This window comes from Rhamphochromis longiceps, linkage group LG7 (assembly GCF_057381845.1).
Source record: "Rhamphochromis longiceps isolate RC_006_pf linkage group LG7, R_longiceps_female_GT1.1, whole genome shotgun sequence".
NCBI lineage: Eukaryota > Metazoa > Chordata > Actinopteri > Cichliformes > Cichlidae > Rhamphochromis > Rhamphochromis longiceps.
The window spans coordinates 5,366,655-5,510,833 of NC_140563.1; the positions used below are offsets into that span (position 1 = coordinate 5,366,655).

General features: G+C 41.2%; 3 protein-coding genes across 8 annotated transcripts in view; 1 reads left to right on the plus strand and 2 right to left on the minus strand.

Moving 5' to 3' along the window:
* Positions 1 to 17,486: 17,486 nt before the first annotated feature.
* On the minus strand, positions 17,487 to 73,227 carry mrpl23 (mitochondrial ribosomal protein L23). Of its 2 annotated transcripts, none has more exons than XM_085411782.1 (5): positions 73,090 to 73,227; positions 71,311 to 71,433; positions 59,371 to 59,453; positions 49,864 to 49,937; positions 17,487 to 18,475 (listed from the first exon to the last, which is right to left on the minus strand). In XM_085411782.1, the coding sequence occupies exons 1-5, from the start codon at positions 73,107 to 73,109 to the stop codon at positions 18,311 to 18,313; spliced, it is 465 nt and encodes a 154-aa protein (XP_085267908.1). In that variant the 5' UTR covers positions 73,110 to 73,227; the 3' UTR covers positions 17,487 to 18,310. The 2 variants fall into 2 exon arrangements, with proteins under 2 accessions (XP_085267908.1, XP_085267909.1); XM_085411783.1 differs by lacking the exon at positions 17,487 to 18,475 and adding an exon at positions 37,598 to 37,675.
* An 18,618-nt stretch (positions 73,228 to 91,845) lies between these two features.
* On the plus strand, positions 91,846 to 117,883 carry LOC146664598 (SITS-binding protein). Of its 3 annotated transcripts, none has more exons than XM_085411763.1 (11): positions 91,846 to 92,148; positions 92,225 to 92,887; positions 95,670 to 95,841; positions 104,521 to 104,728; positions 104,900 to 105,050; positions 111,558 to 111,755; positions 112,221 to 112,489; positions 112,570 to 112,706; positions 113,105 to 113,226; positions 114,986 to 115,165; positions 115,282 to 117,883. In XM_085411763.1, exons 2-11 carry the CDS (start codon positions 92,417 to 92,419, stop codon positions 115,453 to 115,455), a joined length of 2,082 nt encoding a protein of 693 aa, XP_085267889.1. In that variant the 5' UTR covers positions 91,846 to 92,148; positions 92,225 to 92,416; the 3' UTR covers positions 115,456 to 117,883. The 3 variants fall into 3 exon arrangements, with proteins under 3 accessions (XP_085267889.1, XP_085267890.1, XP_085267891.1); XM_085411764.1 differs by having other exon boundaries at positions 92,437 to 92,887; XM_085411765.1 differs by lacking the exon at positions 115,282 to 117,883 and having other exon boundaries at positions 112,570 to 112,702; positions 114,986 to 115,123.
* A 4,147-nt stretch (positions 117,884 to 122,030) lies between these two features.
* Positions 122,031 to 144,179, minus strand: part of cpt1ab (carnitine palmitoyltransferase 1Ab (liver)) — a 23,347-nt gene continuing 1,198 nt past the window's right edge. Inside the window, exons 1-19 of one of the 3 annotated variants that reach the window (XM_085411769.1) lie at positions 141,772 to 141,929; positions 138,658 to 138,822; positions 138,087 to 138,229; positions 136,793 to 136,964; positions 136,202 to 136,303; positions 135,633 to 135,770; positions 135,439 to 135,516; positions 132,228 to 132,335; positions 130,979 to 131,063; positions 128,723 to 128,918; positions 127,886 to 128,074; positions 127,682 to 127,787; positions 125,880 to 125,993; positions 125,451 to 125,615; positions 124,815 to 124,946; positions 124,531 to 124,683; positions 124,259 to 124,372; positions 123,981 to 124,073; positions 122,031 to 123,878 (exon numbers count right to left, since the gene is read on the minus strand). In XM_085411769.1, the coding sequence (XP_085267895.1) occupies positions 123,792 to 123,878; positions 123,981 to 124,073; positions 124,259 to 124,372; positions 124,531 to 124,683; positions 124,815 to 124,946; positions 125,451 to 125,615; positions 125,880 to 125,993; positions 127,682 to 127,787; positions 127,886 to 128,074; positions 128,723 to 128,918; positions 130,979 to 131,063; positions 132,228 to 132,335; positions 135,439 to 135,516; positions 135,633 to 135,770; positions 136,202 to 136,303; positions 136,793 to 136,964; positions 138,087 to 138,229; positions 138,658 to 138,798 (2,316 nt within the window). In that variant the 5' untranslated portion in view covers positions 138,799 to 138,822; positions 141,772 to 141,929 and the 3' untranslated portion in view covers positions 122,031 to 123,791. Of the gene's footprint in view, positions 123,879 to 123,980; positions 124,074 to 124,258; positions 124,373 to 124,530; positions 124,684 to 124,814; positions 124,947 to 125,450; positions 125,616 to 125,879; positions 125,994 to 127,681; positions 127,788 to 127,885; positions 128,075 to 128,722; positions 128,919 to 130,978; positions 131,064 to 131,509; positions 131,598 to 132,227; positions 132,336 to 135,438; positions 135,517 to 135,632; positions 135,771 to 136,201; positions 136,304 to 136,792; positions 136,965 to 138,086; positions 138,230 to 138,657; positions 138,823 to 141,771; positions 141,930 to 144,179 lie in introns of those variants that run through there. The other 2 variants (XM_085411767.1, XM_085411768.1) reach the window with 2 other exon arrangements.

The window sequence follows — 144,179 nt, forward strand, 5'->3', positions numbered from 1 at the left end:
TCCTCTAATGCAGCTAAGTCTGCTGGGTCTAGTAGCTGGCCAGATCGTTCTGTCATGTTTTGCAATTACAACAACCAAAGTGCAGACTTAGACCACGATTAAGAGTTTAAAAAAATTTATGGGAGGCTGTGGGAAGATTGTACTGCTCTGTTGAGAGAGGAGACTGCTGTTACGAAAACTCCTCAATCTTCACACCTCTGCCCCAGAGCTTTTGTCAACTTCAGAGGTTTTTTGCTGATGTAACTCAAACCAGATAGCATTTGCTAAACTTCAGAGGCTGTTTTGGTTTAAAGTATTATTAAGATTTGAACTATACAAGGTCCCTGAGAGGGCGATTATCCTTGATATAGAAGATCTACCAGTTAATCCACCAGTCTTAACAGCATACCTATGCAATGAAACCAAATGGCAAAGTTGTTTTCAAGTGTTGCTGTTTTAAAGCCAGTTCTGCACTCGTCACCTGCAGTGAATTTATTAGACTCCTCCATGGATGAGGTCAGTGTGTTTAAGGCAAGGGATATGCTGGGTATTTTACAAACTGAAATAAACACACACACACATGCAAGCACACACACTCTTACACTGACATTTTGGTCTTTGATAGAGTCTCATTAATCCGAGGTATTCATCTGACCCTCTAACCTCAAACCTAAAATGAAGTGTTAACCCTTAAACTGTCCTCTTTATCCAAACATACCTAAAACTCACACTGGATCTCACAAAGATAGAAATACACAGCGCACACACAGTATGACTAAGGCCAGCCAAATGTGTTTGCTGCCTTCTCAGCTCTCATCTGGAAACTCCAGACATGAGATAACGGGGATCCTATGCTGACTGTCTGTCTGACCAAAGGAAAATGACCCCCTGGGCTGAATCCTCTTTCCTACTTCACAGTGCACACACATGTGCGCACATGCAACTGACACAAAAACAGATGCATACAAACAACCCCCAGCCAGATCCATGGCATTGTCCAATCCCTAATCCCCAACAATTACATCAGGCGGTGTGCGGGTGATCTGTTGCATATGGTAGACAGGAAATTTACACACTCTATCCATTCATTTACTTAGCTGTTTATCAATGATTAATCAGGATACTACATCCTGTCACCCAACTGCAAAACAAGTCATACATCTGCAGGCTAATGGGTAGCCCTGTGTTGTGCAATGTTTAATGTCTGCTCCAACAGATGCATAGATAAAGGTTTTAAAACTGAAAAGCATAAGAAGCACACAGGAACCTTAGGCTATGAGTGCAGGAATAAAAGCCTTTCACTGTACAGCACTTAATAAAAAGCAATTTTTAATCAATGCACAAGAGAAAAAGCATGTAGGTATCCAGATAGAACTGCCTTAATTCTCCATGGCATAGCTTTAACAGCATGCTGCAAAAATTCCTCAAAGATTTTGGTGCTTGTTGACATGACAGCATCACACAGTTGTTGAAGATTTGTCAGCTGCGCATCAATGATGCAAAATCTGTCATCCACAAACCAGTTTGAGAGGACTTGAGCTTTGTGGCATGGTACGTTATCCATAGGAAGATGGATATCCAACAGTACTGATACGAGTTACGCTGCATACTTGCTTTCATGTCATTTATACCAAATTCTGCTGCTGCCATCTTCAAAGCATTTTTACAATCTTTTGCTGTCCAATTCTGGTGGGCCTGTGCAAAATTACTGCCTCAGTTTCCTGTTCTTAGCTGACAGGAGTTCCACCATGTGTGGTCATCTGCTGCTGTAACCCATCTGCTTTAAGGTTTGATAGAGATGCTCTTCTGCGTAGCTTCATTGAAATGTTGCTATCCTGTCAACTGAACATTTTTGCCCAGAGAACTACCACTTACTGGATTTAATTTTTTTTTGCTTTGTTTTGCTTTTTTTGTTTGGTTTCTTCTTTTCATTCCATTGTCTGTAAACCCCAGAAATGGTTTAGTAAGAAAATCAGCAAACTATGTTATGTTTAAAGTCACTTAATAACCTTTTTTTCTGGTTGATTTTCCATTAACTGCCTGCATGAGATCAATGGTAAATTAGGATTCAAATGTAAATAAGTATACATCATGCAGTTTATCCCATTTCAGCTACTCTGATAACCTCCCCCATCAAATACGTTCTTAAAGTTTTTTTCCGTTTTGCAGGAAATCACAATACAATTTTGTTGTTTGCAAATTTGTTCGTGCAGAGTAGGAAAATACCTGGAACTTTGCTAGAAAAGCTGTAAAAGCAATAAGGGGACATTTGACCAAGCTTTACACATCCAGTGACAGAGCAGTCAAGCCATTCTCTGATGGAGAGTTTTTGGTGGAGTCTCTGCACTAATGTGCCCTGAGATAAAGAAACATTTGAGAATGCGGCCTTTCCGAGTGAACTGTAATAAAACAGATTGATGACATTGAAGAAAATCTGGAACACAGCAGCCAATTTTGACTTTCCTCCCTTGGCTTGGAAGAGACCTGTGATGTCCATGACACTGCCCGGTTGCTCATCTTTGTATGTGGGATACAAAAAGCGCTTGAGATCACAGAGATGCTGGCGGCAATGCGCTGAATGAAAAGGAGTGTGAATGATTTGTTGACAGAGGTAACTGCATGCTTGGATAATTGTATCATCTTCTCTTAACAGCAGAAGAGATAAAATTAAAACTGAGTGAGTTCAGCTTATTGGTGCAGCCCTCCACAATAGTCCCAGTTTCTTCATGCGCCCCCTTGGGAAGATTAATTGCACAACCCATGATATGATGTAAGGCTCACGTTTTCCACCAATCACGCACTTACTATATAAATCCCACCTATAAGTATCCCATAACCGATATAGTGTATTCATGTTATTTTACTCCTGTGCTTCTTTCCAAATGCAACACAGTTTGGAAACTCAACATGGATCGTTTCCCATCATTGCCATAGTTGCCATTTTCATAGCATTACATTTTTCCAGAGTGGAGAACTTCTGTTTGTTTTTACTGCTACTGTCACACACACAGCTGCCCTGCAACCTGATTCATAGTGCTGAACCTGACAGAGCTCTTTGTATCATAAAATTGGCACACACACTTTACATTGCACACGCGTCGTGCCCGCGCACACACACACACACACATACCTTCAGCTGCCAGTTATGATAATGTATATTGCCATGCACTAATTACAGATAGCAAACACATCTATTCACAGACATGTGCGCGCGCAAACACACACCCAATTAAAGAGCACACGCTGCTGACAGTAAGTAGGTAAGTACGTTCCTTTACATCAGAGTTTCCCCCAGCCTGCCTTGTTGGGAAATAATAAGTAGCATTTAACAGTAAAAGAGAAACAGAGAGAAAGAGAGAGTGAAAAGGGAGAAGGAGAGAGGGAGAGCAGCCACCGTGTCCACTCACACAAAGAGTGTGTTTGAGTGCCAGCATTGCAGATGGAGCAAGTGAGTGCGCAATAACAAGGCTGATGACTGATATTTCTTTAACACTGGAGCCTATTCCTCCACATGGAAAAGAGCAGAAGAACAGGAGGGGTGGTGTCTGGCTAGCTAGAAAGGGAGAAAAAAAACAAACAACAAAAAAACGTTGTATTCACCTGATGCCAGACCATAACATTATGACCCAATCCCTGTTATGTTTACTGGTGGGGAACACTCAGTGGTGCAGGAAGCAGCTATAACATTGTTTTTCCCTCCTGTTAAAAAGTCTGTGTTCTAGTAAAACTTTGGGGGGTTCAAACCCACAGCTCCCCTCATTCTGCTTCCAGGGGGAAAGCTGAGTCACCTGAGCCCTCCTCTGCCCTTTAAATCTCTCAATATATCTTTTCATCTTTCTTTCCTTTTTCCTCCGTTCTCCCCATCTCTTCTTTTTGCCGTTGGACTTACCATAAAGTAGAAGAAAGTTGTCCAAGAAGGAATGAGAACATTTTACTCCAAATGTACTAACTGTAAGAATCTGATTTCACGCACTGCACTGCATTAAGTGGGGATGGGATGTGTGTAGTAGATATATATTTATTGAAATACAGTCCAGCTCCTAATGTAATTTTGCCTGTTTGGTGGTATATGGTAGATGTTTTAAAGGTTTGGAGACTGGCGGAGAGTGGGTTAAAAAATAAACATAATAAAGTCCCTCTTTTGTGAGTCATTTAGTGGGTCATGGGTTGCCTTCTCAAGATGTCACCAACACAACAGAGAGATCTTTCACAGATACACACAAGCATAAACAAATATTATGTTACAGGAACAACAACTGAGAACAGAAGGGGAAAGGAGAACAAGAAAAAAAAACAGGCCATGATCATAACAAGGCCAAGGCAAGATGGATATGTTGTTGTCTGGGTGAGGACATTGCAGAGCGAACATTTTAATTACAAATAGATTAGACCGCTGTGATGCTGTTGTGTGGTCTCTGTGTAAACTCCCTACTATTTGGACATGGATTCCTTCTCTTTCGTTTGTCTTCAGGAGACCTAGGAATCTCTCTCTATACCAATGTGTGTACAGGAAAGAGGGAAGGGGGTGGGCTAGCACTAAGGCCTGGGCTCACATGTATTCTAAACAGCTGCACGTTTGAGTCCTAAAACTGTTTCACTAACTGTACATTTGAGCTGCCAACAGCAGTTCCAGTCGCTTCAGAAGTGCATTATGTGTTGGACGGTACCAGCGGCCCGCAACATTAGCAGCATATCAGTTCTCCCTGGGCCTGCCTCTGCCTGAGGTCCAGATCTCGGGGTTGTGTGCTGATGTTGTTATTATTGTTTTTCGTGCTGAGAATTGGAGCCCCGGCCAAAATGTACTCTCGTTACAATAAAAAGACCTAGAGGGCCCCTGCTCTGCTCTACACTAGGCTTTATTGGTACAGGAGAGCACCATCAACAATGTCTGTACACAATCAACAAGCAATTTGCTAAGAGGTGGGATGAGAGATCAGCCAGAGAGTGTTCCTTTTCTTTGTCTCTCCTCAAATGGTGAATTTCTGTCACTGACAGCCAGCTTTTGTTCACTTCCTTTTGCGTGTCACCTATAACCACAAAAGGTCATTTGAAGATGTTTTAGATTATCTAACATGAACACAAGAACACTGTGGAGCACCTCAGATCCAAAAATGAAAATGTGCAAGGGGCAAAACACAATGAGCAGACTAAACAGATGAGACAGACACACAAACACCATATGTGCATACTAAAAGTGCCCATGCATTTTACAGACTGTGGAGAGCTCATTTTCAGGCTTTACCATCTCAGGCTACATAGGCAGCATTAACCTTACATGATTGGCAGATTTTCTGGAGACAACCTCGTGCAGGTATGAGGAGAACACGCAAACTCACTTTTCCTTATAAATGGTTATTAATGGTGCGGTGTTCATTTGCCTAAAAAGCTCTCTTGTTCAATCCCAGGAGAAGACTCAAAGCCCTTCTGGAACCGCATCAGAAAGGGAATCAAATGCAAAAGTCTATCATAATCTGAATCCAACGTCAAATCAGACATGTGGAGTTACCAGCAGTGGTGAATAAGGTTAATACTTTATACGTATACAACTTAAAGTACGTTCATATGGAAGAACATATGAGTTCAACCATTTTTCTGTTTTTTATAAGATAACAGCAACACCAGTGGAATACCCAGTTAATAAGAGAATTATTTTCCGAATTTTTAACCTGCATCTGGATATCCAAACTATAACGTGGCTGCTAGCTATCACCATAAAGTGATATATATTAAATGGCGCAATGCTATATGTATTTTGCACTTTAGGATCAAAGCTATTTGGAGACCTTCAAAAGTTGTATAAAATTTCCAGTGCTGTAAAGGAAACACAGATATCAAGAGGTTCTTGAAGACACTTACCGGTCCTTGACACATGTATTTGTTGGCTGTGTACTGCTGGCTGGTATTTCATGAATGGATAACACTTAGATAACTAGAAGAATACAACTGGGATACTGAAGCAGAGGGTGGGGACCGGGATGGCAGTGAAACCCCAGAGATACTCGGCCACCACATACTGGGGAAAGCCCAGTCATTCTATCAAAACTATTTTCATAACTTCGTGGAGAAAATTGGCCTCTAGGAGTTTTCCATGCACACCACACAGTAGAAACTCTGTTACAGTAATTGTCCTCTTACAAAAGCGGAGTGCATATACGGTACGGTATTTACAGAAAGAAAATAAAGACTGGTGGGATGGCGGGCAGGAGAGAGGAAAAAGGTAGAGAGAGGGAACGTGAAAGAGAGAGACGAGAGAAAGAAAACTGCTGATCAGGAAAGAGAGTGGGGTTCTACGGATATTCCCCCAACACAAACACATTCAGTGTTGATTTCTGGCATTTTCTTGGCTCTGTGAAGTACAGTAGTTGGCAGAACAGTAAGCGCTCTGATGGTTTGTATGACTCCTTATGGTCTTAGAGGTGGCTTCCTGCTGCCATGGTGTAAGCCCCTTCCCTCTCTTTTTGGTAATGTCTGTCAAAATGAGACAAATACAAACATGAACTCAGAGCGCTGGGTCAGAGACCCAGCCTGTGACAGAGCCCCCCCCCTCAAGGGTGGATTCCAGACGCCCAAAACCTCGAAAAACAAAACCAAAAACAACCCACCAAGGGCGGGCGGTGGGGGTCCAGGACGGAGGGCCAGAAACAAGGCCAAAAAAACCAAAATGTCCATCAAAATCACAGGAGCGCAGGGAACAGTTCATGACTCCTCAGGGGGCCGACCCGGAGGGTGACGGTCCAGAAAATCATAGTTCATGTGATCAGGGGGCCGGCCCGGAGGCCGACGGCACAGAAGTCCATGGTCGAACAGTTCCGGGGGCCGTCCGTGCGGACGGCAATGGTGGCGACATGGAAACCGTTCAGGGGGCCGACCGTGCGGACGGCAACGGCGTAGAAACAGTTCAGGTGGCCGACCGTGTGGACGGCAACGGCGTAGAAACAGTTCAGGTGGCCGACCTCGACGGCGGTGACGTCCAGCAGGTGGCCGAAGATTCCCAGGTGCAGAGCGAGGCTTGGGCGGCGGCATAACAGCCGTAGGACCAGGCGACGCTGAAGCAGAGGCTGGAGCAGGCGTAGCAGAGGCCGGACCAGGCGAGGCAGAAGCAGAAGCCGAGGAAGACTCGGATGAGGCCGGACCAGGCGAGGCAGAAGCTGAAGCCGAGGAAGACTCGGATGAGGCCGAACCAGGCGAGGCAGAAGCTGAGGCCGGACCAGGTGAGGCAGAAGCAGGAGCAGAGGCCAAAGCCGGACCAGGCGTAGATGAAGACTCTGACGAAGCCGGACCAGGCGTAGATGAAGACTCTGATGAAGCCGGACCAGGCGAAGATGAAGACTCTGACGAAGCCGGACCAGGCGTAGATGAAGACTCTGACGAAGCCGGACCAGGCGAAGATGAAGACTCTGACGAAGCCGGACCAGGCGAAGCACAGGCTGAAGCTGGACCAGGCGAAGCACAGGCTGAAGCTGGACCAGGCGAAGCAGAAGCAGAAGGTGGCTGGACGAGCTCGGCTGAACCTCCAGCTGGCGCAATGGGGCGATCGTGGCTCAAGAGTTGGGAGTTCGCCTTGTAATCGGAAGGTTGCCGGTTCGAGCCCCGGCTTGGACAGTCTTGGTCGTTGTGTCCTTGGGCAAGACACTTCACCCGTTGCCTACTGGTGGTGGTCAGAGGGCCCGGTGGCGCCAGTGTCCGGCAGCCTCGCCTCTGTCAGTGCGCCCCAGGGTGGCTGTGGCTACATTGTAGCTTGCCATCACCAGTGTGTGAATGTGTGTGTGAATGGGTGGATGACAGGTTGTGTAAAGCGCTTTGGGGTCCTTAGGGACTAGAAAAGCGCTATACAAATACAGGCCATTTACCATCTCTTTTTGGTGACCCTTGCCTCTATTCTATCTACAAACTTTATCTTCTGGGGGGTGTTTTTTGCCCCATTTGACTGTATTTTTTCTCGTTCTTTCTCCTCAAAGCTAGTTTAAAAAGAATAAACCTGGACCCATTTGTACTGCTTGCACCTACTGCCCAGCTGGCATCCATTGTTTGCAATTAGTTCCAAAGTATGTGTTTGACAGCTTGCGCAGTTTACGTGCAAACTGGCTTGTACATTTTTGCAGGCATGCATTTGTGTCAGGGAGCAAATGTGTCCACACATCTAAATAATACACTTTTTTTTGTTCACAAATGTTAAGATCAGCAGAAAATCAGGCAGCCTGGGAAAACCAGGGAAAGACACAGGTCTGAGCAGGTCCAATTATTAAGAACAATCCATCAATATGCAGGCTAAGTCCTGAAGCAGGCTCAGCAAAAAAACATGGCGAAAAAAGTAAAAGCAGAAAAAATGTGGTTCGTACGAAGAGGGAAAGAAAAATCTGTCTTTACAATCCCCCTGTTTCGGCTTGCCAACTTTCTGCTGGCTGTTGGTAGTGCGGAAATGAGAGCGTGCTAGATTCTCCCCTCCCGAGAATAACACAAACCCCTCAAAGCTCAAATCAAACACACAATCCACGTCACAGGAAACCATTTTGAAGCGTAAAACCTCCCAATGGGAGCTCCATTTGAATGCTGCGGGTATGCGCTGCCTTGCTCGCCCCCTGCGCCTCCCACTCTCTCCCCTCCCGCTCTCTCAAGGCTTAAACCACAACCTAACCCGAACCACACAGCCTCTCAGACGACAAGTCTCCCTTTCTCTCACTCCCTGTCCATTACCCCCTTTATTCCTTCCTTTAACTTTTGTTGTTCTTCATCACTTCTCTCTATGGACTATTAACTGTAAAATCATCATTTGGTCAATAGATAGATAGATAGATAGATAGATAGATAGATAGATAGATAGATAGATAGATAGATAGATAGATAGATAGAAGAGGGGGAGCAGAGATTGTAATTGATGCCTACTTTATGCACATACACAAAATAATATTGTTTATAGATCTAAATTAAGGGTCCTGAACCAGAATTCTGCTGAATACTCAAGTGACCTCTCCCACTACCAAGAGCCACCTCAGCTCTAACCTCAATAACAACCTCTCAAAAACCACCTCTTTCCTTTCCCTTCACCCTGTTCCTCTTCTTTGCCTGGCAATTGAAACACTGAGGTCAGGAGGGCATATGGGAGGCAATCACAGTAGTTTGTTTTGGCTCCCTCTCCCCCACACCAAGTTCTCAGCTGTGCAGAAGCAATGCCGCCACCTTGCCTGCTCGCTGCCTGGGAAACAAACACATCCTCAATCACCGCGAGGCTCTGTATCCGCCAAGGCCACACCAGTTGAGCCCTGTCTGACAAGCTCAGGCCAGAAAAGTTGGACTCCATCTGATGAACTCAGGCCATGCAAGTCAAGCTCTGTCTACTGAACCCAGACCACATCAGTGGCAGCCAGACAGTCAAATTCAGGTCGCAATAGTTGAGTACCCCTTGTTGAAACAGTGCCAGCGAGGTCATCAAACTCATTGTCTGCTGAGCCCAAGCAACCGTAATCAGCTCCTGGTGGACAAACCTGGTAAGTCATACCCTGCTGTATGAATCCAGGCCACAAAAGTGCAAGCCATGCTGGCTGAAATCAAGCCAGAGGTCGCTGAGCCGTCTTTGGCTGCGGGAGCAGTTCTGTCATTATGTTGGCTAACGTAATAGCTAACAGTGGCATTTTCTGACGTAAGACCGACGCAGCTGGAAATGAAACAGTAGTGTAAGAAAGTGAAGATGTTGTAAATAAGAGCAAGTAGCCAACAGCCATTTAGACCAGAGATGTCTGACACAAATTCTCTTACGCCATGCATCCCTTCTAATCCCCCAAACCAAGACCAATAGCTTCTAAACCTCACTCTGTTTTTCTTCTTGTCCATCTGTCTCTCGACAGTTCACCTTCACAAATATTTTCCTAACCGCTCGTTGTAACCACACTTTTCACCCTCCTCTCATGTGTCTCTTCTACAATAGTTTCTGATCATTCTCAGACATATACATGGGTGCTGCAAGGAGTTTTTTGACCGCAGTCTAATTGTGCATCATGGGAAGAAACCCCTGCTAATATGCATAGGATCTTATTGTCAGTAGAAACAAATCAATCCAATCTCCATGGCTCAATGTTCCTATGGTTTGTCCTCTCCTCTGCTCTCCTCTAAACTGGTGTTTCAGAATGACCTGCAGGCAGGCGCAAAGGAGTGATAGACTCCCTGATCTCCATTCAGCCCACTGTGCAGCCAAGCAGCAGCTGGAGCCGTGAGCAGGTATGAAGTGCTGAGACGAGTCGGGACTTCCAGGAAGTTCAGCATCAGGGATCAGGCTGTGTTATTGACTTGGCAAAGCCTCCAGCCAATATGATTCCACCAGCTAGGGGTTCACTGACCAGTGCACATGTGGGTATGTGTGCAAACCAGAGCTCAGTGCTCTGTACTCCAGATGGGTGGCCAGACCCCAGTTGATTTCTGTTGAACTGAACCTATTTGAACCCTTCTTTTTCTCATTGTTATGATTTTTGAAACACACGCATACCAGATGCATTGAACCAACTCCCTTATCTTCCATGGCTCTTCATATTTAGGCATCGCTATTTTTGCAAAGTTTAAAATCTAAATAAATGTGTTGAACAGTGGGCAGGAGCATGGACCATCCAGTCCAACTATCTTTACTATATAAGGCAATATTGCATATAATCAAAATATTAAAAAAAAAAAATCATAATCAAATATAATTGTAAATAAACAACAAAAAGGAGTTTCTTTTCGTGTACTTTTAACAAACCGCAAGTCTAAACTACCTAAAAGTATGGTACCAAACAACAAAAATTAAGCAGATATAAATAAATATTAATATGCATAATATAAATATGCATAAGCCTAGCAGATATGCTGCTAAGCTAACAATATCCAGTAAATAAATAAATCAAATTACTGTTAAACAAGGTCATTATCGTTAACGAAAACGAAATAACGAAAACTAGAAGTGAAAAAACATTTTCGTTAACGGAAATAAAAATAAAAACAAGACTTTGCAAAAACAGGAAAACTAACTAAAACTGTAATGAGTGTTCACAAAACTAACTAAAATTAACTGAATTCATTGAGTTTTCATTGACGTGTGTGTGTCATACAATAGTCTGGGGTGAAAATGGAGTGTAGTTTCCAGGTTTTTTTCTTGCTGTGTCTCATTATGCCAGCGGGTGGCAAGTACGTTAGTCGAGTCATGTGTGTCGCCGCTCCATCCACGCGTAGTGTCATGTCAGCAAAAGTCGGGAGAAATCACCAGGGTCCAATTTCGGATTACTTTGAATATGATTGTGTTTTAGATAAAGCAAGTGTCTTGTAACTAACCTAGCTTACCTTGAGAAGGTAAGGGAGCACGCCCAACCCTCATCCCCAGAAACAGAAGCTAACCCCAGGCAAGGCAGCGTGATGCATCCCAAGACAACTCCACAAAAAACATTAATGCAGTGCTTCCAACAGTGACCTGATGGCTACTGGTTTGTCAATTCACAGGAACATCACAAGCGAAAGGAAGCGTTGGCGAATATGTTTATTGAGACTGGGATATCTACACAACTATGTGAGCCAATTGCCTTAAAAAGTTTAGCAATTCACTTGAACTAAAATTATGAACACCCGGTGCTGCAAGAGTTAATAGTCTCATTGGGGCCAAGATTTATCTTTTATAGGTACCTGGTATCAGTGGTTGATAGGTTTCATAGGTTCCCCATAGGTGGGAATGTGAGTTGTCTGTCTCTGCGTGTTAGCCCTGCGACAGACTGGCGACCTGTCCAGGGTGCAGGTTATGGTAGCTGGAATAGCAACATACCCAAGGATATTTTGTTACACATAATTATTGCAAACACAAGTAAAACTATAACTGAAACTAATCAAAACTAAACTGAAACTAAGGATTTTCAAAAAATAAAAATAAAAACTAAACTAAACTAGCAAACAAATGGTAAAAACTAATTAAAAATGATATAAAATTGAAAATCTGAAGTCAAAACTAAATAAAAATAAAAACTAATGAAAATTGCAAAACTATTAAAACCCTGCTATTAAACTGCATTTCGGCAGAAAGAACAGCCACTACCTCATCTTGCCTTGTAACTTTATATGACTTATCAAAGTGGGAGGAAAAGATGTATGGAGAAGCCTTGTAACGACTGTGGAGCGTACCACATCACTTGTAAAACACAGTGGCGGCAGTGTGATGCATAGGCACTCATGATTTCCACTGGTAATGGATCACTCTTGTTTACTGGTGATTTGACAGAAGACAAAACTAGCCTGATGAAGTTATATTTTCTGCTCAGATTCATTCAGTTGACTGGCCAGCACCTCACGGTAGCGATGGACAATGACATGTGAAAGCGACCCAAAAGTTTTTGAAGGTAAAGAAGTGGAGAGTCAGTGAGTCATATGACTATCACCCCACCAAGCTGTATTTCAGCTCAAACTAATGGGAGGTAGAGAGACCCACAAACAACTAAAGACATCTACAGTAAAGACCCATCTTTATGGCTTTAGTGATGCCCAGATTTCAAGTAACCATCACCTGCAAAGGATGCTTGAAAAAGTAATAAAAATTGCTTTATCTTCATTTTATCCATGTCTATATTAATTATCTAGTGACATTTACATATGGGTAGAAACGGTACTCACCGTCATCTCATTTATCATCTCGTGGCAAATTTAGATTGTGAGTTCAAAGGAATTATAAGACGAATGATGGGAAAACACTACAAATCACTATTTTTTAGTATAACCAATATTTTGACAATGTGCTATTTTCAATTTTTAACTTGGTAAAAAAAATTGAGACTTTTCATTTAGGGTTTCCTAAACAAGCCCATCAACCAAAACCTCCTGATATTAGAAAATGTTATTAGAATATATGAGTTTAATGTTTTATACTTACTAAAAAGCAATCTAAACAACAATGAAGAGCCTGTTCTTTCTCCAGTGTATTCCTTAAATTGTTACTCATGGCACTAAGCCAACACGTGTATCAATGTGACTACAGTATGACTGTATATATACAGCGAGGGGCCATATCAGGGTACGTTTTCTGCATGTGAGGAGTTCACGAGGAGCCATGAACACAAGCATTAGGCGCCTATATTGACTGTGTGTGTCCTACATTCAAACGGAAGATGTTTTTTTATGTAAGCGTCTTATGGTTCATGGACTCGCACTGAAACAGACACACACACACACATAAGCCCACACTTATGGGGTGACAGAGTGCACTGGCTGAGCTCAGATGAACCAATGGCAACCTGGGGAAGGAGGAATGTGCATGGCGCTGGTCCAAGAGAGGCCGTCAGAATCCTCAGCAGGCAACCCCGGTTGTCTTAGCGAACACAAGTGTGAGTGTGTGAAAGTCTGTGCATCTGCACAAGAAGGTGGTAGGTGTAGTAACTGTAGAACTATATGAGTATGTATAATTTTACAGACAGTTTGGAATGGATTGCCTTTACATATGTATGGGAAAACACTTTCAGCTCAAAGTTTGTATTGTTTTTGTCAGTTTTGTCACATTACAGTATATGAGAAGTTCTTACTCACTGTCAATCAGCGCACGCAGTCAGGCACAGGCTCTCCTCACAAGACAACCCCAGTGACAACACACTGATGAGATAAAGTTATCTGCAGTGTTATTGTGGGATGCTTCATCTAAATTCCTTAGCATTTACAGGATGCAGTGAAGCATCTGCAGGCAAAGATTTCACTTGCAAATGGGCAGTTACTACAACCAGCAAGAAGGAGATCTAGGTCCCTAGAGAGGCTACAGAGTCAGAGAGGACACTCACTATACCACCACTCATGCCAAAAATACAGCATGATGTCATGCAGATTCCAATTGTGGACTGCAGTAGAAGAAACAGGGTCATGTGTGCACTTGACTAATGCACAACCGCACAAGAAAAAAGGAGAGAGGGGTAAGGAGGGAAAGGAAGAGAGTGATGTGCTGCTTAAAATATTCAATCCTCCTTCCATTAACTAACTGTGTAGGGATGGCAACACGACCTGCACTGTACATCTCGAGAGAGAGAGAGAGAGAGTGGAAGAGAGAGGGGAAAAAGAAGGAAGAGAGATGGTGCAATGTGGGATCAGACCTCTTTTATCCAGTTGCCTTTAAATCCAGCTCAGCATTTTCTTGATGATGTCATCTCTTTTTCACTCTCACTTTGCTTTCTCCTTCACCTCCATCTGCTCTCTCCCTCCACCCTTACTGAACTTTCCGTGTCTTGCGCACACATGTTCATCTTCCCTTCCTCTGCAATTACACAACGTGAAGTGCATTACAATACATAAAGCATCATGTTTAAGCACACCAAGATCCTTATAAATCTGGAGCTGCTTATAGTCATCCCAAGTTCAGCTGCACCCAAGTGCAGAGCTAGCTTGCCTGCACACTTCCATATTCCCCTTTCCTTACACCACAGCCACCTTGCGGCAGCTGACACACAACGAGAACACCAAACAAACAAACAAACAAGGGATAGCATAGACACAACCAGATGGGGGAACGCGTGTAGGTTTTTATTGCATGTGAAGTAGAAGGGTGAAAGGAGGGAGGTGGTGGTGGTAGGGTTATATACACACTGTATCTCAGGCACCAAAAGGTGAAGGAAGTGTCTATTTACAATACAGATGTATGTAGCTATGAATTTTTTTTTTTATAGAGACTCTGTGGTGTCTGTAATGCAGCAATGTGGGTGCCATACAGATATTCATTTTCAATTGTAGTGTGCTTGCATTGTAGTGCTAAATACATTACCAACCTAGGGTACATATTTACTCAGCAGCAATAGTGAAGCTGCAACTGCACAAATTGTGCATATGAGACCAGGTGAGCAAAGGTTTTATGCACGTGTTTCTGTCTCTCCGCTGACTGAGAATCTATGTCTTTGATGTAACGGAAAACTCTTAAATGCTAGTTAGAAATTGCTGGCAACCATGTGGACAAATGTTTGCAATCCCCAAACGTGTCAGCTCAGGGGATCCATGCAGAAGAGACCTGCTTTATATCAAACTATTCAACCGTAGAACCTGAAATCTAACAGCTGACCTGCAGGACGTGCGGAAGAACAAAAATCATCATTTACCATCAGATCCTGATCCGACCGTGCGTGAGTGGATTTGCTGTCACTGTGCCATGCACGTAAATGCACTCATCAATTTTATTTTCTAAATCCCATTTCAGTTTGAACCACTCTTTATATTGTGGACCACTATAAACATTTTGCTCACTTCTAAAATTTAATTGTGATACCCAATAAAAGAGGCATCCTTATATGTATATCTGTCTCTGTTGCTCCACCTGGATATCAATTCAGGTCTGCTCTCTTTCATCAAAGCATTATTGAGAAGTAGAAATATGTGGAGCTCGGCTCTAAACGTGCGGTGTGAGGTGACGAGCCACAGGAGAGGGCTACAGCTTTGGCACTATGCTTACACCTTTGAGCGATCCATGCACACTAATTATGCATTTGTTTCAAACGAAGGAACACTCTTAGTGTCACAGAATCACAAATTGAAGCGTGCTTCTTTCAGTGTTAAATATAGTGGAATTTTGCATTAAACTGCCTGCAGAAAAATGTGTGCACTCTGAAACGTAAACTACAAACAGGCCCACATATGCAATAAGCCCAGTATAAAAAAATAACTGTCAGTGTTTTCAGTTACAAAATTGACAGACCTCTTTAGGAAATATGACATAGGGTTTTGCCCTCAGGAAATCTGGCCCTAAAAATGTAAGTCATGGTGGAACTGTTCAGAGGACGCTACATCAATAACCCACTCCTTCTAGCATATGACTTTGTCTTTTTCTGTTTATCAGTTAATGAGTTGTTCCTGTTTACTTGTCTTTTTTAAAGAGCTGAAATGACTCAGAGACATTTAAGTGTGTGAGCAAGAGATGAGCTCATTAACCAAGTGTGTCTCAATGTCCACAAGGCTGCAGGCCCTGATGGCATCCCCGGGCGTGTTCTCAGAGCGTGTTCTGGGGAGCTTGCAGGAGTGCTCACAGACATATTCAATCTGTCCTTGGCCCACGCTGTGGTACCGGCCTGCTTCAAATCCACCTCCATCGTCCCGATACCCAAAAACTCCAACCCATCTTGCCTCAATGATTACCGCCCAGTAGCACTCACCCCCATCATCACTAAGTGCTTAGAGCGACTGGTCCTAGCACACTTCAAATCCTGTCTCCCCCCCACCCTGGACCCCCACCAATTCGCATACCGCCGGAACAGGAGCACAGAGGATGCGGTCTCCATCGCAATGCACTCTGTCCTCTCACACCTGGACAACAACAACACCTACGCCAGAATGCTGTTTATAGACTTCAGTTCAGCATTCAATACAATCCACCCCTCACAACTCATCAGGAAACTGACAGACCTGGGTATCAGTTCCCTCATCTGCAAATGGTTACTGGACTTCCTGACCAACCGCCCCCAACATGTCCGGCTGGATAACCGCTGCTCATCTACCATTTCTGTAATATACTCACATATCTATATTATTGCTAATATATATTGTAATATATCTATATCACTAAAGCACTTCTGGATGGATGCAAACTGCATTTCGTTGCCCTGTACCTGTGCATGTGCAATGACAATAAAGTTGAATTCTATTCTATTCTATTCTAATGTGCAATGTCTCTGCAGTTAAAAAAATAAAAATGTATCCCCAACACTACATAACCACCACTGTCAGCAGGCCTTAAACAGAGATTTAATGTTAGCGGCTCACTGTCAGATTATTGTTGACAGTTGCTGTTAATGTACCAATGCATGTATGTGACTTTAGAACAAACAGGGCTTCCCCGTGACAAAGAACAAGAGGACAACAGGAACAGATAATTACTTGGAAAACACCACAACTTGATTTCCCAACTTTCATGTGGGGTCTGTTCAGGCCAGGGGGAGAGCGAGAAAAGGAATTTGGACTCTCTCTCAGTTGGTTAAGCAGCTGTTTCTCTGGAGGTTCAGGTTGGGCAACAAGAGAGCAGAGTAAAGAAAGAAGAAAATAAAAAAGTGAAAAAGTGAGAACAAGGGAAAGAGTGAGAAACAGAGGGGCTGTGTAACTGGAGGCTTGTTTCATTCCAAATCAGATTGCTTTATAGTAACACAGGGGGTGAGTGGTTCCAGGCAGCAGACAAAGGGCCAACAGGATCAATATTGACATTCTCCTTAGTGATAGATGAGTTGGCTGGGTGAGGTCAGGGACTGGACCTTTGTATTAGCCAGAGAGCATTAGTGGTCACGGCTGGGGGACACTTACAGTAACCTTGGCCTTTCAGTATAATGGAGGGTCTGAGGGTGCCCAGGAGAAGTCCCTCCCTTTTATGGGCTTTATTACCGTAACGGAGCTCCATCCTCCACTGGCCCGATTCAAACACAGATCATTACTTTGTCAAAACAGCTACCAGACCACATTGGCACTTGCGCAGGCAAACTTGTGCAGCAAACAGAATCTCAAGGTGGCTGTTTTTCAACACAGCAGTCGTGGGAGATGAAGAAAGGACAACACAAGACAAAGCAGAGCAAGTGACTGTTTATTAGGTCTTATTCCAACAGCATGTACAATAGGACAGATTCACTGGTAAGTCTTGCGCAGTAGGCAAAGATACACACACAGAGTACAATCTTTTTCCAGAGTTACGGCAAGATGGGCTACCACAAAATGCTGCAATATAACCCTCCTGTAATTTCCATGTGCTCGCTTTGCTCAAACATTTTAATTGTTGTTTACCTTAAGTGGTCAATTAATCCAAGGCAAACTCATAAAAGAGAGAAGGCTGTGGGCTGCCCAGATAGTCAGATCCAACTAGCCTAAGAATAATGGCTACTAGGGACATCACAGTCATTGGTGGGAAAGAAGAAGATCATAGTGGAGGGATGAGCATAATAGGAAAAACACAGTAGGGGTGCAGGGAGAAAACCTCTGAAACAAAAAAAAAGAGAGAGAGAAACAAAGCGAGGAGGTGCAATTACACTGTTGCCAAAGAGATGGTGGTAAAAAGGAGAGGAGGTGGGAAAAGTAGTGTGAGGAGGAAGAGAAGAGGTCATCTGAGGTGATAGAAATTTGGTGAGTTGGGTTCATCAAAGATGGAGCTTGGCCACTCTCCTCCTCCTCGGATTCTGTTCTGGCTCGGGTTACTCAGTTGACGCCTCGCAAACACAAACACAAACACACACACACGAAACACATGGCTGCAGTCTCCCACGCACATGCTCGTTCTTCTTTCATGCACACTTATAAGTGTTTCTTACAGAAACAGAAGTATCATCAAAATATTGTAAGTCAATGCATGTTGATCCCTATGAAATGCACACATACACGCATAGTCTGTCAGTCTGTCTCAGAGTCCAAACCACTCGGTGACCCCTCCTCTCCTGGGGTCGAGTTTCTGCCTCTGCTTTTCGTCCTCCATGAACTTCTCCTGCATCTCCTCCATAGAGCCCTCAGCCGGTGCCCGCTCTTTTTCTGGGAAGATGTCAGGAAAAGTAAATGTCTGGCCCAGCGCCTGATGAGGAGGCAAAGACAGAAAGCACAGAGAAAAATTTTAGCTTAAAAAACACTGTGTTCTTACTTAATGAGAGAAATCGGTTGTTTGTTAAGACTCAAAAACCATCAATCTTGTAAATCACTTTCTGTGTAACAAATATGTCAAACTGCCCCTTCCTAAAATAAATCACAGTTCTTTGCAAAAATGAAGGCGAGTGTGTCACCATTCTTGCTCTGTTACTCTTCATATGACACAGATGCTCACTCACTCTCTTGTCTTTAGTTTTTTTAGCTCTCCTCTCCTGTCCATTTCTCTGGTCTTGATTTATTCAGAGGGAAAAGATGGTATCCATTATTTATTCCATACTAACCCATTTCTAGCCATAACTAATGCATCTCTGGCAAAATGTAGCCTGTGTCATGTTGACATAGAGTACAGTACAGACAGCACACATATGCATGCATGCACACTCACTTGCACACAAGTGCGTTCACACACAGAGACAGGTCATGCATGCAGACATGCAAACATATCTACAGCCTGTCTCTCTGAGCGTCCCTCGTGGACACCTGGCAACAAGAATTCAGTTGAGACTGATAACAATAGAGTCAAAGGATCAAATGAGGGGAAAATGCAAGAACATGTCATTTTTATCACAGGGCATTTACATGTTAAGCAAAGTGCTATAACTTAGTAGTTTCCCCAACAACAGTAGAACATCTACCAGAGAAATATAAAAACCCAATCCTCAATATATTTGTCAATACATCTAAAACACTAAAAGAACCTACATGATCAATTCTCTCATAGAATCAAATTACAGTGAATCACAGAGAAAATAACCTTCACCCACAAGAGTTATACATCTGTGCTTAGTTACATCCGAAACCCATTCTTAACTCTTCTTAGTTGAACCCAGACACCTCGGGCTAAGGCCACACCACTACAGTCGACCCCCGGAATTCGCGGGGATTAGGGACCACAACTGCCCACGAATTGCTGAAATCTGCAAATACCTCTAAAAATGCCTATTTTAATTTTCCCGTGAGCTTTGTGTTAGGAATCTGCGCGTTGTTTGGCAAATCTTTTTTAAGAAAAAAAACAAAACAAAACAATTTACTGATATTTTGGTGTTTTTACATTAATGTTAATATTTGAAAATTAGTCAATTTTTTTTAATCATAAGAAATGTATTTAGTCACTAAAATAAAATGAAAATAAAAAATATTTTAGCGCTATAGAAATCCGCGAATCCACAAATACTGAACCGCGAATAGGCAGGTGGTTGACTGTATTGCCACTGCTGTAACTACAATTGATAAAAAAATAATTAAAATCTACCGAAAAGGTGCTTTTCACTAACCTCAAACAGTGCATACAAACCTAAATTATAGGTTAGAACATGACTACAGTACATACCAGGGCTGCCACGATTAGTCGACTAGTCATGATTACATCGACTATCAAAATCGTCGACGACTAATTTAATAGTCGACGCAGGAATAAGTAGTAGGATTTAAGAGTGTAAAACGGACTGAAACAGAAGATGGCAGCACTGCATGTACAAGGATGCCAGCTGCCGTTAAACCCCGAAGAAGAAGAAGCTGTGTCCCAGAATTCATAGCGCAGCCCAGCTCAGTTGCCAACAATGGCGGCAGCTAGTTAGTTTTAATATTACTCTTATTATTCTTTCTGGGTCACAAAATAAACGTTTAACATATTTTCAGGCGAGAATGTAGCTGTGTAAACCTCAAATATCTGCTCAGTTTATCAAGACACCACATATTTTCAAAAGCGCTCCGACATTTTCGGAGACGTCTGTTACCCACTAGCTCGATAGCTAGCCGGGGGCAAGGCTCACTAGAGCCCGTGAGAACACCGGACTCCCGGCAAATTGTTTTCAAACCCACCACCGTCTTTCGCTACTCAGGTTAAATATATATAAGTCACTTAGATAACTTAAAAATTTTATTTTTGGCTTTTTTTAGTATTTTATTTGTTCCTGAGTAAATCGGTTTGGCTGAGATTAAAGTTATAGTTTTCACATTTCTGATTATCAGAAGTGTGAGATGCTCGAGAATATACTCGAGTGTCCTGTTATATTTTAGATAGCAAGGAGTTTATTATTATTTCACCGAAACAATCGGCAAATTTCATAAACTATCATCCTGTCTCTATTTTTAGTTAGCACATACCTTAAACACTTAAAGCTGTAAGCTAATGATAGTTATATAAGAGCAGATGCATGCTTGCGCAATAAGCTGTACGTTTTATGTCCAATGGATGCATGATCTGATTAGTTGACTAATCGCAAAAATAATCGGTGACTAGTCGACTATCAAAATAATCGTTTGTGGCAGCCCTAGTACATACAGATCAAACTAAATGTTTGATCTGGGAGCACTGTGACAGTTCTGTTTTAAAGCTAGCCAGAAACAGCAGAAAACCATGGTGGTAGATGATGCCGTCTGGGTGAAGCAGGAGCATTTCTTCATAAAGACAATTTCCCAGGAAAGGCATTTCTACTCTACCTGAGCCCTCAAAGCTTTAAACAACTTACCTCATTCACCCATTCATACAAGCACTTTTTTGTGCTTTTTCTAAGCAAGTGCCTTTCTATCTAACATTCACAGACATTCATACGGCAATATTGAAGCAGCAACCTGTGTAAATGACCTGCTCTACCTCCTGAGCTACAGCCAGCACTGTACCCACCCCTGCATCCGGGCAAGAAGACACGATACCTGGATGCAGCTCGTCTGTGCCAATTACTCAAATTCTTGTTTTGTCTGAAACTCACTCATCCATTTCTTAATAACCGTTCGACATTATATACGTTTTAAAACTTTAAAAACGTAGTAGAACTTAGAGCTGCACGTCATCGGCATAGCAGTGGAATGTAATATTGTCTCCCTGTCTAATGTGACACAGCAGCCACACACACAAAAAGACAGGTCCCAGTATAGACCCCTGGGGGATTCCACAGTTCAGTGCACAGTATTGAGAGCTGTGGTCACCAATGAAAACAAAAAATGTGTTTGGCACAACGATACATTCAGACAATGGTTCTGCTTGCCAAAACTGCTGCAGAGGAGTGATAAAACAAAACACTGTATCAACTGCTGCACTGAGTAGTACTAGAACAGAACATTCACTACTATCAGCAGTTAAGATATCATTTGTAATCCTAATAAGCACGACATCACTTCTTTGATGCTACATAAAACCTAACCTTTTCAAAGATACTGTTATGATGTAATGCTTCAACAAGCTGTAGACAGACGATCTTAAAGTGTTTTGCTATAAAAGGTCATTTGTTATCCAACTACTCTGTGGTAGCCCAAACCTGTGGATAGCTTTGAGGGAGCTAGGAGGTGGCTGAGAAATCAAGTTTTTGGTTGTGGCTCCAGAGGAAGGATAGCAGTTTGGGTAAAAACCAAAAGGCAGCTATAGGGGATGGCAAGGAAACATCACCTATATGTCCTCCTGCCTCCAGCTGATGACCCTGCAACTGACATTCTAGGAGTGGCGGAGGTGTGACAGGATTAGTGCCAAAGCAGGAGAAACATCTCAGCCATACAAGAATTTACTACTCCTGCCACCACTGCTATTACTGTTGCTGCTGTTACTGTGTTTACTACTTTAATTACTGGTACTATCCATCACTATTGCTACTGTGACTGCAGCTGCAGCTGCTGTTGTCATCAAATTAACCAAATCTACTTGCACATAAAAGCTGAGCAAGTGTGACAGTAAAACAGTGAAACAAACGGTTTAATTGGATCCAGTTAAAAAATTTTTTGCAGAAATCTACATTACCACTTGCCGTCTACCTTTTTTCCCCACCTGATGTATATTATTCTTCCATATTTGCTCTTTTAACACCATGAAATTATGAAGAAAATCATGTAATTATACAGATAACATTGTTGTCCCATCTTTACAAGTGCTTATTTCTAGATGACCACAGAGCACGCACACCAAACCCAGGCAGAGTTTATGCACACTTGTAAATATTTATACTAATAGATTATTCTGTAAGCCTCATGTATCTTTATGATATGCTGTTTGGGGTTTCCAAAAAAATGAAAATAAGGATCATTAAAACTGTAGTTTACACTATCAGCTTCCTCTTCATAATAAAATCCACTTAAATGACTCTGATTGATCAATTATTATGTGTAGAGGCCTGCTACAATAAAAATAAATTGTTTCAATGAACACAATTGTCAATCAACTAAATATGTGAAACATTCTGTATGGGGTCAGTGTGTAGGCGTTAAGGAATGGTCTGGCTCTGATGTGAATGTTACTTTGTCTGTCTCCAACCCCCAAAATACCAAGAGAAACATGCATATAATTGCTGCAAAGTAGGGCTGCTCAATTAATCGAATTTTAATCACGATTACGATCTGGGCTTTCAACGATCATTAAAAATGACTGAGCCGATTATTAGCCCCTCCCTCATGCTTTACTCTCGCGCTGCTCCGTGTGGCAAATCAAGCGCACTGCTCTGCATTTCGAACACGCGTCACAACAATTAAGAGGACCCGAGGGAAGCTCGGAAAGCTAAGCAGAAGTTATTTGGAGAGGAGTGGACTGCCGTTGGTTGAAAAGAGAGGTAAAAAAAAAAAAAAAAAAACTTCAGTGGTGTGGAAACATTATGGCTTCGCGGAGTCAGACGTGGATCAAGTAGACACAGTGTGTAAACTTTGCTATGGTGTCGTAGCTGCACCACAGAGCAACACTGCAAAGTTTACATTTTTCATTTATTTCTTTTATTGCAAACATTTGCACTGTTATCAGTATTTGCACACTATTTTATATTATTTTTTAAAGTCATTATTCAATACATTGTTATTGTTAACCCTTTAAAGCCGGTCAGAGCAGCATGAACCGCTAAGCTAGCACAATAAATTTTTTTCCATATGAAACCAGAGGAGTTGTACTTACATCTTATGCCATCAGCTTGTCCTAGGTCACGGTTTCCTTCCACATATAGCTTTGCAAAAATTGCATAAAAAGCGCTTGCAGGAACAAAAACATAATATTCCAGAAACACGCTTTGCCGATCCGATCAGCTGTTCTTAACACTTCCCACATTGAAAAAGACGTCAACGCGAACTATCGCAAGTGACGTCATTTTCGCGGAAAATGTAGTTTTTTACTTGTAGGCCTTAGAACTCGAATTGCACTGCTGGAAATAGTTTATTTTGATGCACATGCACATTCTTTGCAAATTTGCATCATAGGATTATTTTTTGTTTTTCCTGCAGTATATAAAAATTGCTGTATCTCCAAAAATAAAACTATGAAGACACTCAAAATAAATTTCCTGTTGTTGTAAACTATTTTTTGCAACTTTTTTGTATTTAAAGTTTTGAGGGATAAGCCTCTTAAATTTCTCCAAGTAGAAATATATGTAAAAAAAACAAAAACGATTTTCAATTTTTTTGTAGTTTATTGCACTTTTTTGCAATTAATGTAGTTACTATGGACTTAATACATACACATTTTTAAAATATGGGCTATAACAGTTGTATTGATGTATAGCAACTTGAAATGCTCCCACAAATGGCACTACAGCATGTAAAAAAAATATTATAAGCTCTGGCGGACTTGGTTCTATGGTAGATCTTAAAGGGTTAAATAAATATCGTCAAATAATCGTGATCTCAATTTCAGTGAAAATAATCGTGATTATCATTTTTGCCATAATCGAGCAGCCCTACTGCAAAGCATAGTTTAATTCCCAGAGGGAGAGGCAACATGAAGCTAAAGATGCAGAATGAATCAGACTGTGTCTACTGTAAAAATAGCTGCGAATAAGGACAGCCTATAGCATTTTGGGCAATATGCTAAAATTTGACATAGTCCAGCAACTGGTAACTGCTGATAGATCTCAGAGTCTGCACAGTGGTGTGAAAAACTAGCAACAAACAACAAGCTTACCAAGTACAAGCTCCAGTAAGTTTATTAGTTCATAATACTGTTGGACATGAGAATAGACCCTCCACAATGGTCTTTGTTCTGCTGCACTCGACTTGGACTGTATCAGTGGTTCCCAAACTTTTTTCGTTAGGCCCCCTTCTGTTTTACAAGAAAAATCTTCGCACCCCCCCAACCGCACAAACACATCCTCCAACCACACACACACACCCATATTTTGTTTTCAAACTCTATTGTGGTTTATTTCACACCTCAAACATTTAGTAGACAACTACATGAATAAACTGCAATAAATTTACAGGTAGCAATGAAATAAACTACTAACTCTTTTACGCTACGTCCACACCTACGCGGGTATATTTGAAAATGCAACTGTTTCTATGCGTTTGGGCCTTTCATCCACACATAAACGGCGTTTCGAAACACCGAAAAGGGAGGATTTTTTAAAACTCCGTATTTGCGTTTACGTGTGGACGAGGAATACAGAGTTCGTCACGCAACGTCAAAGCTATGTGCCTTTTTTCACGTCACGCTGTGCGCCACGTTATTGTCAAAGTCAAAGTCAAAGTCAACTTTATTTGTCGATTCTGCCACATGTACAGGACATACAGAGAATAGAAATTGCGTTACTCTCAATCCCTAGATAAATAGCAAATGAACATTTAAATATATTTAAATATAAAAGTGATTAAAAATGCAAGTAAAATAATTAAAAAGTAAAAATTTAAATAAATACAATTTTACATATAACAAGAAAGCTATACAATATACAATATAATGGGTAAGTGACATTGAGTGTAAACCAGGCAGAGTAGTGCAAATAGGCAAATAGTGCAAATGGAGATTTAGTAATGTACGGTAAGAGAAAGTGTAACAACAAAGTCTTATGAGGTAATGGCAGTCCAATGCTCCACAAAGTGACTGGTAACTGGTGCAGGCCAGTGAGTGAGTCAAAGAGTGTGTGTGTTTGTGTGTGTGTGACAGAGTTCAGTGAGACCGTGGAGGAGAGAGGGGAGAGGGGGCAGAATCGGGAGGGAGTTAAGCTTCCTGACAGCCTGATGGATGAAGCTGTCCTTCAGCCTGCTGGTCCTGGCCTGGAGACTCCGCAGTCTCCTCCCCGACGGCAGCAGCTTGAAGAAGCTTTGCATTGGGTGCGTGGGATCAGCCGCTATGCAAAGGGCTTTTTTAGTGAGACGGGTGCTGTAAATGTCCTGGAGGGAGGGGAGAGAGACACCAATGATCCTCTCTGCAGCTCTCACTATGCGTTGGAGGGTTCTATGACAGGACGCATTGCAGGCTCCAAACCACACAGTGATGCAGCTCGACAGGATGCTCTCGATGGTGCCTCTGTAGAAAGTGTACATGATGGGGGCTGGTGCTCCTGCTCTTCTTAGTTTGCGGAGAAAGAAGAGACGCTGCTGTGATTTCTTGGCCAGTGCTGTGGTGTTGTACGTCCAGGAGAGATCCTCTGTGATGTGCACACCCAAGAACTTGGTGCTGCTCACTCTCTCCACAGACGCTCCGTCAATGGTCAGAGGAGCATGTTGGGTGTGCATTCTCCTGAAGTCCACAACAATCTCCTTCGTCTTCTCCACATTCAGAGAGAGATTGTTGTCAGCACACCACGTGGCCAGGCGTCTCACCTCACTTCTGTAGTCGGTCTCATCCCTGTTGCTAATGAGACCCACCACCGTTGTGTCGTCCGCAAACTTGATGAAGAGGTTGGAGCTGTATGATGGAGTGCAGTCATGGGTCAGCAGAGTGAAGAGGAGGGGGCTCAGCACACATCCCTGCGGGGCCCCTGTGTTTAAAATGATGGTGCTGGATGTATTACTGCCAACCCGTACTGCTTGAGGTCTTCCGGTGAGGAAATCCAACAGCCAGTTGCACAGTGAGGTGTTGAGCCCCAGCTGGACCAGTTTTTGAATGAGCTGTTGGGGGATTATAGTGTTGAATGCTGAACTGAAATCTATGAACAGCATTCGAACATATGAGTCTTTTTTGTCCAGGTGTGTGAGTGCCGAGTGGAGTGCAGTGGAGATGGCATCATCGGTTGAGCGGTTGGGCCGATACGCAAACTGGAAGGGATCCAGGGAGGGGGGCAGGACAGTCTTGATGTGTTGCATGACTAGTCGTTCGAAGCACTTCATCAGGATGGGAGTAAGTGCAACAGGACGGTAGTCATTAAAGCAGGAGGGAGATGACTTTTTTGGAACCGGAATGATTGTGGTGGCTTTAAAACATGTGGGGACGACAGCCTGGATGAGTGATATGTTGAAGATGTCTGTGAAGACATCAGTGAGTTCCACTGCACAGTCTCTCAGTACACGACCAGGAATGTTGTCAGGACCCGGAGCTTTACGTGCATTGATCCTGCTGAGGGATCTCCTCACGCTGTCCGGTGACAGAGTCATCACCTGGTCACCAGGAGGGGGTGGGGTCTTCTGTGCAGTGGTGCTGCTTTGGACTTCAAAGCGAGCAAAGAAAGTGTTCAGCTCGTTCAGCAGGGGGATAGTGCTATCACAGGTCTGTGGTGGGGGCTTGTAATCTGTGATGGTCTGAATGCCCCGCCACAGGCTCCGTGAGTCTCTGCTGTCTTTGAAGTGATGAGATATTTTCCTGGAGTACTGTCTCTTAGCCTCTCTGATGCCACGGGAAAGGTTGGCCCTAGCTGTCCTCAGGCTTGCCTCGTCTCCATCTCTGAAGGCAACATTCCGAGCTTACAGCAGCCTGTAGACCTCTCCTGTCATCCATGGTTTTTGATTGGCCCGGACAGTTATGGTTTTCGTGACTGTTACATCCTCAATACACTTGTTGATGTAGGCAGTAACAGTCTCTGCGTACTCCTGGAGGTCAGTGGTGTTGTTATAGGTGGCAGCCTGCTTAAACATGTTCCAGTCTGTAGTATTAAAGCAGTCCTGTAGAGCCTCTGAAGACCCCTCTGGCCACACTTGTATCCGCTTACGAACCGGTTTGGTCACTTTAACGAGCGGTCTGTAAGCAGGCATTAGCATGACAGTGATATGGTCTGAGGCGCCGAGGTAGGGGAGGGGAAAAGCTTTGTAAGCTCCTCTCTGGGTGGTGTAAACAAAGTCCAGTGTGTTATTTCCCCTTGTTGGAAAGTCTATGTGTTGTTGTATTTTTGGAAACACGCACTTTAAGTCTGCATGATTGAAATCCCCAGCCAGGATGAGAAAAGCATCAGGATGGGCTGTCTGCTGCTCACTGATGTGCTGGTACAGTTCATTCAGTGCCTCATTCCTGTTGTTGACATTGGAGGAGGGAGGGATGTACACAGCGCACAGGAGTATGGCTGTATATTCCCTCGGTAGATAGAATGGCCGGCACTTAATAACCATTAACTCCAGCACTGGTGAGCAGTGTTTGCAAACCGCAACAGCATCGCGACACCAGGCATCATTGATGTAAACACAAAGTCCTCCCCCGCGGGTCTTACCTCCCGCGACGATGACTCTGTCAGCACGGTAGCATGTTAGCTGGTCGAGCTGAATGGCGCGGTCCGGGACACTGTCGCTGAGCCATGTTTCCGTGAACACAAAAGCACAGCAGTCCTTTACATTCCTTTGAGATGAACGTAGCAGTCGGATGTCGTCCAGTTTATTTTCTAGCGAGCGTACGTTGGCCAGAACGATAGAGGGGATGGCGGGTTTGTGTGGGCTAGCCGCTAGCCTAGCTCGGATGCCACCGCGCTTACCCCTCTTCTGCTTCCTCTCACACCGCTTGAGGCGCATCCATTGTGGGCGAAGTGCGGGAGTGGGGGTCGGTGATTGAGTAGGCCTTCGGAGCAGACCCAGATCTTTCAGCTTCTCGGTGTCCACAGAGTTTAACTTAAAAAGTTTGTTTCTGCCGATGTCGAGAAGAAGTGTTCGGGCATATCCTCGCTTGCACACAGATAGACGCGACAAAGACTTACAAAAACACTGCAACTTACAGGACGAAAAACACGAAAAAGTAGTTTGTTTGGGAGAGAGAGAGAAGCCGCTGCGTGTGCACGCGCCGCCATGTTGGATCAACATTACATGAGATGAATTTCTATAATGGCAGATAGATTAACAGTATTTTGTCTCTATCTGCAGGGGAAAGTAATTCTGTCGCAGAGACCTACCTCGGCACTTGTGCAGGTGAAGCCAAAGGGAAGATATGCTTCACCATATTTTATAGTCTTTGGCTTGGAAGGAAGTTGGTTTGGAAACATATTTGGCGATGCTTCATCTCCTGCTTTGCGTTTGTGTGGGAATCCCGCCAAAAACCTGTCAATTATGCTAGCAGTGTCCAAGCATTCTTTTTTTTTTTCTTTTCATATGTGCCCCCCAGCAATGGTTCTGCGCCCCCCCCTAGGGGGCGGGCCCCACACTTTGGGAACCTGTGGAGTTCTCCGTGGCATTACCTGACAAAACCCTGGATTTCCAAGTGTCCGTGTACAACTCCTTACACTGCTTAATTCAATTCAATTTTATTTAGATAGTGCCAAATCACAATAACAGTCGCCTCAAGGTGCTTTATAATGTACAGTAGATCGTACAATAATAGATACAAACTTATGATGCTTAACGCAACAAAAAGTAAAGCGGTACCAACAATTCTGTATTAAATGAATTGTTTTAATGAGTCAGACTAGTAAATCAAAAACGATTTCAACTGCAGAACACTGGACATAAAAAATTACCAAATTTGTTCAAATTCCTGCATCTTGAGTTTGCAGTGATTGTGTTATGTGTAGAGTTACAGCTGAAACAGCAAAAGCACAGCTGTGGTCTTTCTTTGTGTATATGGTAATTTTGTCAGTGTCACAAGATTAAATTCTGGCGTGTCTTGCCCAAGTCATTACCCCTGTTTTTGATTAACACTCAGGCACCAAACCCCAGAAAATGGTATTTGGAAAAGCCTGAGTAACTCCATCCAACTATCCAAAACACATTATGGAAACTGCTATTTTGGTAGGATACTTCACACAGGCCTGAATTCATGTTACTCTCAACATGTGGCCAGTTGGGTCTGAATTCTGATACCAGATTTGAGGAGTGCCTGGAGAAAAACATGCACAACCTTCAGTCAAAAGCTACCCTGTTCTTCTGTTTCAATTTCAAACTACAGGAGGTTTTCTAGTGAGTGCAGTATAACAGTAAGAGATGACTGTGCAAAATAAGTCAGGCACAGGCAGAGAACTGCCAAACACCAGAGAAACACCTGGAAAACGCCAAGGTCTTCAGTGTCTCGCTGCACTCTCGCACACTGCCATCGAGGAATCCAGAATCCAGAACGCAAACACTGGATGAGGCCAGGAGTAAGAGAAGGAGAAAGGAGGTCAAAGGGAGAAAAATGGGGCTAGAGTATGCGAGGAAGTAAACGTGACAGGAAAAAGATGAAAGTAGGAGGTGACGAAGGAAGGGGTCTACCCCAGTCCTATAAACACAAGAGCTCACAACAACATGAACAATGAAGCAGTGAATGAAACAAGACTTCACCCGACCTGAACCAAACATTGTCGCATGACAATTCCCAGTTATACAGAGCAGTTCTGGGTACCTTATGTATACAGACAGTGAAGATTAATACCAGCCTCGGAGAGCGCGATTCACAAAAACAACAAAGCAGCAAGACTGAAATCAACAAAGAGCTGAGACTCGTTAAACAAGTCTTATTGTTGGCAGCAGGCCGCGCCCTGAGTGTGTGCGTGCATGTATGTCAACCGTCTGCTGGACACATTTTCGCAGTGAGAGAAAGTGTTGGCAGAGAGGATTCATACTTTTGTTTGAAATGTATACATCGCACCACAGCAGAGGCAAACCCCAGTCTCATCCATCTCCTGGCGCTGAGCTACAATGATCTGTCCTGGGTGTCTGTCTGACTTTCTGTGTATCTGAGTGAGAGAGGGAGTGTGTGTATGACTGCATATTGAGTGATTTATGGTGATGACCCAGTCCTGGCCAAAAAGGACAAAAGTGGAGAAAGAGGCAATATTATTATGTGTATTTCTCTTCCACATTTGTTCCTCTAAGGCTTTTATTTCTGGTACTCGTTTTGTTCCTAGATGACAAACTGAAGGAGGCGTATTTTCCCTCTCCCTACATCTTTGCCATCTTCAACGTGCTCCCAGTTGACTCAAGCTGCCATCCAGGAATATTGGGAAGCGATCCCGTACTGCCATGCAATGTAAACATACTCCTCTTACGCACATGAACAATCCATTACAACACAGTTTTCCTCTCAATGGGGAAAAGAAAGAAATGGGTGGTGGGGGGGTAAATGTTGTCATTGACTCATTACCACACCGTTTCACTTTTCCCATCTGTAGGTACATGTATACTTCTTTATTAAGCTCTAATTCAGTGCCTTGTTTTGCCCCAGGAAATGTGCATTTAGACTGTCAGTCTGGCCAGTGTCACATTTCGGGACCACTGTCAGAGATTTAACCAGTTGGTGGGGGCAGCTGTCAAATTAGGAAAACAACTGGTGTGAACATGTTTTCTTAACCGCTACATTGAGGAGGAACTGAACTGCTTGCATGTAGTTCGTGTAAGCCTCCCAGGCAACACTGTACTCGAGTGAAATGACCCCATCTGAAACCTGAGTTTGTTGAATCCATATGTGTGCTCGTACACATACACAAAGTCATGCACACGACCTAAGTAACCCTCTTTGCTGACCCCAGAGATGGGAAAACAGAAGACTAGGCGAGAGACAAAAAGAAACTCATAAAGGACAATTATTCAGTTCGATCGACCTTTCCCACTGATCTATGACAAACTGAGCATGCAGTCATAGCTTAAAAACAGCTCTAAGAATTTTTTTTGTTTTTAAAATTGACTCCTTATGGGTGCATTATTAAAACAGTTGGAGTAAGTGTCCTGTAAGAAGAGGGGGAGAAAAAAACTAAAATTAATTCAAGAAAAAACGATGGCTGTTATATTTAACTATAAAATATGAAAGTCACAGTTGCTCTGGGTGGATATGTTCAAGTGTCTGATGAAAACAGGAAAGTGCCAGGTCAGTAAAGTGCCACTTTACCAGCCTGGAGCTGAATAGAACATTATGGCACAGTCGCACACTGAAGGCAGCGAAGGCTAATTCAACCTGCTTCTCTGGACTGTGACCAGACTTCATGATGTGAAAGATGATATATTAAGATCTAGATCCCGCTGACTGCTAAGGATAGAATAAGAACTATTCCAAGACTAATAATAATAATAATAATAATAAAAAAGAGGTTTGATTACTAAACTCCATTGAGGTAAGTTTGATTTCATTTTCCAATATCACAAATCCACAAAATAGCCTTTTTCATATCACATTTTATGTCCTCTGAAATGAAAGAAGCATGGAGCAACATTTTATTACTTTAAAGACTGTTTAACAGCTGTAAAACTACTCTCCAGGTCAAATAGTGACTTCCATTCAGATAATCTCAATAAAATCCATGTGAAAAGACCTTCTAACCACTCTTTTACAGCCTGAGATCAGCATTTCTTTTGTGCTCTCTCAAAACATCAAGCACCAAGAGTTATTATGGAGCTAAATAAGTTGTGACTGCGAGGTGGGGGTCAAGTACACCAACTTCTTGGATGACCACACTTGACCGAGTTAAAGAAAAAGGAGTTCTTCAGGTGGTTATACAGCCTCAGAGGGCTTTAAATGGTCTGAAAATCGAAACTGAGCCATTAACGCCAGCTCTTATACACTGCCAGAAAAACAATCCCCTCATTTGATAGGGGACACAAAGATAAACCGATAAGCTACAAAATCACTTACAAGTGAAAAGAATAACACGGATCATCTAATTACAATGCTGAGAAACCCTAGACCAGGGCATGTCGCTTTTATGTTGCCATGTACCACAGATGCAATTTAATGTTGCAGCTTGTTGATATTGAGCTAATCAAAAATCAAACACATGTAGACAGATGCTAATAAAGTGAGAGAGAAATCTGGGCCATGAAGAGGCGGAGAGGTGCTGACAACACGGTGAGAGGCAGTGGCTTATGTGGCTAGAAAACAATGTGGTGATTAGGGCTGCCACAAACGATTATTTTGATAGTCGACTAGTCACCGATTATTTTTGCGATTAGTCGACTAATCAGATCATCATCCATTAGACGTAAAACTACAGCTTATTGCACCAGCAGCATCTGCTCTTATATAACTATCATTAGCTTACAGCTTTAAGTGTTTAAGGTCTGTGCTAACTAAAAATAAAGACAAGATGATAGTTTATTAAATTTTAATGAAATTTGCAGATTGTTTCGGTGAAGTTTAATAAACTCCTTGCTATCTAAAATATAACAGGACACTGGAGTATATTCTGGAGCATCTCACACTTCTGATAATCAGCTGTCTGCTTGACGTTTATTCAGCTGTGTAAAAACTATAACTTTAATCTCAGACAAACTGATTTACTCAGGAACAAATAAAATACAAAAAAAAAAGCCAAACAATAACATTTTAAGTTATCTAAGTGACTCATATATATTTAACCTGAGTAGCGAAAGACGGCGGTGGGTTTGAAAACGATTTGCGGGGAGTCCGGTGTTCTCAGGGCGCTAGTGAGCCTAGCCCCCGGCTCGCTAACGAGCTAGTGGGTAACAGATGTCTCCGAAAACGTCGGAGCGCTTTTGAAAATATGTGGTGTCCTGATAAACTGAGCCGATATTTGAGGTTTACACAGCTACATTCTCGCCTGAAAATATGTTAAACGTTTATTTTGTGACCCAGAAAGAATAATAAGAGTAACATTAAAACTAACTAGCTGCCGCCATTGTTGGAAACTGCGCTGGGCCGCGCTATGAATTCTGGGACACAGCTGCTTCTTCTTCTTCTTCTTCTTCTTCTTCGGGGTTTAACGGTAGCTGACATCCTTGTACATGCAATGCTGCCATCTTCTGTTAAAACCTGCCACTTATTCCTGCGTCTTTTGTGATCGTACAAAGTTTCAAACGACGCGTCGACTATTAAATCAGTCGTCGACGATTTTGATAGTCGACGTAATCGTGACTAGTCGACAAATCGTGGCAGCCCTAGTGGTGATGTGAGGTAAACCACATACCATGATGAGGTAAACTGTAGCAAAGGACAGACATCTCTAATAGTTGTGTGTGTACATGTGCGCAGAAGGTGTTTAAGAGACACTATCCAAACAGGCTGACAGTGATTTTTAAGGTGGAATTTAAGAGTTGTGAGCCTGTTTTCTTTCATCTTAAATACAGCCGATATAATTCCCACTTCATAAATACAAGTGAAAAGGGGCTTTTAAACAAAATTTAGACTAAGTAAAAATCATATCACAATGAGGAAAATTTACTTATAATTGATAATAATTATAGTTTAATTTCTGACTATGGAAAAAACAAACAATACTGTCACTATTGAAATGAGATACCAGCAGAAGCATTATACTGCAGTATTAGTGACATATCCACTGCCACAGTGTTAACCACCTAAAAGTAAAGGTATACCATGACTGCTGTTTAATGATTTCTTGATATCATCAAATAATGAAACGGAAAAAATATTTTCTACTTGTGAAGTTGTATCTTTGGTAAGACTTTTCAACCAGCTGCTTAAAGTCATTGCATCAGTAATGAATAACATGCACCATTTGCTCTTCCTGTCATATGGAGTGCAGCTAGCAATGCTCGGTGGAGTCATCTGTTTACATTTGGGTTGCAGATCACCAGCTGTTAGAATCTCCTCCTTTGAAGCCTGGTTGAAGTCATTGGTGGGGTTTTTATTTTTTATTTTTTACCTCAAGTGCTTTGTTGTTTCCAGTTTTTTGAAAAGTACTCTGCTTTGTTAGAGGGAGTTGAAATAGGTCCATTTTTGCCAAATGGTCATTTGAGGCCATCACATGGCTCTTGCTTTTAGACATGCCTGGACATGTGTCCTTGGGAATGTAAATACCGTATTTCCCGGACTACAAAGCGCACCTGAATATTAGCCGCACAAGCTAAAATGTGGTGATCATGGACTTTTCCACGCTGTCAGATTCCACCGGTGGAGTTGAGTATAACTTGCTTTTCGCAAGTTTATCGCCGCTCGTCATCCACGACTCCCACTGAACGCATAGCGCTACTTTGAAGTTTGTTTTTCGCGCTACTTGTACAGCACTATGTTGCCTGGCGGATGGACATGTGACAAACATACCACTCTTGAACCCCGATACTGTGTGTCTGATCACATGCCCTTCCGCCAGGCAACGTAGTGCCGTACAACAGCGGAACAAACAAAACAAATCGTCTTACGATATGACAAAAATCATGGACAATCCATAGAAAAGCCGCACCTGACTAAAAGCCGCAGGGTTCAAAGCTTGTGCAAAAAGTAGCGGCTTATAGCCCGACAATTACGGTACCTGGAATTTACATTCTGTGCTATCATAGATATGGTAGCATGGTGGTTATCACTGTTGCCTCACATTAAGAAGGTCCAGGGTTTGAATGTGTCCGGCGCCTCCCCATGCATGTATGGGTTCTTTCCAGGTACTCTCAGCTTAGGTTAATTAGAGATTCTAGATTGCCCGTGTCTGTCTATGCATTAGCTCTGCGAAAGACTGGCAACCTGTCCTGGGTGTACCAATTTTCGCCGTGTGGTAGCTGGTATAGGTTCTAGCTGCCCTGCGACCCTGAACTTGATAAGCGGAAGACGATGGATGGATGATCGCAGATGATATGATTTGACATAGCCCTTCTCATAATAACGCTTCATACTTTTCCTATTGTTTTATATAAAAGAACAACACTGTCAGGTTGTAAAAACCAAACAAACAAAAAAAACCCACACACTTAAAACAAAACTCATTTGTAATAGACCAACAGTAATGACACCAACTTGGAAAGCCTTCAAGACATCTATAGTGTTGCAAATATTTTCTTTGTGTTTGGCTGTGCCTAAATACAGTAGGTCGGTCTATAGTAGGTCAATGTGTTATCTAAGTATGTTTTCCCACGTGCACAGTATGGTTTAAATGGTTCAACTGTTAGTGTTTTAGTGCAACGTCCAAGGCAGCATCATTAGCATAAAAAGCATTTCTACTAAGATGAACAGGGGAAATCACCTGAAGTACTAGTTACAATACCTTTCAATACCAAAATCGCCAAAAAAATGTTGTCTCTCTCTTGTTGTTGTTTTCTTTAATACCACAGGTGAAAAACTACACATGGTAAATACAACTAGTGCAATAAAGGCATATTTTGGGTTATGGTGACATGACTTTTTTTTTTTTTTTTTTTTCGACAATTGGCACTGTCATTGTGAAATCAGCTATGCTCTAAGAGATAAAATGTTTGCAACAGCTAATGTAAAAATAGATACTTTAGACGTTGTGGCAATGTTAATGAGATATTCTGCAACCACCCTAACATTTTCTGTGTCTTTAACTTGTGAAAATATAATGTTATCATTCCAAATAAACAGTCTGCCACCATCATGGTATCAATTTGGGTATCAAGAATATCACAGTTCTACTGGTATATTTCTTCTACATGTAAGAAATGGCAACTTCAAACATTTCGGACATAATTCCACAGTTCATGTATAAAACACAAGATGAACAGTGCATTTTCATCTGCAATTACAGAGAGTAAATGGTCAAAGCAAACTAGGCGAGGCAGGAAAGGCAATGGAACAGGGCAGGAGAAGAGATGTAGCCAGATGATTGTAAATGGCTCCTGCTGCCTGGCTCCTGGGTGTGCCACACATTCACTCTCACTTTATCTCATTGACACACACACACACACACACGCGCGCACATACACACTCTTCTGTCCAAATGTCTTGGCAATGAACAGTTCCAGGAACAGTAATATTAAGTAAGGAGAGTGGGGATGTAAAAGAAGTACGTATTAAAAGACAAATTAAATAGCACCCAGGAAAGACAGCGAAATTAAAATGATTTTGTGTGAAAACATACAAACAAAATTAAGTTAAAAAACAGATGAAGTGTAGAAACCAAGAGTACTTTGCTATGGCTTAATTTAGGGTTATGACCCTCAGCCTCCCTCCAATTACAATAACATCTCCTCCACAGCCCTGTAATGGCCAAATAACTTGGTCAGCTTTGGCAAGCAGTAGTATATGTCCTTGCGTGCCTCATTGTCAGTCCTACTAATATTATGTCCTACCTCTACTGCCTACAATGCTGACAGATACAGTTATGCACACGCAAGGATGCAAGACTGTTAAAGTCAGTGTGCCCCAGGGTGGCTGTGGCTACAATGTAGGCGCTATATAAATACAGGCCATTTACCATTTAATTCAACCATACAGAAAATGTCAAATTCATTTGTTGGATAAGAAGAGATCTAAAACCCTTGTGTATACTTGACTTTGTGGACCAGGAGTAAAGAACGTTGGTGAACATCGCCTCTAGTGTCCAACTGAAAATACTTTAAGATTTATCGCTGAAACCCTCTGACATACTAGTGTAGGACATCCAGTAATACATAAGCACATACTTCTGCCCAGAGACAAATGGAGGGCGTGAGTGAGAAAGTGCATGTGTGCACGTGCGCATGCATGATAGGTTTCATGCCTGGGCATGTCTGCTCCCAGCCTGCTACTGGAGACATTGGAGCCTGGTAACAGAGCTCTCAGGAAAATATCATCACTACCTAAATACACATCCAGCCACCCACAAAGACGTTCACATCAATCTGATCTCAAACTGGACACTCAGATGATAATAGCAGAAGTAGCAGCAACAACCGTGCGCGCACACACACACACACACACACACACACACACACACACACACACACACACACACACACACACACACACACACACACACAAATATATCTGTCCATTATTAACAATAATGACCAACAACTAACTGAGTTCGATTTCTTCAGTTTTTCCACCATCCTCCATCATACCTTAAAGCCATATTACGCCTAAAGTTTGCCTATCTCTACTGTTCCCCATTACAGACACGCAGAAGCATATGCATAAACAGCTGTTCACCATCATTATCCCCTGCATGTATGTCAGTCACCCCCACAACCCCCTACAATGTACCCCATTTCGATTGCCAATACTTGTAAACAACCCCACCACACACACACACCCCTTCTCAAGCATCCCTTCCACCTACCCCACACCCTCCCAGCCCTAGACCAAACTATCTAGGCTACCAAACACAAACACAGCTAGACCCTTGCACAAAAAACAACACACTCACCCCTACATGCACATGAACATAAACATCCCGGCGTTGCCCCTGCCCCCCTCCCTCACTCTGAGGAATGTGGGGACCAGCTGGTGGAGAAAAAAAAAAAAATGAAGAAGCATACCAAAACAGGAAATACATCAGCACAGGCCTATCAGAACATGTTATCAAGCCGGTGGCAGCACCGCTGAGAACACGGGTGGCGCCGCGTGCTGATTGGCTGATCAAAGTGGCAGCTGTGTCATTACAGGTCTAGAGGTCAGGGGTAATCAAGAAAAGGTTACGAGCATGCGCGCTTGTGTATGGGTCAGTGTGTATGTCTGTGTTGCCATGGCTATCTAAATAAGGGGAAACTGGAGAGAATGTGGAAGGAAATGAGGGTGAGGAGAGAAGATGCTGCAGAGAGAGATAAAGCAAAAGTAAATAGAAAACAACAAAAGAAAAGACAGGAGACAGAGAGGCTGTAAGAGCCCTGAAGACTATTCATATAGTTCAAGTGAGCCGTTGATTTGTTGTGAGATTTGTTTGTCACACCAAATTACTATAGCACTGTGCTTTTGAGAGTTTCCATTGTGTTTTCGTGATAATAATTAAACCTGCCCTATGCAAATCCATCTACAGCACAGTCACTGCATTAACACTTAAAGCATCTAAAATGAATTGGACATAAGAGTCAAACATGTGAAGGCACAACTAAGAGCCTCCACTACGGTCAATAAAATTAAAAAGTAAAAAAGAAAAGGTTTGCGTGTGAGATTCCTAGACCCTGCTCTGCTCTCTATAATTCATGTTCTCTCTCTACTGAGCTCTTATGAAACCTGCACACACACACACACACAGCCACACACTCTCGCACAAGATTTTGCTTAGGGGTAGAATTTTCCAAATCAAGACATACAGGGAGATGGGGGGGCCTTAAAGAGAAGCCTGATTGCCAAGAAAAGCTTCTGCTTTCATAATGCTCACCACCAGCATACACACATGTCTGTGCACACATATATATGTAAACACACTAATTAGTGGATAAGCTTATGCCTTCCTTTAGATGATTTATGTGCCTACAATGCTGATAGATACAGTTATGCACACGCAAGGATGCAAGACTGTAGATAAATTGAAAATTAATTTATCGCGTTTGTTTTTAATTATTATAAAGACTTAAAAAAAAGCCTCTGTTATAGCTCAGTGCACTCTTGCGATACACTAAAAATATTAGATATATCTGACATTCTCGATTCAATCTTTCAGACGGTCGATTCCTTTATGTTTTGAATAATTGCGCAGATCTGTGCTTCATATGTAGGAATATGACAAAAGTCCTAGTGGCACTGTATATGACTCACTGTGAGCTTTTAATTTAAACCCTCAATGCCATTCTAAATAAGTGTGGACAAATCCTTGGACAAATCCGGTTTCTTATTTCAGCTGTCAATCGGAGAATTAATGGTCAACTCTCCTCAGAAAGGTGAAAAAATGAATAGCCCATTAAAAAAATAAATAAAATACAATTCTTTAAATTGAATATTTGGTAAGAAACCATGATTCAGTATAGCACCTAAGGCCTCGGTATGCGTTTAAATTTAACTTCTGTGCTCCATGGCCTATCATAAAGGAGAAAATTCTCACAAGAATTACTAGAGGTACAAACTGAATTGAAATTGCATTTTTGATAAATCATCCCACCCAAAGGGGAAGATGAGACCGCCTCGGGAGGGAAAAGTGCAGAAGTTAAAAATGTTAATTGGCGTGATAAGCAAGGGTGAGGCCGTACAGAGAAGGGAAGGAAGCAAAGCGGCAGACGGGCAAGGCTGTGTGAGGAAAGCCTGTGTTTGCGTGACAAGGTGAAAAGGAGGAAGAGGGAGGGAAGGTGAATGGGAGCTATCATGATCCAAATAGTTGAAAATAATAAAATTCCACACAGATAAGCAAGATTTCCCTCAGCTTCACTGCCTGATTCAGCACCTCCAGTCCCATAGAACAGGGCTTCACTCAGAGTGGAGAACAGGAGGGGAGGGGCTGGGGGTCAGAGGGGTTTGCAGCAACCCATCCTGTACCCCCCCTCCATCACCACCCTTTATCCTAACCAGATACACACAGTTGCACATATATGCACAACCATACTGTGTCTATTATTAAGCAACAAGGAGTCAATAACAGATACAAGAAAAAAGGGAGACTAGTAAGAGAAGCTATACAGCAAAACGTTGCCATCTAGTGTCAGTCAAACAGAGAAGAGAGCCATACTTGGCCATAGCTTCCTTCACATAATCGCTCTGAATACAGCTGTTTTTCCTCTTCTCTTCTTGTTCCTTTTTTTCCAGCTGTGTCACAACTCCTCCATAGTTGCTACTCAGTCTAACTCAGTTTGTTTGTGTCTCTCCCTGCGCTTTTTCACTTTGAGAGATGCCTTCCATGTGGATTGAGCGGGGTGGAGAAAGCGACTGAAAGAAACATGGGAAATGAGCAATTTCGATTTCAAGGAAGCTACCACTTACTCTACAAGTGCTGGTCCAACCCCGTATCTTGTTTTGTTCTGTGGTCGTCGGGTCAGGACAGTGTTTTGGTTTGCTCCAATGCTGTCAGCGACTGGGGCCAAGGAGAGAAACTTTGACAGCTTATTTACTACTTTAAAGAGATCTTGGCCAGCAGCCACATAAACAATAGTAGAGACCTTTCACCTGTTAAATGAGATGACTGTATGGGTTAAAGATATCTGCCTTTAACTTTTACAAAAATGTGCATGTGTGTAAGTGAATCTTTCAGATGGAAAATTACACTGACACTACTATGCTAACAGTGAAATCACTGGCTTATGTGTAAACAAAACAAGCTGCTCATTTCATGACGACTAAAGGCCGGCATCGTGAGAATACCTTGTACCATCTGTGTTCCTGCTCTCCCTTCTGCTGCAAAGTTTTTGCTCATCACCTACTTTCACTACTCTCAGCCTTATGCAGACCATCTCTGACTGTATGAAGTGAGCTTTTGTCTACAGATAAAACTCTGAGCTTGAGTGGGATTTGCACAATCATACCCAACAAAAACATGAACTTACATCAACACTTAGATCCTGCCAGTGAGTCTGGATGACTGTTAATGCACATGGATATGCCATCTTTGATTCTATCAGGTTACAATGACTGGAAAACAGCAGAGACTGGCTAGACCACTCCATGACCTTAATGTGCATTTTCTTTAGCCACTCCTTTGTTCTCTTAGCAATATTGCTTTGGGTCATTGTCATGCTGGAAGACCCATCCGCAATCTCACTTCCGTGTTCTGGCTGAGAGGAAGTACTCATCCACAATTTTATGGTACATGCCCCTTCCATTGAGCCCTCAGTGCAGTGTACACTTAACAGGAAAACAACCCAAAGCATAATGTTTCCATGTCCGTGCTTGATTGTAGGGATGGTCTTCTTTGCGTCATACTCAGCATTTCTCTTTCTCCAAACACAGCAGGTCAAGTTGATGCCAGACAGCTTGATTTTGGTTACATCTGACCACATTACTTTCCCCTAAGCCTTCTGTAAATAATTTAGATGTTCCCTGGCAAACTTAAGATGGGCCTGTACATGTGCCTTCTTGAGCAGGAGGACACTGTGGGTGATGCAATTCTTCAAACCATTATGACATAGTGTGCTAAGAAATGGTGTTCTTAGAGACTGTGGTCCCAACTGCCTTCAGTTCATTTAATAATTCTTTCTGTGCAGTGTTGAGCTGATCCGTACCTTCCTGTAATCATTCTCACCAGAAACGGCCCTAACCAATCTGGCGCCCTAGGCAAGATTTTAGGTGGCGCCCCCCCTACATCAGCAGTGTAGTGTAATGTTGTAACAAATAATATTTCTATTAAATAAGCTTTACTTTGCATTTTAATTAACGTGGGATTATTTTTTGTATTTAGAAATAATAGTACCAACTTTTTTTTTTTTTCAACATTTGTGGCACTGGCGTGGCGCCCCCTGATGGACGGCGCCCTTAGCATTTGCCTATACGGCCTATGCCACGGGCCGGCCCTGATTCTCACCCCACCAGGCATGATCAAGCGCAATTAATGGTCGTTCTCACAAAGCCTCTTGCTGTTGATCTTGTAGCCAGAGGTGCCTCCAGAATTTTTTCACAGGGGTGGCCATATTGGGGGTGGGGGCAGTGCTGGGTAGGGAGTAATGATGGGACCAACAAATGCCAGAAATTGCACATGCTGAAATAAAAAGTAAATGTTTTTATTTCGGGGGGGGGGGGGCACTCCTGCTGACATCCTTGACAGCTCTTTGAGATCTCTCTCTCTCTATATATATATATATATATATATATATATATATATATATATATATATATATATATATATATATATATATATATATATATATATATATATATATATATATATACACACACACACACACACACACACACACACACACACACACACACATATATATATATATATATATATATATATACACACACATATATATATATACACACACATATATATATATACACATATATATATACACATATATATATACACATATATATATACACATATACATATATATATATATATATATATATATATATATATATATATATATATATATATTAGGGGTGCAACGATATTCGTATCGATATTGAACCGTTCGATACAGTGCTTTCGGTTCGGTACGCATATGTATCGAACAATACAACATTTGTAATTTATTTTATCAATTTTCCTTCTGACGATGCTGTCTGTGTTGAGCGCTCAGTGAATCTGTGTTCGACTACTCCGCCTAGGCTGCACTGTCCAGCTGAGCGCTCAACACAGACAGCATAGTCAGAAGGAAGAGCGCAGGGCAAGCTAGCGAGACAGAAGTTAAGCTCTCCTTGCAACAGGCAAATTGAACCTCATTCAGATCTGGCGTTTGGAATTATTTTGGTTTTCATGTGACGTATGACCCTGAAGGTAAGCGAGTCATGGACTAAAGTAAAACAGTATGTTGGATGTGCCATGCAATGCTCAATTACATTGGTGTGAACTAGTGTGTTAGCGCAGTTAGCTCGTTAACGTGTTGGCCGTCTAGCCCCATGCACGGAGCGATCGGCGGTAGCTTGTTAACGGAGTTTTGCCGTGTTGTGGCGTTAAGGTCATTTCAACGAGATTAACCTGAAAGCACTAGTGGGAACACAACGAATATGACTGCACATTTACGCCGACATCATCCTAGTGCAAAGACAAAAACAACAAGCATGCTACTAACTTTAGCCGAGTCATTTAGACAGCTGTTAGCACATGATTCTCCTTATGCTGCTGAGAATATAGCCCAGAAGAAGCGGATAGTATAGCTTTTATTTTGGAAAGAGCCATTTCTCTGTAATAAACTCTCTTTTCCAAAGATGAGTGATTCCTCAATCAGATACAGGGCTCGCAAAATCGCTAGCCCGACGTCCCGGGGCTAGAGATTTTTTCAGTCGGGCTACCAAAATCTATCTCTTCCCTGCCCGTCGGGCTATTGTACGAAAAATATATGTCAATGCTTTTGCATTCTTTCAGAAATGTAGCTGGGTAATTATGTCATTGGCATCGGTGAGCCACTGTCAATATGTGACATATTGAAGTCGCGTTTGAATTTGCGCTTGTTTTTTTGCTTTCACTTTGCAATCGTGCGAACTGTGTATAGAGAGCGACAGCAGTGATCTGTGAGTGATGATAATTTGTGCACCAATTCCTCTGACATCGTCTTATTAATCGTTAGCTTACTATGCAAACATGACAAGTGAAATCTCCCGCAGCTTAAACATGTGAGAGGTTGATCGCGCAGAGAATCGCTGAGCTTATGTGAGTGCGTGTGTAAAAGCAGCACGATATATATTTCAGTTCTGCTGAGCCAAATAAGACAGGTCAGGGTGAAGAAGTGGCAGCCAAAGAAAAGCTTACCACAAAACGGAAAAGTTATGACAAATCAGACTATAAGGCAAAAAGAAAGTGCAGCTTTATGGTTTCATGGACAAAATAATTTCTGTGGCTGCAATATGACGAGCTAAATAACCAGGGCTGCACATAAGTGGTCCGCAGGTGCGCATTCGCTGTCAAAATAAAAAACACGCACAAGGGTTAGGGTTAAATTTAAAAACTATACTTTTGAGTTAAAATATATATTTATAATTTTAATAAACGACAAATTAAAAATGCATGAACATTTTTTTGTATCGAAAAAATATCGAACCGTGACACCAAAGTATCGAACCGAACCGAACCGTGAATTTTGTGTATCGTTGCACCCCTAATATATATATATATATATATATATATCTCAAAATAAATTAAAACTTTTGTATTGTTCATCAACTTTCCATTCTGACGATGCTGTCTGTGTTGAGCGCTCAGTGGATCTGCGCTCGACAGTGCAGCCTAGGCGGAGTAGTGAAACGCAGATTCACTGAGCGCAGGGCAAGCTGGCGAGACAGAAGTTAAGCTCTTGTTGCAACATGGCAAACTGAACCTCCCCCACCCTAATTCAGATCTGGCGTTTGGAACTATTTTGATTTTCATGTGACGTATGACCCTGAAGGTAAGCGCGTCATGGACTAAAGTAAAACAGTATGTTGGATGTGCCATGCAATGCTCAATTACATTGGTGGGAGCTAGTGTGTTAGCGCAGTTAGCTCGTTAACGTGTTGACACCGTCCAGCCCCACGCACGGGGCGATCCGCGGTAGCTCGTTAACGGAGATTTGCCGTGTTGTGGCGTTAACGTCATTTCAACAAGATTAACCTGAAAGCACTAGTGGGAACACAATGAATATGACTGCACATTTACTCCGACAGCATCCTAGTGCAAAGTGGAAGCAGACAAAAACAACAAGCACGCATGCTACAAACTTTACCCGAGTCATTTAGACAGCCGTTAGCCCATGATTCTCCTTATGTGTTTAATATGCTGCTGAGAATATAGCCCAGAAGAAGGGTATAGTATAGCTTTTATTTTGGAAAGTGACATTTCTCTGTAATAAACTCTCTTTTCCAAAGATGAGTGATTTCTCGATCAGATAGATTTATTTTTTATTACTTTTTTCAGCAACATTAAATTTAAAAACTGTATTTTTGAGTTAAAAAATATATTTATAATTTTAATAAATGACAAACTAAAAAGGCATGAACATTTTTTTTGTATCGAAAAGATATCGAACCGTGACACCAAAGTATCGAACCGAACCGTGAATTTTGTGTATCGTTGCACGCCTAATATATATATATATATATATATATATATATATATATATATATATATATATATATATATATATATATATATCTCAATTAAAAAGAAACTACCATAAAAATTCAAGACTGTTAATTTCTTTGTAAGTGAGCAAACTTCAAAATTCAGCATGGGATCAAAGAATTATTTCCTCTCCTGTATAAGAGATGCAATCAAACAACTATGAACATAAAAATTAATTAATTTTTTTTCTCCCAAATCTCTGTAAGCATTATACATGACTCATGTAAGTGAAATATAATAATTTGTACTTGCATTTCTTGTTAACCTCTGCCTTTGGCATCCAGGAAGAGTGAAGCAATGCAGAGAAAAGCTAAAGAACTAAAACAGTTCTCTCAAGAATTTCAACAGCAATTTCAACATTTAGCCTCAGTTGCATTTTTTTCCAGGCACTACTGTGCAGCCACGTAGCAGAGTACTTCCTGCTGTGTATCACTTGTAAGAAAGGTCAAGTGTTATTTCCCCGAAACCATCTGAAGATTTTGTGTGAAAACAACTAAATTTACAACCACTCAGTACAAATTGAAGAGAGAATAACATTTCCTAAAAAGCTGGCAAGATGCATCTTGTATGACAAGTAAGTGACTTAAAGAGTTATTCACCAAAACACTATAAATGTCACTATAATGTTAACTAAATACCAACTTTGAGGATTGTAATCTGACTCAGAGACAAAAAATGTGTTTGTTAATATGGTGTTGTTATTGAAAACACTCAATAAAATCTACATCTGTTTTTTTATAAATCTCAATCAATCTGCATGTTTTCATTTCCACCCCCATAATTATCCATAAATTGACATTGACACTATTACAGACAACTGTTAACACATCATTTATAGCATCTGTACCAGTAATTCTTAACAGGTACCTGTAAACTATCACTGTAATATCCAAATCATGACCAATGCTTTAGCTACAGATGACTTATTTTAAGAAACTTCACAAAGTGATTTACAATCCAGTGGAAAGATGAATAGGAGTTAGGAAGGCAAATGCAAATCAAAAAAATGACAGCATTCATCACTAAATCACTAAACACCCCGAAACTAAATGTCTAAATAAATCTCTAAGAAACATTTTACAGAATACAATCTAGGCTGGAAAATAACAGCACAGATGAACTATTAAAATGGTTACAGTGAATTTTCTAAATGGACAAGTGAAACGCAAAATTTCAAAGAACAAGTTTCATGTTAATGCAATGCAATTGCATTTGTCCCTAACCACCAGAAACCTCACGTTAAATTTCATCGAGTGGAAAAAGTTGGCGTTCATCCTTCAGCTTCACTGCGCTAATCTTATGCTAACATAGCTGTTTTGATAGCAATCACGTAGGACATCATTATATACAAGCAAGTCCAACTTCAGTAACCCTGCAAACGTCACTGCTGTTTAGTTTTCTCTCTTCGTTTATGTTGGAAGTGATAGCAGAGCTGTACGTTTGTATTTTTTTCAGAAATCTCTCAGTCAGAACATGCTATATCATGTTTAGGTGAAAATTAGCGAGCTAACTTCCTGCTAACTTCTAACTCCGTTGAATTTAATAAATTCTGTTTTCATGGATGCCTGGATGTTAAACTTAATTGTTACACCTGGTAAAGCAGCAACACTGATCATTTTATTAAAGATGAAAGAATTTAGACAGTTTTTAACTCTCAGTGATGCCGCAGTGTTTGTTTGACTTTGGGACCTGAAGCAGACAGAGTTTTGGACTCATTTTACTCCGCGAGGCTCCTGACTGCGGCAGCTGTAATGCTCCGGCAATCCATCAAGCGGTGTGCTTTCATAGCTTACCAAAGTCGTACTAAAACATTTTTGACAGATTTCTGCGCGCTGTGTACTACATAAAATCGGTTCGAGGTCAGTAAGCACAACCAGAATTCATACATAAGGCACACTGTCGATTTTTGAGAAAATTAAAGGATTTTAAGTGTGCCTTATAGTGTGTAAAATACGTTATACAGAAGAAAAGAATATATCGCGATATATATCATTACCACACATGCTTCAAATTATACCGTGATATGGATTTTAGGCCATATCGCCCAGCCCTACCCTGAGCACATCGGCTTGAGTTAGCCTTCAACTGGGCCAAGTGGTGCATAAAAGCAGTCTGATTTTAAACACATTAGTCCCACTGAAAGCCAGTCAGGCTTAAAAGCAATCTGATTTACTGAAGATTTGTACCGCTGTTTTTGTCACCTCACCACCAGCACCCACCACCCAGTTTCACACACATAGAGCCTCTTTCCCCTCCCCCTGATTGCTCTGCCCAGTCTCTGGACCTCCCTGTTCTGGCACGGCTCCATCATGGCCTTGGTCACCTCCCTAGCTCACCCTTAAAGCCCCTCATACTTGTACACACTTTCCCACACACAATGCACATTTCACACATGCAGAAACAGCCCCCCCCCCCGTACTGGGGTGCCCCCTAAGCCTAAGGAAAATGGCCGTCACGGAACCCTGCAAAACGGGAGGCCTCCCCTCAACCACAAACCTAGAGTAAGGAATGAGAGAGGGGGCAAACGTATTACTGCTGCAATATTAGCTGATGTGCAGGGGGAGGAGGGGGGAGACAAGGATGAGGGTAGTAGAACGGGGGTACCACAGTGTGAGCATCTACCCACAGAAAACTCTTCCACATGTGGAGTCAATTAGGCACAATCTTGTTTTCTACCAACTGCTGCAAAAGAAACAAGAGTTTTCTGGGCCTTTGTGTTTGAGAGTGTGTGAACGTGTGCGTACGTGTATACTTAAGAAAGTTAAGTACTATAGGAAAGGGTGAGGAGAAAGCATGTTTTTTACAAAAATCAGCCAGAGAATTTAGACAGGGTTTTGGTTTTTATATCTAGCCATTTAGCAGCAAAGAGACAGCAAATCTTCATTTCTGCATGCAGTTAAGTGTGCACGACTTGACAAACCTGCAACATGAATGTGACTAGGGAGCAAATGACACTCAAAGAAAAACATCTATCCTCTAGGGCTCATTATGCATGAATGATGCACATGTCACAGGTGTGTGTACCCAAGTGTGCGCAGTGTTCTGCATCCTCCTACCTACAATGGTGGTGCATGTCTGGTGAGACAGAAGCGTCACTACTAACTGTGCTGGGAATTCCTGCCACAGACAAAATCACAAGCCACTGCCTTAGTGTTAGACAAGAGGAAGTCTCCCCTTTAAAAGATTCATGGCTGCTTCAATTATGTATCCTCTTTTTCATCCTCTTTTGTCATGTTTAGACAGTTTTCATTATTCATCCATTTCAAGATTGATGGCACCCGGTCGGGTGGGCGGTGCAGTATATACAAGTGTCTACCCCAGTGTTGATTTACCTGGGCAAGATCAAAACAGCAGTCACAAAACAAAAATTGCACAAAACTTGCTTTTCATACAGATCAAAGGGCCATTAATAAGGTGACTTTAGTGATGTTTTATTTTGCAAGTGGTGGGTGAGGGATGTACAAATACTAACAGACTTTAAGCTTTAGTGAAATGATCAAGAATACTCACGTAAAGGTCTGGAGGCAACAGCTTTCTAAGTGAACATGACTGCTCCATCCAACCATATCTCAATATTTGTTGTAAAAAGTCTCATATGAAACCAAAGAGACTGTCTTGCACTTAACTTTTACCCCAACCCATTTTTCAAGAAGGCTGCCCGAGCGTGTGAGCCGTACGGGTGGGAGCTGTAGCTGATGTAGCTGTTCAAGGATGTTTGTGATAATACCGTAAATTTAATCTGCGATAACAACTTGCAATCCATCCTTTTGGAATGAGCTACCATCATTGATAACATGACAAAGCACAAATCAAAAGCAAGCACAAAAGTAGCATAGATCGTTTTTTTTCATTGGACATTGCAAATAAACGTATAACATGATGGCTTAACATTTTAGTCTAACAATAACTAAAGTAACTTCATCTTGTAACTCTTCAAGAAACTGCACAACATTATCACATAATAAAACGGAAATTAAAAATTATTTCCTAACTAAAATGTTGCCACTTGGGTCAAGCTTTTTGCCCAGCTGCTTAAATCCCTCCTTGTCCACCTGATGCACCAACTGCATCAGTAATTTTCATCCACCGTCTGCTCTTCCTGTCACATGGAGCACAATCAGCGAGTGTTCCCCTGATGCTCGGTTGACTCATTTGTTTACTTCACCAGCTGCTAGTATCTCCCCCTCACATGCCATCATAGCTTCATCTACTCAATGGTGTGCTTCTGCCTCAAAACTTATTATAAGTTTGTTATTTCTACAGTTTTCTTGCATATTTTGCAAAGCCCCTTGCTTTGATTGAGGCTTGACCTCTTGCGGCCAAATGGCTTCCATACTCCTGAAGTATCTCTCCTTTCAGGTAGTAAATTTTCTTCAAAAAAATGACATGCTGCTCTCGCTCTCAGACATATCTGGCCTTGCTCTGTTTTGCGCGCTCTTCACGGTTCATGGTGTAGCTTTATAATTTAAATTACACTTATTTCAATCACGTAAACATTTATTCCAGGATTACCATGTACAGTAGGATATGGCAAAGCCCTGGTGAGGTACACAGGAAAAAGATTCAAATTATAGATATGAGATAATATGATGCGCGTGGTTTATTCTCAAGAACAAAGGAAGAATGTCAGGTAAAGAAACTGTACTTCTCAAGCATGTGTATAAGGAAGAGTGAATTAAGGATGTAGCCTTCAAAGCCAACTGCAGGACAATGCAACATACCCATCTCAACCAACCCCAGTTCTTCCCTTAAAAAAAGCCCACAAGAAAAAAAGATTAAAGTTCAATGCCCCCAAAATGCCCCCACAGTAAGAAACACACACACACACACGAGCGCGCACACACACACACACAGCTGGCCGTCCAAGAAAAAAAAGAGAGCGTTATTGTGGTGAGGTCTCTGCCTTGCACTGTGTACTGGGTAGGAGTCTGTGAGCTATAGCTACACTACACACTAACCAGAAGAGATAGGAGTAGAAGGATAAGTGTGTGTGTTTATGTTTTCTCACCAGCTGAACGTAGGCTACTTTATAATCTGGTTGCTTAACCTTCTGGTTTAGATGATTTCTTTTCTTGTTGGACCCTGAAAAAGAGAAAGAGCAGCAGGTATTACTTTTGAAGGTAAACTAGAAAGAGAACATAGGGACAAAGTGATGATATTTATGAATATAGTGAGAGCATGACTAAGCAAAAATAACAGTATAATGTTAAAAGAAATGAATATCATTATGGCTTATCAGTTACAGACTTATAGTCTCTAGTATGGTACCAGTATTATTCTCTGTGGGCAGTGTTGCAACATTTTTAGCTGTACTACGAGTCAGTCAACAAAACGTGTAAAGCACTAATTATCTGCCCAGAAATTACAACAGTGTGCTCCATTCCTTTCTGAACAACACTATTTTTCTTTTTTTGGGTTTTTTTTTTTAAGCAAGAAGCTCTAGCTACATCAAACAACAAGGGACGAGCACAGGGTGACAAAAGCCCAGGAAGCAGTGGACTTGAGCTTAATTTGTGCTACCACAAATATGTCCATTTGCGTATGCATTTCCCTAGGGAGTGGTATGGAGAGGGGTTTTAAACAAAGCCCTCAAAAATCCCAACTGCACGTTGCTGGACGAGGATGACAACATGTCTCAGCTGAACACTAATTGGTTGACAAGTGAGCCAGAACGGCGAAAGCAGTGACAGTGAAGTTCACCACAAAAAGGAGATGGGGGAAAAAAAATAAGCTTTTTGTATATTTTCAGCAGCTGGCTGACTGACCAACAACAGTACAAGCAAGAGTTTCCCACAGACTAGTTTTACCACATACTTTGTACGCTGTCCCTATCGACAACAGACACTCTCTACAGGTAGATGAGCTGTCCATGGACTGCCAGGAGACTTCCAGTGCATTACCACTGCTGATCCTTAACTTCAGCATTACACAATTTCAAGTCATTGAAAGAACAAAATAATTTTATGTGTTCTTTCAATTTCTCTGGATGGATCTTTGCTATAATTAATTATTTAAATTAATTAAATAATTTCCCCCAGGGATCAATAAAGTATTCTGATTCTGATTCTATCCAAAGGTTCCCTTTCTGGAATCTTGGCTTCAGATAAACTAAAGTGGTTTGTCTGAACTTTGAAAACGAGGTGAAAGTGAACTATTGCAAAAAACGAACAAAGGGTTATCTTCTCTTCATAGTGGCTAAAAGCCAAAGTTATAATTGAAAATGTGTGGAAAAGGACAAACCAATCTTGTTTACCATGTAGTGCTGGTTAACCTCTTTCACAACTGCAGGTGATGATGACATCATCCTCATTCCTTTCAGACCTCTCTGGGTTTGAAAGTCAGGGAACCGGGTAACTGCTGAGTGCGTGCATGTGTAGGGATACCACATGTGTGTGGAGGCAGGCTAGGGACTTAACTTCAAATAAATCAAAGAGATTTTTTGAGGCCCTAGATACAGGTATACACATCTTTACATTACAACAAAAACTACAATGATGACGGATACTAACCAGCGCATCAAATGGTCCATCTCTCCCATAGAACTCTAATCTCAATAAGACCCCAGTGGTCAAGTCAACAGGCCCTCTGAGTAACTGCCATTTCCATGGGAACAGTTTATGACATTCAAAAACAAGGGAAACATTCCCCTGTAGTGAGTCATTCGTGAGTGTGTGTCCATGCCTATGTGTGTGTGGTACGTGTAGCTAGTAATCACTAGCCGGGCAGCCCACTGCTCAGGGCTTTCCCTGAGCAGGGTTGTAAAACACACCCCACCACCACCTCCACCACGCTGGCTAAGTGGAGGCCCCTAAGTGGGTGGGAGATGAAGGTAAAAAAAAAAAGTGTGTGTGTGTGTGTGTGTATATGTTTGCCATTAGGTTGCTGAGGAAATCCACAGGGAAATGCTACAACCTTTGAAATAGCAAGGTACGACCCTGACCAGTTCTGTCATAAAACATCGAAAGGTCTTTGAAAACCCACAAACAAGTGCATAATACCTCGAAAAGATATAAAAGAAAGTATATTTCCCTTGGTTTCCTTTCCCAACGTATACAGACACACAGACAGACCTTTCATACAACACTCGCAAACGCAAGCACAATTCCTCCCTCTTTGAGATTGCGGTTTGGCAGCCAGCTATCACGTTACAAATCCCAGACCAGAGGAGTAACCATGGCAACTCCTTCCAAAATACCCCTGCCGCATATGGAGGGAAGAAAGGGTTGTTTTGCGCCCCTTACTCTCCTCAGCTTGCTCCCGTCTTTACACTGCAAATGGAGTGGAACCCCTGACGCAGACAGGGATACCTTCTCTGACGTACCTAAGGATAACCGGGGCCCTCAGCTAGTCTTACTTCTCTGACCGACTCTATCCCCCAAAATCTCCCTTCTTTCCTTCTTCTCAACCAAGGAGCTTTTCTCTTAGCTTCTAATGACACAACTCAAATAAACAGTTCTAATTGGTTCCTCAGACTGCAGGCTAGGCTAAGCTTGGCACCTCTCTCTGCCAGAAGTGGAGGGGTGTTCTCCTCTTGGACCTTCAGAGCTAGCAAAGAAGGGTCTTAGCATCTCTCCATCTTCAAGCAATTCAATTCTCCTTTTCCTCTGTTCTATCATGAACTTGCAGATTCCTAGAATTATACTGAGCCCCTAAAAACTTAAGCCATTAACTCACCCATAAAAAGCCAATAGGATTACTAAATCAATGATAAAACTGGTTTTGGCTCTGAAATTATCCCTGACAGGGGCGCAGGACTCAGGGATTCGAGGTTGGGATGAGGAGGGGACGAAGCAGCAAGTTTATAAGTGAATAGCATGTGTTTATGTGGAGGGAGCATGGGGTGTCCTGGGACAGCTGGAGTGCTGCAGCAGCAGATCGTCAGATAAGCAGCTGTGTGTGTTAAGGAGAAAGGAGAGCCAGGCACGCTAACCACCACCGCAACTAGCCGCTGGAAAACACTCCCGCTGCTGCATGTCAGTGGAAGGCCGTCTACATTGTAAGCTTAAATTGCTAATCACCGCTAACCACTGCTGACAGTCTCCAAAAATGAACCAATTAGACTTTATGTTTCCTAAAACCCTGCTTCTGTGAACCTCAGTGCTATATAAAAAAAAACAATTAAAACAATTCTCACAATAGAGAATTAGAATTATCATGGGGGGAAAGAAGAGTAACAATATAACCTCATGTTTACAAATAATTTCCAGTAAAACCAGCACAAGTCAGAAACAGTTTTAAAAGATTTATATTATGGTTTTTAGCTCCTTTGAAAAGTTTTGCAAACTCTTGAGGCTTTTATTGTGAATTAAATAAAAAAAATAAATTAAACAAAAATGAATCGCTGCCAAGTTAAATTTTTAGACGTTTGATAAATTATTTAAAGAAATGTAGACGTGTTTAAATACTTTATAGAAATATTTTTTGCCTACCCTGTAGGACGTAATGAGCTAGTAACATCATGTCACAAGTACCAGCATGTCACAAGTCTGCTATGAATTAGGGCTGAACGATTATGGAAAATAATCTAATTGCGATTTTTTGCCCCAATATTGCAATTGCGATGCGATATGCGATTATTTTTTAAGGTCTTTGTCTTCTGTATTATTAAACAAAGACAAGCAATACATCATATAGTATGGCCAATACTATATTACATTAATTTTAAACTGTTCTTTCCTGGAAGACAGACCTCTGTTATGATGACATGAGGTGATGCATGAATTGATGACTGACATTTTTATTTAACTTCTTCAATCACAACAGTATATTTGAACATACACAATAGTTTATTTTTAGCTTACAAACATCTGAGCATAAAGTGCTGACAAGGAACCCTGGTGTAAACATTAAAATGAAAGTCAGTACAATGTGCAGATTGCAGAAATATACATAAAAAAAAATCAGTGGCTTTACCACACTCAGTTTTTCGACATCTGTGAACTACTAGACAGTCATTCAATTAAAAAATAATATTAAATAAATAAAACTAATAAATAAAAAATACACACATCTTACTGATCTTTGCAGTCAGTAACATTACACATAAAGTGCAAACATAATAGCAATTGTATAAACACACACACAAACACGCCTTTAAAATTTAAAGGCGTGAAATTGGATGGTCTAGTTCTGATTAGCGTCACCGCTGTCTCGGTGGAGTTTAATAAACTCGGCCGTCTGCTTCTTGCTATCTAAAATATAACCAGACACTGGCGTAAATTCTCGACTGTCTCATACTTCTGTTTAATAAGTTTTCTGTTTGACGTTTAGTCAGCTGTGTGAAAACCAAGGAGGAACCCACCCGGGGGATTAATAAAGTTTTATTTTATCTAATCTAATAACTTTAATCTCAGCCAAACCGATTTACTCACGAACAAACAAAACACTGAAAAAAGCCCAACAATAACATTTTTAGGTTGTCTAAGTGACTTATATATTACGTTTAACCCGAGCAGCGAAACTCCGCGGTGATCTGAAAATGATGTGCCGGGAGTTGTGCCGTTCTCGGCCGCATCAGTAACCCTCGAGCTCCCGGCTAGCTGTCGAGCTGGTGGGTAGCAGACGCCTCTGAAAACGTCGAAGCACTTTTGCAAATATGGGATATCTTGATAAACCGAGCAGATATTTGATGTTTACACAACTACTTTCTCGCCTGAAAATATGTTAAAAGTTTATTTTGTGACCCAGAAAGATTAGTATGAGTAATTTTAAAACTTAGTAGCGGCCGCCATTGCTGGAAACTGGAGTTTGGCTGGGCCGCGCTATGAATTCTGGGATATGGTAGTAATTTGGACAGCCTTCGGCACGTCGCTGTGACGTAATCGGTCTACAAATGCGGCCTCAGGAGGATGCAGCCCATGAATTTGGACATGTCCAGAGTATAATCGCAGCCTTTGCGGTTAGAAAATTGCACTTGATCATGTCGCGATATTATCGCAAATGCGATATATCGTTCAGCCCTACTATGAATATGCTCAGTTATTTGAGCAATTTGGGTGGGGGGGGTAATCTCTGAAGAATAACTTCCAGTGAACATCAAAGTACCGTATTTCCCAGACTACAAAGCGCACCTGAATATTAGCCGCACAAGCTAAAATCAGGGGAAAATCCTGTTTTGTACATACATTAGCCGCACCTGACTAAAAGCCGCAGGTGTTTCAATGTTGACTTATCATATGTAAGAGAATATTATATATATTATATATATATATATAATATATAGACACCCTCTCCATCGACGGCGCTGCGGTGGAGAGGGTGAGCAGCACCAAGTTCCTGGGGGTGCACATCAGTGAGGACCTCTCTTGGACCACCAACACAGCATCACTGGCCAAGAAAGCACAACAGCGCCTCTACTTCCTGCGCAAACTCAAGCGGGCAAGTGCTCCACCACCCATCCTGACTACATTCTACAGAGGAACTATTGAAAGTATCCTCTCCAGCTGCATCACTGTGTGGGGCGGTAGCTGCACTGACTATAACAGAAAAGCTCTACAACGCATTGTGAGAACAGCTGAGAGGATAGTTGGTGTACCACTCCCCTCCCTGCAAGACATTTACACCACTCGCCTCACCCGCAAAGCCATCACAATTGTCAACGATGCAACCCACCCCGCGCACTGTCTGTTCAGCCTCCTGCCCTCTGGAAAGAGATACAGAAGTCTCCGCTCCCGCACTACCAGGCTCACCAACAGCTTCATCCACCAGGCTGTGAGACTGCTGAACTCTCTTCCCTCCCGGCTCCCAGCCAGCAGAATCACCAGATTGGCAGAAGTATAGTAGACAGATTGGACTCTACCCCCCCACACTCTCCAACAAGGAAACACTCTCTGAACCAAGAACTGAAAACATTCCTGACTTGCATTGCAATTGCACACACCTGCTGCTATATATATTTTTTTAGTATTCTTTTAGCACTATTTATATTATTATATTACTATTTATTATCTTATTGTTAGGGCTGTTTTTGTTGTGCATCTGCACCTTATTGTTGTCAATGCCTACGCATGGGACAGTGTGAAACGTAATTTCAATTCCTTTGTATGGCAAGTACATTTGAAGAAATTGACAAATAAAAGTATTCTATTCTATTCTATTCTAATATGCACATAGGGAATTGTCAGGAAAGAGATGGCTGTTTGGAGACACACCCCTTTTATTAATATTTTGAAAAACAAGTTATGGGTACACATTTGCATAACTTTTTAGGTATATGTACAAGTAGCGGTAATTACAAGTACGAAACATGTACTGTGCTTCATAAATGAGTAACAAATGTAGTACATAACAATAACCTGCAGCACACCAGAAAAATAGATCCGGACTACCTTTTAGGCTCAGGTGCAGTGACACGGCTTTAACAAGAAGAAAAGTCAGTCATTCACCACCATCTTTCTGCGCACTAAAACCACCAAAGTCCTCTTCTCCAGTGTCGGATACGAACAGGCTCAGGATGGCTACGTCTACACTCTCAGCTCCTTTCCTTCGTTGTCACTTTCAAAACCAAAAAAATCCTCGTTGTCAGTGTCAGAGTCGAACACCCTCAGAAGGGCCGTGGCGGAGTCCTCCTCTCCATCATGCAGCAGTCCAGCCCTTCGAAATCCGTTGGTGATCATGGATGTTTTCACACTTTTCCACGCTGTCAGATTCCACCAGTGGAGTTGAGCATAACTTGCTTTTTGCAAGTTTATCGCCGCTCGTCATCCACGACTCCCACTGAACGCATAGCGCTACTTTGAAGTTTGTTTTTCGCACTACTTGTACGGCACTATTTTGTCTGGCGGATGGACATGTGACCAACATACCACTCTTGAACCCCGATACTGTGTGTCTGATCACATGCCCTTCCGCCAGGCAACGTAGTGCCGTACAACAGCGGAACAAACAAAACAAATCGTCTTACGATATGACAAAAATCATGGACAATCCATAGAAAAGCCGCACCTGACTAAAAGCCGCAGGGTTCAAAGCTTGTGCAAAAAGTAGCGGCTTATAGCCCGACAATTACGGTATATGTTTTTGAAATTCTTGTCCCTATTAAAAATTATGAAATTACATTTACATAATTTAATTAAGTAAATGCATTACATTTTTAATATGGCAGTAATTTGGTATAACATTAAGCACTACACCAGATAACCAAATATGGGGCCGTACAGATAGATAGCACCAGGCAGAAAGTACACAGAAGTAGTTTTGCAAGTTTCAATCAATGCTTTGATCAAACATCCTGCTAGTTACAGACAAGACTTGTTTATACATTGCAAGCAACACTGAAAACATAAGAACTCAATGGGAAAAATCATGTTGATATCTACACTGATATGGACTGGGTAATGTGTTAGGAACAAAAGACAAGTGAATAGTTTAATGAAAATCATCAACCTAGAGAGGGTTGAATTCAAAGACACCACAAAAATCCAAATAAATAAAATGCCGTGGGCGTCTCCATTTTGCCGAAATTTCAGTGCAACAAGTCAAAATGCTTCACAGGAATTTGTGTGGCCCCAAGTGCTTTTATGCATGCCTGACAACATCGGAGCATGCTGCTAATGAGACGACGGGTGCTGTCCTGGGATCTGGCCCAGGGCATCACTGAGCAGTTACACAGTCTAAAGTGCAACATGGTAGCGTCAGTGCCTGTCTACTTTCCCTATATGGGACCGGGCATTGTCATGCACCAAGAGGAACCCAAGACCCACTGCACCAGTGTAGAGTCTGACAATAGTTCCAAGGATTTCATCCTGATACCTACTGGCAGTCTGGGTGCTGTTGGCTACCCTGTAGGGTTCTGTGCATGCCTCCATGGATATGCCTCTCCACCACCAAATCGGTCACGGTGAACAACATTAGTGGCAGGCATTCTCCACAGCTTCTGCAGACCCTTTCACATCTGTCACATGTGTTCAGGGTGAATCTGCTCTGTGAAAAGAACAGGGCGCCAGTGGTAGACCTATCAGTTCTGGTATTGTATGTTCAATGCCAATCGAGCTCTACAGTGCTGGACAGTGAGCACACGGCACACTAGAGGATGTCAGAGTCTCATGAAGTCTGATCGCTTGGTCAGACACATTCACAACAGTGGCCTGCTGAAGGTCATTTTGTAGGGCTTTAACACTGCTCACTCTGTCCCCCTTGCACAAAAGGACCAAATGCCAGTCCTGCTGACAGGTTAAGGACCTACGGTTATGTCCAACTGTCAGAAAAGACCAAGAGGTAAAAAAATGTCAGTGACCTCCACCTGTAAAACCATTCCTTGTTTTGGGGGTTGATTACCAACTCCCTGTGGTACTTAACTGATCAGATCATATTTCCAGACGTTTAACTGACTTGATGCTATACTCTGATTAAAAACTGTTACTTTATTTTTTTGAACAGTCCATTTCGGTACATCTTCACTGTAAGGGTGAACTGTGTTTAGTGTGTAACAAGATTTGTGTACCGAGTTACACATCACAAAAAAAAAGTTTCATATTTAGTTTGCACATAGTCCATTACTTATATGCAAATCTTTTATGTTGTACTTAAGTCATGCATTCGGTTTGAAATCAAAATATTTATACCACGTATGCATGTGTGCGTGTGTGTGTGCGAGCGCATCTACCCCACTGACTCAGAACAGCTGCATTACAACTTTAGGATTTTAATTTGGATGAAATATTTGTGGCTTGGTATTGCATACCAGGAATCAAGTGTTTTCACCACCCTCTCCCAATGTTTTGGACTGACTAAGCCTTTAGACGCATGCAAAGTCATGATGTTTGTATGTTTTTCCACCACTGGCATCAACTGTGTTGGTGTTGCCCGTACAACATCATATTTATGATGCACTAGTGTCATTATAGAAACTGATTAAAATGTGATGAGGGAAAAGAAAGCCAATTATAAACTCAAAATAAATACTTTATTCATCCAAAAAGACTGGGAAATGACTGAGTTACAGCACCAAGCACTTGAAAAACAACTTAGCTCAATAAAAAAATACAATAACACTGAAGAAAATAGCTCATAAAGGTAAATGATTACATTAAATGATGAGCGTAATTAAATGGTTTAATAAATAAAGCGAATAAATATAACATGAATATAAAAAATAAAATAAAAAATCAGTACACACACACACACACACATATATATATATATATATATATATGTAAAGAAGGAGCCCATTTTAGCACTATAGTACTTGAGGCTCAAACACCAAATGTAAAGAACATCCCAATCAAAAACTTTTTTCCATTTAAATTAGCTGTCATGGCCGCATTTATCAGAAGAAAAGCAGAAGATTACAATGAAGATGAAAATAAGAAAGAGTAGAAACACCCAAAAAAACGATGGTGCTTGTATCCCATTTAGAGCTGAGCGAACACACTTTCATCCCAAACAACAAAAACAAAGAGATAAGGCCAACCCTGGCAATAACATGATGATATTTTGCGAAACAGTACAATCACTCCAAATTCTGAAAAAGTTACAGGCCCTCTGTGCTTGAGTGCAAAGAAATGAGAAGACTCACCAAACTGTATCCTGGTGCGGACAACTCCCACAGGGACATTATAGATCTTCTCCAAGTAGTTCTTTACATCGTACTTGGTCATTCTGTCCAGATATACCCAGAAAAACAGAAAACAGAACAGAGGTTATGGAGGCTTCCAAGAATAAGGCGTTGCATATGATAAGGATTAATCTGGACGTGTGTTTGGAGACACAACAGGCCGAGAAAAAATCTTTGTGGTTAAAGTCGAGCCCTTGCAGGCTTACATACTGGATCACTGTTGATCATATAATGCCACATTCACTTAACTGACACCTACATAGAAATGATGCAGCTCATTTCCACATTGCATTCCCATAAACTTTGTTGTTATATTATCAAATGTAACGGACAGGACACTCTCGTACAAACCCATATTCAGCTTTTATTCTATGGACCGTAAAGTGGAGAGGAGAAATGTGAGTGTCAGTGTTCATCCAATTAGCTGTCTGCAAGTATTGATCGCGTCCTGTGAAACCCTACACAGGAAGTGGGCCTGGCACCAACTGATCCGGCAGGCCAGCCTAGCTAAAGCTAGCCTGCTGGGCAGCATTTGAAGCAGATTCCTCTGACTAGGGAAAGAAAGGCTTTTAACTGCTAATCAATCAAGCCAATTGGATTAGCCTGGTAGAAAGCACTTCCCAAATGCGTCTGACAAAGTGCTTAATAGCGACGTTGTGGTCTGACATGAGTGCCTCGGATATGGCATCTTCTATCACCTCATACGTTTCTTTAATAGAACAGGATAATGTAATATTCACCGTTTTTCCAAGGTGACGGCCCGATACCTTGAGTTGTTGTAACAATATTAGCTGAGGCAAACATTTGCATGAGAAAACCCCATCTGTGAATACAAAGACTCTTTGTACTTAAGAGTGATGTAATATATGTTCCCATGCTATACAAACAATTGCCTTTTCCCCCTATAATAGACTAAAGTTTGGCAAACCTGACATTGGTGCAGAAGTAAAACCTTCTCTTTGACCCTCTAAGATTTGTGCATTGAGGCCTTGCTCTTTTTGATACTTGAATAAGAATTTCCACATTCAAATCCACCATTTAATCAAAATATATGGCTTGATATAGTGATTTGACCATCACAGGGTTTCTACTAAACATCAACTTCAGAGAGTTGCCCAGCTATGAAAAGTGAGAACCAACTTGGCAGTGAGTTTCATCCTCTCAACATTCAATCGTGGTCCTGGTCCACTAGGGGCATTAGTGTGAAGAGGCTTCTGCTTTACTGTGACAAAAAAGGATCTCGTTGAGAGCATTTCTAGATGCATTTGTCTCTACTGTCAAGAGGAAAAAGATGTGGCATGCAAATCCGTCTTCTGCTCCATTTACGCTCCCCCCCCCTCCACCATAACTACTGTCTCACAGTGTGTGTGCCAGAGGGCAGTGAAGCACAGCAAAGTGACCAGGGGTACGTCAGGTCAGGAGGGGAAGAAAGACTGATTACACAGTCGGGTTTTCCTAGAAAGCAGTTGCGTGGAACTGGAAGAGAAGAAAGTGGCTTAGAGGCCACTGAGGTCTCTTCTGGATCATTAGCACAGTGAACTGATCCTGATTAAAGAGGAGAATATTTCTAAATCCCAACTGCTTTTACAACTAAAATTATCCCGCCACCACAAACACAGCAATGGCATCCATCATAGAAAAAAAGAGTTCTATTACCAGGTTATATAAATTTCTGTTTTTGGGGGGGTAGAGCTAAAGTTTCTGCTGCTGGATACAAGAGCTTCTAGTGTATATTTACAAACCGCGATTCATGTTTGTATTATGTTATGTACTTTGCAACAACTGTCTTCCAAACTATAACTCTTTGCAAAAAAGTTGTGATACATGTAAAATGGAAATATTAAAAATAAAAAAAATTTGCAATGACTCGAAAATCATTCAAATTGAATATTTAATTAAAACTAGTGCAAAGACAACATGTAAAATCGTGAAACGGTGGATATTTTTCCGTTTACTTTTTATACACTACCATTTCTTTTCTTTTTTAATAATCACATCTTTAATTTGACCTCAGTTGCTTTGTGTGTTGTATCACCTTTTGCTAACTGTAACCATTCATACACAAATTGCTGTGATTAGTGTAAACAAATGGTTGTCCCACCATGTGTTTGGGCCATCTCTTATTATTTTTTTCTGTGTTTGCTTCTTAAAGCCCAAAATGCTTTAACTGGCCATTGTGGAAAAGAGCAAATGAACAGAACCTAAATTGAAACCGAAGCTCGCTGTGAAACAGCCATGCTGAAGTAATGAGGGTACCTGTTTATGTGGACTGATCGGCAGAAATGTGACATATCAAGCACCAACATGAGTTTGTTTATTTGACATTAGTCACTTCATGTACCAAAACAAACAAACAAACAAACAAACAAAAAAACTGTTATCCAAGTTTTTGGCACTCATTTGTAACCACAAGCAGACAAAAACTGATGAGGTTGTGTTTTTTCTGTTCATTGTGTATTGTGTGGAGTTAACTGATAAATAAAATCACTTTATGGCATTAGTTGTATATCTAACTGCTTTGCATTTTTATACAGTACTCTAAATTCATACACACACTTGACAGGGGTTGCATGAGATAGCTGTTTTTCCTGTGACCTGAGTCAATACATAACTCCCATCTCAGCTACAAACCAGGACCCAATCTGAAAGAAAGCCTTGGGCTGAAAGCTGAGGAGAAAATGTCAAGTTAAGTGTGCACATAAACAAGGCTAAACTTAGACAAAGGGCGTGGCGTCTCCAGCAGCGATGCAGGCAGCATCTGATCATCATCCCAGTATAAACACCCATCTGACTCCACAAGCTAACCTTTCGCACTTCTGCCTCTCAGGAAGAATGAAAACCTGTCTCCAGCAACTGCTAAGGCTAACGGCATCGTTCCTCAGCAACTGGTATATATTTATACGCAAACACTCATGCTACAAAGATTCCTCAGCCAAGACGATGAAAGAACTCCAAACACAAAACCTAGAAGGGCATCAGATGACGCAGACGATGGATTAGGTTCAATTATGGTCCGTTGTTGCCAAGCAGGTTTAATTCAGGAACACTAGCTTCATTGTCAGAAAACAGTTTAAAAAAGTTATATTGTTCTGCATTGTTAAAGGGGGAGTGTAAAGGGAGACAAGGGACCTTGATCTAATATCATGCAGTGTTAAAGAAAGAAGGGCTGGAAGCAGGATGACATAAACGAGGTAAAGCTTTTGAAGCTTTTGCTCTGTCTGGCTGTGACACGATTGTTTATGTGCGACAATAAAGCAGATTCATCAATCTGCAGATTAACCTACTTGCAGTTGCTTTCAGATGTAATCTCTCACTTGCAAAGAATCTACAAGCTTCTGGATCGTTCCTATTCTGAAATGTGGGCTAACTCGCATAGAGCCAAAAAGATTATCAGTATCACATCCACTGGTTTTAGGTAGTCAATTTACACCTGTGCTCTGAAAGCATGAAAGAAGTAGGTGAAAGGACACATTTGAAAAAGAGCAAGAGGTGGCTTTGACAGTGTATGACAATACTGAAAAACTCCCATTAGAACTGCTATCCTTAATGTGTCAACAAAATCTCAATTTTCTGTAATAAGCTATGACAACCTGGTACCCAAGTTGAATTCAATTCAGTTCTACTTATATAGCATCAATTCACAATAAGAGTCCCTTCAATTTGCCTTTATATTGAAGGGTCATGGTTAGGGATGGGTATCGTTTAGGTTTTATCCGGTACCGGTGCCAAACCGGTACTTTTGAAACGGTGCCGGTGCTTAAACGGTGCTCAAACCGGTGCTTAAAGAATGGAGAACACAAAATTGGTCCAAAAACCTCTCATGTTCAGCTGTTTTTTTTGTAAAAAGATAACAATGTTAGCCTTTTCTGCAGCTATAGGGCATATATGGTATCACTCTTGGCTGGACGCAGTGCTTAAACAATGGAAAAAACACAAACTTTGTCCAAAAACCTCTCATGTTTAGCTGTTTTCCACTTTTTCTTTGGTCATTTTAGCCTTTTTGGCCAGGGTGAAGGGAGTATCTGCCATCAAACAAGAAGACAGCCGCATGTAACTATGACGGTGTTTGCTAGTTCACCTTACATGCATTAATTTAATAACGTGGTTAGTCTACTCAACGTAAATTACACACGAACAACATTAAGCTACTCACGCAGAGAAGAACGGCTGCTGCTGCATCATCATCCGTCATCATTTCTGCTACACTGGCAGGGCTAGGGGCCAGGACTCTCCTCTTCGGGTTTTTGGGGGATGTTGCTAACTGCGGGTCCGATAACAGGCACCACACCCGCAGTAGATGCGCTCGGTGTGAGGTCTCGCAGCAAGCTATCAAATACGGCGCATTTTTCGGCTTTAAAAAAAACGCTATGCGTCGCCAGGTGTTTCATCGGATTCGAGGTGTTACCTCCTTTGACAGTATCACAGTATCAGCTTAAAGCACTTGTTGCAGGCTGCTGAGTTTGCATATTTTGCTGTGAAGTACAGCCAGACTTTTGACCACTTCGCCTGTGTGTATCACATCTCAGGGAAAAAAAGCACCAAAATGTGCGCTGTTTTTCGGTCTGGTTACTGCCGTTTATGTCAGAATCGGTGCCATCATGGCACCAGATACCGGTACTAGGGCTGCTCGATTATGGCAAAAATGATAATCACGATTATTTTCACTGAAATTGAGATCTCGATTATTTGACGATATTTAACCCTTTAAGACCTACTATAGAACCAAGTCCGCCAGAGCTTATATTATTTTTTTACATGTTGTAGTGCCATTTGTGGGAGCATTTCAAGTTGCTATACATCAATACAACTGTTATAGCCCATATTTTAATAATATGTATTCATTAAGTCCACAGTAACTACATTAATTGCAAAAAAGTGCAATAAACTACAAAAAAATGTAAAATCATTTTGGTTTTTTTTACATATATTTCTACTTGGAGAAATTTAAGAGGTTTATCCCTCAAAACTTTAAATACAAAAAAGTTGCAAAAAATAGTTTACAACAACAGGAAATTTATTTTGAGTGTCTTCATAGTTTTATTTTGGAGATATAGCAATTTTTATATACTGCAGGAAAAACAAAAAAAACAATCCTATGATGCAAAGAAAACAGCATGTGCATCAAAATAAACTATTTCCAGCAGTGCAATTCGAGTTCTAAGCATCCCAGAAACTATTCAGAAAAGTCAAACATGACTTATAAAAACACCAGTATAGGCTTTTAAGGCCTACAAGTAAAAAACTAAATTTTCCGCGAAATGACGTCACTTCCTGTTTCGGGCAGGAAGTGACGTGCGATAGTTTGCGCTGACGTCTGTTTCACTGTGGGAAGTGTTACGAACAGCTGATCGGATCGGCAAAGCGTGTTTCTGGAATATTATGTTTTTGTTCCTGCAAGCGCTTTTTATGGAAGGAAACCGTGACCGAGGACAAGCTGATGGCATGAGATGTAAGTTTCATATGCAAAATAATTATTGCGCTAGCTTACATGGTTCAGGTTCTACAGGGATTTAAACATAGTTACACAAAACGGAGCGTGCTGCTCTGACAGGCTTTAAAGGGTTAACAATAACAATGTATTGAATAATGACTTTAAAAAATTATAATATGTTTGCAATATAAAAAATAAATGAAAAATGTAAACATCTAAGTTTAGTGAACTTTGCAGTGTTGCTCTGTGGTGCAGCTACGACACCGTAGCAAAGTTTACAAACTATGTCTACTTGACACATCTGACTCCGCGAACCCGTAATGTTTCCAAACCACTGAAGTTTTTTTTTTACCTCTCTTTTCAACCAACGGCAGTCACTCTCCTCTCCAAATAACTTCTGCTTAGCTTTCAGAGCTTCCCTCGGGTCCTCTTAATTGTTGTGACGCTGTTCGAAATGCGGAGAGGTGCGCTCGATTTGCCACACGGAGCAGCGCGAGAGTAAAGCACGAGGGAGGTGCTAATAATCGGCTCAGTCATTTTTAATGATCGTTGAAAGCCCAGATCGTAATCATGATTAAAATTCGATTAATTGAGCAGCCCTAACCGGTACCCATCCCTAGTCATGGTGATTCATATGTCAAGTATTAAGTTCCACTATAGTACCGTGCAAAAGTCTTAAACCAGCCCCATTTCTTTATATTTTGTTTCTGAGCATCTTGCAGTTTTTTAAAACAGTCTTGAGCAATAGTTTTCCAGGCTTTCCCAAAGTCTTTCAAAGTGTTTTTCTGGACATTGGCTGCTTTTTCACTCCAGTACTTTATTTTTTTCAGAGGAATATTCGTTGTTTGTTAAGCTACTTAATACTTACATATGAATCACTCAATCGCAAAAGAGGCACCTTAGTCAGGGATGGGCCAGTGTTGGGTCTACACAGACAACTTAGCAAACTTAGCAACTTATACTCTGTCTACAGCAGATGAACGGCTTTTCCATTGATCCGCAACCTGTTAATTTAAGTAATAATAGATGCATTATCATCATAGTCTAAATGGAAGGGTGACTGTCAAGAAGCCATTCTAAAGGATATCAAAACAGGTCGAAAAGTCTGAAGCATGCCAAATTATCTTTAAAAAAACAAAAACAAATCAATGCCTGAAAGTCTTACAGAACGATGAATCCAAAATAAAAATTTGTGGCTCAAATGATCGTCATCCGTAAGACAAAGTGTAGTTGGGGATCTTGTCAAAATTGATGGAATTATGAACACAAAAATGTACCAACTGATTTTGATTCCACTCTAAAAACATTACATTGTAAGAATATGGCATTGCTCTTGGCTCAAGAGGAAGAGTAGGTCATCTGCTAATCTGGAGGTCTGTGATTGAGACCAAACCCAAATGTCTAGGAGCAAAGCGCTGTGTGAAGGGTTGAATTAGGCTTGTGGCCTACAAAGGTTAGAGTAGGAAAGTATATTATAGTGCTTTATTTCCTTTTTTTTAAGATAAACATCACTTTGTATAAGCTTGATTTTGCTGTCACAACCATAGAAAGATTACTTTGTTCAGAAACTACTAAAAGACATTTAATTGGCCCCTTGTTTGACGAAGAAAAAAGAAAAAAAGAGCTGCATTAAATATTTGGCTGCTCATAGTCTTTTTGGTTTACAGCTTACAAGTAACAGACACACATTACAGTTTAAAAATTGCCCTTCCTTTATGATCTCATCAGGAGCCATTAGGCTTTTTATGATCACATATAACCCTCTCGACCCCGATGTGGCACCCAGTGTAGAACCAGTTCATGTATTTCATCATTATTTTTATTCACCAAGAACAAAACAAAACAAACAAAAAAAGAAGACTGGTGGTAGTAAAAACAAAGCTACCACAGAGACATTATTCGAACCACTGACGTTAATGGTTCTGGGAGGGGTTACATCAAGAAAGTCACTAATGACCAGCCGATACAGCCCACAGACTCCATCCACCATGACTTGATAATATCCGAGCTTTACATAGTAAAACTATTAAACGTTCAGTCCAGAGGATCAGAATCAAGGAGAACTGGTTCTGCACCAGAACCCAATGGAAAGAATTATTGACGAGTTAGGGAAAGAAATCTCAGGCACTGGTTGTTTGCTGTCTGAATTGCTCTTGCATCAACTGTGAATCTAACAGGTTGTTGTTGTTTTTTTGGGTTTTTTTTGGGGGGGGGGGTGGTGGTCTTACAAGAAATAATACATGGATTATACACTGAAGAAAAATGCCTTAATAAAGACAAACAGCACACTTTTATGGTGAATGTCAGGGAAACATTAAACTAGCTTAAATTAATAAGGCCTTTATATACACACACAATAGTTTAAACATCGAAGGTACACTACACAGCCCATACATACTCATACATGCACACATGAACATCAAAGTGCACTGCATCAAAGTGGTTTAGCGGTGAGAATGAAACAGGAGAGTATCTTTTGCACAGATGAAAGGCAAATGAAAGCCGCTCCACATTGTTGACCTGCCCATTGTCAATTTTAGGTTGAGATACGTACAGTCTCTACTTTAACCCTCCCATCTTCAGAGACAATACACACACACATAAAGTGCTAAACACTAAGTATCAAGATCATAGTAGCCGACTTTGTTTAGAGGGAAAGCTGCCAAGGAACCCGAGACTTGAGGAGAAAAGAGACAGTTGAGAAGTTGAGAGCATAAAAGCAGCGTGTGAAGGATTAGAGTTTTTTTTATTTGCCCTGCAGCCTGACAATAGAACAAAAATAGATCAAAGAGCCGGTCATTGAAAGTCACAAAAGTTCTTACCGAGAAACAGGTCAATAGAGTTTACATCACAAATCTACAGGCTAAATGACTTAATATGACATTAACTTGGGTTTACAAGCATGAAAAAAAAATGGCACAGTTTCAAACGTGTGCTTATTACGTTGAAGAGGTGACCAGATATATTGGTGACTCCAACGCTGTTAGGTCCAGGAACTGAACCATTGGCAAAAGAAATCGTGAGGTGCAGTACTACAGGGTCAGTTCGCTCAAGTCTGATTAGAGTGAGAAACCACAGCATGGTCTGGTTTCATAGTTATTAGTCTGCATAGCATGAAATGTGACTGTGTAGCAGACTCAACTGAAAGTTCAATGGCATGCTCTTTTCTTTGTGTGCATGTGTGTGAGAGAGAGTGTACTGGCCTCTCGCCATGCCAGGTGAGGTACAAGAAGGTGTGCGTGGGTGTGAGCCTAGAAATTTGATGATGTTATAGAACAGAGGGGAAATACTTACATAGCACAAAAGGTTTGAGAACAATCAAAAAGACCAACAAATACCTCCCTCTGGCAGGTAGAAAGAGAATTTCCAGAGAACACAGCCCAGGTGTCTCAAAAAACAAGTGTCAAAGGAGGATTGATTTTGGACACATAGCAAAGTGCTTAAGAAAAGCACAATAAACAGCAGGCCCAGGGTGGGACAGAGGGAAAGGATGGAGGAAGACATGCCAGAAAGTGAGTGATACTGCCAAAAAGTACGAAAACTAGAGAAAAGCAAAAGAGAGCAAGACAAACAACTATGGATATCTAGCTCCCAGGTGTCAGCAAGATAAAGGCCACCTTGTGTTATTCTCTTGAGAACGCCAACAGTTACCAGTTCTCATTAACAGCTGCTCGGCTCTAAAATTTACCCACGCTTACACCGCCTACACTTGAGAATCATAACTACAACAGCTTTCACTGCCACAGTGACTCAGACTTATCAATAAACTGGGAGTGGGAGTGACATTTGTCATTGTCTCTCTGTGTGGGTCCATTTACTACGATGTTGTTAAGAAAAGTGAAAAAAATAACAGTGTTTCCAAGCACACACTGAGGCCCCAGCAGCATATCAATCAGCCATGCACCTCTCGCAAGCATCAAAGACTGTGAGGAAAAAAACAGAACACCTTACACACCCTTATAAACACACACGCACCCTGCACTTACCCAGTTTTGTGCATATATACACAAAGAAACACACCATTCGCACAAACGGACTCACACTTACAAGTATATACAGAAAAACACACACACACACACACACACACACACACACACACAAAAACACACAATTACATAAGCACCCTAGGAGTTTGGCAGAGAAGAGGCAAGAATCAGAGTGGGAGGCCAGGCACCTGGATGAACAGATTATGGTCTAAACCCCACCAGAGACACATAGATGATCTGCCTCAAACTTCAATTTTTCTACCCAGTGTGGGTTCTGGGCTTCTCATTGCCTCAGGAGTGCTGGTAACCTCAGTGACCTTGGCTTGTAGCGGTAGTCAAAATCAGCTTGTCACTATTAAGTGATGACTGGACCTCCTGTCACGTTTAGTGACGCAGTAGATACAGCAGAAACTTGACAAAATAAGAACATCGTATCTACACAGACAAGATTAGTTTTGCCTTCCCTTTCTGTCTCACTGTTGATGCAGCTTCTCTGAGAGACTAATGGTGAAGACTCGATGTGTACAAACTGATTCAAATGCCCCAGTTCAAAGCCAAATAAAAGTACTTTTGACCTCACCTCATGCGTCACTCTCCATGTGAGAGTGAAATGACGGCCTGTCACAAGTCATTGTTGCAACTAAGCTCATTAGAGGATAATCATGAGGTGGTACACACTATCTACACTGTGGAAGACTGAGGCCTCCGTTTTCTGTTTTTGAGCCTGTCACACCACCTGGTGGCCACAATATCAAACATCAGGGACATATTACTGGTCCCGCAAGACCGTTACTGTGGCAGTAAAAATAAATTACTGCAGACTAAATGCAAAACATATGTTCATTGTACCATACGTTCAACTGAAACTACTATAGTCTAAACTCTAAAATAAATTTACAGCCTATACAGGGCAAAAAATGATTGGGTCTTTTTAAAGTTTATTTTATGTTCATTATATCTTTTTTAAGTTTAGTGTAGTTTTGTTTTGTTCTCTTCTTGGATTAGTCACTTGACCACTCTTACTCATTTGTTTTGTGTTCATTATCAATCGCATATGGAGAAAGAAAAAAAAGAAAAAAAGGATCCTCAATCCAAGGAAATCTGCTCTAGAGCTGAACAGCTTGTACTTAAACAGAGAGAGATAGATAGAGTGAATGCTTACAAAGGGCCAGTATGTACAAGTAAGCATTTGTGATTTTTGATTAATGTGTGTACAAATTTACAACTGGAACAATACGCAGACTTCAAACGATAAGCACCTGCATTTATGGGCAACGGCAGCCTGAAAGGACTAAACAAATGGACTAGTATGTAATTTATGGCGCCGTGGAAAAAGACAGGAAAAAAAAAACACTGTGGCAATAAAACTATAAATGAAATATTCCACTGACGTAAAAGTATTTTAGATCAGAGGCATTATATCTGATATATAAGTTATAATAATTATGTACAACAAGCTCTATCGTGAGATCTGTTAAATTAATATGTTAGGAAATACTCAAATCTCTCCCAAAAGACTTTTTCAAGACTTTTCATTTACAGTTCAGAAAGAGGTGATTAGAGGCCAGTGCTGGTGATTATAAAAGACAATTTGCTTGAAAAAGTAACTATGCATTTAAATAAAGTAGTATTAACAGGAAGTTAAGCGTGGGATTTACTGGCTGTTTTACACATTGAGTCATATTAGCAGTGTTTCCCTGAGTCTCACACGGAGCTGAAATGAATCAAGTATGCATGCAGTAAGTGAATGACAAATAAAATATTGAGTTTTGTTGATTTTTTTTTTTAGGGCTGGGGGAAAGGGGGGTGTGAGCTGAGACATTGTGAGGTCTTTGTTATTTACATCAGGGAAAAGAGTAGCATAATACCTAAATGTAAACTAAAAGACAATTTTCAGCCTCAGTGAACTGATGTTGGGTCACAAACACATTTAACCTCCTAAGACCTGAACTCTTCCATGGCATGCATTTTTAAGTTCTCTTTGATATTTGGGAATATTGGGGCCCGATGAATGTAAAAAAAAAAGAATTACCAGATTTTTTTTTTTTACCTTATTTTTGTTTTTAAGAAAAATAAGAGCCACATATCAGGAAATTCGTTTAAAATTTTGATAGGACAGTAGCAGTTTCAAAATAGTGGACGCCAGGTCCTAGGAGGTTAAAATAGAGAAGAATATAACACACGAGAGACTGTAATTTAGTTTTCCAGCAATCACCTTTATGTTTTCCTACTCAAAGAATAATAGGCATCCATTAGCTTAAACAAAAAATGGACTGCAAACCACACTTTTATATTTTATGGACAAATAACCATGTCTAAACTTGAGGCAACCTTGAGAATAAATACAGACTCACTAATCCGTGCATAGTAAAAGTTTCTCCAAGTATTATGTGCTGCAAAATCAATTTACCTGAGAACGGTGTGATAAATAAAGGTGTATGGTAATGAACTCATACATATTAACGTTTATAATCAAAGACTTACTCCATTGGGATGCGAAACTGGACAGTGTCTTGAGGCTGCTCTTTTCCCGGCCTCACCAGGGTCAGAAACCAGCTAGGTCTGAAGATCCTCAGCTGGGGATTGCCCAGCTGGTAGAGAGGATATCTGAGGAGATATGCACAGGCTGGCTCTTATTATCCTTGATATTGTTCCCATAAATCCTATAATATTGTCTAAAAGAAAAGCACAATAACTGCTACCTAGATGATCAAGTAAAATTATGTCTTTAATCTTTGTTTGATTTAAGATAAGCAGCTGAGGTCAGTCCAGCACCAAGAGGGTTCCCTTTTCTACTAAAAATATCTGGAACAGTTCCTTAAACTTTCAGCTCACACAAATGCGTAGAACGGAATTTCTTTGGAGATTTTACTCACTGCCATATAAGCAGGTAGCGCATCTTTCCTTTTACTTAGTTAAGACAAATTGAAAAAACAAATAGAAATAAGGATGGGCAAGAATAACTTTGTCTGAAATCAAGAGCATTGAACTACAGAGGTCTTGACCGGGGATGTCAAATATATTTTACATCGAGGGCCACAAAAGGTCCACTTTGATCTTAAGCTGGCCGAATAAAACTCAGTTTATTATCAGTGTAAACAGATTTCCCTACACATTTAATCCCTGAGATATCTTAATATAAAATAAAGAAGTGCATTTTCGACAGCACATTGCAGTTTTTCTACATGAAAAATGTGAAAGATTACAGAAAAGTTCTGGCAGCTCACTGCCCAAACTGTCCCTATTTATAAAACTTAAAAAAGTACTGTCGATGTTTGAAATTTTCTTGTTTTAACGGAGCTTTTCTGTCATTTAACTGTTTTATTGCTTACATTGATTCGGTATAGTATGAATGGCTATGGGGGAGGTTGTCATCAGCAGGAAAAGCTGTAAAACTTATAAAAATACAGTTAATCCAGCAGCCAGGATCGGGGCTTTATGTTTAGCACTCCTGGTCTATACCTAAGGATGTGAGGTCAAAGATGTGTCTTCCTCCAGACACAAACAAATGCAGCCGGTAAATGGGGGAGACTCAAAGGAATATGAGACACTGAAACAATCTTTTATTAAATACACACACAGAGTTTGTTTTGCACTGCCACGCTTTATAATAACTTCTCCATGAAACTTGGAAAAACAGACAAATCCAAGTCTCCAAACCTAAATGATCAAATATTAGCAGTGTAGCATTTTATTGGATCTTGAGCAAATAGAAAAAATGTGTTTATGATGTTTCTGTTTAGCGGTGGTCCCCCATTAGGCAAGATCGTTTGTATTTACGTAGCTCAGCAATACAAGCTACACATTTCCCGTGCAATGTCTACGGTGCACTAATAACAGCACCCTGTATTAATAAGCGTGGGTTAAACCTCGTAAACAGTCACATTACCCCTACGATGATTTAATATTGCGGCAGATTAGTTGCTGCAATTTCACCAACCTGCAAAGTGACTGCACAACAACTCCAACATCATGTTATGCCGTTTGTTTTTAGCATAGCAGGCTAGCGCCCGCTAAGTTCTTGTTGCTTAGTTATCTGAAATTCACAGTGAGCACATAACTTGCAGTCTAAAATACACTGACAGTTATTGACAGCAACGTGGACTAATCCGACTGCATTCAGGACAGAGTGCATACAGGTCAGCTGGGAGACATGCTAGCAATAGCTTGCTTTCTTAGGTTAAACTGCCAGAAAAGATGACTAGCAATGTATCCACGAGTAAAACTGAGGCTTCTTATTTAAACAAAACACTTGATACTCACAGCAGTCGTGTTACTGGCATCCCTAGAAATTCTTACTGACAGACATACGCTGATAGTTACTTTATAGTTTTTCAAGGTTGTCAAATCCTACACGTGCAGGGATGTGCTTCCGGGAACATTGGCAATGCGCAAGCGCATTGGATATACTACCTTCCTGTGATGCTAGGGTGTTAGTGAGCTGTATGATATGTGTGCTCCTTGTTTCAGCTTATTGAATAATAAACTAAAAGATCCCCATGTTATACCGGACTGTTATGCAGCTAAAAAAAAAAAAAAAAAGCACTGAAAAGATTCAATTACTTTGTCACGCATTCGGTTTCATTTTTGAGAATGTCATTGTTGTGAGCATATTGAGAAATTAGTATATCAGAGAAACAGTCGGGTTGAGCAGTTTGGACAGAAAGGAAAGAAAGACAAAGCCTGCAATGGTTTGTTCATGTGCAAAAAATGACTGTTCTGGCGACCCCTAAAGGGAGCAGTTGATAGAAGAAGAAGAAGATTTTGAGTATATTCTCAGGACATATATGATTAGGCATCAGCAGAGGGAGACCTCCTCCCATCTCTGCATCTTCTTATCTTTGCTTCAGACTCCACATTTGTTGTCTCTTCTTACAACACGATGTGCCTGCACCAAGGGTAAAGATGATTGAAGACCCCCTGAGTGGAACATGAGTCTGTGGCTCAGCTGGTTCAGACCTGGCAGGAAATGGACCTCACTGACAATCCACACTGTGCTTGGGAGGGGAGTTTCCATCAGTTAAGATGTCATGGAGTGGATGTGTGTGTGTCTGTGTGTGTGTGGAAGGCTTTTATTATTATAGAGTTGCGTCAGTGTATGAGGCATTTTGTTGCACTATTTCAGAGCGTCCTATAATGCCACTAGATGTCCAGTTTCATTTTGGTTTTTTTTCTGTAAGAAATGTAAATAATTGCTGCTGCTGAGTTCATTGCTTGTTTACTTGTTTGTTTCTTTGGAACTGGTTCATCTGACAGCTGATACGACGCTGTAGCAGGGAGCCATTATGCTGATGAGCCTGAGGTGCGACGGTTGCTTTAAAAACATAAGCTTGAATGCCAGAATGCAGTGGCTGCTGCTTATTGTGCATAACGACACTGGATTGTTCATTAAAATAGGTTAAATTCTATAAGCTCTAAAATTCATGATTCAACTAATAATAGATTGATACATTCAGGCCCGGCCCTAACCAATCTGGCGCCCTAGGCAAGATTTTAGGTGGCGCCCCCCTACATCGGCAGTGTAGTGTATGTACTCACAAGAAACCGAATAGCTTTGTCTTTGACCTTTTTTTTTTTTACTTAAAGAAAGCAAATTCACAATCAGAATAATTAACAAGATAAAAAAATATATGAATAAATAAATGAATACAAAAAATAAAAAATGAATATATGAAATACAATAAATTTCATTTCATTTCATTTATTTATTTTTTTCACACTTGGTACAACAGATCAAACAAACCAACCACACTTTCTATCAATAAAGCACTACAACCATGTGTGAAAAGGAGCAGGAAGAACAAAATATTCTTATTAAACCCCGCCCCCTATCTACATTCCAACTTATATTACAAGTGGGCACCAAAAATCAGGGAACAAAGTAATATTAACATTTCTCTCCGGTCCTAACCCAAATCAAACAACAAATATACCACTCCACATAGTAACAAGGAGAAAAATAAAATTAAATAAATAAAACAAAAAATTATAATGGATCCATTTTCAATGAACTCCAATTTCATTCACATTCTTCATATTGAGTTATCGTTTTAAGAATGTAACACTTTTTAAAACAATGTAAACTTATACAATTCTTTAAATTATAATGAAGAGAGTTCCACAGTCGTATACCCCTAACCGTTGGACTCATTAATCTTTGTGCAGTCCTAGCTAGCTGATGCTTAAAATAAAATTTCCTTCTGCTATCTTCTCCCCCTGAACACATTAAAAATACTCTTTGTAACTTAAAGGGCAAAATATTATTTTTAGCCTTAAACATAATTAATAGTGTCCGTAATTTCACTAAATCTCCTAATTTTAATAATTTTGATTTTATAAATAATTTATTTGTATGTTCTCTATATTTAACGTTATGAATCATTCGTATCACTTTCTTCTGTAATAAGTTTAGAGGTTTTATAGTATTCTCATATGTATTCCCCCAAACTTCAACACAGTAACTAAAATATGAGAAAAACAATGAAAAATATAAAATGCGCATTGTTTTATGATCTAATAAATCTCTTAAATTTCCCAAAATATAAATGCTTTTGACCATCTTCTTTCTAATATACTCAATATGAGATTTCCACGTCAAATTTTCATCTACTATTACACCCAAAAAACGAAATTTCTCCTCCTCTTCTTTTCTCTTTTTTCTTCCCTGGGCACCTGACAGTTTTGGCCGTTTTGACACCTTGTGTTGATTTTTTGATGTGGTGACGTCCAAAAGGAACCATGATACGGGAAGGGAGGGGGCGCACCGTGCGGGGAGGGGGGGGGGCGTAATGTTGTAACAAATAATATTTCTATTAAATAAGCTTTACTTTACATTTTAATTAACGTGGGATTATTTTTTGTATTTAGAAATAATAGTACCAACTTTTTTTTTTTTGGATGGCGCCCTTAGCATTTGCCTATACGGCCTATGCCACGGGCCGGCCCTGGATACATTCACACAGAGCTTATCAGAGTGCAGGTAACCTACAAATTCATTTAGTAGTTGTTTTATTATTTATACACAGCAGTATTTCTACTGAAAGTAAATAACAGATTGTTTCAATCTCAATGCATCACTTGGATATCTGAAGAATAAAAAAGATGACAGACATTAACTAGGAGGAAGTATTCAATTCAATTCAATTCTTTATTTATTTGTCACATGTAGTTATAACTAGTACAACACACAGTGAAATGTTTTTTCCGGCTAAAAAGTACTCCCCCCCCGACTGTGCATCTTACTAAACTTATAATAAAAAAATATCTATATAAAAGTATAAAAATGTATAATATCGTGCAAAATATTACGCTGTAATAGTTAAGAGCTATAGTGTACGTATTTACGTAAATACAGATGTAAATGATAAAATACAAATAAAAATAAGGATAAAACTCAAAAGAAAATGATATACTGTGTATGGAATTGTCCATCATGTTGTCCGATTTGTGTTTTGATTGAGGAGTCTCACTGTTTGTGGGTAAAAACTCCTCCTGAACCTTTCAGTTCTTGTTTTCAGGCTACAGAGGCGTTTCCCTGACCTCAGTGGCCTGAACAGTTTGTAAGCGGGATGGCTGGAGTCGTTAGTGATCCTGATGGCCCGGGATCTGCACCTTTCAGCGTAGATGTCCTGCAGTGTTGGTAAAGATGTTCCCATAGTGCGTTCAGCTGTGCGCACGACCCTCTGCAGGGCTTTCTGTTGCTGTACTGTGCAGTTCCAGTACCACACCGTGATGTTATTACACAGGATGCTCTCAATGACCCCGGTGTAGAATCTCCTCTGGATGTTCTTGGAGATCTTAAACCTCTTTAAACGTCTCAGATGATAGAGGCGCTGTCTGCCTTTGCTGATGAGGAAGTCCGTATGTGTGTTCCAATTAAGGTCCTCGTTGATATAAACACCGAGGTATTTAAAATTAGAGACTTTCTCCACAGGGTTTCCATTGGTCTGAATTGGGGTGTGAGTTTTCTCGCCTCTCTGTCTCCTAAAATCAATCACCATCTCCTTTGTTTTGCTGATATTCATGGAGAGATGGTTTGCCACACACCACTTTGCTAATCCGTCCACCTCGCTTCGGTAGGCCCTCTCGTCATTCCCGGAGATGAGTCCTACCACTACTGTGTCGTCAGCGAACTTCACAATGGAGTTAGTGGGGTATCTGGCCGTGCAGTCCGCGGTGTAGAGGGAATAAAGAAGAGGGCTAAGCACACATCCCTGGGGGGCCCCTATGTTCAGTGAAAGGGTATGAGAGTACACATCCCCTATTCTCACCGACTGTGGTCTCGCAGTCAAAAAGCTGTGAATCCACCTGCACAAGGATGTGCTGAATCCCAGATCCCGGAGCTTATCCGTAAGGATGTGGGGCACTATGGTGTTGAACGCTGAGCTGTAGTCTATAAACAGCATTCTCACATAGTTCCCACGTCCCTCATCTAGATGGCTCAGTGTGGTGTGCAGGACCTGTGCTACAGCATCTCCAGTGGATCTATTTGTCCGGTATGCAAACTGCAATGAGTCCAAGTCGGGAGGAAGGAAAGAGCTAATAAAGGGTTTCATGAGCCTCTCAAAACATTTCATCACTACAGATGTTAGGGCCACTGGGCGATAATCATTTAGGCTGGCTGGGCGGGTGTTCTTAGGGATCGGAACAATCACTGATGTTTTAAAGCAGGTGGGGACTACCTGCTGGGCCAGGGAGGCATTGAAGATGTTAGTGAAAACTGTAGTTAGCTGATCTGCACATACTCTTAGCACACGTCCCGGTATGCTATCTGGTCCCGCTGCCTTCCTGCAGTTGGTTGCCCTCAGAGCTCTCCTCACGTCATGCTCAGAGAGTATCAGTGGTGCTGGTTCAGCAGCGGGGGCGGGTGCAGGGCTCTGAGATTGAAACTGAGGCGCCTCAAAACGCGCAAAAAAAGCATTGAGTTCGTCAGCTAACTCCGGTTTCGTACATCTCACAGTGCTGGGTTTATAATCTGTGATTGTTCGTAGCCCGTCCCATATACGTCGGGAGTCGCCATATTGGAAATGCGACTCCACCTTGTCCTTGTAACTCCTTTTAGCCGCTTTCACAGTCTTCCTTAAACCATAAGAAGCTGCTTTATAGTTGGTCATATCGCCCGATGTGAGCCCCATATTGTAGGCCGTGGTCCGTGCTTTGAGAGCTCTCCTGACAGTAGAGTCAACCCAAGGTTTTTGATTGGGAAAGGTCCGAATTGTAGTCGAGGGGATGATGGTATCCACTAGCATTCCAATGAAGCTAATCGCTGTGTCCGCAAACTCGTCAATGTTTGCGGAAGTATCCTGGAATACGTCCCAGTCTACATCACCGAGTACGTCCTGCAGCGTCGCCTCTGATTGGACAGTCCAACGTTTGACCTCTCGCGTCACCGGAGCTTCCTGATGAAGCCTTTGTTTATATTCCGGGGCGAGTAAAATGGCGGCGTGGTCCGATTTCCCAAAAGCCGGTAGGGAGATGGCTTTGTAGCCGCATCATCAAACAGCCACACCATATCACTGAAAATCCTTCTTATGCCAGGCTCACTCACCTCTGGGGATCTCGTGTTTGGCATCTGGGTGTTGGCAGCGCATCCTTTTGGTCCTTCAAAGTAGCATTCACATAAATGGGCCAATGACCAAATGGGCGCTAGCCATTGCTTTATAAACGCAATGCAAATATCACCTGGGCAGTGAATCCTAATGCCATGTGATAACTATTTTCAGTAATTATATCATAATTTTATTAATCATCAGTGTTAATACACTTTGGACTAAGAGTATTTTGCAGAAAAATCAAAACTTATGCATATTTATAGCAATTGTTGAATTTAAAATCACTGTAACGAATGTGGAGAAGGATGCGGTTATCTTATCTTATCTTTATTTGATATGCCACTAGTCGGTATTTGTTTGTTTGTATTTTGTGGGTGTTTTTATATTAAATATCATTATCTATATCCTGCATTTTACTTTTTTCACATCAATATCACTGAGATTTCCTAATAAAATTCAGATAAATTAAATTAAATAAACAATTCAGGTCAACACAGTGGATCAGCGTTAAGCATTGTTGCCTCATAGCAACATGACCCCCATGCAATCCTGAATTTGATAATCATAAGAAAATGGCTGGTTAGATATTTCATACCAGATATGTTTACAGTGATTCCTGCATATTTTTCTGCCATTGTAGCTGAAAGCAGAGAACATTTCACAGTAGTCTTGTGGCTCAATCCTGCATCTGTGTTCTAGCTTTGTGAAAAATATTCCTGACAGCGGGTCTGAGAATCCAATAGCAGTAAGGGTACCATTAGCTGGCACATGGAGGTCTGTGTGACCCTCCAAAGATATGCCTCCTCAGACCATTACTAACCCACTGCCAAACTGGCCATGCTGAATGATGATGTTCCAGGCATCTTAACATTCGCTGCAGTGTTTCCAGATTCTTTCACTTCTGTCATGTGCTAGTTCTCAACTTTGAAGATGCCAGTGCTAGTGCCAGTGGTGGCCCTGAAAGTTCTGGTGTTCTCTGGAGAAAGATAATCTGCACCGTGCTGTGTCGTGAGCACAGTTCCCACTAAAGGGCAATGAGCTCTCGTACCATCCTCATGGAGACAGCAGCTTCCTGGAGGCAGTTTTGTAGGATTCTGGCATTGCTGCTCCAGTCTTCACCAAAAAGAGCAGAAATCAGTCATGCTCCTGGGTTAATGGCCATCCGCACCTTTGTCCAGATCACCTCCTGCTATAGGCCATCTTCTAGTATCTTCTTTACACTCCTGAGCCTGTGCAGTCAGGGGAGATAAAGACAGAGCAGTAGCTTTTGACCATGACCAACTGCAAAACCACTCCCGTTTTGACTGTTGTCTCTTTGTTGCATCCCCAATGCATCTATGCTTTTATTTGCACCAGAGCAGTTGAAATGGATTCATAGTCAGTTATGCTTCCTAAGTGGACAGTTTGACATGCTTGAGTTTAATTGATTTTGTGTTCTACTGCGATGATCGAGTGGTCCCTTAATTTTATGAGCAGTGCTCATTAACTAATTTCACTGGCTGCAGTAAGAACACAAACTGAAATATTGTTTTTTTTTATTGCTTTTTTAATACAGAGTTTGGGATATCACAACTGTTCTCATCACTGTTTAAAATTGGCTCTTTGGGAAAATAGATGTAGCTGATTATGCTTATCATTCAATTTTAAATAAGTCATGATTTGGTCGGTGGCTGCTTGTCTGTCTTGCATTTTTAGCTACAGTAGACACACCCACACACGCAAAAGCACTCATACACAAACCCTATCACATTTGTATTTGCAACAATTGTAACTAATACTCAGTTGTGCATGTAGCTGCTATAGCTACAATTCATTCTTAAAGCAATGGTCATTCAATAACTGAAATTGTACTTTTTTAACATCACTATCACTTTGTACTGTGTCTGAGTGAAAGAGAGCAGAACAAAGACAGCAAAAGCAAAGCAGAGATTGTATATTTTGGGACAGTAAAAGCTGGGAGAATTCGAGGGTAGAGGAGGGAGCGCTCTAATAGCAGAGGTGGATAGACGGAAACAGTTCAGTCTACTGTGGCATTGTCCTGCCAAGAGTGAGCACTGGGGCAGCATGGAAACTTTCCCCCTCTGACTCTCAGGCAGTCGCAGGAGAAGTCGTTGGTATTGGATATCCAAGAGAAAGAAAAAAGGAAACAGTAAATTAAAGATCCAGACATGGATGGAAAAGTTTGTCAGCTGAATTCAATAGTTTTGCACGTAACGAGATCCACTGTTTTAGCAATTCCTTCTGAAGTCACTTCAAACCTTCTTGAAGAATGGTCCAGCTCATTCCCTAAACAGTTGCTTGGGTAAAACAGGCTATGTGATAGCTAATGTGACAAAGATGCATGACAGCATCATGCACGTTTGTAATGCTAACGAAAGCTGTCCACAAATAGATTCACACAAGCACCCGCAAAAGTCCTCAAAAGTAGGTCTTTGTCATTAGAACCACAATTTGTCCACAAACATACACACAACATACACAGACTCACAAGGTGAAAGCAGCACTACCTAAGCTATTACATTTACTGTAATGAGGGGTTTTTTTAGACACTTTATCAGCCAAATACCTTACATTCAGTGAATTTTGCACAAAAACAGCGCCTTAGTAGCACGTTAGCATCTCACTGCATAGATACATTAAAGCGGATGATTAGGAATTACAGAAACAAAAATAAAGACAGACAGCAATGAATGAGAGAATGCTTTCAAACTAGAATTGAGTTAAAAGTGGCCTTCAGCTGTTACAGGCGAGGCTCATATAGTAGGTTTGGACTACAGCATGTTATGCGTGTTATGTGTAGCAGATGTGAAATGGTCGACTGCGTTGTGACAACAGACACGGACTGGCTGGAAACAGGGTTTATTCCTATAAAACAGAGTGCAGCAGCAAAATCAGTGTCACACAGCGGCAGCAGGCTTCTCCTCACCCAGTGTGGAGTCCGTACAGCTCTGGCTAGGAAACCCCACACCCGCAATGTGGCCGCAGGTGGCGTTACACTGATTAATGTCCCACTTCAACAATAACACACGGAACCTTAGTTCCACAAAAATAAAGTTCACACAATAAAAAAGTATAACCTATGTACAATACAGTTTTGAGAATGTTCACAATTCGTACATTATATCTCAGCTACATACTCCCCCCTGAACTTCTCAAAACCCGTTAGGTAAGGGTGAGCAACTGAGCGTCACATATAACAATTCGTAACTGTCAGTGATCTGGAAATTCACTACCCGGTGATACGTGCAACAAATATGTTTCCCAACTCATGGGGAAAGTAAACAGAAGAAAGTTGGCCAGACCCCCTAATGTTTACTCGCAAGAGAAAGTGCCTTATACACTATCCTGAACAAACAACACGGTAACAGCTACTATATGATGAATAGTACTCTGAGCTGAAGACAATCTCAAAATAGGTGTTAACATCTGACATGAAAATCACCCAACATATAAAACAAGTAGCCCTCACAGAAACAAGTTCTTGGCAAAGCTGCTCACTACATTGCCTGTTTGTAGGTTTCTTTGCTTCATAGTCTGGATTAACCTATTCACAGGCTTCACTATTCGACCCACTCTCGTCCTGATCTGGCCTGCTGCATTACTTGGGGGTACACCACCATGTTTCACGAGGCTCCCAACCTCGCTGACTGGCTGACTTTCAGGGTAACTGATACTTGGTAGTGTTCCCTCCTCAACTGGGGTAGTGCAAGCCCTGCTGTTGTTGTCATCATCTACTTCAGGGTAAGCAGCTACTTCACTACTGGCACTGTCACTGTCCTGATGCTCCTCATCATCCAACTGCGCACAGACACTGTCTCCAATACTGTCACACTCTTGGGGTCCTCTAGGAGCCGGGACACAGTCATCCGTCATCTGAGCCACCCAACGGGCTGTGCGTTCAGTACAATCGTCCTCAGGATCAGCGACAGGGGATTCTCCATCAGATTGACTCTGCTCCTGGCCGAGTTCTGATTCACTGGCAAAAGACATCTCTGGTTCGCCCTCGGACTCTATGGGCAGGAAATTAGCCTGCAAAAGCAAGTTCCTATGGACAACTTTCTCCTGTCCACTCTTGACGTTCCTGATGCGATACGTGTGGCATGTGGGGTTCTTGGAGATCACAGTGTAGATGGTCGACTCCCACCTATCAGCTAACTTCCTACGACCCCGTTCGCCCTTGTTTGCCAAAAGGACACGATCTCCTTCCTCAATGTCAACACCTTTCTGCTTTTTGTTGTACAGGTCTGCTTGACGCTGCTGACTAGCTCCGGTGTTAGTCTGGGCCAATGCGAGTGCTTCTCTGAGGTCATCTCTCATCCTTTTTACATAACTGTCATAGTCTGTTACATCATTGTCCCTTGCAACATTGTGAAACATGACATCCACTGGTAACCTGGGGATACGCCCGTACATTAGGAAGAACGGTGGACTCATGAGCGGTGCAGTTGTAGACAAAGGTCAATGTCTGCAACATCTGAGGCCACTTGTGCTTCTCCCTCGGAGGTAGGGCTCTGATCATATTTCCCAAGGTCCTGTTAAACCTTTCGGTGTGACCGTTACCCATAGGGTGGTAAGGTGTCATTCTTGACTTCTGCACCCTGGCCACTTGCAGCAGCTCTTGGATCAACTCACTCTCAAAATTGGCGCCCTGGTCTGAATGGATCCTTTGAGGGAAGCCATAGACACAGAAATATCTGTCCCACAACTGGCGCGCAACTTGTTTTGCCGTCTGATCTGAGCACTGGAAAGCATGGGCCATCTTGGTGAAATGGTCAGTCACTACTAGAACATCCACACTCTTGCCCCTGTGATCCTCTGCGGACCAGAAGTCTATGCAGACGAGCTCAAGAGGACCGGTAGTTTTAATGCTTTCAAGAGGAGCCCTCCCCTCAGGCTCGAGTGTTTTGCTGACAACACAACGTTTACAGCACTTGACATGCTCGCGAATGTCATGCTCCATGTTGATCCAGAAAAATCTCTGCCTGGCTAGGTACAGAGTTCTGCTTTGGCCCTGATGGCCAGCATCATCATGGACACCTGACAGGACTTGACTGATTAATGTGGATGGGGTCACGTACTGATGGCGCTTTTTGCCAGTGAGCAGGTCTTTGCTCACTCTGTACAGGATACCATCCAACACTTTCAACTTTTCCCACTGTTTCATCGTCTTTTGCGCTCTGTGCGACAGGTGAGCTCTTTCTCTACGTGATGGACGCCGACCACGTACGACGAACGGAATGACTTGAGACAGTGTCACATCTGCTCTCTGCTCCTCCTGTAGCTCCTGGAGCGAGAAGGCAGACAAGGTGTTCTGGCCTAGTGAGGGAAACCGATCTAGCTCTTGAGTCAACCAGGAGATTGCTCTCTGTTTTGAGCCTTGGTCCCACTCAGCGTGGCCTGCGAAGACTGCGGAAACTTCATCATTAGTCAGGGAACAACACCCTAGGCTCTCTGCAGGGGCCAAACACTCAACACTTTGGTGGTTGGCACTGAGCCTGAATGCATCCTGAACCGAGATTTCTTTGACCTGTTGCGACTCCTCTAACAGGGTTGCATAGGGTTCAGTCATGAGTCTCTGACTAACACGGTTGTGAACGAATGGCTGCCTGCTCAGTGCATCTGCAACGACATTTTTACTGCCAGGAATGTACTTGATGCTGAAATCGTAGGGGGACAGCTTTGACACCCACCTCTGTTCACATGCATCAAGCTTGGGCTTCGTGAGAATATATGTTAGGGGGTTATTGTCTGTCCAGACGGTAAAGCTATGCCCCTTCAACCAGTGGCTGAATTTGTCACAGACAGACCACTTTAGCGCCAGAAACTCAAGGCGATGGGCGGGATAGTTTCTCTGTGCACGGGCGAGGGCCTTGCTGGCAAATGCAACGGGACGTGCTTTACTCTCGCCCTCTTGGACTTGTGACAGCACAGCACCCAAGCCGTCCTGTGAAGCGTCTGTCGACAAGATAAATGGTTTGTTGAAATCAGGGTGAGCAAGCACAACGGAGTCAAGGAGTGCAGCCTTCAAGCGTTCAAACGAGTCAACATGCTCCTTCTTCCAATCACTTGGGCTGAGCCTCCGGAAAGAAGCAGCACCTCGGGCATTTACTTTCTTTCCTTTAGGAGCGGCAGTCAGGGTAAAAAGGGGTCTGGCAATCTTAGAACAGTCCTGTATGAAGTGTTGGTAATACATTACCATACCCATAAACGACTTTATCTTCTTCTGGGATGGCGTAACCCCGTCCTCCATCATGAGATCAGCCTCTGAGATAGCGGTGATCGCCTTAACCTTGTCAGGATCGGTCGAAACCCCACCTTCAGTCACAACATGGCCCAGAAATCTCACACTCCTTCGGAGCAGATGACATTTTTTGGGGGCCAGCTTCAGTCCATGGGCACGTAGTCTGCTAAACACAATCTCCAACCTCCTGAGAGCCTCTGCTTCATTGGGTGCATAAACAAGCAGGTCGTCCAGGTAGCACAGCAGGGTTAGGAAATTCTGGTCGCCAAATATGCCCATCATGAGACGCATGAAGCTCGCCGGGCTGTTGCACAGGCCTTGGGGGAGTCTGTTAAACTCGTAGAGCCCCATTGGTGTTGTGAAGGCCGTTAGCTTTTTGTCCTCCTCTGCCATCTCAATATTGTAGAAGCCAGAGGTGAGATCCATGGCACTGAAAATTGCGTTACCTCCCAGGGCTGCCAGACAGTCTGACTGGTGGGGCAAGGGATGGGCATCCTTGACTGTGCGTGCGTTCAACCAGCGGTAGTCCACGCATATTCTGAGATCTCCATTCTTCTTCCACACCAGTACCAGTGGGGACGCCCACTCACTGTTGGATTTGCGGATCAGCTCTCGCTCCTCCATCTCTGTGAGCACCTGTCGCAACTTGTGGTACTGCCCTGGAGGGACGCGCCGATAGGGAAGTCTGAACGGCCTGTCGTCAGACAGATGGATGCGATGGACAAAATCCTTTGCCAGTCCACAGTCCAGCTTACCCTTGGAAAAGACATCCTCATACCTGTGGATCAGTTGCAGTACCTGAGCCTTCCAGTGGTCTGAGACTTCACAAGAGTCGAGGTCTAGGTCCTCCAACCCCATCTTCTGCAAGCTGTCACGCAGGCTAGGGCAGGAGGGAGGGCTACTCTGTGCGTCGCTACACACTGTCTGGCTCTGGACCCTAAGGGTCTCACTTGGGTTTTGGTCAGAAGCCACTTCGAGATCTTCAACAGCTACACAAGCGGAAGCATCTGCTACCTTAGCGTTTCGTCTCAATGTGATAGGCTTATCACATGTGTTCAGGATTCGAACAGGGACCCACCTATCGCCACTCATAGAAACCACAGTTCTACAGACAATGACACCTTTTTTATGAGTTTGCGATTTTGGTGGTTCAACCAGAATGGCGCTGCCCTCGGAAAGGGGTGATGACGCTGGCAGTCTGCCCCATACAAGGTGCTCTTGCTTGGGGAGTAGAGTCACTGCCTGAGCTAGTTTGACAGTGCCAATGACATCTGGCATTTTGTCACCCCTCCACCGGTTAATGCCAGACAGCATATTCAGAAACTGCACTATTTCAGGCGCTTCTGCTGATTCGGGTTTGCTCAGGACTTGCCAGAAATGGGGGGACAGCCTGAAGTGTCTGAGGAGGTGTTTGATAACATTTGTCCCTAAAATCAACTGATCTTTCTGACCGGGGACCACTAGGGCAGGCACTCTGAACGTACAATCATACACTTCCATTTTCAACTCGCATATACTCTTGGGTTTAACCTGAACTCCACCACAGCCCACTAGCACAATGTCGGTACGAGTGTCGCTTAATTCCAATGCGACCCCAGCGCTCTTTAACTCTCGCTCCGCCTCTTCGCTCAAGGTACACGCCATGGAACCTGTATCAAGAAGGGCCTGCAAAGAGACTTTGTCATTCACCAATGCATTCGTGTAAAAAAGGCTGTCTGCCTCATCAAGTCTTACTATATTCTGGGAAAGTACAACAGTACCAGGTGGGGCACACTTCAGGCTTTCTTTGTATACAGTCTGTATGTCATCACTGGGATTGAGGGTTTCACACTCTTCGCTCACACTGTCCCCTCTCAAGTGCAAGCACCCTAGTTTCCCTGGGGATTATTTTGCTGGGTAATGGGCTCAGCTGCTCTGGGGCAGTCTTTCCTCTGATGCCCAACCTCCAGGCAACCTAGACATCTCCTCTCTCTCATGCAGTGAGTGCGCGTGGAATGTGAGCTATTGCCACAAACCTGGCACGAAGGGAACCTGGCTGAGGCTAGAGGCTGTGGTCTAATTACGGGGTGGACAGGCTGGTTGGAGCGCTCTAACACCCTCTCCAGCATACTGAGCACGCGGTCTAGAGCACTTGGGTCTGAAGCGGCAGCTCCAGCAGCCTTACCCGGGCTGTCCTGGGAACATTTTACTGTACCTACTTGGGCATGGTTCAGTTCAAACTCAGGCGACTCGCTTGTGGTTGTCGCAGTGGCCACGAGGAGGGGATGGGGTCTGGCAGAGCCCAGGCTCTTCTTTTTTGCATGACACTCTCTTTGGTGTTCATCAATGGCTTCCTGAACCTCCATTACTGTCCATTTACTGATGGGCTTACATTTGAAAACACAGGCGAGGCTGGGATCAGGACAATTTCTGATAAACATCATGGCTATCTCTGCCTCCATGTTCTCCATTTTGCCTCCCTGACGCTGTAAATGCTTGTCAGCTGCCTCAGCAGCGATATTAAGCCTCACCCAATAGTCTACTGGGGTCTCTTTTGCAACTGCTTGGGTGGCATAGAAGTCAGCCAGTGGTTGACAGGAGCCAGGACTATCACTAAAATAACGCCTGAGTATGGCATAGATGGTCTCAGGGTTGGTCACTACACCAGAACATGAGTTACTTTTCAAACCCACCTTAACAATGTTTTTAGCTCTGCCGAGGAGGTGGTTTAAGACTTCATCCACCTGCACGGCTCTAGACAACCCTCTCTTCTCTAAGTACACTTCCATCATGTCTATCCACTCATGAACAGAGTACTTATCCGCATCATCACCTCTGTACATAGGTGGGTCTTTGATATCTTGTCGGACCACTAAGTTCACTTTGGAGAGGTCGAGAGTGGTGTCAGGGCTCTTAACTTTGGGGGACTCGGCTGGAGCTGTCTGGTTTGGACCAAGTGGGACTTGACTGGATAGTAGCCGGCTAGCGATTGATTCACCTATCTGGGTTCCCAATTCACCAATGAGCTCACGTAGCTCTTTGTGTGTGCTGTCGTCGCTCAAAGCAGGGGTTGAGGACTGGCGCTCATGAGCTTTATTTCCAATAATGTCATCTGACTCTGCTGGCTCATCACGCGACATTATAGACCTGTCTCTCACTTCATCTGCCCCAGACAGTCTCCAACCTCTCCCAGCGACTGGCGTGAAAAGGTTAAAGGAGTCTTGGCCCCTACCAGCCATGTTGCTTACAGGAGGTTAGCAATAACTACAAAGGGGATCAGAAACAAAAGGAATACAAAAATACCTATCACTCAGAAAAATACAACACAAGTAAACACGGCTCAGTTAGACTCTAACAGGTGTAACTGGGAGAAATGCCTACTAACAGAACACTGGAAATTTTTTGCTGACCCACAGAATAATTTTACTTATATTACAGGTGTCGGAAGTGTTCAGCTCAACCTCAGCGATCGGCAGCGGCTGATCAGATGCATCCGGGTCAAGGCACCACTTTTATGTAGCAGATGTGAAATGGTCGACTGCGTTGTGACAACAGACATGGACTGGCTGGAAACAGGGTTTATTCCTATAAAACAGAGTGCAGCAGCAAAATCAGTGTCACACAGCAGCAGCAGGCTTCTCCTCACCCAGTGTGGAGTCCGTACAGCTCTGGCTAGGAAACCCCACACCCGCAATGTGGCCGCAGGTGGCGTTACACTGATTAATGTCCCACTTCAACAATAACACACGGAACCTTAGTTCCACAAAAATAAAGTTCACACAATAAAAAAGTATAACCTATGTACAATACAGTTTTGAGAATGTTCACAATTCGTACATTATATCTCAGCTACATATGCACCACATTCAGGGATGAGGCAAAACTGTATCAGGGGAACCAATTATCATTTTTGGCAGCAGCTGTTTATAATAGCATTTTCATCACCTGTTGACAATTTATAGCAGATGTTTCTGAGATACGACACAGTAAGACACTGTGGCTTGTCATCCATCAGTGGTCAGTTAACAAGTGGTCTATACTGACATTTTGTTTGTGGCACAGGTAGAAGGTGCTCCACCGCCACAGCTCACACCAAAATATCTTAACAACTACTAGATGGGCCTGCCATAGATTCCAGTGACTTTTCGTCATTGTTCCTGGTGTAATGACAACATACAAAACTTTAGAATTAATCATATTTACCATCACATGTTTTAATACACATAAGAGCAAGCTGACTGTGACATGTAGCACCCACAACCACTTCTTAAGCTCATAGAGTTGTCTTGTTAGATTGATTTGATTAAGTAGCAAATCAGGGAATTCAACTGATAATGACTGAACATAAATTATTACCATGGTGATATATATATATATATATATATGTAAAAAATAAAAAAAAAAAACACCCAGCACGCCCCTGCATGCTTGAAGGATAAACCGCCCGCAGGGGCATGCTGGGTGGTTTTTTTTTTTTGTTTTCTTCGACACCCAACATTCTTCGATACCCAACATCCACAATGACGATATATATATATATATATATATACATATATATGGCCAAATAAGTAACTATTGTGCACAACCACTGTTTCCTGATATTTCCTGTTTTTCTGACATAATCTCATATTTGATGTTTTATATTTTATGTTTGAAGAACATGACTGAAGGTTTAAATCATTTCAACTCTAAGCAAAGTACTAAATCTACTTGACACCGCAAGCATAAATCATTAGCCTGTCCATCCTACACCTAATTAAACATTTGCCCCTGTGCCATCAACACTAAATGAGTGGTCAGAGGTAGTGGCCAGTTAAGGTCAGAGTCCTATGTTTTTTTCTTGTCCCATGTTCACACACTCGAATGGACTGGGTGCATGCCGTGCAGCAATCCTCTGACTATAAATAGCAACCAGTGTCATGGGCAATCTGGATAGCGTGTAAATGTAGACCCTTCCCCCCTCCCGGATGTTCCGTTGAAGTTACCAACCTGACCTCTGACCCAAGAGCCTGGCTGCGACAGGGCCACCGCTGAACTTGAATTTCAGGGTTTCGAATGCAAGCGTGAAAACACAAAAACACATGAGCAATCTTCAAGTACAGTGCATGCACACATGCAAAAAGACACAGTCTAAAAATGCAGAATCTGAAACAGTTTGAGACAGGTAGCAGTTCAAATATGTCACCCGAGGTCCTGAATACTTGCTGCATTCAGTCACTGTAAGAAAGACGTAAGCTGAAAGATCAACTGACTGTTCAGCTTCTTTGTCTCTCAAACAAGGTGCCTATAGAAGCACTGCAAAAAAATAAAACAAGACAATCTTCTTCTACATTCCTATGGTAATATGTAATCATAAAGCTGCATGCAGTTTTCCAGAGATTTTTAAATTGACTGCATTTGGAATAAGGTGATTAGGTAGAGCGCTCACACGGGTTCCCACAGACTTATCCAGTGTCTCTGCCCCTGCCAGAGTTATGTGATAGACCGGGGGGGTAGGAGGAGTGGCTGACATGCATAAATGAGGACAGGGGCAACTGATCTTCAAGGTATGTCAGTCAACACTCTTGGGATATCTGGTGCACTGCACCACAGAAGACCTCAGCCTACAAACGTAACAACATTGTTCCTGATCTGTGATTCCTCTCGTCTCATTTTTGCGTCCAATAAAAGTTTTGTTTGATACCAAAAGAGCCATAAACATGTTACAATAAGAGCTGTGTTGAAATAAATAGAGAGTGATAAATTAAAATGTACATGAGCAGTGTACAGCTTGGGTTGCAAAAAGTTACTGCATAACAGAAAATATGCTTCAGTGAGAGCAGCGTTCAGCATCAACAAATCTCAGTGTCCACTGAGATTAGTCACCATATAAAAGTATGGGTTGACCAGAAGTCCAGTGAATCTATGCTGACTTTATAACTCAAGGCAAAATTAATGCTGACAGTCAGAATCCCACCTTCAATCAATCACACCATCACCTGCAGCATTTCTGTCCTCAGATGTCTTTTGCCCATCACATGAAACGGAAGCACACACAACAAACTAAACTTCACACACTTAATGACACACAGGTCTTTAAATATCAAAACACACATGGAATCTACCATGGATTCCTTTTTTTGTGACAGTGCTGTATCTAAAATGTGCAAAAGTCACAATACTAAAGAGCAACACGTTAAAGAAAACACTTGGTTGTAACATTTTGGCTACTGTATCGTAGAATGTTGGTTAAACAACTTATTTTAAGTGCAAGCTGTTGTCACATGCTGGAATGCAGATCATTTTCAAAACAAGTGACACTTAACAGAAAGAGCAGAGAAAGGCACATCTGGATGTAAAAGCCACAAGCTCATTTAATCATTGCCATCATCTTGTTTTGCATTGTCTGCTCTGTACTGGCTTTTCTTTTTGTGCCATGCATTTATTTTAATATTCTTATGTGTGGTAGTTTTTATATATATATATATATATATATATATATATATATATATATATATATATATATATATATATATATATATATATATATATATATATATATATATATATATATATATATATATATATACATATATGTAACTAAGGAGGAACACCAAGACTGGCATTTGATATTTGATTTTTGATGTTTTTTTATATATTCAAAATATAGCTTTTTGGTATAACTTATGCACATAATGCACAAAGGAGTAGGTTTACTGTAATGTATTTGCTTTGAGCTATATGACTTTGGCCCTGGAGATACAGCAGAGATGTGTGATAAATAACAGGTGCCTCATTTCATTTTGTAACCAGCAAAACTAACAAATTGTCAAAAACCATTTTAATCCCTGCAAAGTCTGTAGAGCCAGTCAACAAGTGACATAATTATTTGTCATTAAAAATAGAGGAAAAAAACATATTTGGCCATTGTGGTAATGAGCCCAAAGATAACGCGCACCCACCCCCCAAAACAAAACAAAAAACAACGACAAAAAACCCACCAAAACAAAATGAAATTAAATTTGTATTTATTATTTTAATTGCTTGAAGCTTGAATAATTTGGAATATAATTGATCCTAAATGTTTGAACGCTTCTTTCATGATTTCACCATCAGTCCTTGACATTACCCTTTGCTTTTCATTGAAACACCCGGGGATCTCATTTGGATGAGGTATGGCATGTTCCCCGACCTTGCCATTTCCAATAGACGCTCCTCGCCGTCTACCAAACCAAGAGTTGAGAAGTGTGCTCAGACTTTACGCATGGAGAGCGCAGGGAGAGTCTGGGAGCACGCATGGGGGTCCCTCCCTTCCAGGCTGCCCGTGGCCTCCTCACCCCGGCGGGCACTTCCAAGACTCTGCCAGGCCCCCTTGATCCCCTATTTCCCCCTCTCTACCTTTCCTCTGAAGAAACTACCCGGCGTTACGTCAGAAAGTGCAGGACAAGCAAGACAGCGTCTTATGAGCTATTCGCAGGCATTGCTGCCAAACCCTACTTGAGGCTGCCTAAGAGCTCACTGCACCCAATGCTATTTACAAATCCAATCCTTTTAAAACATCAGCAGTATGTGGTAAGTCCGTTATTTATTCATATCATTTTATTTCTGCGCTGGGCTTTTTTTTCTCACAGCTTTCCTCACATGACAGGTCTCTGTTGCCGGCACAATTGCGCAAAAACCCAAAACAGCAGTGTAAACCGTGTAATGATAAAGAGTAGAATGGTTCACACTGTAGCTTCACTGAAAACACCATGACATGATGAAGCAACAGATGATTTTGACGCTCAGAGATTTCTGCAGCATTTTTACTCTTTGACTCTTTGCTGATCTCAAAAACAACATGCCCCACGCTCGAAATAGGAACCCTAGCCCCATCCCAGAGGTAACATGGGATACGGGATTGAAGGAGATGAACGAGACCTGGAAAGGAGCGATAGCCTGTCTCGGGGTTGCCGTCTTCTTCGTAATGACCATCGGGATCATATACTGGCAAGTGGTGGACCAGCCCAACAAAAACTGGATCCTTAGGGGAACTTTCAGCGGACTGATTTGGGAGAGAAAAACCCACTCGCTGCTCATACAGACCCTGACTGAGGATAAGACCTACGTGGAAATTGACGTCGGGAACGTAGGGAACCCCGATATAGAGATTCCCTTCGTGAGGAACCTGTGCTGGCTCAATAAGACCGAGTTCTGCTATACCTGGGACTCGGTGGCCGAGGTGAAGATCTCGCTCGAAGCGAATGAGGATACGGAGACGGAGTGTTACAGCATGACTTGGGCACCGGTACACTGTCATGTGGAGCTGAAGGTAATGTTTCTCTTTATGTGCACACGAAATACACAAATCACAGCAAAATGTGGAGTGCAAACCCAGTTTTGCACTTTCTTCAGGCTAGGAACATTAATGTCCCCCTTTGTAGTTTGTAGTTTGCGGAATGACATTGCCTTGCTTTGATAACAGCCTATTTCTGGTGCACAGTGTGCAACAATTTATAAGCAGGTCCCTTTGCAAAGTTTCTCCGTCAAATATTATAGAATAAGAACTTTAAAAGTATATATTTTATATCAATAATCAAGAAGAAAAAATGTATTTCACTCACAATCTGTTTATATAACTTATTAACGGAAAAGAGAAGCTTTCAAAATGGTAGAAATCTCCTTTTAGAAAAAGTTAAATGTGTTTCTTGCGGCATACGTGATTATCGTTTTCAAAAAACCGGATAAATGTTTTAAATTTGTATAAATTTTTTTAAATTTAACTGGATTTTTATATTGATCTCCAGTGTATGGCCACGGAATTATGTTAAACTACGTGAAACAAACATGTGCACATACAGTGTTCTTTTCCTCCATTTTAAAATGTATTTATCTGCATATTTGTCACACTTGGTACTTGTTTCAGATAATCAAGCTAGTTTTACAATTTCACATATTTTAGACAAAGATAACATGAATAAATGCAAAATACAGTTTAAAATGATGATTTTATTTATTAAGCACAAAAAATGTGTGGCAAATAACAGTTGTTCAAACCTACCTGGCCTTATGTGAAAAAGTAATTGCCCCCTAAACCTAATAACTGCTTGTATCACCCTTGGCAGCAAGAACTCCAATCCAGTGTTTGTGATAAGTCTTAGTCGTCCTAGTAGTTTTTGGCCCACTCTTCTGAGCAGAATTGTTTTAATTCAGCAACATTGAAGAGTTTTTGAGCATAATTGACTTTTCAAGGTCACGCCAAAGTGTCTCACTCTGATTAAAGTCCAGATTTTGACTAGGTCACTCCAAAACCTTAATTTTTTTTAGTTTTTTGTAGTCATTTGAAGGTGGATTTGCTTGTGTATTTTGGTCATTCTGTGCTTGAGCCTCAGTGAATAGCCGAACAGTCTCCTTCAGGATTTTCTGGTAGAGGTTTTCTTGAAAAAGCAGAATTCAAGGTTCCATCAATAACTGCAAGTCGTCCAGGTCCTAAAGCAGCAAAACAGACCCTCATGATTATGTTTGACTCTTGATAGGATGTTCTTTTAGTGAAATACTCTGCTATTTTCAAGCCACATGTAACAGGACGCAAACTTTGCAAAAAGCATTTGTCACATCAGTTCACAGAATGTTTTTCCCAAAATTTTGGGGATTGCCAAAATGTTTTTTTTTTGTAAATGCAAGATGAGTCTTTTTGTTCTTTTTGGTCAGCGGTGGTTTTCATTTTGAAGCTCTCCATTGGATGCCATTTTTGTCTAATCTCTTTCTTATTGCTGAATAATGAACACTGACCTTAACTGAGGCAAGTTAGATGCTATTCTGGGTTCTTTTGTGATCTCCAGGATGAGTTGTCAGTGCACTCTCATCGTAATTTTGGTAGACCTGTCTCTTCTTCAAGTTTTCTCCATTTGTGGATAATGTCTCATTCTGTGGGACTAGAGTTAGAGTAAGAGGGGCTTGTTTGTCTAATATTAATTTTTTGGGATAATCTGAAACATAAGTGTGACAAATAGACAATAAAGAAATAAATAAATCAGAAAGGGGACAAAAAATTTTGTCAAATCGTTGTAGGTGACTTGTTATGCTTCTTCCTGTCTCTTTCTAAAGCCATTTAATTAACTACACTGAGTGAAGTACTTACTGTACTTTCCCCTGCCTTAATCGTCAGAAGCATTTAACTGTTGCAAAGTTTGGGTAGGTTAATCTGTCCCCACTGGAACATTCCTCGACATAACTCCCTGTCATGTGGTGTGACTGCTCACAGAAAATCTTCTAAACCAAAGTCACATTTATTTTCATAATTTCCAAAAATCCTGCCCAGAGCCTCTCAGGTGACTACTTGGCACCTGTTTTGAAACTGCTTAATGGAGCCCAGATTTGCTGACGTGAAAAAATAAACTTAAGTTCTGCGTATTTGTCTCTTGAAGACAGAAGGGGAAGCATTTGTTTAAAAAAATGAAATAAAATTCTCTGACGCTCAATCCCTGCATTTTATTCACTGATATACCAGATGCAACCTTAACTGACACTGAATTTCAAATATTACATTAACTCATCCAGTCAAAAAACTGTTAATACAATGCTTTTATGAATAATGTTATTACATTTGTAGCTGTTTAAATTAAAGTAAAATCCTAATTTGAGAACAGAAATGAAATTTATTATGGACTGTAAGTCTCCTAAAATATTTAGATGCTCTTAAATAATTTGTTCTTGAGAGTTGCTGCCCTAATGCATCAACTGCTGTACTTCTAATTTCCTTATATTTACCACAGAACAGTGATGACAACCAAAAGCTTTCTGTTCTATTCTCTTTTCTTTTCTTATTATTTTGTCAAATACTGACAAAATGTTGGTGCCCTTTAGTGAGGTTGCTAAAGTGTTTTAAAACCAAAAGAAATTTTTTACCCTCTCCTCACAAACATTACTCTTTCCATACTTAATTCAGCTACTATTTTAATAATATATGGCTTTTTATAAAGTTAATCGAATTAGTTAATCACTGTTTTATTTTTTATTTTTTCTTGTTTGCAAACATTTCACTCTGGTTTTCTTTCCCTTTTCCCTTTAATGTGTGATTGCATGTATATTTGCACATGCGTGTCTTTATTCAGGACTGCTTCTCCATGGCCAACATATCCTGGTACGGGGGTGCCAGTGTTCGGGGTCAGACTTGGCCGATCAACGATCAGAACACCACGATGCAGCCCTTCATCGTCAGTGATCTGAAGGACAATCCCTCTGGGTTCGGCTCTGCCCTGGAGCGCTACTTCCTTGGCTCATCGGGTAAGAGGTCACTGATGGGATTTGCTCTCGATCTCGTCGTTAGAAATGGATTTAGAAATCTTCTCCACGGCTATGTTATTACAAGAAAAAAGGTCTCCTCAGTAAGGATGTTGGCAGTTTGCCACGCTTGCTATTGGTGCAGCGTTAGAACAAGAACAAGGACTCTTGAAACTTGATCCCACATGAGTGGGTATACCATGTGTGGCGTGAATCCCAGGGCGCGAGGGAAGCCCTGTGGATGTTGTTGTGTTGTCCTACCCTTTTCAGCCCCTCATGTAAGCATTTATGCTTTAGCTGGCAAAAATGGTACTAAAGCAGCGTCCCTAAAACACACACAACATACTAGATAAGTTGGCTTCGCCACATAGATAGTGTAACACGATGCTGGCTGTGGCATGTCAGTTTATTAATTCAGAGATTAGAGTACAAAGGCAATCAAGCCACCTGTAGCATCTTAAATTAACTCTTAGGAATACCAGAGTAATTGTCTTTTGTTTCTATTAAAAGAGCAGGTTGGATGGAGGCCCTGCTGACTCTTATAACTCACCAGGTTATTTTGAGGGTGTTAGATTTTATCCTCGGGGGTAAAGGGGGGAGAGGCAGGGGCTGTTAGCGGATGTGAATGGTTAATATGACTGATGAAGAATGTCTGCAGAGAGTGTGTGCATGTGCGTTTACACAAATCTCATGGACTATGGAGATTCAATTTGTCTTTGTGTTGGGTTGGTTTCTGAGCTACTGCTTAAATAAACTAATCTTTGTTCCTATCGAATTTCGATATCAATCTGAGATCATGATTATTATTATTAGCACACTGACATTGTTCAAAAAATCTTTAATATTCACATATTCTCATTTCTACATGCAGGCCTTAGGTGTAGGGCCTTAAGTGAATATCTTTGAGCTCTGTAAATGGTTTAGGATTTAGCTGTGAGTAACTACAAAACTCAAATAACCTGCCACAGGGAACGCAGTGACATCACCCAATAAGGCGACACAAATAATCATCGACTTCACTGATTGTTAGCACTAGCTTCACTCACAGTCATTTACATGCTGATGGAACCGCATGCAACCGCATATACACACATATATCTTTTGCTATGTTATGTAACAGTGACAGGCTTCGCCTGAGAGTCACATGACTTAAATCCCTTTTCCACCTTGTGAAAGGATGCCAGTAATTATTAGGACCCCCGTAACCCTTTGTTTATCTGCTTAGCTTTCCACAGAGAGGAAAACACACATGCACACACATGCAGCCAGAGATAGCATGAGATCCCAATGAGATCAACTGTTTATTTGTTGCCAAGTAACCTCTCACAGATACATAGCCCCAAACATAGCAAACTGATGCTCAGCAATGACAATGATGCCTGTTGGAGCATTAAAGGTATATTTAACATGATATCCTGCTTTAAAGTTCAAGGATGTCTTTGTTTGGCTCCAGGATTTGCATAATGTGCACATTAGGCCCGAGAGAAAATGTTTTTCCATGATCAAAGACATTTTCCAAGCATTTCAACACTTCTCACTTTGCTTTCAGATATTGGACACCAGTCCAACAGATCACAAGAACATAAGTTTCATGTATTTTCCTTATTTGCCAACAACATAATCAGTCTGATGTGTGACAAACTAGTAGCTTCTCGGTCCATTTAGTTAAAGAAGTAATTTGTGTAACCTACAGAACATTTCATCACCAACAAGGGCTTTAACCTTCAGACTTGTGTGGTCCTGTGCTGCAAGTAGAAATGTTACACCTGCTTGAACTGCACGAAAGAGCTGTTCTCTCCGGTGTAAACTTGGTACATTTGTGAATTAGCAGCCACTTTTACAAAAGGCATACGAGACAGAGTTTCAGAGGCAGTCCAGTGATGTACTGTGTTTTACTGTCAGAACTGACAGCAAATGGACACCTTCTCAGACCACATCACGTCACATGCCAGACAAATCAATCCATCCATCCAGCCAGCCAGCCAGCCAGCCAGCCAGACATTCATTTTTTCTAGTAATGGAATTCAGGGTCACGGGGGGTTGGAGCCGATCCCAGCTGTCATAGGGCAAGAGGTGGGGTACACCAAGGAAGGATCAAAAGTCAGTTGCAGGGCTATCACAGAGAGACAGGCATTCATTCACATTCACACTTGTGCCAATTTAGAGTCGCCAACCAACTCATCTTGCATGTCTTTGGACTTTTGGAGGAAGCCAGAGTACACAGAGTACACACAATGAGAACATGCACACTCCACACAGAAAGAAGAGGAATGGAGTTAATATCCAGTTATGGTTTAATTCCAGAGTAGTTTGCATACTCTATTAGTATCTACCCTTTATTTGCATGACCCCTGTTATAGTCTCTCTACATGTTGAATTTACATTTATATTTTGTACAAAAATATTGCATTTTACATGCATCAAAATGAATTTGTGCTCATTTTGCTGCTCCGGGCAAAATAACAACACTTTATTCTCATCTGTATAGAAAGAGCATTTTGTCAGTCTTCATTAGCTGCGTTTATCTTCCTTATCTGCCCAGCAGCTCAGTCCAAAGAACCACACGATATCTCAGATTAAAATCCAATGTGATTATGACTGTGAACTAGGTTATTATAGTTAACCAAAACCAAAGTAAAAGCGTGGAAAAACATTCCAGTTAACTAAAATGGAACTAAAAAGCCAGGCTAAGTGTAAACGTCTGATACATTAATGAAAGAATATAGAGATAAATTCAAATGCAAAGGTTTTGGGATGACTACATTAATAGAATCTGCTGCTTTAACATTATTATGGCTGTAATGTCACGTGTATTCCAGTGTTATTGAAGTCGAGACACTGACAAATACCTGTCATACTATTAAAAAATAAGCAAACTCAGCTTGGAAGCCAGAACTGAACTATAAATGAAATGCAAATAAAAAAAACTATGGAAAATTCAGCTATAAATCTTATAATGTGTTTGAGTCATAACTGCTTCATTTTTATGGATAATAGTATTGGGACAGGAAACAATTACAGAAGTTTTTGTGGCAAAGAAAATCCACATTCATGTGTGGATATCATTATAGAGATTTGTGAGGTTATACAACCATGTGAAAGTTTAATTAGAAAAGTGATTTGTTCCTGCTTTTTTTCCTCTTTCTTTGCACTTAATCAAGTCTAATTGAATGCAGATGGAAAAATACTTACAGAAATATAGAGAAGAAATTATATCATATATCACTGGTTATTAGCATGCACAGCTCCTCACCCCTTTCCAAGTGCTAACAGTTTCTTCTCAAGAAAAGTTGCTTTTAAATCCAGCTGTGTCCACCAACACTCAGCAAACCGTGATTAGGATAGTGCTTCTCAATAGGAGTTAGCTGCATGCACACAGCACCGTATGCAGTCATAGACACACAGTACACACTGTTCATGTGTATTTGAAATGCAGCGATATGTCTGCGCCAATAAATGTGTATTGTAATGTGTATTAAAACAAGAACTCCAGTGTTGTTTTTCGTTTAAAAAAAAGGAGATTTTGGGAAGGCAGTATTCCAATAGTAATTTTAAAAAAAAAGTAAAACAATCGCCACATGTCTTTACTTTTGGTTAATATTATTTATTATTAATGGACTGACAACACTTTCATCTGAGCTGTCTTCATAAATCTGCTTTGGAGGAACAAACATACAGTTAATGCAGTTTTAACGTAACATTAGGCTTCACAGCTGTTTGAACCCGCTGATCGTTGCAAGTGGCCTGTCTACACTGACTCTAGTTAGTCATAGCTAGAGTTATAAATGTTGTGGGCAGTATAGAGCTGTGGCTGACATTAAAAACTTAAGAGGACTCCTTGGGATAGTTAAAGACCATGGCAGACAGATTGAAATATTTGTGATAACAGAGCATATATGTATGGTAATTGGTCATATTAAACAGAGAATCAAGAAGAGAGGTAAAGAGTAGCAAAGTAAAGCCAAGGTAGAGAAACTGGATGAAAGAGATACAGCATGCCACCATGCAGCAGAGTGACATTTGAGAGCGTTTCCAACTGGAGGAACTTATCACAGCCACACCTGTCTTTATCCATTCAAAAACACAACTGGACTAGTAAGAACAGATTAGCTATTAGCAAAGTAGCATCCTAGATCACATGCATTATAATGGCATATTAAAAGGGCTACAGCTAGAGGTCCGAAGGCTTGACATGGGAATACTGCATGTGTTCAAAAAGATTGTTATTGTGTGCTGCCTGTGGGCTTAAAACAATACTAAGTAGACAAACCAGTAACAGATGAAAACTGTCTCTTTATTTGTCTCCTAAAATAACAAACAAAATGAAATAGATTATAATATAATGAGATCTTTAGCAGTAATGGGAATACAAGCGGCGGAAACGATTATTTGAAACACATTGATTTGAAAGCAAAGTAGCCATTTTTGTCCCGTGTGTGACTAATTAACACGGCAGGATTTATGTGTAAAATAATTGTTGGATGTTGGCACACAAGTGAGAGGTGAATTATTTGCCAGAAATTCTATTCTCATATATAAAAGACTTCATTTTTCCATGGCCTGTATCCAAATGCTTTGTACTGAGCTGAAGTTTGGCTTGCATCGTGAGTTTCCGAATTGTTATTACAAACGAAAGTTCAGAGCAAACCTGTTAGTTTTTTAAAAATGTGATTGTGTAACTACTTTAAATGTCCCCCTCCTGTTGTGCTCAGCCAGCCAGTAATGAATCTAGTTTTTCTTAATAGATTTTTTTTTTCATGAAGAGAAACACACAGAACACGCTTTCTCCAAGATTCCTCGCAACAACTTTACAACAACTCTTTAAGATATTACACCACTTCCTCCACATGCACACGTGACTTCTGTCTCTAATATAACGGAGCTTTATGTTGACAAGGGATAGAACAGTTAAAGCTAAAACATGTTTCCATTACTCAGTTTCATGGAAAGCAATAGAAGAGGAAGGAAGGAAACCACAAAAGAAAAACAGATAATTATCAAAAAATTTTAATGTCATTCAGCAATCTGAATGCAAGGTATCCAAGCTATAAGCTTTTTACAAATGTTTTGGAGATGCAAAGACTAAATACACTCGCTTTCTCCTAACCAGTAATTGAAAGCGCAAATAAGGCTTACGGAGTACCAAAGAGTAAGAAATCAGAAAAGAAATCAGAAAAGAAATCTAGCTCTCTTAACTGTGTTCTTAATTTTTACTAAATATCTTCTCGTTGGAAATGTTTTAAAGATGATTTTCTTATTGGTTTTTAAACCAATCCGAGATCAAGATGCCAAACGTAGGACACTGCTCCAAAACACTCATCTGCGTTGCTCAATAGGTCACGACGAGGTCCCTGGGCAGCTGCCCCGAAACCTCGACACTCCTGCAAAGTAAGATGTGAAACACTTCAAGAATGACACCGTTAGCCAGCTGAAGCTTTGTTAAAAGCAAGCTGTCATCTCCTGTATGAGAGAACTACTGAATGAAAATCACCCCACAACATTTTCCACAGTTGACCTCTTATACTTTCCATGAAGGACAACAGGCAAGAAACAGAAGAAAGACTTTTTAAAGGGTGTAACAACGGGACAGCTTCTGTACTCTTCATATAGACACGTAACTTGTCTGTGGTTGCTCAGGTCATTTCCCTTTCCTTACTTTAACCCTGAGCTTTAGTGAAATCTTTGTTCAAGTGAGAATGTCAGAATATGAGTTTAAACGGTTTGCTAACGTCACCACTGAAGCCAAACAAAAAGTATTATATCAGCTCTCACAGTTTTTAGAGTTTGTCTAATCCAATCTGCTGGTAGTGAAAAGGACACATCTGTAATGTTTGTACAGAACACAGTGTCTCACCCTTGAAACAATAAAACTGATTGATGATAGGAGTAGAGCAGAGAGAGCCTCTTTAGTGTTTCATTATTTCTTCAATAAGTGGGATTGGAAATTTACTACAATGGCAATGTCCCAGTTTTGTGGCCATCAATTTCTTGAGGTTGGGCACAAAAACGAAATTTCCATTGTTAAAGAAGTACATGCCAAACACACACAAACTCGCACACACAGGGTTAGTGTTTGAATGCACATTTTTTTAACCCCTAGTCAGGTCTGTAAGTTTGCACGGTTGTCAGAAAGAACAGTAAAACTATGACAGGTAAACGAGTGCAGTTCATCTGGTCCACAGCAGCAGGGAGTCATAGAGTAGCATTTTCCTTCAGACCAGCACTCTCAAGGATCCTAGGCGCCACATTAAAACCTTACCGACCCTGGTGAAGGTGCACAGGGTCTGCTACCACCTACAGATGTTGAGGTCAGACTGAGTGAAAGTGAGCAAAGAGTCTTTATGGTCCTATAAGCTCAGCACTGTTTTTCTTGGAAAGCTGCAGTTGCACATTGAACAAGGTGTGCCTGAGAGACGTGTACGTGAAAATTAATGTATGTCCACATATATCTGATAGTTGTTTGATTTGCGTGTCAACAGCTACAAAACTGAGAAACGTCAATCAGATCTGTACAGCAAACGTGTGTAATCTTTAAATTAACGAGAGGCGAGGCGAGAGCATATTTTCCACCAGTCACAAAATGTCACTTTTTGAGAGCTAGTAAAAAAGAAAAAAGAAAATGTATTGAATTTTGGGGAATTTTTAAGAAGCTGCTTTAAAAATCTCCCTCACCTCCTGGGTACACCACTATGGGAGCAACTTAAGGCTTCAAATCTTGTTCATTTTCTTTAAAATGATCATAAATCCTGCTAGCATACGTTGCATCTTATAGAGCGTAATAAATAAACAGGATTAGAATGGTTTGGGTGGGGGGTTGTTTTTAAATGAGAAGCTCCCTGACAGGAAAAAAGGCACACCAGTGCGTTCATAGTGTTTTGAGTAAGATTTTATAAACAGACGACAGGATTTGGTATACTTAACTTTCAAAAATGCACGTTTAATCCGAGATGGAATAACAGGTACAGCAGTTTAGGATCAGTTTGTCTCATTTCCTTGAGGCTCTGCAGTGTCATTTCCAACAAAAATTTATTATGACTTGAGAAGGCAAATTCAACTCCATTTTCCACTCTGTATGCACTTTAGTAAAAGCCACTGTTTGCAGCTTCAGCAGCACATTAGTCTACGAGGCTTCTTGCTGTCTGGTGTAGTCCTTTTGCGTATGTTTCCACTACTTTCTTTCCACTTCCATCCTTCTATAAATCTTTATAATTTTCTCTGCAAACCACATCATACACCACCATACTCTTTCAAAGCACCTTTGCCTTATCAACTTTCTTCTATTGCGTCCATTCAACTCCTTTGTTATTGAAAATATTTCTGTATGTCAGAAATACATAAAATTAAATGTTTATCATAAATATTTCCTAAATAAAATCTGCATTTATCTGCCATTTATACATTTGTAACAAACACGTGGATGTTGACCTAATACCTTGTGAGAGGCAGCTGAGGTGTTACCAGTATCTCTTTGACATTATCCATTGCAAACACGTGGGAATTACCCTGAGGCTGAAGGCTCCTCACAAGGCTTTTAAATACTGATCTCTGAAACTATTAATCTGATTATAAACTGGTACACGAGTATCCCGCCTGCTCCTGGTCCCTGCTTCCATGAGAACAGTAAGCCCACTGAAACTAGAGAGAGCAGCTGAAATGAGCCAAGGTCTCACCAGTTTCTCAGACTGTCTAATCTGTCCATTGATTGGTCACAAATCTTAAACCCCAGTTTGGTTACTTTGAGCAGCTTTTGCAAAATCTCAATACGAGGTCAGGGTCTGTGTTAATGGCTCAGTTTATTAGATGGGACAGAAACATAGCCAAGCAGAGCACAGAGGAACTGAAGGTTGTTAAAGCTGGGAGGGAGAAGGTGGGAGTCAGGTTAGGGGAGAAGTGGTTAGGGTTAGGGTAACCTGAGATGAATGGGGCATTCCTTCCAGGGCAACTACATCTGCAGATACAATTTTCAGCTACACATAATCTTGTCATTATGCAAGCCATCTGATGGACTGTATGTGCATGCAGTAGCAGAAATCTAAAGAGGCCCCCTTAACTGCAAGGTTTTAGAAGGATAAAGTAGACAAAAATCATCTTCAAATCTTCAATATTTCTGGTAAGTTTTGTTATTCGGAGAGGGAACATGCACGGGACATTCAATGCTCGTGTTTGCCCAGAAGCAAGCATAATGGACAAATAAAAAATGTTTCTAACCCTGCCCTCAGTGTTACTTTCCAGGCTACCTGAATCTCATTTCACTGGTCTGCAGTGTAACCTACCTACTTAGAACTTGCCAGTAGTTTCAGGGTAAACTCATCCAACTGTGTGCTGCTATATCTCATTCTGGGGAGTGTTTTTCTTACATCTGAGTGGAGCAATATTAGCTGACACAGGCTGCACTCTACCTCCCACAACACTCCATCCGTCATACTCATACTGGTCTCAGTAACACTCATGCACTATGTCATATAAGTGGAATTTGCAATGGACTGTCTTATTTGCGCTGATCTCTGCCTCTTTAAATCATAACTGTTTGAATTACCTGACTTTTCCTTCGCATGAGTGTATGACCTAGACTGTGACTTTATATTGCAGCTGTTTATCTGACTCCTTAAAGCAAGGTTTCATCCACAAGCATAATGTAAGCTAATGACCGACGCCCATTCCTGTGTGCTTCCTACCATGCAGGTGTCGCAGTGCTTGTATCTCCTGACATCCCCCTGCAGCTCGGGCTGGACAGCAGACAGCAGTTCTGCCTACAGTCACTTCCAAGTATGGAGCGACTCCCTCTGCAGTACACTGTGTGTGTGGCCCACAATGTAAAAGCTGCTCACCAGGAAGCAGTGCAACAGCTCTCGGAGCACAGCAGGGAGCTGCCCAACATGAAAGCACTGCGGTTAGTTCAGTTTAGATTTAGATTAGACCAGATGTAAATTTCACTCTGCTTCACTTCTGGTTATTATAACAGCGGTGCACTGGTGTGGTTGGTGAGCACCGATTGAAACTTTAGTCTCGCGAGCCAACTGTGTTTAACTGTTCCAGTCTGATTCCTGTGTGTGTGCCGCAGGCTGCCATTCTGGAAGCTGCTCGCCAACATGGACTCAGGGCCGAAGGTGGAGCGGGAGATGAGGACTTTCTCGAATCGTCTGAAGAGACACCAGCTTGGGGAGGGAGTCATCAGCCTCAATGAACATTCCACCACCCTCCTTTCTGATATGGTACATGATGCAGACACACACTGACTACTGAACTGTGCTGTGTCTTCTCCCAGCCTTTAAAGGCTGTGACAGAGTTAAGTTTTCATTGTGAAAATATTCTGCTAAGGCAAACCCAATCTGGGTCGGATAAAAATCCCACTGGTTAAACCGTTTAAATGAAATAAAAAATAAAATTAACCCACCAACAGGATTTAACAAATAGTGGATAAGGATTGGTAACACACTCAGTGTCTTGACAGTTTTTGTATGGCAGGTGTGAGCTCTCATATTAATAAATAGATTATAAAAAGTCAGCACTGCATCATAAAAGGTTGCTGTTTTCAGCATTTTCGAATGCAACCTTTGCTTTATCGCACTGAAGTGGACATTCCTGGTGGATTGGGCCACCTGCTGCGGTGCTGCTGCCATTTGCCATTGCAGGTATCAAATGATGGAGATAGAAGTTTTGCGGATGCAGGCATCAGCTGTATTTAGCTTAAATTTTTATTTAAACATTACAAATATAGTGTGTTGACATTATAGCTGGCTGCAGGGGCCATGCTTTATGTTCAATTCTACTAGTCTGTTGATACGAGGTCTTGAAATGAGAAGCCAGTTCATGGAGTTTCTATTTTCAGTAGAAGCTCTCTTCTTTTACTAAGCCTAGAAAAGTTTGTTAACCCAGTGACTAGAATTAAGATGTGTATATTATTCTTTTTTCATTCATCTTCATTTCTTCCGCTGCATAGCTGCAGATTTTCATAATCCACTGCTTCAACCACAGAGGTTGTGTCAGGTTTTGTGTGGAGGCGAGGAAGAAGGAACCCAAACGCAGGACTCGCAGGTAGGTGAAGCCTGGTGGTTTACTATGATGAGCGGATGAAACAGGACATGCAACGGAGGGCTGACTGAACTGAGATAGCTGGCTGAACTGAAATGACTGAACTCATAGCTGGACTGGCCATCGGGCATACCGGGCATTTGCCCGGTGGGCCGCTGGCGATTTTTTGTTTTTATGGGCCGATGGGGTTTTTTTTTTTTTTTTAAGGAAGGGTATATATAATGAAAGGTGTTGGATTGGCCAATTGGTCATGATCGACTCTGGGCTGGACCAATTACAGCCGAGGAGGCTGGCTGCACCCTCCCCCTTCTTTAGCAATCACGTGATTTTCGCGCATTGCATGCCGGGAACTCGTGGCAAAACAATCCAAGTACGCATCAAATGTAAACATTTGCAGCACCGCAAAACGTTCATTCTCCGGTTCCAATACCTTCTTTTTTTTTCTTTGCCGCACAAAAAAGTAATGTACAAAACAAAAGGAGAACAATGCCGGTCCGTACAAAGACAGACTCGACGAAAAGACAAAGAAAAGATACGAGGAAAAAATCAAAGGAGTGAAAGAGTGGACAAAAGACATCAGCGTGCTGCCCAACTTTCACCACGCTCAGATTTATAATTATACGCTTCTTGGAGTGAGTGCATACACTCATGAACTTTAGTAACTTCAGGTCACTGCAACATGCCCGGGTACAGTTTACCGACGGATGGGTGCAGGACCTTGAAATGCACCGTGTAGAACGAAAGACTATTGTACATATCATAAGTTTACCAGTCTCACAAATCGTCTTCATAAATACACATTCATTAACAGTTTATTAATAGGACCTTTAAGCTCAACGGTAATTAATTAGTAGTGGAAATAATTTCTGGTAGTGTAACAGTGTTTATGTGGTATTATTCCACTTGCCACAAATATCAGTGTAATGGGGAAACAGCGCCCCCCCTCTCGGTGTGGCTGGCTGCAGTAATCGCTGCCAGTCTGCCGTAGCCATACGAGAGGTGAGTTGTATTGTTCCGCACACAATATAGCTAAGTAGTACAGACACATAAAACATGTTTGATTAGCTGACGAGCACCGAGTGTAATAAGTGCTTAGTGGACACATGTCCAACACCAGTTTTATGTACTTTTCATTTGTTTATTAATGTGTGAAACTGTATGCTAAAGCGGAATGCTAATGAGATGTTCTGCCGTAGTGTGCTGTGCGGAGTGGTGTGTGGCGAGCCTGTGCACTGATAATACACCGTTGTTTCCATTCAGGTACATCATTTGTTGTTGCTGTTATTTTATTGTATATTAGAAATTGTAATATTGCTGCAGTAATCGCTGCCAGTCTGCCGTAGCCATACGAGAGTGTGCTGTGCGGAGTGGTGTATGGCGAGCCTGTGCACTGATAATACACCGTTGTTTCCATTTAGGAAATAAAGTGGCAACGATCGATCAGAGACTGTCTTTTTAAAAACACTACACAACGCAGAGTCGAGGAGTCTGTTTGGGCCGAACTGTTGCAGCGGGATGAAGCAGAAACCGGTTACAGTAGCATTACAGAAATGTAGCAGTGACAATAATATTGTAATCGCAATGGACAATTAGTGATACAAAACAACTGTTTTTTCCTGTGAATAAAAGTATATGTTTTTGTCAGTGTACCATGGTTATAACAGAAGCGAAACGCAATATTGTGTCAGAACAATTCACTATTTATGCACAATAAACAAAGGAGCATAGCGCGACAATTTCTGTTCAGCGCCAGACTTGCTTGTAACCTATATCACCAATTATGTTAAGAAAAATGACGTATTAACTACTACAAAACTCTGACCTTTGTGGGAATGCTTGGAGCAGACTAACATGTGAGCTGGGGTGTTCTGAGACGTTATATTTGGTATATCCAGACCATCCATCAGCTCTTACTTTGGAAACATGGCTTAAAAAAATTTCACTTCAAAAAAAAAAAAAAAAAAACACGATCTCTTTACCCGTCGGCTTCCTGTGGCTGTCATGCGACCGGCTATTGCAGTTAATAATACAACAGCTTCTTGCCATTTTTTGGGTTTCTTTTTATCGCTGTGTAAGTGAGTTCAATTGAAAGCCTGCGTGCGCTAGTACCTCTTGCCACAAGTTCCCAGAATCCTTTGCGGTTTTATCCCTGAATGACGTCACATTTTCAATCTTTATCCTGGTGGGCCGGTCTCTAGTCAAAATGCCCGGGCCGATTTTTTGTCCCAGTCCAGCCTTGACTGAACTGGCTGGATTGGAAACACGGACAGTACACAACATCAACGAAATGACAAAGACCTGGTGGAACCGAGGAACTTAAATACACAGGTTGAATGACGACAATGTTTGGAAACAGGTGAGTACAGGGCTGAACATAATCTGACTAATGACAAAAGCTGACACAGGGGGGTGGGTGGGAAGGAAGTGACAACATTAATGTGGCGAACTAAACTGAACATGAACAAACTGAAATCACTAACAACCCAGGAGCCCTCACAGCTGGCTTTGGATGCTGTGGCTGCAGGTCAGGAAACTGAACAGGATGGTGAATGAGTGACTGGGTAGGAGACTGGACTACAGGCTGAACTGACTGGACCACAGGCGGTGGGAGGATGGGTGACTGAGCTACAGGCGACCGGACAGGAGGCGCTGGACTGACAGGAGGCGACTGAGCTGCGGGCGACTGGACAGGAGGAGACTGAACTACAGGGGTCTGGACTGGGGAGGCTAAAGGATCAACAGAGGTTGGTGAGGCTAATGGCTGAGCTAACGACTGAATTAGTGAAGGGGATAAAGCTGCAGCCTGGGCTAGTAAAGCTGGTGCCCGAGCAGGGGACAGGTCCGCTAGCCTAACCAGGGAAAGCTGGATCAGGTGGATGAAGAGGTAGACTAGTAGGGGGAGAGGCTAGCTTTTCCGAACCTCTAGGGAGGTCAGGCTGGGTTCTGGCTGCCCTCAGCCTGGGTGCTGGGACAAGAATGGAAGGTGACTGGACGCCAGTCACACCCACCCGAGGAACACGGACGGGTGCAGGAGTGGACTGGGACGCAGCTGCCCTCCTCCTGGGAGCTGGCACAGGTTTGGGTGTAGGCTGACTGATAGGGGTGGAAATAATGACTGGGTGTGTGATACTGCCAGGTTTATCAGGGATTATTCTGGTCCTTCTGCCACCACTATTCACAGTCTTTGACTGAACAGTCCTTGGGGGAGCAGAAAAAAAAAATCTTCCCAGTCCACATCATCGTCCAGGAGGGAAACCCCCCATGAATCAGAGATGAGTCTATTTTTTTAAGTGAAGAGTCAGACGAAGAGTGCGAAAAACAATCACTGGAACTCACCACCGGGAGTTGCTCAAAATGGTCCATATTATGGAGGCGTGCGCACCGCTTTCTCCGGGAAGAGGAAACGGGCAGGGTAAACAACTGAGCCTCTGGCGCGGGAGCCTCCGTTGAGCAGAGTTGGGAGGCAGAGCAACTGTGGCATGGCGAGGTTGGAGGTCCAGTGAATAAGGCGGCGGGTGTGTGAGCGAGGAGCGGAGCGGCAAGAGAAGGAGCGGCTGAAACACGGCGAGAAACGCCCACTCTCCGCGGCAAATGCTCCGGTGCAGGTGAGGCAGCAGGTGGGGGAACGCGGCGTCTGCGAGGCCTGCCCAGAGCCAGGCGAGTCCCCTCGAAGATATGGTCTCTCTCCGCTGTTTTCCCCTGAACTCCTCTGCCCAACGGGAAAGTGCTGCCTCCTGCCGCTCATAGAGGTCCGAGTCCGCTGGGTTCCAATCGTGTCTTCGTAGCACGGGTCGTGTCATTCTGTCAGGTTTTGTGTGGAGGCGAGGAAGAAGGAACCCAAACGCAGGACTCGCTGGTAGGTGACGCCTGGTGGTTTATTGGATTGGAAACACGGACAGCGTACACAACATCAATGACACGACAAAGACCTGGTGGAACAACGATTGGAAACAGGTGAGTACAGGGCTGAACATAATCTGACTAATGACACAAGAGACAAGCTGACATGGGAAAAAACAGGAAGTGAGAACATTAATGTGGCGAACTAAACTGAACATGAACAAACTGAAATCACTAAGTCAACGACCCAGGAACCCTGACAGGTAGTAAATCTGGTAAGAGTTCATTGGTCAGAGGCCCACAACTGGTCAGAGATAGAGATGAAGGAGTTTTCTTAAGTGGATCTCCAGAGCACTGGAGGCAGGGAACAAGGGAGGGAGGACAGGTTCAGTGAAATGTTACAACATAGAAAAACAAAAGCCAGATTAGGTTTGTTTTTCCTGTTTTGTTTTGTTTTGTTTTGTTTTGTTTTGTTTTTTTTGTTTGTTTGTTTGTTTGTTTGTTTGTTTGTTTGTTTGTTTGTTTGTTTGTTTGTTTGTTTGTTTGTTTGTTTGTTTGTTTGTTTGTTTGTTTGTTTGTTTGTGGTTTTTTGCCTAACAGAACTTAGTTCCACAAAATGCCGATCAAATCTTCAGGACACTTTGTGATGCCTTACAGCATGTAAATGGGGCACTTCATCATCAAATATGTTTTCAGATATTCTTTCAGCTGCACATTCATACAGTTCCCTTCCCTAAATGCTATTGCAAACTGCCTGGTAACGACACCACCGGACCACAGTCAAGTCATTCCGTGTCAACACCTGGTAGAACCTGGTGGTGTTCCGTTACAAAACAAATATAGTTGAGAGAAGACAAACAGAGCCTTTCCTAATAGGTATTAGGTTGCTCTGAGTGTGGTAACTGCAGGATGGCAAAGAACTGGGTGTGCTGAGATTTGAAGGAACCTTAGCCAACTAGAGCAAGTAATCCCAGCTTGATGCTCAGATATGACCCAGACTGTACAGCAGAAGACCATGCAGGCAGAAATGCAATCAGTCCATAAAAGGTTATTTCCAGACATCCTGTTATATACGTACACACTGGTAATGTTTCCATTGCATTTTCAGTAGTTGTGAAAGAACAGAAACAAAATAATAATACAGAATAATATGCAATCATGATGGATGGCGGATATTAAGGATATTAATCACCAGTTTTGTTGGTACCACCTCACTTCACTCCCTTCATACTTCAATAAAGAACCAGCCAAGCATAAAATCCTGCATGGAAACTTACAGAATTAACACATTAGGCTGTGTAGAAGTGTGGCTAGCAACAATGATCCCCTTTCACTCCAGTTTTACAAGAGTCCATACGTTTTCAGTCACTCTGTTAATTTTTATTTTACAGTTTCCATTTTACTCTGCAAGAACTGGCATCAAAGTGATTTGGTTATTAATAGGTTTGCATTATTTCTAATTTTATTACATAGAAATTAAAGTAAATTTTTAGAATAAAAGCCTAGAGTCTAACACATTATTTGAATTTCTTTGCATTTTACTTCTTTCTGGATTAAAAAAAAAAAGCAGAAGAAATGAATGGTTAGTGGGGGGGGGGGATCTAAGAAATTAAACAATATGAGCTAATATAGCCTTTCCTCCCACAGCTATTTTACATATGATTTTTCTTGTTCCACAGTTATGTAATGCAAAGTTCCCAAAGGACTCTAGCAAATGTCAAATGGTTCTGACAGAAGTTGCATTCTCAAAGCTACAATTCTGCAAAGCAACTTTGCAAAGGTGTATGCTAGTAGCACCATTAAACTATTAATTTAAAATTGTTGTCTGTCTTTTTGTTACTTTGCAGGACCATGACTACCTCAACAGCAGGAAAAGGGGGATGTCCAAGAGACTGACCAGGGACCTCCCACTTGTCAAGCTTCTTAACATTTCCATCACCATGTCCCCTTTCCTGGGGGTGGACACCACACAGTTCCACACCTCCCTTATTGATGGCACTGAGGCCTACTGGCTCAGTCTCCCTTCAGCCCCTCAGGGACAGCTGGTGAGGCATGAGAGGCACACACTATCATATTGTAAACCACTTAGTTGCGTCCACAGTAATCCACATTTGAACTTTGAACTGAGATTTATGTATTTTCATTTAGTTTGTTGTTGTGGGAGGCAGTATAAAGAACCCACCACATTTTTATTTCATGCTAAGTACAGTTTTCCCTGACAGTTAACTTTCCTCACGCTACTAAAACACTCTATTCGGTCAAACATGAAACCAGACAGAGATTTGGGGATATTTTCCTCCTGCATTGCAGACTCTCTGCATTAATCAGCTCCAGTTTGATCAAATTAAAAAAGCAATGCAATGCAAACGCAGTAGGACTAAACCAGGAAATCTATAATTGCAGCAGCAGTTGCACTGCGGTTTATAATTAGTCAATTATCCACAGAGAAAATAATAGCAGTGTAAAATAAACACCAATTAGAATGCAGTTGCCTCTGTCCCTCTACCCAGATCCCTGTGATGAGTCAGTGGCGAGGAAAGTTCTGTGTAAAGCTGAACATCACAAATCCAGGAGCAGTGAGCTGGTTCCTGGACAGGGTAGGAGCCCTTCAAACCCATTTAGGGATGGAGTACATCATGCTGGAAGGGGGCGAGGGGAATCTGTTTGAGGAGCAGGCACTGCGGCCACCGCAAGCTCTGGGTGGAGACAAGTACATCAGCCTGCTGGCTGACCTGGCCACCAGGATAGGAGATTCCACCATTATGACTGCAGGGACACGGTAATCTGTCAGCTAATGCACAATGACATTGCTTCCCGTAAGGCACATTTGTGTTTATTAGGACTTTTTCTGTGTCTCAGGTCCAGTTACAAGCCACTCTTTGTGAGGATGACCCCCCTGCAGTCTGATTGGAGCCCGATGGGTCTTAAGGCCTTCATTCCCAACCTGTTGCACCACACTTTGCTGGGATACAACTTCCTCATTCCTGATGCAGTAGGTAATACGAGAACCTATGGGTCCCTTTTTTATCACATAGTGATATTTTTGCCTTTTTGTGAGAACTGAAAAAAGCGCTTGATTAGTGTTGCTTTGGACAAAGCTGGGAGCTGTCAGTAAAACATGGGCCTGATATAACTGCCGTGAAACATCTTAAATTGTTCATTAGATATGAGGTATGAGTTGTATCAAGATAGTTTTAGTACAATGTTATAGCCCACACTAGCTTGCAAAACACCAGTAATTAACATGAACCAGATCTAAAAGGATAAATTGATCTTTTTCCAAAATAGAGAAGCCAACGTACATCATATTGCATTGTCTTAAATCTGCAAATTAAAAAAGCCACACGAGTACCCACTGTTTAACTGTTTTTGTCTTTTCTCTGCCTCTGCACAGGTGGCTCTCTGTCTGGAGACCTGGTCACAGATGAGGAGTTGTTCATCCGCTGGCTGGAGATTGCAGCCTTTCTTCCTGTTATGAGCTTCCACACACCACCCTGGATCTTCGGGGAGGGCCAGGTATACTACCGGTCTGCCTCGTGTAGCCACCCGGCAGCAGCCTGCGTTTGGTGCCATTACAGCTGTGTCATCCACATTAGTGACAACCTAGCAGGTTCACATTCTGCTCATGACTTGCTAACCAGATTTTCGCTTGTGAAGATTTACTGTGGAGAGATCAAGTGTAGTGAGGTGTGAATGCTGCCAATTAGATGTTCTAAAAGGGGGTGGGAGATTATCCTTCCTTCCCACATGCTGCTGTTGAAAAAGTGGTTCATTGGCCCAACAGCCAGCCCTCAATTCTGAGGGTCAAGCGCTGAGAAGTTCCCACCGATTCTTTTGCAGAGGAGCTAGAGGACTGCTGAGACCTGATCTATCAAAACTCAGATCTGACTCTCCCCTCAGCAGGAGGGGCAGGACTGAACCATGAACCTCTCCATGGGAAATGAGGAACACACTATTCACCATGCACAGCAGGAAAACAAAGCCTTAAGTCTCTGATGACAGGTATTGATGCTTTTGACAATGTGTTACCAGAGCTCAGGTTCCTGAACAAAAAACGCTTTATGCTCCTGCAGAGGAAGAAGGGTAATGCCCTCCCTAACCCCCTTCCCCTCCCGCCTTTCCTCATCTCATTCACCTGTGGTTACGAGTCCATCTGGTCTGAATTACAATCCCTATTCTAGATTTATGGCTCGCTCTCACTCTCAAGGGCCACTTCAGCAGGAATGATAATGAATTTGAGGACAAGTCTTGGAAAAATACTTTATTGTGGCAATTAAGATTTCCATGAGTAATTGACAAGTGTGACAGAGTGGGAGTGATCAAATGAATTTTTTTCCACTAGGAGGGAGCTAAAGCAGCAAAATATATTAGTTGTGACTTGTGTTGTGTGACAAAGATAAAAATAGGCCTTTTTGGACGGCGAGGCATTTGACAGCAGCAATGTTTTCCATTTTGGTCTCTTGCATGGTCTTCAGTTCATAAACCCAGATGAAGTGAGAGCGGGGAGATATTTTAGTGGAGATAGACTGTTGCATTGCCCATGATAAATGACTCTTTTATAGACATTTTTACTACAGTTTTAAATGTGGTGCACCTTTATTTCCAGAATGTGTGAGACTGCAGTCGGTCACAGACAGGTCACAGCAGCAAATACGTTGGAATCGAATAGCAGCAAAACCTCAAAGCCACACACATGCCTGGCTTCTCAATTAGGGAAAGATTCACTCAAACCAGTGGCTCATTCCTACAAATGGTCTCAATCCCAAGTCATAAAAATACATTTTTTTATAGAGGCGGTCAAGTTTTGTTTTTGTCGTGAGACTCTGAAGAGGATGTGACCCTTCCAGAAATGCTGAAGTCGTTTGGGCAAAGGGAGACAGCACAAAGGCTTTGGCAGAGTTAAACCCACTAAGTCAACAATGAGTGACTGTTGAGTTGAGTCTGCGTGTAGAGATGGCACAAATGTCCTTAGCAGACCTCACTGTCAATATTTTTCTTGTACTGAAATCCTTGCGGTGGATGATTTAGTTTAGGAAAGGGCTGGTCACTGGTTTCAGTTACTCTGTTGATCCAGATTTCTTGAAAATAGATTCTTTGGATGAACGATGTGAAAAAGGCCTAAGTGGTTCTGAATGAAAATACTGCCCAAGAAAAAGGCAACGATGGATTTTAATTCGATTGTTATAATCCTAATTGTTTTCTTTTGTTTTTTCTTTTTCTTTTTACTGTAATCCACAATAATGTTCGTTCTCGTGTCTCAAATGGTAATCCATAGGTGCTAAACCTAACTCGGAACTACCTAACAAGGCACCAGAGGGATGTGGCACCGCTGATTGAAAAGTATGCAGAGGAGTGGCAGGTGACAGGAAACCCCATCTATCGCCCAATGTGGTGGCTCAATCCAACTGACTCCATGACCTTTACCATCAATGACCAGTTCCTCATCGGAGATGAGGTCAGTTAATGGAGTTCTGATGATGTGGGATCTAATGCACTTGGCATGTTTTAGCAACTTCAGCCGTATCCTGATGTCACGCATGTGCAATCTCCCTGATACGTATTTATTTTCAGGTCTTAGTGGCACCCGTGGTGGAGAAGGGGGCAGTGCAGAGGGATATATATTTACCTGACGGGGGCTTTCAATGGCAGGACAGTCAGAACGCACGGGTGTTTGACGGGGGGACGTTCTTGCACGACTACCCTGTCCCCCTGACGGAGGTGGCTGTTTTCTTACGGAGAAGCTGACTCGGATGACTGTCCCACAGAGTCACGTGATTTATCCTGTTACTGTTTTGAATCAAATTCTTTTTTTAGGTACTTGTGCTGTTCTTAACTTGCACTTTTCTACTAAAGACCATTGACCCTGCCTCAAGTGCTGCCTTGAGACGATTTGTAGAAATATATACATACATGTATATACATATTTTTTTTTTATACTTGCACTTTATGGTTCAAAATATTTTTTTCCTTTATGTTATTTGTCTTCTTTTCATTTGTTTTTTTTTTATGCTGAATGGTTTTACCTCTTAGTGATTTGTTTCTGGACTTTTTCATCCACTCTGCTGCTTTTTTTGTTTGTTTGTTTGTTTTCTTTTTTTTAATGGTTCTGGAGAAGTATGTGTGTTTACATACTGCATTTCTACAGTCTTTAAATTTGTAGCTGCTGTTGGCTCTCTTCATAAGGAGGAACAAAGCAAGCTCCTTGTTTGCTTAAAAGTATCTGAATTTCTCAAGAAGACCAAATGAAGATGCAGAAAGACAAGGAAGGCGGTTAAAAGGGCCTTTTGAGAGAAACACTTACTGGCGGGAAATTAACACAGGAAGCTACATACAAGCACCATGGTACCATATGTCTTGCTCACTCTATGGAAAGGCTCTTACTTGAACTCATCAGGCCAAAGGGCCGATGTTTTATGAAAGATGAATGTACCTCAAGTAACGTATATGAATTGCTTTACAAAGTCATTAGACACAACAGCCTATCACCCCATAGTTCATATTCTTAGAATAGTTAAGTCATAGACATCCATGAATGTCCCTTTGTACTGTATGCTGATGAACTTGAGGCCAAGCCACTTTCATCGTAACTTTGCATATATTTAAATTTTAGATTAGAGTTTAACCTGCTGTATCAAGCGCTTTTAAGTGAGTGCCTCTTTCTTTACTGACTGTTGATGTGTTCTTACATGTGAGCCGAATTAAGTTGTAAAGACAACCTTGCTGATGACACCACATGGGTGAAAAGGAGATTTTGTATAAATACATGTAATCAGACCCTTTTTATCTGATAATCTGACTGTGATATCACTCCCATTCATGAGTAGGAATCCACCAGCAGCAGCTGTGAGGCTCAGTGAAAGACTTTGGACCAGGTATAAAGATAGTTTGGTCCAAAAGATGCAAAATCTGACTTCCAATTGTGCTAAAAATCACTCTTTTGGAGATTTCTCATTTGTCTATTCTGTACAAAAACCGAAATGGAAAAACAAAAAGTTGTATTTTTGTTATTTCTTAAGCCTATTTTACTGAAACCGGTAAATTTATTTTCCAATTTCTATGCAAACGTTGAGTGTCTTCAGTTTATAATTACTTGATAGGGACATATGATCGATGTGTCATATGATGGTACTTTTCTACCTACTACTACTCTCACCATAAAAATAAAGTACAAAACTTATATTTCTCCAAATGTTGAGCCACATCAAATAAATACAATGCTCTCAGTTGTAAGCATACCATGTTTGCATATGAGAAATTGGCTTTTTGGAGAGAAACAAAGTATTTGTGAAGGATTCACCTGAAATTGCTGGAATTGTTGAAAGCACAGATGTGCAGAGGCCCACCTGACATAAACCTTCGTGAGTAATTCAGCTTCTCTCCTCATGTGTACCATTACATAGCCTACTCTCTGGACTATCTTTACACTTCTATCACTTTCTTAAGTTTAGTTGTTTACTTGTAAAAGCTGTTTGAACCCAGACTTAATGCTCTAAGCAAATGAAATGTAAATGAGACTGATTCTATTTTTTGATTATGTTTAAAATCAGTCCAAGAAGAGACGTAATCTTTATACCCTGAAGCTCGGCTCTTTATAGTCAACTGTCAGTGTTGCTTTTTTTTTTTTTAATCAATTTGTTCCATAAAGGAAAATCTTAAATGGCAAACAGTGAGGATACAAACTCTGGAAACTTAACATTTATCTCAACTAAATTGATTGTGTAACTTTGATCTAAAAAGTTGACTGTATCAGCTCAAACACTCAGGTCTAATGAAGTTTCCTATCAGATCACCGGATGTCTTAGTGCAACGCAGTATGTTGTGAACACATTAACGTCTTAATGTCTCCTGGGGCAGAATGTACAATGGACACACTGTGATTTCCCATAGCCCTTCATGTGCGGAGCTTTTCTTTTTCCCATTATATAATGCTGTTATGGAATGCTTTGGTAGGTTAATGTAGGAGTTGCAGGAAAAGCTTTGTTGTGTTATTCCTTCCCTCTACAGACTGAGTGAGCCATGTGCCTTAATATGCCACAAATCTGGACGACACAGGTGTCTAGATTATTGCAGTATCAGCAATGACCGTAATACAATGACTGTGCCATTACAAGTGTTTTTCTCTCTTCTGTAAATCAGATAACATAGAATGACAAAGTTGCAATAAAGTTTACATTTTCTTACTTAACTCATCAAGTTTGCATTTACTTCATGACATACTGGAGGCCACATTCAAGTGGAGCTGCCAGATTTTAATTATTATTACTTCAGAATTTTTAGTTCAAATCCAATCCTGAAGTTTGCACATTTTTTTTCTGTCTTGATGCTGGTTTGTGTTTGACTGTGCAGGCAGTGGCAATCTGCAGTTGCACCGATCAGGCGCAACATTATGACTACTAACAGGTGAAGTTAATAACACTGATTGTCTCTTCATCATGGCACCTGTTAGGGATATATTAGGAAGCAAGTGAACAATTTGTCCTCAAAGAAGAAGCAGGAAGACTTGTCCAACTTGTGATGTAAAATTGCAGTGCTTCTGGGGTGTTCCTGGTCTGTAGTGATTAGTATCTATGAAAAGTGGTCCAAGGAAGCAACAGCAGTGAACTAGTGACAGGTAAGTGGACATGGAGCCCATACTGACCCCTGTCCACTACCGAAAACACCTACAATGTGAGCATCAACTGGACCCAAAGCAATGGAATAAGGGGGTGTGGACTAACAAATCACATTATGAAATGCTTTGGTAGGGTTCATGTAGGAGTTGCATCACATGATCAGCCAGTTATGGGTGCATTGCATACCTGGGCGATACACGGCACCAGGATGCACTATGGAAACTGTGGCAGTGTGATACTCTTCTAGAAAACCTTGCGTCATGGCATCTATGTGGATGTTACTTTGACACGTTCCACCTACCTCAGCATCGTTGCAGACTTTGATTACAACCTTTCATGGAAACGATATTGCATTCTTCTTTCAGCAGGATAATGCACCCTGACACAAAGCAAAAATGGTTCAAGAATGGTTTGAAGATCACAACAATGACTTTGTGACCCAGATTTCCTATAGTTCAACCCAATGGCTGGACAAACAAGTCCAATCTATGGAGGCCCCAAATCGCAACTTACAGGGCTTAAAGGTGCAAGATACAAGATACCACGCACATCAACTCCAAGGGTCAAGTGGACACCATGCCTCAATAGGTCAGGGCTGTTTTGAAACAAAAGATAAAACAACATCATTTTAGGATAGTGGTCAATAGATTGTTTTTTGTTTGTTTACATGCCAGGGATACTGGGGCATGCTTCAAAACCACAATTAAACATAACAATAATAAATATGTAAAATGAACACATTTTTAATTTCAGAATTCAAATGTATTATTTTTAACAAATATCCTTGTCATCTTGCACACATGTAATCTTATGCTAAGCCCTGATATTAACCCTTTACCCTCTTTCTTCTCCCCATGCCAGCAGGTCTATGTCTATATCTGTGAGCAGATACTGACAAATAACATCTGCGCTAATTCCACGTAAACCTAATAAAAGTTATTTATAACCTTGGCGAGTAGGCGGTGGAAGAGATTCTCAGGGGACTCACATTCAGCCCAGCCTCCGCTGAGCTCCGTTTCCTTACCTTCCTCTCTTGCTGCCACTTGGCTGAGCTCCACCTTGGGGCCCCAGTCCCGGCTCCTTTAGTGCAGTTAGACAGGTGCAGCTGAATGGAGACATTCAGAGTCCCTCCAAGCCGGCCACCGAACTCACCATCTCCGTTTACACCCGCACTTTAAACACTCAGATTCATGTGGCACTTTTTAAAGTCTGGGTGCAGTTCTCAGCCAGATTAAAATTCACAAGACGTTTTAGTATGGCTCCATGGTTTGTGAGGTGATGAAGATGCAGTGTTAGAGACTTGAGAAGACTCTCCTCCAAGGGACAGCAGAGGTTACAGAGTTAATTTCTTTGCTAAACCTTAAAGGAACTTTAATATAAAGTTCCTTATTTTCAGTTACTAGACAGTTGTTTCAAGAATTCAAGTTGTGTGTACAATAAATCAATTTCATATGTTCAATATTGATCCGTCATTCTAAACAGTGGATTTCCCACCGTCAGTTCCAGTTTAATGCTAATTCACAGAACAATAGTACAGATCCTGCCAGAAATCCTGTGGTCAAAGACATCCACCCTTAAACTAACATTTAGCAGGAGGTCCAATTATTATATTTTTCCTTGGTCAGTGAATCAACATTTAACATTCAACCCAATTAGTTTGGGGCATAACCAAGCCTTATGTAAGTTGTTGAGCAGTGCAGGAAAAACAAATTGTCCTGCCAAAAACCCAAATCATGAATGACACGAATGATCTACATACGGTAGCAGCAATTAGAACAATGTTATTCTCTACTGTTAACAACTGCCAGTGATTACCGCCAGACAAAATGGAATCATCTCTACCCCTGCATGCATAAATAGCTTATAAAACAGGATAGGCAACGCTGGCTCCCCTCTTTTCTTTGAGGGTGTTTTGGCGCAAGTGGCACATGGTGACAAGCAGAGGCCACAGATCTTTCTCAAAGTCTACTTTTAGAAAGTGCAAGTCAAGGTTTTAGGTGTCAGTGTCTGTTCCCGAGTGAATGGCTTTTCCATCTTGCCAATTAGGTAAGCCAGCGGTTAAAGCTTCATGGTTTTGTAATTGATTGAGTGAGGGTCTTGTATTTTGAGCAGAGAAGAAAGTCCTTCTTTCATTTGTTAGAATACTAATCAGATGTTCCTTTATGCACAGGAAGTCTGCACAGACTTTATGCTTTTAAAAAACACTTTTGAAAAAGACAAAGAAGTGGCTTTGAAAGCGAAATCTTTTTTTTTTTAAGGCAGGTGCACAGAGAAAGAAAACCGTCATGTGTAATGACTTCTTGCCTGCCCCTCTTTGGAAATCTGTCACCATGCAATGCCTTTAAATGTCTTCAATTTAATTTAGGTTAATTGTTGAATGCACCCTGAACAGCCTTAGTGGAGGGACTTATTAATACCCTCAGAGACGGAACTGATTCCTGGGTGCCATCCACTTGAGCTCAACCACCTGTCCAGATGGCAGGCTAATGCCATCACCCAGCTTCCTTTTTATTAAGTAAACACTAAGCTAAGGAAGGAAAGATCTCATTTTCACACCAGACCAGTTTCAAGAGGTTTACAAATTGTCAGAACTAAGAAAAGCTGATGAACATAGCTATGACCTTTAGATGCAGATGGGGGTGAGACGGTTGCAGTTAAAGTAAAATGCAAACAAGGGATAAACAATCGTCATGGTGCAAAGTACATGACCTTTGGGCTTAGGGGGATTTTGAAATAGGTTACAAATATATCACTTTAGGAACACATACACTTTTATGACTTTATTTATCCATGGTCGCTGGAGGATAAAACACAATAACTTTTGGAATATGATAACTATTTTTTAATTAGTAGTAGTAGCTTTGATGCACTGCTCTTTCTGTGACCGGTTTCCTCGTTCCAGCAACTTCCAGGAACCGACCTCACCAACCAGCTGAGGAATACACATTTTTCCTGCACTACTAGTGGTGTATGATGTCCAGTATAGAAGACAAGTAAGTAAAACCTTTATGAATGTGTACAGGGTTTACCTCAAAGTACTGCTATGTTTTAGTGCTGTCTAATGGGAGAATTAAAACATTAGCGCTGTTACAGTAATAACAGTAAATATTGATACACTGTATCAAATATGCTCAGAATTTTAATATAGAAATTTAAAAATACAGAAAGTATTTTTCCCACCTGAGTGGGGGGAAAAAAAAAATACTTGCTAAAAATTGGCCTACATTTGAATGTGCTTTTCAATTCGATTTACTGTGATCATGCAGTAAACATTCTTTAGATAAGATGCTTTGTGCCACACTAAGCCTCTAGATTCATTAGTTTCATTAATAAGTAGTACTGGAACAGGTATACTGAATAAAGTGACCCGTGACCGTATGTAGCTGTGTAAATTACACACAACTTCAGAGAGCAACCAACAATAGCACTCACACTACAAAAAGACTAAATACTGAAATAAAAGCTAAACTAAAATGAGCAAATCTACTCCAAAAACTCCTTAAAGCTAAATTATGCTGAGGAATAAATACACAAAGATTATTAGTCTTTATTTTACTTGATTCTAAAAACTGATGCCATGTCTTTGGCCATAAATCGAACAATTCCAATGACTGTTTCGCAGCCTCCACAGTGGCTGTGTGGTGAGTAAAATGCTTTTCTTTGGAGAGATATGTATTAAGCGTAATAAGCAAAAAGGGACACCTCAGAGGTGATGCAGCCATCTGACATTTACTTTATTGTTCAAACATAATTTGGTATATCAGCTGCTTGTCTTTTAACAATTCTTTAAATTAAAGGCAAACATATACAGCTTCATCTTCAAAAACATGCAGCAGTGTAAACATGAGGTCTAGATAAAACTAGTCTGGGATAACAAAACTGTCATGACAAAAGAAAAGGAAGCATTTTGTCCATGTTTTTTCTTAAACCAGAAAAACCTTAACTTAGGGGTCATCATTTGTGACGATCCGCTGTCAAATAACCAAGATGTGTTAAAATACAGAAGCTAAAACCTGAAAAAATAAATATGATGGACTGACAACATATACATTATTTAAAAAATGCATTCCTATACATGACTAGAAACATGCATTTCTTAAAAAATAGCTGAAGAGAAGAAATGATATCCAACTTTACTGATAAGACCAAAAAACCGACTATGTGATTTTCTTGACTTAAAAACAACAGCTGCAACACTGCTTTGATATAACCAACAATCCGATTGCTCATAAAAGTTTACAGAATTTTTTTTGAGGTGACAAAAGGCTGTACGGGTAGTCTGGAGTTCCTAGGTTTGAACGATAGGGTCAGAGATGGAGTGCGCAACAGAGCTAAAGTACAGTTAATTGGCGATTTCCCCCCCTCAACCCCTCACAAAAGAAGTAAAGTCACTGTTGACCTCACGCTGTCAGATTCAATCCAGACGCACACCTCCCTGTCTTACGAACTCTCACTTCAACAGCAAACTTCACGCTATGCTATCTACCATCTCACTGGAATCACATTGGCATTGTACTGCATTTCAACGTCTAGTGTTGCACATTTACATGTTAGCAAAAGCACTCGTTTTCAGTGTTGTAGCCAGCACCCTAGGACACTAGGCCAAGTTAGCAAAACCTGAGTATGAAAACAACGAACAAGAAAAAAATTAATGTGCCTTTGTCGCCACTTAATAAGAGTCATAGACGCCAAACCTGAACAAAAACACTGGCTGTGCACTTGGAATAAGAAAAGACAGTAGCAACGTGTTGATATTCAACATTACAGTGATGTAAGGCTCGCTACTCTGATCCAAGCTGAATGTTTATAACTTTTGCAATCACAGACACCTTACTTTACTCCTGTCTGTGTGAAATTACTGGGTATAGCTGCTAAACGTTCAGAATCATCCTCTCTTTAAACCTCACTTTATGAAATAATGGAGAGCACACACAGCATGCAAATTTAATGAAATTCAACATCAAGTTTGCTGCTTTGGTCAGTGCTTCAGGAGCTGCAACTGCAAGACATTAAAGAAACTTAAGGACAAAGCTAACGCATTGGATGGGAACAGAAATAAAGATATTGCACCATCATGCAACTTAAAATGCAATTCAAGTATTTGATGATGCCACTGAACAAGCCTTTAGCTGAAATATGTTAATGCAGATTTGATCTCAGATGCCCTTTCTGCCCTTTTTACATTAGTGGGTCAGTAAGGCACCGGTATGTACAGTCTTGTGAAAAAAAACCAAAACCAACTTTGATCTGTGCATTACCTGTACCCAACACCACCGGTTACTCGCTACGCCTAAATATACAGCTTACATAAGTGCCTTGCAAACGTATTAACGATAATGCTTCCTTTCAATCATCCTTATTTTTGTAACATCAATTAACATAAATATAACCTCTAAACCAACAAGTGACTCTGTACAACCTTTTTTTGAATATATGTTACTCATAGCCTTCCACCAGCAAAGACAGCCATCACTTGGAAGCTTTGTTGTTGAGCTCAAAGAGACCCAGGATGTCCAGCATGGCCTGTCTGATGTTGGTCCCAAAACGATGCGAGTCCTAAAAAAACAAAAGAAGAAAGAAATGCAGAAGATTCCAGTAAGCTTTTTCATTTAAAATGGCCATTAAAGAAGAAAAAAAATGGAAAATTAGTGAACTTACAGTTTCTGGGCTTGAGTGTTTGCTGGAGATGTGGAAGTTGATGTGGTTCTCACCAAGAATGATGTAGGAGATGCCATAACCATCATCAGCCACCTTGTGGGCAAAGAAAGCGAGAGAGTAGACTCTGAGCTTATCCCATACACAGTAATACATTTTTATTGCTTTAATATTTCAACTTTTTTTCTAATTTAAGGATTATACAACCTTATGTGTTTTGTTGCAGGAAAACTAACACAAACAGCTGTTAAAGACACTGTGAAAGCTGATGGACAACTTACTGGACCAAAACCACCTCCAGAGGACACATATTCTGGGTGTCTGACCAGATCGAACAGCTCAACCTGCTGCAGAGGAGTCTGGCTGGTGGACAGCTTCCATGGCTCAGACAGGACCTAAATGTAAAGATTTATGAAATCCACAGATTAAGACACATTATTGTATTGGTCGTTCGCTCGTAACTTTTTTCTATGTATGAAAAAGTTTATAAGAGCAATTATGGGCATTATTCGAGTACCTGTAACACACAAAACTTGTGAAAAGAAGCTCATACCTCCTTCAGGAAGGGTGAATCCTCTCCGAGGTATTTGGAAACCACATAGAGGCAGAAAAGGTGGCGATCGATGCCCTGTCCTGTCATTGCCAAACGGTACAAGCTTTGGTGTTTTTCTGCCGCCAGCTTGAGCAACCTGAGACGCTCTTCTCTCTGTAGAAAGAAATACGAAAGGAATAGAAGTGAAATATGACAAATAGTTTAATAACACAATAACAATAATAAAGTGAAAAAACAATAAGTAAAAAAAATCGGTAGCACATAAATGAAAGGAGGGGACTTACTGTCTCATCTCCGACCATGGCACGAACAAAGGCACAAGTCTCCACGGTGCAGGAGCGCACCGTTTCTGTTCGACCTTCCCTGAACATACGAGTCATGGAGGCTTCATAAGTCAGGCAAAACTTCCCTTTGTCCTGTTGAGAGAGTAGAATTACATTTAATTAAATCACGATTAAAAAGAGAAAACATTTTATGTAAATATATTTTTTTATGCATTAACAGTAGAAATGATTACAAAGGCCTGCGGCTTTTAGGAGGTTTATGTATTATTATTAGCTATTAATTAAAATGGTGTGACAAATTAAGAAACATACCACAACTAACGTGCAACACCAATGTTTTGTGTCATATTACTAATTAAAGTGCAACATGAATAATTAAAAATAAAAGTTTTAATTCGCTATTAAATCCACTAAACACTGCTTGACTGCCTACAAATCTATGCTGGCCAGCTAGTTGTGACTGCCCTCTGCTGGAACTTAATTTAATTGCATGCGGCTGGAAAGCGCTGGCTTCTGAGAAGTTACATCTACACTTTTAAATATGAGATTGATTTTATAATATATATATATATAAAAAAACTTATTTCAGATAAGGATATGAACAGGGAAAAAAAATGGTAGGATGCGGGAACTTACTCTGTAATGGGCCAGCTGCAGGGCAATCTGGATGAAGGCATCAGGACTGGTGCGGCATTTCTTAATCAGCCCCTTTCCAAAGTCAGTGAAGGGGATAATGTGACAGTCCACGTCATCTGCCAGAGCTTTGGCTACTGTCAAAGAACTCTCGATGGCCTCCTGGCACTAGAGGAATAAAGGGAACATAACTGTATGTTTTACTCAGACAAAAATATCTATTTATATATATGCATTTTATGAAGAAACGTCAAGATGATTAAATTATTAGATTAGTTTTAGAAGCTATTTAAATCCAAAAAATAACATCCAATAAACAAACATCTATATAGTTAATTACATCCACTCTGGTGTACTTAGCTTATGCTTCCACAAGAGGGAATCCAAGTTCTGCTAATATAAAATTATGGTGTAAAGTAAAAGATTTTCTACCTCAGCAGGGATGGTCCACTGCAGCCTTTGAGGGCCGGGCAGGTTAGGATGGGGCTTCCCAACACAGTGACCATCTTCAGTGTATCCCAGCTTTGGATCCATGGAAAGTACATGCTGCAAGAGAGTCAACACTTTAACTCATCTCACTCAAAAGTTTCTGCTGTTTTTCTTGCAATGTCTTCTTGCAATTTTGCTTCTGTACACCACCACGTACACTAATTTTAAATTAAAAATCCTTTTTAACACTTGGATTAAAAAAAAAAAAAAAAATCAGTAAATAACTGAATGAGTTACTGAGTCACTTAAGATGCTGTGTTAGGCATTTACTGCAGCAGTAACCTTCAGATGTGGCTTGCATGCTTAAAAGCACGCTCTATTAAGTTGAGATCTACGGCCTGAGATCTACGGTAGTTCACTTCTTGCAGGGTATATTGCCATGGTAACTTATGCTGTGAACTGTTCCAGACCAGCAGGTATGAAATCACCACCTACTGAACAATTTTCTCCAGAAAATAGCGTCACCATTCCTAGAAGTCTCTTGGACAGTGCGGGGAGTGTAGGAGGGTCTAAAGTGTTTCAGTAGTGTCTAAAGTCTGTTTCCCTGATGAGCATCAGTAATAAATTCAGAAGCAGCTTTGTTGGCCACAGTTTTGCAATAGTAATTTGTTTTTCTATAACATATGATCCTAAAAAGGGACATATCAAATTTGCATGTAAACTAAGCCTATGTTTGAATTTTGTTTTCATATTCAAACTTTACTGCCAAACGTCACTGCAGTCTGCAGAGACTCCGTCATCTGGAAGCACTTATTCTTTTATTCACAGCATGTTTAAGTGTGATATAGATTCTCTGCTGGGGATATATATTATATATATGCAGCTTGTGAAGTCTTAATAAAACTTCTGAACAAAGCACAAACTGTGCGTCACATTGTCACAGGAATGTCCATGCATTAATCTGTTGATTTAGAAAATGTTCTTCTGCTTCATTCTAATCTGCTGCCAAGTCTCTTTTACACTACTGGAATTGCAGCTATTGTAGTAAGTTTGTAGGTGACACTCATAGGGATCATTTTCTGTAGAAGAATAATCATATGATGACTCTTAGATTGGTTAGATGCTGCCAGCAGCACCACAAGCTGATAACCAGCTTCATGTGAATGCTTATCCTGATTGCCAAGGCTTAGAGTAAGTGAATCCAGATAACAGAAAGGTATCCTGGGCATGCTGAATTCAGCAGTCAGGTAACCCTGTTCCACTGGCTGCCATACATGTCCATCATAAACTGTTTCTCTCTTTCTCCATACTTCCCATTCTTCCCATCATTCTGGTACAAGTTAAGCTCGGTTTCATCTGTCTACATTTTTTTTCCAGAAATGTGCAGGTCCTTTAGATGTTTTATGACGTACAAGTATAACTTGACCTTGTTCTTAAGTATAACAAGTGCACTTTTTGCAAATCCTCTGCATTTACCTTCATGAAGGCATCTTTAGATGGTAGATTTTAACAATTTTAACAATAACACGTCTACCTCCTGACTTGGCTGTACTGGTTGTCTTTAGTAGTCGTCCAGGTGTTTTGGTGTTGCTCACCAGTAAATTACTCATTTACTAAGACATGAATGCATCAGACTGTTGGTTTGGTTACTTTTAAAGTTTTTGCTCTGATTCTTTTGATCTGTAGTGGTGCAGAGTTAAAATGACAAAACTTGTGCCTAAATATTTACGGCTTTAACTATATAATATTTCTTGTGATATTACGAGATACCGTATTTACTTTTTTCCACAAAACCAGTGACTTACCTCCCACAGATGGCCAACAATCGGAGCATCTGCCCAGGAATGCTCTGCATTCAGTCCCATCGTACCATTCTTGTAAACTATCACATTAAAGGACTTATCAAACCACCTGAAGGGTTACAAAATATTATTAGGTTAATTTGCAAACAGGTTAATGCCACAAACCTACTGAAAATTGGCCATAAAATCTATAAAGTTTATCTCCACCTGTCGTAGCATTTTCCATGGAGCAGGGACTTGGCATAAATGTCCAGAGACTTGACTGGGTTTTTTGCATCGTAGCGCTGCTCTGTATCATCGAGGGTGAGGAAGAAGGCTGCCTTTTCTACAGCATCCAGAGACTGCTTGTTCTTTCCACGGCTGAAGAACATCTCACGGGCCTTTGCCCACGGTGTCCTAACAAGGTAAAAACAAAAAATATGTTCAAAAAGTAAAGCATAGACATAACTGCATGAGTGTAAAATATGTTCTTTTAATCTTTCTAACAGAAAGCATATAAAAGCTGGAGCTAAGTGTCATTTTACATAAATACGCGTACATTTTTCTTTGTCAGTATGAGAAAACTGTGAGCCGTCAACACCACACTCTTTATTACTCCGTAAAAATGTATTTTACTAAGCTTTTAGAAAATGCTTGTGAAATCGCTTTTAATTAAATTGCTTTTTAATTACAGCTGCACTTCAAACAAAACAAGTTAGTGGTTAATCTTGTTGCCATGCTTGAAATATGATACATGCCCAGGCCCATATTATTAGCCTATTTTAACATGACTTTGATGTCTCTTTGATTTCAGGTTTATTTTCTTTATTTCAAATAGCAATTTGCAATCACATTTTTAATTTCTTAAAATATATCTTTCAAAATAAAGTTTAAGTTCTACCAGGAGTTTTTGAAGAATACCAAACTCACTGATTCAGCCTATGACCACTGTAAATGTCCACGCATTGCCTACATTGCTGTACTTCCTGTCATGCTACAGATTAAAAAGTAAAATTGTGTGGCCTCATCAATCCTGGCTCCAGCTTATTCTGCAATGATACCCACCTATCCCCTGCAGTGAGTGCTGCTAGTCTCTCCTCTCCTGGCAAGGGCTCCGACTTGTCTGCCAAGATCCTCTCCATCTGCTGCTCGATCTCCCGTGGCAACAGCAGCCGGCCATCATAAAACATCCACACCTTGAAGTAACGTCCCTTATGGTACACAACTATGTGTTTGCTCTCATTCACGTGCTGAAGGGTGTCTAGTGGAGAAAGAACAATGACAGGAAGAGAGAAAACAGGAAAACAAGAAAGACAGATGAAGAAAATCTGTGGTTGTGGGGGAGAAGGGTATATTTATATTTGTACATGTGTTGTGTTTTTTCTTTTTAAATAAAAGAACTTGCATACCACACATCATGTGGGTGACTTGTGTGTATAATCAGAAATGCATGTTGTTTAATGCCAACATCTTTGTGAAAAAGGAGAAATAACTATAGAAATATCAAATATCAAGTGGATGTTGCATTATTTTATTTCTGGTAGCAATACAGATGTTAGTGAACAGTAATTTGCCCCAGAAGTAAAAAGATGTGATATCCAGTTTTCTTTTAAAAGAAAAACATAATTCATTTACACAATACAAAAACTAAGGCGGGTTGAAATGAGGAGTGCAGCAAGTGGGATGAAAAAGGGAAGGACTGGGAACAAGAATGTAGTTGGGAACACAATGCTTGTTTGAACAACAATGTGAACAAATGTGGGAAGCCAGTTTCAAAGCTTTACTTGCATAATCTCATTGCTACTGTGTTATTTTACTACAAATTTGGAGCTTGAGCACTCAAACAAGCAATGTACTTGGTACTGGTAGGATAAAGGGAAACAAATACTTACACCAAGAACAAGCCAAATAATAATATTTAGCCTACTGTAGTTTCTTATAGTAAGGACCTCCATCAGTATGAGTATTCTGGGCCCAGTATACCACAGGGCTGAATTGGAAAGCCGTTCTAATCACTGCAGCAACTCAGATCTTTCTGCTTACAAAGACACTGAATACAACTTATTTTATTAAATTTATTTTTAAAAGCACACTACATTTTTCTATTTTTTAAATGCCTTCAGTCTAAAAAGGTAGCGTTAAATACCTTCTGCTGGGTCCCATGTGGCTGCTAAGCAACACAATTTATTATTATTGTACATTTATTATTGTCTTGGCCTCGAGTCTTTCAGGTTTGAGTTTTTAAACTTAACTGCTCGTAATCTTGATTAGAGGATTTTTACCTCTTCTAAGAAGCTTATATTTTTTGTAGTAGTTGCGTGCACGTCATTGTGCCTGTAAACACGGCACCTCAAAAAGTTTGGAATGAATCAAAGTAAACACTTGCTGATTTTCACTGCTTTACTTTACTTCTTAAATTACGTTTAAAAAGAATAATTTTATGTATTACAGAAATTCAATCTACAAGGCCAGAACAATGTAATCTGATCCATTTTTTTATAAAGTTTCCAATTAAGTCATTTTAAAAACAGGTAAAGTCATGTACTTTAAAACAAATGAATACATCCCACTGTTTTTGACAGCATTGTTTTAGTTAATTGCAGTTTGCAGGATTTTTTATTAATGTATAGCTCTCTTTGGGTCCTGACACAGCAAAAAAAACAGTTATTTTCATATTTATTTTCTAACTGCACTGTCATGAATTTTAACATTTAACATGCAAACTAAGAGTAGACTCTGAGATGTAGCTCTTGTGTTTTTTTGCACTTTCTATGACCATTGCACGTTCTTATCTTGGGGTTAATTTGCTGAGGCATCCCTTCTTGGGAAGACTGTGAGACTGTGTTAACACACAGCAGAATATTCCAGACCAGCAAGCAGAAAGAAAACAACAAGTTCTAAATTTATACAGGTGATCACACTTGTTAATGACAAATTAATCACATTTGATTAACTGCACCTGTCTACTACTAACTCCTTTAATTCCTATGGCAGCAGTAACAGTGTACTTAATGTTTTCCAGGACTGTGAAAACATTATTCTTATAATTCTTTCGTAAACTGTGTATTATAGTAAATACATATTCTGCATATTTTATTTGCATGAAAAATATACTTCTTTTATTTATTTATCTAAGACTGTTTGTCTTCTAAAACTTATGAACTATATTTCAGTGACATGCAAATTAGTCCTAGAATGTGCACACAGCAGCACACATGCATTATCAATTCATAGAGGTCAGACTTCCAACTCAAACTGATGGACAAATGTCCTGAGGAAAAGTACAGTTGGAGTAGAGGAGGCGCCAGCTAAAGACTCTACCTGTTTCTACACCTGGGACACGAGTCGTGTTGAACATATGCTCGTATTGGGCTGAGCACATGGGAATAGTGTGTAGGAGCATGAGCTGAAAAGCAAAAGGGGAGAGTCAAACACAAAGAGATGACAAACTAATTTACTAAAATCCCAGAGAGAGCCGCAGCAGACACACACCTACATGACCAGGAGACTGGATTAAGTGCAGTGGGAGTGATGAGGATTGGTTTGATAAGCAAGGTTTCCAGGGAAAGAGACATGAGCGGAGTCCAGAAACCAGTGGCTTACTATCTCAAATACACCAGCAAAGCCCTGATGCAACAGTATTTTTTAAGAGAAATTTGAAAGCTTTTAGAATATTGTGACATAATGTATCACCTAAACAAATGTGAACATTCCTATGTATTAAAGCCAATAACAGCACAGGGCTGTGCTGATGAGAACGAGTATAGTAATCAGGGTTTCCAAAGGCTATTGCAATGAACATGACCAGGGTCACAGGGGAGAGGGCACGATGGAGACGTGCCCTCCTCTTACCTGTCTCCAAACCGGGGATGCGGGAGGTGTTAAACATTCTCTCCCACTGAGCTGAACACAGAGGAACCTTGTTCGCCAGCAAGTATATCTAACGCAGCGTCCGGCACAAAACAGTAAAACAGAGACAATCGAGTGTGAGTCTGTAACAGAGCTAGCTCATGCAATGGTCTTTGCATAAATGCATACAGTTGGATTTGGTGAAAGGTAAGTGGGCATTTTCACAACATATTTTGCTATTGTGCAAGTGTAAGAATTTGCACTTAGGCATCATGCAGCTTGGTGAAGGCAAGGGGCTGACGGGGATGCAGGAATAAATGGCACTGGGGTGGGTTAGTTTCTTTACTAAGCTTTTAGAAAATGCCTGTGATATTGCATTGTTGGTAATTACAACTGCACTTCAAACAAGCAAGCAGAAAGCACAGTGCATGGTTAGTTACGGTGAGCTGAGGGTGACAGAGTATAAATATAATAATTCGTGAGACTGTGGATAACAAACTTACATCAAAGCACACAAGAAATGGTCGTTAAAAGATAAGCAGCTTTTCATTGTAAACTTAAAAGGAAAACACACTGAGATAATACCTATTAATCAGTAAAGTATGAGTTAAATATTTACATGGAGCCAGTGTGAATGAGTAGGAAATTTATATTACAACTATGTATGCTTCACATAGTTCAACAAATCATTAAATGTCAAACAGAGGAGCTCTGTACTCACAGGTTTGATCTGAGCTCTGTCCAGTTTTCTCCTGTACAGCATGATAGAATGAATGGCGTTACCTGCCCTGGCAGCCTGGACGGAGGTCGGGAACACGTACAGGAAATCCTGGAGAAACAGAGATGATCAATAAGAAGTTCTCACATCTTCCTACAGCTTGTGAGGCAACAGAAACATAATAACTACCACTTAAGCTGCACATTTAACCTGTGCATTAAAAAAGTCAGATTGTTGCTTTGTTTTAACTGAATCTTTGTTCATCGTTGGTAAACACAAATGTGTGACCAGTTTTGAAGGTGCACTCAATGTGGAGTGAGGTGTGTACCGTAGTGCAGTGAATCCTGTGCTAAATTCTTGGCATTGTTATTGTTGTAGTTCCACCGATAGATCACACTAAGCAAGTTGCCAACGTCTTATCTAAAGCTGTGCACTTGTACTTTTGATAGCTGATTAATTTATTGAGTAATATGTTGTTCTAAATATTACAACAATACCATAAACATTTGCAGCTCTGTTTTGTTTTAACCTGTTGTAGCACCATTAGTCTTTCAAATATGTAAGCCTAAAGACTGAGATGGCTCATCTGGGAACAGGGACAGTATAGAAACTCCTTCCTTCTTGCTCTCTTACTCACAAGAGAATAATCTACACATCTGACAATTTTTTTTTCACTAGATGCCTTTCGTTTCCAACACTTTCAGCAATTTGCGCTTCGACTTGTCTCAAACCACAGACTTTTCGAGATGTTAGCCGAATGTGTTATCCACTAAACTATACATCTGGCAGCACGTGTGGTTTTAATTTTTGGACACACTGGAGTTGTGACTTAATTAAGAGGATGAGTTGTTTACTATGTCAGATGATGAGAAAATGTGTCTTTTATGTCAATTTACACTTTGCCTATTCATACTGTATTGTCTTAAAAAAGAAAATCCAAAGAAAATGATCTTAGGTGTGATCTAGATTGTACAACTCAGTCTGCAAACTGGTCTTTGAACTTGAAGTCTGCAGCTAGCTTAAATCAAACCTCAGATAATGTGTTGTTCTTACAACAGGTAAAAGCTAGAATTGATACAAATGCAATCTGGCCTTTGATTCATTGTAGTTATTTTGGTCAAAGACAATTTGCATAGAGTATAAAGAGGGTTTGTAAGCAAGAGCATGGATCCATTTTTGTTCCGGTTTTAGTGACAGATTTACAATTAACAACTGCACACAACTGACACATTTGCAGTGTCCTGACTTTGTCACTGATCCAGGTAAAAAAATGGGAGGTTTAGATTTATGCAGACACTGCGGCCAGTCAACCCATCCACAAAGTACAGATGCTGTAATTAGGTGATTGGCTGCCAGGATTCTGAAGACTTGACGTCTTTAACTCCAAGACTACAAGACTTCAGCTATAACTTGCCCTGAGAAATTATAATAAAGTATATTATTACTCGTGGACACACGAGGGTTAATGTTGCAGAATGCATATCATTAGGGTACATAGAAAGATTTCAAGTTATTAAACACTAAGTTACAAATTAGATTATGTGTGTAGCACAGAAATACTCTCATTCAAAAGTAGAGCTGGGCGATATATCGAGTTTTTAAAACATATCGATATATTTTTATACGAGATATAAGATGTGACAATATCGTTTATATCGATATAGTCTATGTTACGTTATAATTATACTTGTGGAGCCGCAAGTTTGCCTCTCTTTCGTCCACTTTCGTCTTTACGCAACGTTACTCGGCCTCGCCTCTCCTTCACTGAACACAAGTCCCCCTCCTCCCCCATCGCTTCACCTGCAGGAAGCGACAAGACGGACACGGCAAATCGCCGTTAACGAGTTAGTGCGCATCGCCCCGTGCGTGGCGCTGGACGGCGTCAACGTGTTAGCTAGCTAACCACGCTAACGAGCTAACCACGCTAACGCCATGCAGCCCAGAGGTGCTGCACGGACTAAAATCCTTTCATTTTCTCAAAAGTTGACAGCGCGCCTTATGTATGAATTCTGGTTGTGCTTGATGGCCGCGAACCGATTTTATGTGGAACACAGCGCTCAGCAATCTGTCAAAAAATGTTTTAGTACGACTTTGATAAGCTACGGAGCTGCACCGCTTGATGGATTGTCGGAGCATTACGGCTGAGCCTCGCGGAGTGATACGTACTGTGCTTCAACGTAATATTACCCTACTGTGTATAAGGACCATAAATGGCACCTGTTATGAGACGTGGTTACGAAGAGGATTTCAAACTCAATGCTGTCAGTCACGCAGTAGAAGTTGGGAACAGAGCAGCTGTGAAATCTGTCTTTGTTATTGTGCTCAGCGTCTTTTAGTTTACATTTTGACTGCACAATTGTGAGCTTTTTGTTATGCACAAAAACAACATTGTTTTCTTTTATTTATGGAGCATTATTATTTAATAAATGCTCATAATTTATTTTTGAGTAAATGTTATGTACATCTGCTCTATGTTAATAAAAGTGCCTGTGTGACATCTGGGACACAGCTTTGACTAAGAACTCTCTTTTTGTTCTTACTTTATGGCTTTAAAAAAATATATCGAGATATATCTTATATCGCCATCCAGCTAAAAAATATCGAGATATGAATTTTGGGTCATATCGCCCAGCCCTATTCAAAAGCCAAATATGAAAATCGAAGTTAAAGGAAGACAGTTGAGTTACATTTTAGACAGTTCACACGTAGAAACAAACTGAAAGTGTTCGTTCCATTCATTCAAAATCATAAACTCAGAGGTCGTAGTTTTTTGTTATTTGTGCTGTTCTTATCCAGTATATATATAGTAGCAATAAATAAATTAGTCTCAAATGTTGAGTTTCGTTTTGCAGATAGTGCCGTGAAGCTGCTCGAGTGTTTGCGTTACAGTTTTTTTTCTTTTACAACATTGTGTAACAAGTATGTCACAAGATAACTGCTGATTACTCTGCAAAACTTAAAGATCACACACAAAGAGTTAATAATTAAAAGGCTAAAAGGGTTTGTATGCAATTCACAACCATCCACGCTTTTGGGGGTCAAAGTGGTGATAAACGGGTCACGTTAAAATGAAAACTGCTCAAATTGGAGCTTTTGGGATTTAGCCAGGTGTCAGGGAAAAAAATAAAAACCCACACACAAAATGCCTTCAAACACTCAGACCATCATGAGGAGACTACCTCACTATTACCTAACGGAGGTGGAGTTGCCTTACCATGGCATAATAGTTACTGTTCACCATGATAGGTCCACGGCCTCTCAGGTAAATATACTCTTCCCACCAGTCACTGACCTGTGACAGGCAGAGAGAAGGGGGGGAACAAACAGAAGTTTTCAATGCATTGCTTTTCAGGGTAAGACTGACCTAAGAATCATGACAGTGTGAAAAGTCAGAGAAGAGGAACTCACATAGTTGGACGCCCACCAGGACTTGAGTTTAAGGTACCACTGCAGCCTCGGACCCAGATTCTTCTCAAAGTCTTGAGTCAGGCCTTTCATTCGTTCAAACTGCTGATCATCCATCAGTGGGCGCACTGACTCCAAGTACTGAAAACACCAGAAAAATCAAGGTAAGAAAGAGTGAAGCAAAGAGTATCTGACTTAACAAAGAGCACAAAGGGCAGGGGAAAAAAAAGGAGCACACAGTGTCTTCTCAGACAGACAATCACAGGCAAGAAGATCACTTTCCAGTCACTGCCCTGCACCACAGAGTCAAAGCCTGAGGGAATGTGTAAATGAATTTAAATCAGTACCTTTAAGGCTTTTTTGTTTACATGCAGTTCCAGTATATTGCATGTTTGGGGTTTTTTTTGTTTGTTTTTTTTTTTTGGGGGGGGGGGGGTAATCTTAACTGGTATCCTCAATGAAAACCTAGAAGTTTTTTGCTCTTCAAAATGCAACTTTGGTGCCAGTCCAAAGCCTAGCACCTTTATCAGCATGATCATCAATGTAGATAAAAACACCAGATAAGAAATTACCCTTTTGCAGGTGTCCTTGATAGAAGGAACAGGTAGTCGTGGCAGAGAGTTCTGGAAACTGTACAGCATTGGTTTCCGGCCAGAGAACACCTTCACTAGAACCTGGATAAGCAGAGAGATAAGGCAGTTTGAAGTGATGTTTTGCTTCACCTGGAAACCAGCAAGGTACGAGGCAAAGTCCAAAGACATAACCAGCAGTAAATAACAAGATGACACAAGTAGCACTTTGAGTATGGCCTCCACAAGATTTGCATTGTATCTCTGCCTGGACCTAATTGTCATAGCAAGTGACTAATTTTTGAACCTTAATAGCATTATAATTTAGCAATAATTACCTGCTGTTTAGAACTCATCTTATAAGTAAAACAAGCACACATGATTATAATAATGTTTAAAATATAGTATAAAACCTCAGCCCTGTTTAATGTAGAACATTTTATTCAGCATATGACCAGTGAAGACACTCACAAGTGCTTAATAACACTGTTGCAAAAACAGCATTGTTTATTCAAGGCAATAAGGTCAATCTCTATGACATTCTACCAATTAGCTCCTCTTCAGTGACTGGAACAATGGAGCACATTATCTCACCATCCAAATGCGACTCGACCAGGACAAGGAGCCATGACGTTCTCCCATCCATCCATGCCATGACAGCAAGGACTTGAGGACAGTCCTCATAATCATTATTATGGTAACCCACAGGCTCGTGCCCACTAGAATTCCTCCGACTATCCTCTGGCTGTCTGTGGACATATATCGGCTGTGGACAGAGAACGAAACAGGAGGAAGGACAATATAATGTTAAAATTTTAACTGCAGAGTGGACACAAATTATGGTTTTGCTTAATAGGGCTTTACAAGACTAAGTATGTTTTTGTAAGTTAGTAATCTAACTGAAGAATAAGTAAAGTGCTATGATGTTCAAAGTCATTGTATAAACAATTAATTATCAACCTTGGCCAAATGAGCAATCTAAGACTGCACTACACTACAACAGCGTAGTGAAAACATGGGGCAATTACTGTCACACAGCTACTTCCTGACTTGGCGATGTCCAAAGTCAGCAAAGACAGACTGACTCATGACTGATAAATGATGTATGTTATTTGCTCTGATAGGAGGACTAAAACATTTTGATGAATTTACTGTCAGCAGTAAAGTCCTAAACCGCTGTTATGTAGTGTAGCCAAGGTTAATGAGGACAGATCTGATCATGCAGTAGATTTTTCTGTATTTGTAACTTAAAGGTTTCAAACATTTTAACACCAACAGGTTGTACTTGTTACTAAAACAAAAAAGAAGGTTCCAGTACTCTTAATATTTCAGACATTCTTCAATAAATTTAAAAAAAAAAAAAAAAAAAAACACCATCAAAGAACAGCCGACTTGACTTGAGAGCACTGTGGATAAGAAAAACATTAAAGGCTTTGCGTGTTCAAGACATGGTTGCACAGTATTACTAAACATGATCAACATTGTTGGCAAATTATAAAATCAGTTGTGGCAGGTAGCTGGAAGAAAATGTGTAGCAAACAGACTAGTTTACAGACTCATGTAACACACAGACCTGTATGAAGCATGCGCATTATTGCAAATGTTGTAACATCTTTAAGTATGAGTCAAACACACTCCATTGCCAACGCATTTGGCAAAATACCTGCTTCCAGCCAAACAACACCTAGCTAATTCCCACTGCATTTGTTTACCTGCTTTCTCACTTATCATTGTGCCACTATGTAAAGAAATGCGCATGGTAGTTAGGGTTATACTTAGAAACAATCTACTTTAGAAAACACTAATAAAAGTTATTATTTTTTAATAGGAAAAAAAATGTACAAAAAGCCATATAATACCAGGATATCACCTCGTGGGATCAGCTTACCTGATGGGCATATGCTGACCCAGCTTGGTAAACAGCCCCAAAGATGGATCCAGCTGTTTAAATTTATTGTAAGCCATGTAGGACCCAACCACTATGGAGAACCCAGCTGGGCTGCCCGGGTACACACCAGTCATTATCCCATTCTGTGGAAATGTAAGTCAAATTGGGGATTAAAGAGGTCATATAGGGCCAAGGAGATAAAATTAAATTACTTCATAACATGTTATCATGAGGATACATGTGACAAATCATTAATTACATACATGAAACAAAAGAGGAATGTGTGAAAATGCTAGCAGGTCTTTGGGTTTGAGTCATTCACTATGGCGGTGTGTAAACAGATAACTAGGCCAAAGGCTAGGACACAAAGAACGGGCAGGAAGGTTAGTGTCACAGCTGACTGTTTGTGTGAGAGTCTATGACCTTCTAGTGTGAGCAACCTAATAAACAACAAAGAATTACTTGGGATCTTGTAATGTTAAATAGAAAAGAGCTGTAATGTTGTGTGCATAGCCATTACTATACATAAAACCTCTGAACTTTGCTCTTTGGTTATTTTAATGCCTCCCACCTTGAAGCGAACAAATCTTTTCTTCCAGGAGTGGATGCCAGAGAGGTAGACTTGGCGAAGAGCCTCATGAGACAGGTGTAGATCAATGCCTTCAGGGGTGACTGTGAACTGAAAGGCCACCGCCTGGTGCGCTTCTGCCATGGTGGCTACTGATGTACAGGGTCACTGAGGACAGTAAGAGCAAACAGTAATATTAGCAAAGTGAGAGTTTGAATAAAGTTTATGCCAAAGATTTAAGGACCATGTCAATCAACAACTGATCCAAATCTTCATTCTTGTTCCTACAAACTCTTCTTCACACAGCTAAACACAGATAGTAACTTCAAGAGTGGTTACACACTACAAGGTTCAACACAGCGTGTTGATCTCTAGACAAGGCTGTGAATGATTGGTGTAAGCCAAATATCAGAACTATCCCTCAGCTTCTATCAGTGTCTTGAAAGCATTTGTCCAACACTGCCGATTATCTACCATTTTTAGATGTAATCTGTTTATCTGCAGGGAATCAGCCACAGGGTTAAAAGGGTTGCTGCTGGACTTCTAAAACAGTTGAATGCAGTTTCACTGACACCTGCACAGTCACTCACACAATCTAGGTTTAAAGGCAAAACTAGTGCTAGTTTTAAATGTGGAGCAGTTGTGCACAAGCACAAAGCAATCCATCTGTCATGTGAGGAAGCACCGACACAAATATTTTTAAAAACCCACTTCAAAAATAGAAATTGTGACTAAAGCACAAATCATTTTTAATTATTATTATTACTTTTTTGCATTAGAAAGAATTCACAATGGGCACTGCTCTCAGCTTGGTAAGGATCATAAAAAACTGTGTATCCCTTTTAGCAACTGTTGTGATTGGATTAGCGTCCTTCACAAAATGAAAGTCATGTGTATGTTTTTAACTAAACAGGCTCCTGCAAACTGAGATCAGAGGCCACACACAGGTGGGTGACCCCTTACAAATGTCTGAACTCTGAACTGGTTATACTGGTAGTCCAACATAACTGATGTTTGGCATGAGGCCTGTCTTGTTTTAAAACCGTCAACCCTAGTCAAGATATGGCTGCATAAATAAATAAAGTAAATCTTTTCAGCTACCATAATTATCTACCCCACCCATTCGTTTTGGAAAAATTTGAAACTAACTTGTCTCAGTAAAAGGCAACACTGGGAAGTAACCTTGATCAAAGCAATGTCTGGTCTATTGTATTTGAACAAGTGGGTCTTCCAGCTTACTTACTATAAAAGACTCCATTGTAGTTTGTATATTTATGAGGCAACCAAGAAAACAATTAACATGATGCTTTTTTATGAACAAATGAGAACCCGTTGCTAGCGCCCTGGATATATATTTTTATTTAGATTTAATTGTTTCTTGCTACAAACAGAAAGCAACTGAATTAAAAATGCTTTATTGGCTTAGAAGAAACATGAATGAACTTGACAAGCTGTGCACAAATTCTGTTATATTTTAAACATAGTTTATAAGACTTCCTCAAATAATTCTTCTAATACACAGATCATCTGCTTTGTCATAAATTTACCATGGAATAAACCTGAAAATGACTAGCATGATTCAGGTTTTACAGATTCAGAAGAAAATTAATGAAGCCCTTATTTCCAAAGAGATGTCTCTCTGCAAAGACCATCTTCTTTTAAAGGATTTCTATCTTTTTTCCTTTTTTTGTTACAGGGTCCACTTTTATTTCATTCAATGAGAGCACTCTGAAAGCAGTACACGTCGCTTCTTCCACTCCTCTGAAGGAACAGCATCCACAGAGCAGCGTTTCAGCAGCCAGTCCCCTCCCCCCAGCTACTTTCCAACATCACATGATCCACCCTGTGCTGCAGAAACTAGGGGAAAGGTCGCAGCACAGCGCCGCTTAGATGCCGCGTAAAACTGGCAACACAGTACTCAAGAATCGTCCTGTGCCACCCAGCACAGTCAAATGTGGTAACAAAGGAGCCACTGAAAACATAGCCTTTGCTGTGGATGTCGTATAACCGGCGATAAACATTTAGGTCTTTGCAACCATTGCAACTAGCCCTTGTCTTTATGCAGTTACTGTACTACTGTCTGCATTATCATTATGGCTGCAAACACCACACTCACCCCATAAAACCAACCGTCATTACCGAACACTTACAGGCTCATAAGCTAGGCCCACATATGCCGGTTACATTTGTAAAATTATATCAAATATCCTCCCACGTGGTCTAAGTGAAATTAGGTCACCAGTGTGTAACCTGGACATAAACATAGTACGTGTTATTTATTTATAATAACAAATAATTAACCCTCCCGGTCCTATAAATTGTGTTTTATTGTAGTTTATGAATGTAAACACGCTCCTACAACAAGGACACCACAAGCCAGCTTTTGCTGACCTTCACAGGTAGGTGACATTTATACCCACACCCTTCACTACATGTGTCCTCTGGTGCAATCAAATAATTTGCTCTCTAAGGTTCACGTCCGCGTTACTCTACATTACAGTTACATGCGTTTTATAATGCGATGGCCACTAAAAGGCCTTTATTTGGACTTTTGCCGACATAAATGTTAGGAACAAGAACATAGGAATCACCAGGGGAGTCTAACATGAGAAGCAATATCAAAAACAAAGAAAGAAAGAAAAGTCATGACAGGTGAAATGTTTATATTCATACAGATATGCAGTAGAGGCCTCTTTGACATGCATTCCCATGACCTGCTGTTAAAATAGCTTTGAGTGCAATGGACCGTTTCAGTGGTTTAGGCAGGATGCTTACATTGAAGTTGATCTCTGGTTTCTGTAGGCCAAGCTGCCACACAGAAAACCTGCAGCTGCGTGAGTGGGTGAGGGAAATGGCCTGAACGCCATGCAAACACCTCACAGCTCCACACACTACGCCGACAAGGTACTGCAACAAATTGACAGTCACGGATTTCACTTGTCTAGCCTGTAATATTTCCCCCCGTAGCGCACGTAGCTCTGCATTTTCCCCAACTAATTCCAAAGGAGCACAGAAGAGAGACGGAGAAAGAAAACAGTGTCATGAGAGGCCGCTACGCACTAAGAAAAAGAAAATACGCACAAAGCTTTGTTGTCAGCGTGGAAGAGCAAAACTTACAGTTGTGAGGAGGAGGATGTGACTCTGGCTGGCTGTCGGCAGGAACTGCTAACGTTTAACACTCCTTATGAATGAGAGCGCAGACTTGTATACACGGACTGCCCATTTTGCTACGTCACATATCTCAATTTTCGGCGGCCTCCGTATATAAAGGTGGTTAAAACAGCGCCCCCCTGAGGACTCCCGCTCTACAGAAACTATGACAGCTGGTAACCTGTGCAAAGACATTACGCTGGAGATGGGATCAGTGACACCATGACCATGCCATAACAGGTGAAATGTGGGCTGTTAAGTAGTGTATGGGGTTGAATATAATGTCATGGTGCAATCCTGTTAGAGCTGATAAGGCTGTTTAATGCTTATTACAGTATGACAGGTGTACAACTGAATTTTATGGCAAAGTTATAAATTATCTTTATATAAAATTGTCAAATTGTAAGATCCGTTGTGGAAGAGCTCTGATTTCAGCTTTTGAATGAGTGTTTGGGGTGCAGAATATGGAATTTGCCCTTGATGGTGAGGTGGGTGGAGTTCTTCATTGTTGATCTTTGAGCTGGTTAGTTTATGATCATCCTCAAAATGAAAATTTGCCCTGGTCATGTAAGCTACTTTTCTTTAAACGTGTCAGGAAATCAAACTCCATTCCTCCATGAAGTTTGTAGGTCAAAGAGGCTCTTTACTCAATATCTCTCAACTAACAATGTTATTCCATTCACTGCTCCACACTGGGAACGCCACTTGTATCTACGAGTTCATTGTTTGTTCTTGGCAAGCTTCAATGCCCCACACTGATATCCAATACATGGAATGAGGAGATAATGTTGGGGAAAGTGTATGTTTGATAGAAATAAACTGCTTTCTTCAGTTCTCAGTGTACTGATAGCTGATAATGAATTTATGTTAAGCCACCCACTGTTTGTATAGGTGACAAGGTGGATGGGTTGTTTTGTTGGATAAAGCATTGGCAGTAGTTGGGGCACTGTCTTAAACAGACTCATTACTGTTGTTCCTGGTGGAAAAGCCATGTCCATCACAGGTTTGAATGTAGCTTCTGCTGCTGAGCTATTTATTCAAACTAAAATATAAAGAGATATGCATCATCAGGTAACAGCAGGAGGTGTGTCTTGATGCTCTGCCACCCTTCTCCTTGTTGGATCAGCCCATTTAGATTTGAAATTTTGATGTCACAGTGAAAAATGTCAAATATCCTTTGTTTTTCTTCTACTCAAGTCCAGGAAAGTTTTAGTGCATGCTCGTATTTGCTTTGGGCAGTGAGTGCAGCAAAGTTGTTGGTAGAAAGGTAAAGCTGGTGCCCTATATAGTAGGCCTGCACATAGTTAAAAAGGGAAAAAATAAAGAAGAACACCAAGACTAGACTACCAAAAAGCTGCACCATGTTAAAGGGATTATAATCTGTTTTTGTCATTTTTAATTTTTAATTTGTTAGTGTGCTTAGAGTTATTTTACAGTCTAAAGAACTATTTCTGCTTTGACCTCAACTGCATCAGAGTCTGCTTACTGACCAGCTCCGAAGGAAATGAAGCAACTGCAATCTATAATGTTTCTGCCATTGTGTCACAGTTGTTGAAAAGTTTTCTGTCTGGAAGAAATTTGTGTTTTTACTGCTGCCAAACATTGCCATCTCTGACACTTTGTCCAGAGCTCACTATTGCTGAAGTTCTGCTCTGATGTTCCATCAACAAAGGCTTTGTTTTGGTATGCTTCTAATACATGTCAACTGATGTAATCTTGGACTTAACCTTAGGGTGGCTGTAGCTCAGGTGGCAGAGCAGGTCAGCCACTAATCAGAAGGTCGGTGGTTCGATCCCAGGCTGCACCCTGGCTGCATGCCAAATATCCTTGGGCAAGATACTAACCCCGTGTTTGCCTACTGGTGGTGGTCAGAGGGCCCGGTGGCGCCTGTGTCCGGCAGCCTCGCCTCTGTCAGTGCGCCCCAGGGCAGCTGTGGCTACAATGTAGCTTGCTATCGCCAGTGTGTGAATGTGTGTGTGAATGGGTGGATGACTGAATGTAGTGTAAAGCGCTTTGGGGTCCTATGGACTAGAAAAGCGCTATACAAATGCAGGCCATTTACCATTTAACCAGCTGCAAAAGTTATTATAAACCTTTTTTGGGATTCTCTTGGAAACTTCTTTTTACATTTTGCATTTGGGCATCCTGGAATTATTAATTTGTTCTTTCAGATAGCTTAGAAATAAACATTTAAGCATTAAATATAAAAATTCCTCCCTTGAATCATATATCCACAACATTTTTGAGAGGCCATATTGTGAGGCATTGTTTGACCACAGATCTAAATAATTAAATTTCCATCTATTACTTTTCTTATTTATCCTTAACCTCCTAAGACCCAAACTCTTCCACAGCATGCATTTTTAATTTCTCTT

What these genes read in the sequence shown, in the direction of transcription:
- mrpl23 (XM_085411782.1), bottom strand. Translation starts at nt 73,109, where the DNA reads ATGCCAGTAACACGACTGCT. An exon ending in ATGCCAGTAACACGACTGCT is followed by an intron (nt 71,434 to 73,089) that starts GTGAGTATCAAG and finishes ATATCTCCTCAG; the next exon opens with ATATCCTCTCTACCAGCTGG. An exon ending in AAGTAGCCTACGTTCAGCTG is followed by an intron (nt 18,476 to 49,863) that starts GTGAGAAAACAT and finishes CCTCCTCATCAG; the next exon opens with GCGCTGGGCCAGACATTTAC.
- LOC146664598 (XM_085411763.1), top strand. Translation starts at nt 92,417, where the DNA reads ATGCCCCACGCTCGAAATAGGAACCCTAGCCCCATCCCAGAGGTAACA. An exon ending in ACTGTCATGTGGAGCTGAAG is followed by an intron (nt 92,888 to 95,669) that starts GTAATGTTTCTC and finishes GTCTTTATTCAG; the next exon opens with GACTGCTTCTCCATGGCCAA. An exon ending in GGATCTTCGGGGAGGGCCAG is followed by an intron (nt 113,227 to 114,985) that starts GTATACTACCGG and finishes GGTAATCCATAG; the next exon opens with GTGCTAAACCTAACTCGGAA.